Below are 144,179 nucleotides of genomic sequence, written 5' to 3' on the forward strand. Positions count from 1 at the left end.
GTTGCTTTTGTTTAAAATGTAGCTAAGAATATACAAATAATTTTTTGGTTTTTTGTAAAAAAAAAATTTCTGAATCCAACATGGATGCAATGGCCATATCATTGACCTACTATATATGGACTGCTAGTCGTTTGACTTTTCCATACAAAAATTGAAAAAAAATGATTCCACATCTTTCTAGCTCTACTAGCGGTATAACCTTAGACGGCGAAAAGAGGAAACTTTTAGTGAATGACATCTGTCGTTAAAAGGTAGTGCTTTCTCTGTTTTTCTATACTTGTTCCTTTCGCACTTCGTCAAAAATGTTGCACTTATTCTCCGCTTTTTTTTAGGGCGCTAGTATCGCGAAGAAACAAGTGGAACCAACCTGAATATGCTTATAGCAGTCCATATATATTAAGTCAATGGGCCATATGAATGGTTTTGGTTTTTTGTGAAAAAAATTTTTTAATACATCATGGATGTAATGGCCATACCACAACGGAGTTAAAAAAAAAACATGAGCACTGCACATTTTTGACAGACAGCTGCCAAAGTGTATGTACAGTGGTGCCAAACATTTGGACGGATTTCAAAAATCCCGATGTCGTTTTTTTGCACAAAAGCCTAGTACGCAGATCGCGCTAAAATTTATCTTTCATACAAATTTCCTCCAAAGATAAATTTTAGCGAGGATTTTTATCCAGGTAGTACGCAGTTCACGCGCTAAATTCGAATTCTCATCTACTACTTTTGCAAAAAGTCTCCACTCAATTTAGCTCGCGAAATAATGCTCAGCGCATTTTTTCACAGATAAATTTTGACATTTTTGTGGTTGTTGTTGTTGCTGCAAGGAATAAGAGGCAAAAAAAACCTTGGAATATATAAAAGAAGAGGAATAAAACAAAATGAGAGTGTAAAAAAGGTATTCTGCAGGTAAAAAAAATATGTAATGTAATATTGAATGTAAGCTGGTATAAGTAAATGAAACTGTGATTCAGCCGTTATTTTTAAATTTAAATTTATCTTGGCTTTTAGCGAACGCGTGTAGAGATAAAAATTGTCGAGATAAAATTTAGTTTAGCGCGATCTGCGTACTGGGCTAAAATCTATATAGATAAACAAAAAACACACCTAATATCGAAAGCTTGTGCAGTTAAAAAAGTGAAGCTTTTATAGGGGGCTCTAGTTTTCGGTAGCTTCGCTAATTTCTATGAGCTCTACCAAAGCCAACGCAAGTGTTTGTTTGTTTGTGGCCTTTGGCACTTTTGCAAAAGTGACCAATGTAGTTAAGGCTTAACATCGACCCATAAAAAGAACGCACTTGTTTTTTATTTTGATGGCAGCCCTACAAAACGTCAGAATTTTTGTAAATGCAAGTAAAGTACCTTGTCAAACTTCTAGACACTTTTTTTGTTTAAACAAATTTGTATTGTTTATTGTATTGTACAATTTGTTCAACTTACAAGTTTGTAAAATTTACAAGCAAATGCTTGAAGTTTGTGTAGATTCTATAGCCTCAGCAATAGCTGCTGCTGAAGGTGGAGCCTCTCGTCTAGAACTATGCTCAGCATTAAGCGAAGGAGGCCTCACACCAACAGTGGGCACTTTAAAAGCTTTAAAGTCTCTCCCAATAAACATTCCAATATTTTGTATGCTCCGTCCTCGAAGAGGCAATGATTTCATGTATTCCAATGCAGAAATGGATGCTCTTCTGTATGATGTGGCTCTATTCAAGTCTCATGGCTGTGATGGTTTTGTCTTCGGTGCACTAGATGAACGCAGATGCATTTCTGAGTGGCAATGTAAGCAGGTTGTGCAGATGGCCGGAAAACTGCCGGTCACTTTTCATAGGGCTTTTGATCTTACTGCGCCTTGTCAAATGCATGAAACTGTTAATCAAATCAAAAATCTGGGTTTCACAAGAATACTTACGAGTGGGTTTAAACATTCATGTGTTCAGGGAATCTATAACATACGTGACCTCGTAAATCAACATGACGATATTATTATAATGCCTGGAGCTGGAATATCGTCAAATAATCTAAATGAGGTCCTCGTTGAAACTAAATGCAAAGAATTTCATGCTTCTGCTAGGAAAAAAGTCGATCCACCAATTATAACTACAACAAATATATCGATGGGTGGTGGAGAAGCTGATTTAGAACCATTGTTTGTAACAGATGAAGAGATGGTCAGAGAATTAGTTGCCATTGCAAAACACAATAAAATTGTTTGAACAAAATAAATTTAAATAATCTAAGGACAACAACTATTAATTGAGTGAAAGTTTTATTATTAATATTATGCTCTTTTTCTCGCATTATTTAATGTAAAATTTTTAAAACCTTAACGAATAGGAATAAAATGCTATCTTAATTAAAATAAAAAAAGATCTTTTTAAATGTTTTGAATTTGATTAGGTACCAAACCAAACGAAGAAGGTACATATTTATGCCATTTGATTTCTTGTATAAAAAAGAATTAAAAAAAAGAAAATTAACGATTAAAAAAGAAATTTCAATTTTCAAAAATTTGATTTTTCAAAGGCATAGGTTTTTTTGGGCTCTAGTATCTACTGCTAAGTAGGTACTTCTGATTGAATTCAACTCCTTTCCTGCTATAGAAAAAAATTCTTTAGGCGCATTCAGAAGTACTTTAAACTACTTTGCAGGAGATACTGAACCCAAAGAAACTTAATTAATAACAAAGAATTGAATTTCTCATAAAATATAAAAATATGGGCAGGTATTTCTTGCAAACTTTGAAACATTCAGGGGTGACATTCTATATCACATAAGCTTCAGGGCATGAAGCAAATCTTTTCGCACACTCGAAAACGTTTGGGCGCTTATGCGAAACAGAATGTCACCCCAGCACTAATTAAAAACCTTAAAACTTTTCGGTTTTTAATCATCATTCAAGAAAATTGAAGAAAATTAAGAAGTTAAAAAAGTTTTAGCATTGAATATTTGCAAATATAAGTAGACACCCTGCAAAACGGTCAATATTTATAAATTAAATGAAGGTTTAAAAAAAGAGATGTTAAGGCAGAACCCTTTAGTAAAGTTTATTTTTTTTTCTGCTTCCGTTGGCGCATGAGTAATGTGCGGTGTCACTTTTATTTGAAATTATTCAGTGGGATAAGGTTCTTAATTAAAAAAAAATGAGTCACTGTGGAGTTTACGTAACATTTTTTTTCTAATCTTTTGAATTGAGTTCATGACAGTCTGTTTAAAATTTAAGATGTACCTATACCTATGCTGTACAGAGCCAAACTTGAAGCTTGTTTTTATGCACAAACTATACATACATATATGTATATGTACTAATTTGCACTTTCTGAAACTTCGTATCAAAAGAGAAAAACGAAAGGTAAATTAAGAGACAGTCATTGTGGGGACCAAATAAAACTTATATTATACATATTTCATATGAGTTTTAAAAAATTCCAAACCAAAAAATTTATAAACCTATCGTCGGCACAACGAAAAAACCGCGAATCTACATTTTTCGGACTTTTCACTTAAAAGCGTCATTTTACTTGATATCGGTCCCTCTATCAACTATGTCAATCCCAATCCTCCATCTGTTGCCTAGAAGCCTAAACTATCAATTTCCGTTGCACGAGTTTCCATAAGATTGCATTAGTTCCCTAAACTGTGAAGCAGTTTTTTTCAAAAGTACAATTTTGCAGATTCGTGATTTTGGCTTTGTACCGACGATATAACATACGAATTTACGAGTCCTTGATTTGGCCAAAGGTACTTATATAGCAAGTAAAAATAAAATAAAACTTATATAATACTAGCCCTGTTCCTTTGGGAGGTGGCAAAATACTACTAGTAGTTTACTAGCGATTTTCAATGGAACGCACTTGGAACGAATTCAATAAAAATCGTATCTACTCGAGAAGAAGAGCATGAGCAGATTATAGTACTAGATTAACAAAAACATCTACTATTAGTAGACTATCACCTCCAATGGAACAGGGCTACTATTTCAAATTTTGACGAACAATTTTTGTAATAAGAATGCCTTCACTATGTACATAACATACTTAATGTAATAAAATAAAAAAATTAATAGTGAGTTATGGCCAATAAAATCTATAAACAACTATCTATATCTGGTTGCGAAGAATTTTTATTAAATTGTCGAAATACCATGTCTGTAGGCAATGCCCATCGTACACTAAGCGCTCGAAGCACCAATTTTGATTTAAACGCATTCAACTCTAGTGTACGATGTCCTCAATTATATTCAACGAACGAGTTGGAGCTCCTTGCTCAACGAATTTCTCAACAAGTATATTGGTAGTGTACGAGCTCGAGTTGCTCGTTGGAAATCGTCAATCAACGCGTTGAGCAACATTTGCACATAAATGTGTTGCACATTGTTGTTTCAACTGGTTGCCCAATTTCATGATTTTTTGTAAGCATTTGTTGAGGTAAATGCGGAACTATGTGTTGTGCGTTTCGTTGTATACCTACGAAATTTTGGATTTGAGAATACGAAATTTGAGTCGTTGCTCGAGCTGATCAATTTTTATTGTACTTTTTACATCTATGTAGTTTTGTTGCTCAACGTGAAGAAAGTGAGTTTGTATACTAGTTTACGAGATTATAAAATTGTTTATCCAATTTGCGAGTTGAATAAGAAGTTTGTTGAACTAGTTGTGCACGTAGTGTACGACGGGCACCGGCACTATGGCTGTCGTTCCCGGCACAAAAAAAAATGAAAAAGTGGTATGTACTTTGGCCCGGTAACTATCCAGTTAAAAATTGAAAAAAAAAACAGCAGTTTCAAAACTGGATTTGATGGCCCCAAACGGACTTGAAATTCGGATATCGATAACCAAAGTACATGTCATTTTTTTTTCTGTGGGCGATTATCTAAAATGAATTTTGGTATTTGTGAATCTCTATGGATAGACGATTTTTGTTGATAATCGATCATCGAAAATGAATTTTGTGTATCTCTATTTTAAAAGATTTTTTTTCTGAATCATCGTTCGATCTTTATCGTTTACAATTTCGCTATCGACTCAAATCAAGTCCATAACCCACAAAAGCAAATATATTTGTACCTTCAGGTACAGTTAGACGAACAGACGCACAGACTGATATCATGATGAAAACCAATTTTTTGGATTTTTCTATCATCACAAATTTAGTTGTTTAATACAGTAGTCCACATCTGTCATCTGAATTTTGTTTTGTATCCTTGCTTCAAGTTAAAACAATCTTTGCAGCGCTTTTATTCAATACGACACGGGCGTATTTATTTGTTTGAAATTTGGAGGACATCCAATCCATATGTATTTTCAAAAATTCTCTTCATTTCTTGTTTAATGTTTATTTTATTGGCTATCATAATGTACAATATATTTCAGTTTAATTAATTTCACACTAAGTTTTGTTATTATTTACAAATATTTAATAAACAGCAGTTAAAATGGTTTTTTTTTTTTATGTTGTTCAACTCATATTTAACCAACGACATTGTTAATTAAAGTATTTTTTTTATTGTTTTCGTTTTTAATTGAAATATCATTATTTTGCATAACAATTTATAATAATAATAACACTGTAACGAATATTTTTTTTTTTCTTTAACAAGGATCTAATATAATTTATTTTAGTTTAATTATTTATTCGAATGAAATAAAAAAAATAAAATAAAATTAACGAATCCTGAATTTAAAAAAAGGATCAATTCCCCAAGTAAAATATGTAGTTAAAATTATAGTGATTTTTTTTTTCTAATTATAACAATTTTTTATCGAACATCTCAAAACAACAACAAGTCGAAAGAAGCATCAATTCAAATCAATAACTAATTTATGATTAATATTTATATGCATATATATTTGAACACATAGAGTATATTATACAAACATATACATAATAATATATATAATATTTGTTTATCTAACACTTATTGAGTAGAACAAATAAAGGTATTGCCAACAGAGCGATCAAGGAAGGAGAAAAAACAAGAAGAAAAATAAAACACAATTAATTTTGTTTGTCAGTGGTACCAGAAATAAACAAAAAATTGTTTTAATTTATTTTGTTTATATCGTTGACACATTTATTTAAATTTTTTTTTTACTAATACATGAATGAAATACTGATTTCTTCGTTTTTTTATATGCTTTTATTATTTTATTTCTATTTTTTGAAACTGCAAGAACCGTAATGGATTTTAAAGAACAAACAAACGAATTTTTATTTTGAAGTGGAAGAACAAAAAAATACACAATTAAGGAAGAAAATAAACTGTTTGTATGTTAGGAATTCATTCAATCGCTTAGCTTTTTTGTAAAGAGAAGTTAAATTTGGCTGAGAACTCTATTTCAATGAAAACAACAGCAAAACACACATACTTGCCGAATTTTTTTGAGGCGTAGATGATAGATAGATAAAGATAAAAACGTGTACAATTGTCTATAAAACGCGCATTAACAACTTTTTTTTTACATTTTTTGTTTTTTGATTGCATACAACCCAAACAACTCACCAGAAAAGTACATTTTGACCGGAGGAATTCATCACTGATATGATGTTATTTCAGAGGAATATTATATTTTCCAGAATTCCAATGGGCAAAACATACTGATGCTGATTTCCTGGCAAGAAGTTTGAAATTGCAACAATATATAAACTGTTTTTCCTTCTCTTTACAATAAACCAAGACAATAAATTTCTGCCTTCCATACTACAGCTTAACAAAAACAAGGTTAACGAAATGACAAAAATAAAAAAAATATTTCTTAATAATAGACAACAAAAGATCAATAAAAAAAAATTAATGAAAATAACAAAACAATTTATAAATGTTAGATACAAATATATAAAGATATTTTTTTAGAGAAATTTAAAACTTCTTTTCATTTTTTTTAACAGGAATGTTTATGATATCAATATAATATTTGATTAGGAGAAAAAAGAATGAACACAAACCTGTTGCTGAATTACATTAAATATTCACGTGTATGTATACATATTTTTTGTTTTTGTTTTTTTGATAAAGGTGTAATTTTTTTAAAACATTTTATTTTTTATCTACATATAGTCGATATACTTAAGTATGATAATTATATTTTTGTATTTTTCCAATTTTTACTTTAAGATTTTACTCTGACTCTTTTTTTTTAATAAATTTAATGAACGTTTATGTATAAGATATAATAATGTAGTTATGCTCTTTGATTAACGGATCCTTTTGTTGACTGTTGTTAAAATTTTTAAAAATATACATAAAGACTTATTGGAGAAACAAAAAAATAAACAAAACAAAGAAAAAAAAATATAGAAATAATTTAATCTGTGAATTTACGGTTGGGATTTGTACCAAACAGTGCATTACGAATTTCTGGAACAAGTTGCTGGGAAATCAATTCCAACCTAGATTCCAAAGTATTTGGTACCTGAATAAATTATATGTACATAAATAAGTGGGTTGAATTTTTATCATAACTAAAAATTTACCTTAACCCTTCCATTCAAAGCAATCAATTCTACTCCTCCACATGTATCAGGTGGCAAAAAGTTTTCAGTATCAACCGAAATAACAACATCCTTTCCAATGTTGGCCTTGTATTGTTCTACAGAAGGTGGTAATACTTCATTGACCAAAGCTAGATCAACTTGACGGCAACGCAAGATGACTTTAGCTTCCATGGTCTGGTATAAAGCCTGAACAATGAGTTTTTGGAGAACAACCCTGTATTCTGTAGGATTTTTTGTGACTTCACCTAAGCGGCGACGTGCTTCGTCCAATACACTGCGAACATGGTCTTCTCGGACTTTAAGAACCTAATGTATTGCAATTTTTTTTTGTTTGTGTTTTAATAAATATCAAAGATAAGCATTAAATAATAAAGACGAGAGGTATTTTGAATTTGCCTATATTCGCCTATTAGGAAAACGCATCAGTAAAAGAACAAACAATATGAAACTGAATATATGTACTATTTTCTTGATGGTCGTTCATAGAAAACTGGGTACTTATTACGTAATTTTCAAAAAGATTGTTCGTTGACGATATTTTCATTAATTTGCAATAAACTTACCTTAAGACGAGCTTGGTTCAGCATGTTGGAAGATTGAATCTTCTTTTGAAGTTCAACTTGTTTCTCTTTCTTTTCATAGTATTCCATGATCTTAAGACGTTGTTGTTGGACCAAACGTCCTTTTTCGATGTTAAATTCTTCCTCGGCCTTTGCATCGATTTCTTCGGCTTTTTCATTAGCTTCTTGCTCAATGAAGGCCATCATATGCTTAATCTAAGAGTTTAAACAAAAATAATTAGTAAATAAAATGATTTTGTCTTCTTTAAAAGTAAATTGTCAAGTAAATATTCATGGAAAATTCAAATCTTCTCAACATATACTGTCTCTCAAGTTGTGACCTGGCCACCGATCAATTTATTTATGTGAGCAGATCGGTTGTTAACAAAAATCCATTTTTACTACAAAAGTAGTAAAAACAAAAAAAAAAAAAAAAAACACTAAAACGTCTTTAGCAACTAACACTATGGGAACTATCGTGAATAAATTTTTCTCTGAAATGAAAGCGAATCCTTATTCATAGTCATCACTGGAGTCGAAATTTGTCTCAAGTGAACGTCAGAGGAGGCTTTTTTACTTGAGGAAATGCTTAAGTTTTTTTCAGTCAGTTGACATTAAAACACAAGTGTCATTGCGAGCGTTTGTTTTTTGTATTTAACAATTTAAATTTATATTAAAATAAATGAATCGCAAACATTTGTTTCATTTGTACGAGTGGGACGACGAATTCGACAAGTATGTTATTAAAAAAATGTTTTTCTCATTTTGAGGACAGTTAATTCAAATTTTAGAGTTTGAGAAAAATTTTCTTCAAGGCAAGATTTTTCTTTACCCAAGTGACACCCCTATTTTCAATTCCTTTGAGCGATTGCTTGAAATATTTCTCAACTTACTGGAGTTGAGAAAAATCTGAACTCTAGTAACGACTATGAATTCCGCTCTCGCAGAAAAAGCATTGAGGTGTAGAAGGGTGCCAAGTTCTAAGATTTGGTTTTAAATCGTTGTTTCCAAGTGGTTACACCACGAAACCACCTGTTCAATTTTTTTAATTTTCTATTGTAATAATCAAAAGTTAAAAATTAGAGTACGAATTCTCTGATGAACCAAAAATTTAAAATCTTTATAAAAATTAATATTAAATTAAAAACCACATTATTTGTGAAAGTATTCTGAATTTTTCAAGGAACTTTAAGTTTAGCTAAAAAATATTTTTTTTTTATATTTTACGCGCACTAAAGGGAGTTTAATACCCTTAATATATAAAACACAGTGCGAGCTTCAGGAAAAATAATGTTAAATTGGCCAACCCATAGAATCCATAGCATCCGTTAAGTAGTCGGATTCAAACGACGAATAAAAAATGTATTTATTTACATCTTCTCTTCCAATTAGTTTTTTATTTTAGTTATTTCAAGAGGAATATCACTAGTAGACACGCAAAATATTTTCCACAACAAAACCAAAACGAAAGCCAAACGACAGCAAAATGTCAGTCGTATTGAAAAAACGAGTATCGTTCAGCCTTAAACGATTTTCGTTTTACGCAGTCGCGTGTCATCGTTTTTATACGATAATCGTTTTACGGAGTCGCTTTTCAACGATAACGAGCCGATTTAAACGATAATCGTTTTACGTAATAGGCCCCCAGAAGAAAATACTGTGTTAAAAAATGTATCATATGAAAAGTTATTGACGTGCAAACTAGGTGTCTCATGTTCTAAAAATATATATTTTTTTTTATATTCAAAAACAAATTTTTTATCGTTTTAACCCTTTGTTGCCCGGATCAATTTTTTTCTCAAAAAAATTAAAAAAAACGTTGAAAAAACTTTAAATATTTCTTGAATATCGTACCAGAAAAAAATATATCCATTGCACTAGTAAATATAATTATATTAGTAAACTTCTGAGCTAGGTATTTGCTGATATTAATTGGGATAAAAAATAAAAAAATAAAGTTTAAAAGGTGGTTTCTTATTGTAAGCACCGGAAAACAAAGGGTTAAAAGTAAATTCTGTTTGATCAGCTGATCCAGTGTCCTAGAAGTGTCCTAGAACCCCTACTTGCAAGTAAATGTTTAGGAAAAATTAATTTGTATTGTTTATGTTACGTTGGCTTTTGCTTTTTTTAATCAATTGGTCTTTTTTGTTTTCATTTTTCTTCTAATTCCTCTTTTTTGAACGGTTCGAGAGTAAACCCTAATAATAGTTGGTTTGAAGATCAAAAATTTTTTCAGTTTCTCTTTTCGTTCATATTTAATACAAAGGAGAATGGGCAAGTTTGTTTGGAATGTGGATGTTGCGCGGCCAGGAATGAATTTGTTATTTTTTGATGTAATAAAGGTTTACATATATTGTGGAGAAGTTTTATCCTTGTGACGTACTCCAAAAACGGATAAAATGCATTTTTGCATATAACACTTTATGCAGATTGTCTCAAAGTTGTATCTTATGTGTGTATTTTAAGTGCAAAATACGATACTCTCTCATTTTCCCTAAATCTGAAGACCTTTATCTTGAATATCCAACCACTAGAACCCAAACTATAACTATTTTAAAACAACAGTTTCAAGACTATTTTGAGAGTTTCGTTATTCAATTTTTTGTTAGTTTGAATTGTTTGAAAACTTTCGAACAAAATCTTGAAGTGGTTGTCTTAAAAATCTTATATTATGAGTTCTATTGGTCGGATTTTCAAGAGTAATGACTTCAGACTCAGGGAAAATGACAGAGCATCATATTTTATGTTCCAAATAAAAATATAAACCAATTTGTCGTTCATACATTGAATAATGTATAACAATACTAATACTGCATTTTCTTACATTCTTAACGCAATACTGCGAAACGTCCATAGTAAAAGTTTTTCCTAAGTTATAGTCCTTTCATTTGATACCAATTTTATTAATGGCCGCTCAACGTCCAAAATGCCCATTCTCCTTAAGAAAATGAACTTACAAAAATTCCTAAAAAAACAGTATTTATATCTAGGTATATTCAGTAAAAAAAAAAAAACTTTTACTGAAAAAAACATGATTTATGCAATGTTCATACATTGAATAATGTATAACGATACTAATACTGCATTTTCTTACATTCTTAACGCAATACTGCGAAACGTCCATAGTAAAAGTTTTTCCTAAGTTATAGTCCTTTCATTTGATACCAATTTTATTAATGGCCGCTCAACGTCCAAAATGCCCATTCTCCTTAAGAAAATTAACTTACAAAAATTCCTAAAAAAACAGTATTTATATCTAGGTATATTCAGTAAAAAAAAAAACTTTTACTGAAAAAACATGATTTATGCAATGTTCATACATTGAATAATGTATAACGATACTAATACTGCATTTTCTTACATTCTTAACGCAATACTGCGAAACGTCCATAGTAAAAGTTTTTCCTAAGTTATAGTCCTTTCATTTGATACCAATTTTATTAATGGCCGCTCAACGTCCAAAATTCCCATTCTCCTTAAGAAAATTAACTTACAAAAATTCAGTAAAAAAAAAAAAAACTTTTACTGAAAAAAAACATGATTTATGCAAAAAAACATGAAAAATTAATTAGTTAGGTAGGTATGTACCTACTAAAATTAATTCAAAAAATTATGTGTCTAGTTGTAAGTTTCGTCCTACCAGCTACCACTGACTAACATGCTCATTCATCAAATTTTACTATACACATTTGTATTATCGATGGAATTTTCCATATTTAATGTTTCACTTAGTCCCACAGCAACTTAATCATTATGCAAATTGAAGATGAATTGCTTTTATCAATTTACCTAAAAATACTAGACTTTTAACCCATGTTTCATTTTATCTACTTTGAAAAAAAAAAAAAAATATTGGATGTCCACAACTAAATCATCATTTTTTTTAGCTGAATTAGGTGAAAGGGTGGCAAAAGTAAGAACTCCCATATTTTTTTTAAGTCTACCTAACTACATTACTATACTATAACCTTCAGGTCACATGACCAATCAAATTGCTCGCGTAAAAAAAGTTACTGTAGATAAAAAAAACTTAACTGGAAAAGAAAAAAAAAACTTGAAAGAGAATAAATTTCATTTCCAAGATTAATGTATTCGATATCTATGCTGAATATATTCATTTTTATATTTAAAAAAAATACAATAGATTAGCGCAAAAAAATGCTGGTATTTGGTCGAGTTAAATTTTCTCACATGACAAATGTCTCATGACTTCATATTAATATGGCTGTCAAATGAAAATTTTCAAGTTTTTCTCCAACTTTTTGCAAATGATTTCACGTCATCCACCCCAAAAAAATCCATTTTAAATATTTATGTTTTACTAAATGTATATATTTTTAATATAATTTATTGCATGTTTACCTGTTTTTGTACATCTGCGTCGCTTAAAGCCATTTTTGAAGATTTTTATAATACAACCCTGCTAATGCACAAAATTTATTTTCAGACTGCTGGGCAGCGAATTTCCAATTAGATCTACAAATGTGTAAAAGTAATGCAATGCAATATTATTGTTAGATTTTATTTACTTTAGATCTTTTTATTATATATTTATTGGAAACATATTTTTAACAATGATAATGAATAATTATTAAATAGAATATTCACCTAAAGGAGTACACTTGATAAAATTATATGCGCTTACTCCAAAAGTTACGTTTCGTCGTCTTGAAAAAGAAAATTTTTGCCAGGCAAGAAATTTTTTCGATCATATGATTTGGGACATTTTTCAATATTCGATTTCGAACTCGAAGAAAAGGTAAAAGCTTTCGAAGTCAAATTCTCATAGAATGTAGCTCCACCTGGTGGGTGTTAGAGTAGACTCTTGAATTATTCGGAATGGACTAGTTCAGTGCGTGATTATTTATTATTCTGCGTGATTATTTAAGGTTTGACCACATCGGAAAAGCTTTTCCGCCTAAAGGCTTAACTACATACACCACTTTTTGAAAAAAGTACAAAAGTGAAAATATTTTTTTTCTGGCTTGAGCAATTGTTTTGTGGTTAGTGGTTAATGAACTACTAGTCGGTCTAGAAGTAGATGGATTCAAAGTGATTGCATACGCTGACGACGTCGCCATTGCCATATCAGGAAAACATCTCCATACTATAATAGAACTAATGCAAACTGCTCTAAATAAGCTACTAAAATGGGCAACAAACTGTGGATTGGGGGTAAATCCTCAAAAAACAGAACTTGTCCTCTTTACAAAGAAATATAAAATTCCACAACTAGACCCCCCCTCTATTAATGGTGTTCCACTTAATTTTGCCAGCGAAGCCAAATACCTGGGTCTTATTTTGGATAGCAAATTAAACTGGAAAACCAACATACAAGAAAGAATAAGAAAAGCCACAGTGGCACTCTTTTCTTGCAAAAAAGCTATAGGGAATAAATGGGGACTATCTCCTAAAATAACTCATTGGCTATACACTGCAGTCATCAGACCTATTCTCACTTACGGGGTAGCAGTTTGGTGGACTGCTCTGGAAAAAGTAACATATCGAGACAAGTTAAGCAAAGTCCAACGTTCAGCCTGCATGTGCATCAGCGGAGCTCTCCGTTCGACACCTTCCGCCGCTCTTGATATATTACTCAATCTTCCACCCATAGATATATTCAGCAAGCAGGTGGCCGCGAGCACTGCTATTCGACTCCAAGCCATCTCTCAATGGACCAATAACTCTATTGGCCACACAAATATTCTGAATTCATTCGGATCAATCCACAGTCACTCCGACTACACCACCCCACAATTGGTTTTCGGCAATAATTATGAAGTCACCATCCCAAATAGATCACCCAACTAACAATTTCGATGATATAACGATGGTGAGAAGCTTTTTGTCATCACTAATTTCACACCTAAAAGACTCATATAACCCTGTTTATCATCAAAAAGGCCCCCTTTTTTTACTCCTATTAAACCTATAAGAAGTACGATGAAATACTCCTGTAAAGTTTTTCATCAGTAGCCGAATGTGGTATTCGATCCTATAAATGTGCGAAGAAGTACACTGTAAGACTACTGTAAGGTTTCTCATCAGTAGCCGAAAGTGGTATTCGATCCTATAAGCCTACCACAGAATTCTTATTGGAAGCATAATAGGGCTATTCAATACTCACCAGGAGGGAGGAAAAAAATAAAACCGAATAAAATAAAAAACGAGAAATTATTTATACAATATTTTATTTTTATAAACAAATACACTTCAAATTTACCCGCAATAGCACATTTTCTATGCCCTTCATCACACTTAGTTCGAAGGCCCATACTAACAGTCTGCAGACGTTTTATTTCAGCATTTTTAGCTGCGTTCCTTTGGAAATATTTATCTACTTTTTAGTACTTAAAGCTGCTTTGAACTACTTTTTCAGTATAGCAAAGTAGATCAAAGTAGTTTTAAGTACTAAAAAGTAGATAAATATTTCCAAAGGAACGCAGCTTTTACCTTCCAGGGCTTTGATTATGTCCAAATGGAACTCAGCCTTCATTTGATCTAATTTCGATTTGAGAAAATTCTTTTCGCCTTCTAGCTTATCGTTTTCTTGTTGAAGTGATGCAATTTCTCCAACGAATTTTGCATTTTATTCAGCTAGCAGCATTTATCTCAAAGATTGTATCTAAAAACAAAATAATTAAAATAAGAATAGAACTGAACAAAGATGATTCTTTTAGAGTTATACGATTGGGAACCTTATTTTGCAGAAAGATAACCAATTTACTTACGCTGTTGTTCATTTAGTTGCCTTTGGATTTCCTCCATACTGCTGATAGATTCATCTCCACTTTGATTGTTAGAAGAGTAGCCATATTTCCACTGGTTTTGGTAGCAGTTAAAGCAGCGGTCAAAATATCACCATAATAGATTTCATGAGAGCGACAAATTGTTCTGGTGCTACATCGGTTATTGAGCAAAGATCGATGATCCCAATTCACTTTGTTTTCGATCAACCGAACTGCAATTGCTGTATACAAATTGCAAGACCTCTTGGATCCATTATCCCTTCTTTTCATAATGAATCGAAACACCAATAAGCTGCGCAATGGCATTGCGAACGGATTTTTCTTGCTCCTGGATAAATGCATTGAGCATTCATTGTTTAATCCTGTAAATTAATACAAAAATGAAAGAATATTATATAGGGGAAGAAAATTGCATTTTTATTCTTACTCCAATTATTGCTCGGGTGGAATATTTTCCAATTGCGTAGTTTTCCAAAACGCTTTTCCGACAAAACAGCCGAATATTGGATTTTAGGTTTCTTTGATGAAACAACGATCTGGCTGGAATAGTTTCGGGATGCTTTTGTAGTCTTTTTGCGAATCATCCGTTGCCTGCAAAACAATTTTACAAAATTAATGGTTAAAAATATAAATTTAAAGAAAGTTCAGACCAAAAAAAAAAGGTTTTCCATTTTATTCAAGTTTAAGTCTTTCATGTAACTTTTTCAGTTTTGTTAGTCTGCCTCTTTCAAGATGTAATAAAAAATATGTTGGTTAAATTCAGTACTGCAGCGACTACTCTCATCCACTACTTTTCATATTTTGCAAGGTTTTGCATTCATTCATTTTATTCTGATCTCGCTGAGCGCGCTCTGACCATGTTCCTTAAAATGTTCAGAATGAAAAAAGAAATACAATTTGAAGCTCTGAACGTTCAGAGGAAAAAAAGAAACTTAATTATTTGTTTGTCAGTTCAGGCTCTGTTCTAAACTTAAGAAGAAAAATGCCTATTGATCTGATCAAAATTATCTTATTTTATCACCCTGTGAATAACAATACTGAACAAACAATTATTATGTTTCGGGGAGTTCGTTATACAGATGACTAACAGCGGCAAACAGCTCTTCAATTAAGTTGTTAAGACAATTGGCCTACGTGAAGTTTGCTTCTTTCGATTGCAATATACCGATTCGAGGGGTAACCTAACATGGATAAAATTATATAAAAAGGTAATGAACCAAGATGTAAAGAAAAAAGATACAGTTCCGCCTAAGAGGCAAATTTTATCCAGAGGATGTTGCCGAATAACTCATCCAAGACATAACTCTGTGTCTGTTTTACTTGCAAGTAAAAAATGCCATATTGTCTTATGAAATCTATTGCCCGCCAGTTCTATTAGCATCGTATGCCGTTCAGACACGCCATGGTGATCACAATAAGAGCACCCACACCGCTGGTTTCCTATCCAACGACCAGACGTATCTGAAAAAAAGATTTTTTTAGTTGCATTGGACTTCAAACGATTTTAATCCAATAATTCAAAAGTCTTGAACCGATATTGCACTCTAAATTTTCAAGAAGCGAAAGAAACTTATTTTTTAATTCGATTCAACCGGGGCTGAAAAACGAGTGTCTAGAGTATTCATTTCAAATAAAAATATTTTTTTAAATTCATCTTCCAAGAATATTAATTTTCATTTGTCAGTTTCATGGTTCCCAACTTTATATTAAATTTATTTATTTTTTTACAAACAGCTCACAACCGTGACCACCCCGATGTATAGATCTCCAGAAATGGTTGCCACCTGGAACAATTATGTTAAAGACCCCAAATTGGATATCTGTGCTTAAGGATGTGTTCTTTATTGTTTATGTTTCCAAAAACATCCATTTGAAGTTTCAGCCAAGCTACGAATTACAAACGGAAATTATACAAAGCCATCAGATGCCGGATTTAATTGTTTCCATGATGTCATCAAATAGTGAATAACTGTGAACCCCTCAAATAGGTTTAACATTTCAACAATTTTAGATCGTTTGGCTGGGATATCTTAAACGAAAAATTGGTCATTAAAGAGACCAATTGAATTGGTGGTAAGTAATTTTTTCTGAAAAGCAAAAAATGACTTACATGTTTGTTTAATTAAAAGGGAAAAACCATTAGTAATACCACCAAGTGGTTCACCGGAAAACAATCCAGCAACAACAAATGCACCTGTGCTCTCTCCACTTCCCTCACGACCTACACCACGAAGGCCTACACATTCTCCCAACCTATCGGCCTATTCAGACAACAATGTCTCAGATAGTTTTCCCCAACATCAACAGCAGCGTCCAGCAAGACCACCACCAGCTGCTGCCACCAACAACATGCAACAATACAACTACCAAGGACAAAATCTACCACAGCCACCCAAAGCAGCAGGTGCCGCACAAACAGGAAGTCTTTTCTCCTCAATCCGAGGTGGTGCTAGCAGTTTTCTCAAGAATCTCAAGGACACCTCCTGTCGAGTTGACATCGAGATAAGTTACATTACATCAAGTATTCTAATGATGCCATGTCCCTCTGAAGGCTTCGAATCGGCCTACAAAACAAACATTGAAGACGTCCGGTTGTCCATCGAAAGTCGTTATCCACCAGCAAAAGTAAGCGTCTACAATTTTGGCAATCGAAACTGTCTACGTCTACCTCCACCGGTACGCCGGACAGTCGGAGACGGCTCCATCTACACATGTCCTCAATCCAAAGCACAGCATTTACATGGAATGTTTTCCGTTGCTAAAGATATGTATGTATGGTTTCTTGACTGCATATCCAAAAAGTATTATCATTCAGACAAGTGATAGTGGTGGCTGCAGTGCAGCCACAATGGTTTGTGCCCTTCTCATGTACAGTGGTCTTATTCATGAACCCGAAGATGCTGTTCAAGTGTTTGCTGTCAAAAGACATCCAATTAGACCTTCAGAGTTTCGCTATTTGTATTATTTGGATGATATTCTGAGGACAACACCACTTCTGCCGCACTACAAGACTCTTAATGTGGTTTCGTTAGTATGCCAACCAGTTCCACGTATGACAAAAGCTCGTGATGGTTGTCGATCGAAGTCTATTGCAATGAAAGACTTCTTATGAATACAGTTCAGGATTATGAAAAAATGAAGTGAGTTTTAGAAGATTTTTTGTACAAATTGAAATTCATTTTGATTATTTTAGATTATATTTATCTGGACCTGGAAAAATCATGCTACCAATTAACCTTACTGTTTGTGGAGATCTTACAGTTGTTCTCTATCATGCACGCAATGCTCTCAAGGGAATGGGTCGCCCTCAAGGCTTGAAAATTAAAATTAAATACTGGCTTCAGGAAACCCTTATTCACAACCAACGATTTGGACGAGCTAACTGACCAGGAACATGTTCCATCTATGTTTCGTTAATTTGTATGGGAGCTAAAATTTAGCGCGAGCTGCGTACCAGGCTTTAGAATAAAACTTTTATTTTATATAAACTATTCAATAGGCATGATTTCAAATATAGCTTTAAAGATTCAAAATGTGAGACGATTATCGTCTTTTTGATTATCATTTTAAAAAGTAATGAAATGATGAAAATACATTTTTCGTTCCAGCTGATTTACATTTGAAGTGTTCAAATGTAAAACTAGAAAAATAAAAAATCTCCTCGTGTCAATGGGGGGACATTTGTGTCCTTTTTGACTCTTGTTATTTTTGTTTTTATCTAGTTTTAAGTAGTTACCTTATCACAATATGTACACTCTGAAAAGTGCCTTGAACAACACTTAAATATATATGTTACTAACTAGTAAAGTTATCTATTACTTTGTACACAGGATATCTAAATCATTTTATGAATATTTATGCATAAGCTAGATTAGTCCAAGTCAGCAATGAACCTAGTCTTAGTATTATTACTTTAAAAAAAATGTATTTAAATGAAAGTCTCAATAAACTTTGAATTGAATAAATTTCCTGACCCGAAAATAAAAATTAACTAGTCAATAACTAAGTTACATACCACACTTAAGCTGGGAATCGAACCCAATCCCTTGTACTTGGACATCGTTGTCAACTGCTTTGAAGAATTTTGAAGCGAGTTAAGCATCTAGATGATTTCTCTAAGCAATGAGTGTTCTGGACTTGCGACAATCAAATCGTTCAAATGATAATTTTTTTTTGACGTTTCCAACAGGTGGGCTATTTGATCATAGAAGTCTTATCATCAGTCGAATTTCAACTAAGGCATTTAACTTCGGTTGAAGAACTTTCCTCTTCTCTGACCATACCTGTAAATGAATTTATTAAACAAAATTATTAATTTTGGTTAGATGGATTTACATTTAAATCGGAATTCGAGTCCAAATAATCATCAATTAATCATCATGGGAAGTTCTTTTCAATATTTGCCTTCTTTGTCGACCCTTTTGGAAGCTGCTTTTAAATAGAATTGATCTTTAATTTCAGTCTAACCGAGATTATAAACAAGTATTAAAGAGAAATTCTAGTATAGATCAAGATACATTCTCTTCGTAGCACCCAAAACAAATTGGGTCCTTGGCCAGTTCTTCTCACAGCTCTTGGAGGTGTTCGGCATATGGAATTTCTCTCTTGCATTCCTTTGATTTTACGTTTTTTTTTTGCTTTTAATGCTTAAGTTGCCAAGATATTCTACAATGTTCACAAATGAAAGGAATTTAAAATAGAATTTTCTATTGTTGAAAAGAACAAAATAACTTCACTCAAACGTGTTGTAACTTGTTGAGTAAATTTTGGAAGATTTTCTTGTTCGCCGAATGTCGTGCATGTTGTTGGACATTTTGTTGAATGTTGATAAGTACCTATTTTTGAAATAAATAATTTAATTTTTATAGCAAAAATGATCACTAAATTGTTTTTATAGAAATAAAATGAACAAAACAAAATGTAGCTAAAAAAATGTTTCACAGATGACAGATGAGCTGATCCATAGACAAATAACACAAAAGATTTATACATTATTAATTGAAACAAAAATAAACACAGAGGGCCGTACTAATAATCAAATTTAAAGCTCGCTTTAATTTTTACCTTAATTCTAAATATTTCACAGTACCAAAAACCAATTAAATAGTATGGTTAAAGGCTAACTCTTGGTTAAATTTTATAGTTGAGTTTCCAAACTATAAATTTTAATCGAGCATTAGCCTTTAACTTGACAATTAAATTGGTTTTTGGAATTGTGAAAAATGTAGAATTAAGGTAAAAATTAAAGTCAGCAGTCAATTGAAAAACATGTAGCGATTATTAAAAACACGTAGACTTTTACATATATATTTTTATGAAAGTATTTATTTTTTTAATTTGTTTTCATGAATCAAAATGTAGCTATTTCAATATTGTACTTGAAAAGGTAAAGTTACAACCCGTTCTTTGGCGTCCTTTATAGAACAATCGAGAAGCTGAGTATCATGCCTTCTATAAACCCTTCCAGATGCTACATTTTGTACACCTGTAAAGCTTTATAAGAATAAAATTGTTATGATGATAAGAAGCTTTTAATGACCTCTGTCGTGGATTCCTATAGGATTAAATGCTTCTCGACATCGTTATAGTGTGCTTATAGATAATTTTCTCATCACACCTATAATCCCACTATAAGATACTCCTAAAAAGTTTTTTAGAAGTATAAATATCAGCGTTTACTGATAATTTTTTTACCGTGGGTAGTATACCAGCCTTATAGGTGCGAAAAGCCCTTTAGACTTGCAACCCGTAAGCAAAAATGTTAGTTGGGCAGAATGGGACAATGCCGAGTTTCTAAGAGATGATTCAATTCATTTCTATACAGATGGTTCTAAAACCAATGACGGAGTGGGTGGCGGGGTTTATTCCGATAGACTTAATGTTAGTCTCTCCTTCCGTCTCCCTAATCACTGCAGCGTGTTCCAAGCGGAAATAATGGCGATTAAAGAAGTACTGACTTGGCTCAAAGAAAACGTGATATCTACATCGGATATCCGCATCTTCTCTGATAGCCAGGCCGCCCTTAAATCGTTAGCTTCGGTTTCCACAAACTCCGTTACTGCCCGCGACTGTCGATCATCTCTCATGGAGATGTCAGAACAGTTTAACATTCACCTTTTCTGGGTGCCGGGTCACAGAGATATTCTGGGAAACTGTGAAGCAGACGAACTCGCCAGAAATGGAACTCTAATACCAATTTTACCCAATAAGGCAAATATTGGTATACCAATCGCAACGTGCAAACTCATGCTGAAGCAAGAAGCTATAGAGGCAACAAACATACGATGGTCAAACATTATAACTTGCCAAACGACCAAGCAGATCTGGCCTAGGCTAGATCCAAAACGTTCAAAAAATTTGTTGTCTCTAAGCAGATTGCATATCAGCTCTGTAATAGGTGTCTTAACAGGACACTGTTTCATAGGTAGACACGCCATAAGACTTGGCGTAATCTCTAACGACTTCTGTAGAAGTTGCCTTGATGAGGAAGAAGAAGAAACAATCCAACATCTTCTCTGCTCATGTCCTGCCCTTTCCAGTAGACGTAAAAAATACCTGGAAAAATATTTCTTAGAAGATACCAGTGAGCTAATCAATACTGACATCTTCAACCTTCACCGCTTTATTAAAAGCTCCAACTGGTTTAATTAGTGAGGAATTTCCTCACAAAATCATGGTATCACAACGGACCAATAAATGGTCTAAGTGTGTCAGTTGTTTTCCTGACAGCCATTTCTACCTAACCTAACCTAACCTAATTGTTTTGTGAAAAAGAGTATACAAATTGTTTATTAGACCAAAAAATAATCATCAAAATCATTTGTTTTAATTTTTCAGGCCGAAAAAATATACAAAAATGCGTTTGAAAATTTTCACTTTTGTACTTTTTCCCTTTTTGAGCCAATGTACCCAGCAAACGCAGAACTACAGAACAAAACCGGTGAAATATGTACGTAAAAGAAGTACTTCTTTTCCACTGAAAAAAGATAGGAGCTCGGGAAAAAACTCAGTTATATACTTTCTGTATATAAGAATACGTGAAGCAGCTATCTCTTTCTTGCATGCAAGATGAAATAAATTTCCCCTCCATTAATAGTACAGACAAATGTACTTCAAAAGTGCATCAGCGAAGCACTTCTGGAAGTGGTTCTGATGTACATTTTCCAGTACTTTTTTACCTACAGAAAAAGCACTGAAACTTGTACTTTTAAAGTACTTATTTGGAGCACTTTCATGGGTTTATATCCGTATTGCTAAAATCCATATTTTAATTTCATCTGAAAATAAAAAAATCTTCAAAACAAACAAACAATTCTTTTAAACCACAGTACACATAAAAAGGTAATATATTCCGAACTGACATTGGTCGCCAGATTGTCAAAACATGACACTTTGGCGACCAATGTCAGCTACCGAATTCTTAATTGTTTAAAATACCAACGAAAAACGCACAAAAACCGATAAACCACGCACACCACTAATTTTTAAACAATTATTTACCATTTTCCGCGATGAAACACGAAGAAAATTTATTATTTTCAATTTATAATATTTTTAAATGACATTTTATAAATTAAAACAAAAACAAATTTCCTGTTTACTGTGATTGAAATATAAAAATTAAAGGCCGACCTGACAGATTGGTGCCCATTTTTGACAAACAAATTTTGACAACGTTCGGAACATATTACCTTATAATGTGTACTGTGCTTTTAAACCACAGTACACATAAAAAGGTAATATATTCCGAACTGACATTGGTCGCCAAATTGTCAAAACATGACAATTTGGCGACCAATGTCAACTACAGTAATTCTTAATTGTTTAACTTACCGACGAAAAACGCACACAACTAATTTTTTAACAGTTATTTACTATTTTCGGAGACGAAACACGTAGAAAATTTGTTATTTTTCTATTTATAATTTTTTCAAATGACATTTTATAAATTAAAACAAAAACAAATTTCCTGTTTACTGCGATTGAAATATACAAATTAAAGGCCGGCCTGACAGATTGGTGCCCATTTTTTGACAAACAAATTTTGACATTTTTCGGAATATATTACCTTATTATGTGTACTGTGCTTTTAAACAACTATTATTTAATATTTTATTGGAAAAACACAAAATAGTTTTTTTTTATAAACAAAATACATAAAAAAAAGATCCTTGGACACGCGACTGTGGCCTGGCCAGTTGAGAAAAATGAAAAAGAAAAAAATACTCTGCAGTCTGCACTTTGGAGGTAGTTTTTGTATCTTGTTTTGATTTTTTTTTTTTTTTCTAAATGCTCAAGGCTGAAGCTGCTGTAAACTCAGTCAATGATGTCTGGAATTGATCGCCACTAAAAGACAGAAAAATCAACAACTTTATAATTTATCAATTTTATAATCAGCATACCTTTATTTTCCAAATCAATTGGTGGTTGTTTTTGTATCATTTTTGTATTACTTTTTTTTTCTAAATGCACAAGGCTGAGGCTGTGCATTTTGATGGTGGAAATAAATTTTTGTGGCGTGCCGAAGAATTTGTGTGGTAGATATTGTTTAGAGAAAATAGTTTTCACAAATAACACTCAACACTGAGAAGATAATATATTTTTTAAATTAAATTGTTTTTATTTTTATTCTTCAAACGGAGCAGCGAAACATTTTTTTGATGTTGCTGTGGCTGTGGCTATCAAGGTTTTACTGGTTTCACTAGAAAATATAAAATGTAGGAAAAGTCAAATCAAACGCGAGCCGCCATTACAAAAGAGACAAAACTTTGTGCATTGCATACATCACGCTCTTTTCCTCCCATTTATCAAAGAAGAGTTTATTTTTAAGGAGAAACAAAACTTCCATTTTTGGAGGGGAGAGATTTTGGTAAATAAAGGCTTGGCCACACCGAAGGGTACATGCGGTAGCGGTACAGGAAATTGTATGAAAAAAATTCCCCATCTGAACGTTGATGTGTCAGTTTGGAATTTTTTTCATACAAGTACCCGTACCGCTACCGCATGTACCCTTCGGTGTGGCCAAGCCTTAAGGAAACACATACATCCTCAAAATAAGCTTTGTTGGTGGTTGTATTTTCCCCTAAACTACTGAGGTTTGGTTTGCAGGGTAGTTAAGGCTTAAAGGCTTGGCCACACCGGAGGGTATGCGGTATAGCGGTAACGATATTTGTATGAAAAAAATTCAACATCTGAACGTTGATATGTCAGTTTGGAATTTTTTTCATACAAGTACCGTTACCTCTACCCGTACCGCTACCGCATACCCTCCGGTGTGGCCAAGCCTTAATACTGACTTTTCACGAGCCGATTTTTGGCGTGCGCGAACCTTGTGTGTGGCTAAAATCGACTCATGAAAAGTTGAAAAAAAGCCTAGTACGCATATCTAGCGAAATTTTACTTCCCATACAAATATTATTGAAAAATTTGAGCCGGGTGACAAAAAAAATTTATGGATTCACTTCATGACTTGCTTGAGGGCCAGTTGTACAAACATGGATCAGCCTTTTTTTTTGGCTTTCATAACAAGAAGGAAAGGTCTTATGCAAATCATTTTGGCGCATTTTACTGAAATTGCATAGGACTTTCCTTCACAGGTAATCCACAAGCTAATAGCTTGTGACAAACAGCTTAAAATGTCCTTACGGAGGTCTTCCTGCAGAGGGTTTGTCTTATGCACAAACCGGATTACTTGCTTAGGGCCAGTTGTACAAATATTTAATCCGTGGTTCATCAACTTTTATCTTCTGAATTCGCTGAAAATATTGAGTTTTAGCACTGGTTCTAGGTCCATATAGGTTGAAATAGCTAAATCCATCCCTGAACCAGAGTTGATCCACTGCTAATCCACCGAAATCGGCGAGTTAAATTCCTGACTCGAGGCTGAACCACCCAACTAACATTTCAGCTTCGGTTAAGGTATTACAAAAGCTACATTTCAGCTTCTTTAAAACTTTAGTAAGGTTGTTGGGCATTGAAAAAGGAGAATGTTATACAAGTTTGACACACTATAAGCATCTTAAACGAAGCTTTACCGAAGCTCTACCGAAGCTTTGAGATTTGACAGATAGCTCCGGAAGAGCTTGTATAGCTCTTTAATACATGTCTTATCGAAATTAAAAAAAAAAAACTACAAAAACAAAAAAGAATTCTTTTTTAACTGGTTTTAAATCATGAATTTTTATCTTTTGATCTGATATTATATATAACATTCCATTAGTTTTTAGTATATCTATTAATAATAATTTTAAAAGTATTTTTTTACCACACCCAGGAATCGAACTTCGTATCTGCTTGGCGGTAGTCCATCACTCTACCCACTCGGCCATCCCAGTATATTCATTAATGAAATCAAAAACTTAATCAGTTCAAATAGCAGAAATGTTAAAGCAAAAAATATCCGAGCTAAATTATTCAATGTCAAAACCAAAAAGTGTCCGAGCTAGATTACCTATTCAATATCAAAACCAAAAATCAAATAACAACTTGGTAATTTCTGTAAAGCCTCTATAAAATCACTAAGCAAGCTTATCCGAAAAACAAGCTTTCTTCGTTTAAGTTTCTTTAACAGTATTTAAACAACTTATTAGAAGTTATTAAACAAGTCCGAGCTTCTATAAGCGATTAAATTCTGAAGCAAGCTCAATACAAGCTGTATACAAAGCAGAACCTGCGAGATCTCAATTTATAGAAGCTGTTGTGCTAGTTGGGCACGTTTGTACAACTGGCCATTAGGATGTTATAATAAGGCCTTATAGAAGTTGTTGAAGGTGTTGTAGAAAATGTTGAATTTATGCATAAAAAAAGGGAATTTATTGAATTTTATTTCGTAAACTGTACGTATACAAACTATAGCTTGTCGAATCGAACAAAATGGACCTTATGCAAGTAAGATTGTTACTTGGGATTGGTACAGTAGCAGCGGTACTGTAATTCGACAGTGGAACTATGAAGTTCCATTGTGGAATTTTTTTCATAAAATTACCCATACCGCTACTGCATATACCCTCCGGTGTGGTCTAGCTTTTAACGGCTCGCGTACACCAAATCCGTCATCGGCCGAATTATGCTCGGGCGTTGTCGGCCGAACTCGGCCGATAGAACCAAGCACATAGAAAGAAAAGAGAGTGCGTACACCACTGAAAGTTACATCGTCCGTTGACTTACGTTGACGCCCGATAATAACCGATCAACCGGCATAATCCGAACTTGTTTGGATTTTTCGTCCGTTGTCGGGTTGATTTATACATAGATATTGCTAAAAGCCTTTTCTTTGCAAAAATTGACGGTAGGAACTTTCAAAAATATACATTTCTTCAAAATATTCCATTGAAAACAATTATTATATGCACTTTAAGTTTCACAAAATCAGACTACAGACCGGCAGCGACGTCCTAGATCGGAAGCAGTGTATGCAGACGATCGTCCGAGAAAGTCGTCCGAGTAGTTCCGACCCGATGTCGGCCGATAATTCGGTTTTAGTGTACGCGAACCGTAAGGCTTGGCCACACCGGAGGGTATGCGGTAGCGGTACGGGTAGAGGTAACGGTACTTGTATGAAAAAAATTCCAAACTGACAAATCAACGTTCAGATGTGGAATTTTTTTCATACAAATATCGTTACCGCTACCCGTACCTCTACCGCATACCCTCCGGTGTGGCCAAGCCTTTATACTTCTCACTCACAGAAATTCACTTAATAGGTTCATACCATAAAAAAAAAAAACCGTTCTACAATTATGAGCACTAGATGGTGCTACTTGCTAATCCCTTTTAAATTTTTTTTAAATAAGTATATTTTCATATCCCAACGCCGCAAAAGAAGTATAAATTAAAAAAAAAAAGTGTTGATCAGCATAATGTGGACGCAGCTTAAAAAAACTTTCATCGTCGTGCCCAGACAAAAATCGCACCGTATAAATCACATCTTTAATAATTCTTTGCTGAATGCACTCAATTAAATGATTCAACTCTATAATTGTTTGTCAGTGTCATCTACATCTGAGACTTCCAGAGAGCTTACCAAAATTGTATGTTTTTCCAATATTTATTATTTATTAAATTTGGAATTAAAAATGATATATTTTCATAATTTCTTTTTTTAACTATTCTATATTTATTAATATATTTATCAAGTAATTCTTTAAACTATTCAAAATATTTTTCTTTCGATGGCATTTCGCCATTTTCGTTTTTTGTTAAAAAAAAGCTCATATTACAAGGCTGTCACTTCATAAATATAGTAGTATTAGTGAATACATAAACATTTTCAACTGTCAACCATCTCATTCCAATGCAAAAATTTTGTCTGTGTTAGTTTAGAGCTATGAGCTATAATTTTGCGGAAGAGTGGTGTACAAATTTTGTCCCAATCGTAGAATAAAAAAAAACCTTAAATACATTAAAATACTTTTTTCTTAAAAAAAAAAATATTACTTCATTATTTTAATCAAATTCAGTTTTTTCGATTTATAAAAATCTAAAACATCACACCATCCAAAAACGGTGTAAATACAAAAGAAAAATATGTGAGTTTCCTTTCGTTCGAACAAAAAAGAAAAAAAAAATTATTAAACAAAGAGAGAGAGAGAGCTCTTGTAAGAAACATAAAAAAAACGGAACCACCAAGGAGCAAGCATGAAAAAACGAAGAAGCTAGTGATTTGCTTTTGGAGTCTCTTGGGGTACTTTTTCTGTATCATCTATTGATCCAATAAAGCAGCGGGAAATGTCAAAATTACAAGAGTTTGAAAAAAAAAATAATGCAACGCTAAAGAAAGTGTTGAAACACAAATTTGTGTTTTTTATTTGAAGAAATTGAACAAAATTTATGTTGTTGCGAAATTTGTGCTCTCATGTTGACGCACTGTCCATTCGAACCAATTCCGAAAGCCAATAGCAAAAAAAAAAAGATTTCCCTTTATGTTTTTTTTTTTTATATAGAAGAAGAGAACTTGGTGCGCAAAGGCTTTCTTCTTTTATCTTCTCCATTTCGCTGTGTGTGAAAATATGCATTACCTTTTTGCTGTCCCTTTAAATAATTCATTTTTAACTTGTTCCAAATTTCTTTCTTTTTATGCAAAAGTATTTAAGAAATTTGTTTAGAAAAAAACAAGATTTTTCTAAATTTGTTTAAAATTCACTTTTAACCAAGCATACGAAATATAAAAAGCTTCAGTAAACGAAAAAAAAAAGAAAAGTAAAAAAAAAAGATTGCTTCTTATTCCACTGATTTGCTCCAACCTATCAAGTGTTTCCTTTTTTTTTCTTCTTTCTTTCGTTCGTTTGTTACCTATTCTTCTGTGTTTTTTTATTACAATAGAAAATCTTTTTAAAAAAAAACATTCCAGAAACAAATTAAATAACTCATCTCAAGTTGTATATGAATGATTAAAAATAATTTCGCTGTCGAACGAAAAAATAAAGGCGAAATACGACGAAAAAATCCTTTCAGACGAGAGTGTTGTTTGGAATGTTAAATGCGGTGTCCGCTACTTGCTCAACATTGAATGATTATTATTATTATTGTCGACATCAAATTAATCAATTGAGTAAGTTAAACCATGTTTATTTTTTGTATGCTTTTAGAATAAACAATATAAAAAAAAACCATATTATGTACCTATATACCAATGTAAATACATGATAAATGTTTGAGCTTTAATACATTTTCTTTTGATTTTGTTTTATAATAGCCATGTTTTATTGGTAACTCAGTACTTAACTCAGAAAAGTTTTGCCGGGAAACAACAACAATTGATTTCTATGGGTTAAAATATTTTTCTAAACTTATACATTTGTGAGCCTTCAACAATAAAGGATTATTAAATATGAGTAAAAGTAATCGTTTGTTGTTGTTTACAACATAAAATGTTTACTCCGTAAAATACTGAGTACAACCAAAACACGGCTAATATGTAATTAGATTTTGTTTATTTAAACAATTAAGGACATTGCTTTAATAATCAATATTTTAAGCACTTTAGTTGTTTTGTTTGATTTTGGTTCAAACAAATAATACCTACATCAATTTTAATTCACTTCATTACCATTATCTAAATACAAATACCAAATAATTTGCAAAAAACAAAAGAACTAAGCTGAATTTTAAAAGAATAAACAAACATACAATAACAAACATTTTTTTGTCCGGAGTGTAACCCAGTTGGTTAGTTTTTTCAATCTCTAGAAAATGTACTGAAAAGTGAGATAGAGCTTAAGCTAATTCTTTTTGCATATGAGCCATGGTCCCATCTGGCAGACGACTTTTGTCATGTCATAAGAGAAAACTTTAAAATGTTAACACTATATAATTTATAAGTTTAAATAAAAAACAACGTCCAAAAAAATGTGTGCTAAGATCTTCACTAAAATTAACCATCTTACACAATTTGCCGACAAAGCAACTAGAATTTCGGACAAAATTTTCCCAGCCAAAAGACTTCTGGACCTGTTTCTCAGTGTATTATCGCCTCATCGGATCCTTGTTATATCAGTAAATTTCTTGTGCCTACCAAACCCAGTTAATGAGAAAACACCTCTGAGAACCATTTGCCAATCCTATAATTTGTAACTCTTCAATTGTCCCTTGGCTGTGTTAAAGCAGTGATTGGATCTTTAATCTATCTATCCATTTGCCAATACGAAAACTGGGATGCTCTCAATAATTTTTACTTACTTACTTTAAACTAGTCACTATGCTTCCTCAATAGAGAAGTAGCCTCAAACCCTGATATGATCACAAATTTGATTCCCTCCGGAATGAAACTTTTTATCCCGAACAGGACTTATACTTTAAAACGAATAGAAAACTCATATGATAATATTTAGGCTTATTAAGGTTAAAGAGGTAAGTTTCCGATTTTTAAAGCCAACCGCACTGAGGAAAACTGAACAAAGTTTAAACTTTACCGCCGAGTTTGAATGTCCGACAATGATACTCTTGGAGGCTATGTGAAGAATTCCTCGCAAGAGCCAGGACCAAGCTCTGTGTTTTTTTTTTTCTTTCCCTTAAGTTTTTACGGTCCGTCCAAACTTTCTCCTTTTTTTGTTTTTTTCCAACCAGCTATACCTATCGCCAGGTTTAAATGCGTTCGAATATTTATGGGAGCACCCAGACTTAGAAATAAGAAAACAAAATATGTATTAGGATGAATAGTGGTTTAAAGCATGTTCGTGGTATCAAATTGGGCAATTCGTGATCCATAATTCCGTGAATTCAGTGTTCAAAAAGTTCAACAAAGAGCTAACTCAAAAGTGAACTGAGCTGAAATTTAAGCTTCTTGTACATATCTCTGCTCGAACTCATGGACGAGGTCCTCGTTATCACGATGACTTTGCTATTTCTATCATTCATATGGTTCGATTTTACGCAAAAGATTTGCTTCGAGCTCTAAGACTGATATTCATGCTTATTTTATAAGTAATATTAATGTTGCCGTTGATGAAGTAGTTTTTTCTTCTTTTAATAAATTGTTTGTTGTTCCAGCTTCTTTTTTTTAATTTTTTAACTTATATTTCTTTATTTTTCAGTCAATCCCCAAAAAATTCAAATCAAATACAACCTGCGTAACTACTTGAGTCTAATATTAGTCTCTTACTTAACTTTGGATGGCGTTACTGTCAGATGTGGACCTGCGTTTCAACCAACAAGATTCTTCTGCGGGCGCAATTCTCAGACAGGTAATTTGTATTTTAATATTAGAATATATGAGTCAGTTAGCATCAACCGTATGAACGGTTTGGATACCGTTAAGTATGTTGTTTAACCAATTTTATTAAATTTTTCTTAACTTTTTTTTAAGGTTATGGCGAATTTAAACTTTCAACAACCTCCGAGAAGCATAGCTAACTCGTCAATTGGTCGAAGTACGGGTGGTGGTTTCGGTGGTAGTTCGTTATCTGGCCATGTGACACCTACATCAGGAATGTTTCCAACGGGTAGGTTATTTACTAGCTTAAAATAGTAGTAGTAGTAGTAATTTAATTGAATCTTCTTTTTTTCAAAGGACTTCAACTACCTATAGGCGGAGCAAATTATGGGCAATCGCAACAACCGCAACTTTCTCCAAACCGTAATGCCCAGCTATCCGTTGGAGGTCCGGCGTTATCAAGCAGTGGTCGGCCAAATATATTCAATCAAAGGCAATTTGTTGAAAGGCGCACCATGCAAGGATTAAGTGGTGGTCCAATGGTGGTAAACATCAAATAAATAATTCTCTTAAAGAACATTGATATTTATTTTTTTTTTCTCAATTTTTAGTCGAACATGGGATCATTCATGCAATCAACCCGCGGTTACGGTTCTGGTGGAACTGGAAATCCCCTTAATAATTTCCATAATGTTTTTGGTGGAAGTGGTGATACAGCGACACCGCCACTGCTTGATCTCTCAGAATTTCCCTCATTGACGAATGTTCGTGGCCAGAACGATCAATCACTGCCTCAGACGAATCCCCTCCAGCCTCCTGGAAGTAAACCTTATGGTAATTTTTTTACCTCTTGTGAGTTTTTCAATGATACCTTTTCTACATATAATAATTTTAAGAATATTTTTAAGTCGATCAATAGTGTTTTGTTTTTATTTTAAATAATTTTGATTTTCATTTTATATAATTATATTATTTAATATTGATGGTTTTGGGTAATTGTATATACATTTCTAATAATTTTATTAGTATTTTATGCCATGTATTATTTCAATTTATGTTAGTTTCTTCTATTGTATAAAAATATATTACATACATGTATGGTGTATGGTAGACCCCAGAGTTCTTAAATGTACAATACAACCCTCAATATTGGCTTATGTTAAAGAAAATGTTGGAAAATTTTGTTTAAATTCGAAAAAAAAACTAACAGCAATAATAATTATAAAAAGTCAGACAAATTTCCTATCAGATAGTATTTTCGTGAATAAATGAAACGTTAACTTCCGCTTGTTGATGAACTTTTACATTTATGAATCCGACCTAATTCATACTTCTAGTATATATTTTATAATTTATGCTTAAGCACGAAAACGCAGGTTCAGAGAGATGATATCTTAATAAATATCTGTTTCTACCAAACACCATAGGCATATGTACATGTAGTAAACTAGTAGAAAAATATAGTTTTTATTTAAATAAGACTTAAATTTTATTATAACTTTTTGCCTTTTTTTTGTTAAAATAAGAAAAATTCAAACTAGCGTGCATTTTTTTAATTTAGTTTTTAATTAATTTTAATTTTTAATAATAGCTTTAAAATTTATTTTGTGACTAGTATGTTAGCATTAACTGAAATTTTATCGGATTATACGCTAAGAGTGTCACAAATTGCTACCCGGATTGAAAACGGCAAAAATTTGTCGGATTGTAGATCCGTTCTTTTTTCGAAACACCTAGTGGAGTAACTAAAGCTCAAAAAGTGGCAATATTAGGGAACCCGGCCGAACAGCTCTGCTTTTGATGATCTTTTTTTTCAAAAGTCGGTAATTAAAAATACTTGTAAGTCTATAGATTAAAAATTGCTGCTGTTGCCGTTTTGATTTTTTAAATTTACTTGAAGATTTTGTGAACTAAAAATTTTTTTTTCAAAAATGTTGCTTAAATTTCATAAATTTACTAATGCCAAGAGATTGTCCAGTTAATTAAAGGAAAACAACTATATGAGAGTGAAGGACAGTTTTCCATCGTTTAGGCAATAAATACATAATACAATTTTCTTACAAATTGACCTAAAAAAAAATATTTGAACACAACGGCAACACCTACAATATTTAAATATACATTTTTAAAATCTAGAAGCTTATTCATATTTGTAAAATTAAAATTAAGTTAATTGAGGAAATGGTTTTTGAAAAATGGTAATTAAACTCATTTAAAAAAAAAAATTATTGAACAAATTTTAACATGTCCTTTTTAACACTTTTTCGTAATATGAAATGCATTTATTTAAAAAATGTTTGGCCACATTTACTATGATTTGAAATTATAAAAGAAAATGTCAATATGTATTACAGTTTATGAAAAAAATTAAAAAATTAAAATTAGAAGTTTTGAAAAAAAAAAAAATTACTTAATTTTTTTTTAGTTCAACATTTAAATATAAAGTTATTTTTTCTTCATTCAATAGCCATTATTGTTGAAAGTTAAATAACAAAAATTTAAAGTTCTTATTTGCCAAAGTCTTTGAGAAAATTAATTATTTCAATGCAAAAATTCAGTTTTTATCAAAAGAATCCCATGAAATTGAAGTAATTTAATTTTTTTTAAAACTGTAATATATAATTACCTTTTCCTCTTCGAAATTTAACTGATAATATTTATGTCCAAAAATTTTAAAAATAATATTTACTACGAAAAAGTTTGAAAAAAAGTCATTTAAAATTTTCTAATAATGTTTTTTTTCCAAAATTCTGAGTTGAGCGCCATTCTTTCAAAAACTCTTGATTAAATTTAGTGGATTTAAGTTTTACAGATAAAAATGAGATTCTGGCTTTTTAGAAACGTGTATGCAAATATTGTAGGTATTGCCGTTGAGTTCAATTTTTTTTTTTGTGTTTGAAGTCAGTTTGTGAGAAAATTGCATTTATCGCTTAAACGATGGAAGATTGTCTTTTTCTTACTTAAAGTTTTTTTAATTACCGACTTTTGAAAAAAAAGATCATCAAAATCAGAGCTGTTCCCTAATAATTTGCTTTAGTTACTCCACCAACCTATGAATCCGCAAAATGTGTTTCAATACGGAATTCGGAGTAACAAAATTTTCGAAAACGGGAGAAAATAGAATTCGAATGGAAATCAGTAAAGTCGTGTTTTTTTTTTAATTAGTAACTGAAGGATATAGGCCTATGCTATGGAAAAGACGGATATTTGTCTCTTTCGCGGAATTCTTAATTCTCAGCGGAACAGTGTTTGTTTTAGCTTTTATTTCTTACCCCAGTTGCTTCTAATCCCGCTCACCCCAACTCAAAAAAACATTCATCTTTTCATAAGAAGGATTGTTAACTTTTTTAGGTTGGTCGTTTGGGGTCTCATTTCATTTGGCATTATAAAATACTTTAAAATAATGTATCATATGGCCAGATTACATGACCGTATAACTAGTGTAACAATAGCTATGTTTATTTGGTAAAGCTATCCGCAATTGGATTTCCCAAATATCAACATTGAACCAAGCTTTATGCACGTACCAAGATAAAGAAAAAAGAAACTAATACATATATCTTGTGAAAATTCTATCCGCAGCTCTATTTAGCAAGTTGCGGCGTTCTTATAGTAGGAGAGCTGGCATCAATTTTTAGGTAGGTATTAGAGGTAAGCTGAAAATTGTCTTCTACTACTGCCCAACATAAAACTGCAGACCTGGCTGCGGGGTAGCGGGTCTAAATCAACATTATACGTTTTTAAAAATATTTTTCTTATTTTTCCAAAAATGTATTTGAGGCAATGTGAAATTTACATATGTTGTAGTTTGATGTAAGGAGAATACGGGAGAAAATAAGCCAGTCCATTTAGTCGGGACTTTATCATCGATTTAAGAATACGCTTACTTTGGTATACCTTTACTCATGTAAATGATCATTTCTCTGTTAATACTATTGGTAGACACTTGGTAAAGGTCTTTATTTTTAGAAGAAATGTTATTCTTTATAAATGCGTTTAAGAAATGTTAATATCTACTTTGGTTGATCAGATATTAATTTTTTAATCTGTTCATTTTATCTTACCCATGCTAATTTTTGACTTTGAGGTCAAGTTTTTTGTGTAGTGTACATATTGTTTTATTAATGTTTTCTTATCAAGAAAATAGTAATAAATAAAAAAGTGCTTCACAGGTTCACCAATCAACTCATACATTTTGTGGTATGTACTTGAAAAAACCTTCACCAGGTAAAATCTTAAAAAAAAAAACTTTAAAAAAGTAAATTTGGAAAAATAAGAAAAATATTTTTAAAAACGTATCTGTTGATTTAGACCCGCTACCCCGCAGCCAGGTCTGCAGTTTCATGTTGGGCAGTAGTAGAAGAGCTATATGACAATTTTTTAGCTTCCCTCAAATACCTACCCAAAAATTGGTGCCAGCTCTCGGACTATTATGTTATTAGCGTTTGAAGGTAGCCATATTGATTTTGTTTGCGATTTTTTTTTGTTCAATAATATTATGTATTACAATTCTAATGAGACCCTTGTCTGAAAAGTGCAGCGCGTAAATGTGGAAATATTAACATTTCATTGCACCCATATCAAGAATGTTTCGTTTATTTTTTCTATGAGAGCTTTTTTTTAAATCTCGTTTTCTCCACTTTTTTTTACCAAATATTTTGGAAAAATTTTAATGGTAAACATAAAAATCCACAAAATAAACATTTCATTTATTATTTTCCATATTTGAAAAGCCGAATGACGTTTAAAATAACATTATGTATATACAAAGATGACATTAATGAAGAGTTCGAAACTAAATTCGAACTTACTCATTCCGCTGAAATAGCAAAATCGATTTTGTGAGTGAAGTGAGATGAGTAGGACGAGTTGGCGAGTCGACTCACTTCACTCTCCAAAATAGCTAAATCTCGACACTGGCTTTCAGTGGTACATATTTCCTATCTAAACAACAAGTTTCGAGCTATCCTATACCAAACTAGAAAATTTTCTTTATTATTTCGGTTCCGGTATCTAAGTGAAGTCACATTAACGGCCAATTGGAAAACTTATCCGATATAGTTTTACAACTGTTAGAAAATGAAGAAGAAAAATAGGTTCAGACAGCAATATACCTAAGTCATTTTGAGAAAGAGTTAAATTAAAAAACAACCACATACGATTTCTAAACATAATGCAAATACTATGTTGGAATACACTCTCAAAGTAATGTTTTTTGAAGACCCTTTTACAGGCAGAGGTTTACATATAGTGCCGTTCGAAAAAATTTTGGTCAAACTTATTTTTCGAAATTTGTCAAATGTGTTGCAATAACTACATATTTTTTAATGAGGATTTGTTTTATTATGCAGTTTAAATCGTTACATTTAAAGTGTTTAAATTTTTCTCACGCGGGCACGATATCAAGAAGTGATTATACCCAGAAAAAAACTTTCTTTTTATTGTTTCTTTATCTCTCGTTCTTTGTTGGCTGCACATCTTAGAGAGATTTTTCCATGTGAATGCTGGCATCATGTTCTAGGTCCGGATAAGTAAATTTTTAGGTCTTCAATTGACTTTAGATTTGACCTTAAATTTCATAATCAAGCAGATAATCTCAATTGGATAGAGATCTGTACCCGTGTTCTTTAACTCTAAACTCCTTTAATTTTTATGAGATAAGATGGATTTTATAGTCATTAAAAAATTGTATCTCCAGTGATAAAAGTTACATAACAAGGCACTGGACTGTAAGAAGGCCCAGTAATCACATCGAAATTATTTTACAAATACAAAAACATACAAAAATGCTTTATTTGGAGGCCTTCTTTCTGCTTTTAGTACCGGTCTCACTATAATTTTTAAATTCCATGCCACAAATTGTTGAACAGCATTTAAACTTGTTGATTTGTGATAACCAACACGCTTGGACAACAAAGCGGAGTAAATGTGGACGTGTTGCTCAATAGCGCTGCTCAACTTTTTTTGACCCGAACGCAACCCAATTGAAATCGGTAAACATAAAAAAAATAACACGTCCACACTTAACTGAGAGTGTAAACGAGTAGCATGCTCGTCAACTATTAAAATAAAATGCTCTTGCAGTCCAAAACACTTTTATGTTAGTTTACTTGTAGATTGTAAGAGCTGTCTCAATATAATTTTAAAGAAATTTTGTTGAGCCGACATTTAGGGCAAAATTTTGTTAAATAAAAAAACATTTTTGTCTGACTTTTATGGAAATAAATAAAAATGCAGTTTTATTGCAATCGCTTTGAATATTACGTCTGCAAAGTTTAATCAAAATCGTTAGAGCCGTTTTCGAGATATTTGGTTTAAATTGCAAAATTTGTATGGGAGGTACGCTTTCTAAGCGAGATATAAAAAAAACAAAAAAAAAACAACTTTCAGAATTCTATTAAAATCACCTGTACCAAATTTGAAGATAATCCGTCCACCCGTTTAGGCTGTCTAAATGTGTACAGATGGACGCACAGACGGACGGACGGAATTGCCGGGCCCACTTTTTCGGAGTTCTCCATCATTTTTTAATTTTTTTTCGACACGAAACCAATACTTGCCCTAAAGAGCAAGTAAAAATACAGGGTTGATCGACATTATGTGGACGCAGCTTTAGAAATTTTACTTGTTGTTAAATTAAGACCTCATATACACAAAACATTAGCTTTGCACTTCGAACTGATTTTTCCCACTTTTTTCACTAAATTAATTCGGGTCGTTTACAACATTGACTTTTATGCATATTTCGTTACCTGGTGCAAAAGAAAAAAACCCATAGGTCTCATGAATTTCAAGAACTGTGCCTTTAAAAGGTTAATAAAATGTTTGATCAAAATTTTTCGAACATCACTGTAAGTGGATATATGTATGTACCTATGAATTGATTTTTATTTTGCAAATTTTGATATGAGAAGATTTTCTGAAAATACCGATAAACTGTTGAAAATCTTTTAGGATCTAATTGTTAGAACATAGAAAACACAAATTGAATAAAGTCTTTTGCTGTCTACTTCTTTATGAACACTCTTTTCCTTAGTTTGCATGTTCGTTATTCGCAAAAAATTACTTTCTTGTAGTTTTTTTTTTTTTTTTTTTTTTGGTTTTGGATCAAATGCAATATCGTTATAATAAGAAGGCACAATAAAATTAACTTATATTTAAATACTACCCTTCACTTCTATAGGCAGCGAAATGCAACAATCAAGTTTATTTCGTTTTCTTGCAGTTGGGATGGTTAAACAACCAACATCTGAACAATCAGAGTTTACAATGTCAAATGAAGATTTTCCTGCGCTCCCTGGCACTCAGAATTCCGACGGTACAACGAATGCCGGTCTCTCGGAAAATAATCTAGATGGAACGGAAAAATCTATGAACTCAATTGTGGGTAGCGGCTTGAGCGTTGGCGGTGGTATGGATCACCAAAACGACAATTCCAACAATGATAAAATTGTGAAAAGAGGAGTACAAACGTCGCCTGATGGTAATAATTGATTCATTAATTAATTTCGAATTTATATATGTATGTTAATTACAAATTTTTTATTTAATAGGCAAAGTCACAAACATCCCAGCGACAATGGTGAATAACCAATTTGGAATGGTGGGTTTGTTGACATTTATTCGGGCAGCTGAATCTGATCCGAATCTAGTGAGTTTAGCCATGGGACAGGATTTAACTGGCCTGGGGTTAAATTTGAATTCTCAAGAGAACTTGCATCCAACATTCGCTGGACCTTTTGCGGATCAGCCCTGCAGGTTAGTTTTTCATTTAACCGTTGTTTCTTGTCTGTGTTTTTTTTTTTTTTGTAATTTTTTTTTGGTAACTAAGCAATAAATTTCAATAAATACTGGACACACTGCAGGTAAACGATCTTTTAAGCTCTGTTTGAGCATTTGTACTAACTAACTTAACCATTGTGTTTCTTGAAACTGGTCTTAAAATCATGTATTGTGGAATGAATACTTGCAGTGTACCCAAGCTATTAGGCACAATTTATAAATTAGAGCTTCTTTAAGGGTTTCCATAGATGAAACGATAATATAATATATATAATATAATATAATATAAAATCAAAACTATGAGTTTCATAGTTTTGATTTGTTTAGAAGACAATTCGTCTCTATCCCATTTGTTTGAATTAATCTATCTGAATAATTTGGAACTTTTTCCACTATTTTCATTTCATAAACCTATGATTAAACGTAGCCTACCAGTAATTACTTTTGTTAGCATTTATTAAGCTTCTTTAAAAATTATATAATTAAAACAATCGAAATACTTAAGAAAAACATTTTTGGTTCTGTTATTTATGAAATATTCTCCAAAACTTTTTCATTTAACCGTTGTTTCTTGTCTGTGTTTTTTTTTTTGTAATTTTTTTTTGGTAACTAAGCAATAAATTTCAATAAATACTGGACACACTGCAGGTAAACGATCTTTTAAGCTCTGTTTGAGCATTTGTACTAACTAACTTAACCATTGTGTTTCTTGAAACTGGTCTTAAAATCATGTATTGTGGAATGAATACTTGCAGTGTACCCAAGCTATTAGGCACAATTTATAAATTAGAGCTTCTTTAAGGGTTTCCATAGATGAAACGATAATATAATATATATAATATAATATAATATAAAATCAAAACTATGATTTTCATAGTTTTGATTTGTTTAGAAGACAATTCGTCTCTATCCCATTTGTTTGAATTAATCTATCTGAATAATTTGGAACTTTTTCCACTATTTTCATTTCATAAACCTATGATTAAACGTAGCCTACCAGTAATTACTTTTGTAAGCATTTATTAAGCTTCTTTAAAAATTATATAATTAAAACAATCGAAATACTTAAGAAAAACATTTTTGGTTCTGTTATTTATGAAATATTCTCCAAAACTTTATACCATTTTGAAACGAGAATTAAACACGCCAACTTTTAAAGTAACTCGCTAAAATTTCGTAGTACATTTTGTTTACACTTCAGTCTATTGAATTAGAGTCATGTAAAATGTTTGAGTACTTCGTTGGAAAAAAGTGGTATTTTCTTTAAAACTGGTGATCATTTTTTCGATTGTATTTTCGAATGCCCATAATTCATAAAATACATGGCTGTGTTTTTTTTATTGTTATGATAATTGTCACGACTTATTCTTTTACGGATTTTCGTTTGCACGTTGACTTTTGGGACACCCTGTGTATAAATAAAAACAAAGGTTCGAAGATAATTAAAATTATTTCCGCCTGAAGTCTTGTTTTTTTTTTAACAAGAACCAGAAGTTGAGGAAACAGACGAATTTGTTTGATAGTTTTTTTTTAAATAAGTTTTTTTTAATTTTCCGTCAAGCGTAATCTTTGTAGATGTTTCAGCTTAGATTTTAGAATCCATCAAATTGCCCCGTTTCCTGTCAAGACTGCGCGGAGTGTATCTCTTTTTTTACCAATAAAAACACATTTGGTGACAGTATGTAGTCCTGTACATGCAAGACTTGGAATTTGAACCCATGATTCTTCTTCGGCATCAAGTGTGGCTCCCAGATATTAAGGATGAATTTTAACTAATATTACAAGCAAAACGCAAATCCTCCTCTAGCTTTCGCGCCAGGCCTTCGTTTTTTTAAATCTGCTTGCCGATCATTCCCTTATAGTCCAATAAATGAAGCTAAAAAAAAGGGGGTTACCCTACAAAAGGTCCGGTAGTTCTAAATTTTTGATATGTTGTTAGGTATGGTTAGTAGATAGAAAAACCCAATTTCCACAACCACGCCCCCTCCGCCCCCTTCAGCATCACCAAAAAACCATAGAAATCTGGCTCTTTTTTCACTTTTATGCCCATAACTTTCTTCTGGTGCATTTTATTGAAAAATAGTTGTTGGTAGACTTGTAGAAAACATAATTTCCTACAAAAATGTCCTTGGTAGTATTTTTATACAACCAAAAACAACGAAGTTATGAAGCTTCCAAAAACATGTAAAATTTCGGATTTTGCAATATTTTCAGTTTCTTGTCACTTAACAGTGCTATAACTCTTTAACAATTGACTTTTACGCAAAAGTCTTCACAATCAATCTTATAGACAATTTAATTACCTAAAATAAAATATAAACCACTTTGATTTTATGAATCAAATAACCGAGTTAGGGCTAAAATAGTAAAAAAGTATTTTTGATAGTTTTCGAAAATTTTTTAACTATCCATTAAATGAAGGATTTGTATCCCATAAAAAGTCGGGTGGTTCTTATTCTATATTTAATCAGGTTTTAATGGTAGATTGAAAAAAAATTCATAGCCACGCCCCCTCCGCCCCCTTAACCATACTCCAAAAACCAATTCTGCATTTTTCAGTTTTATGAAGTTTCATACATGAGTTGATGAGTTGACAAGTACGATCGAAGGAGGTTCAGCCTTATTGCTATATACAATAGGGTGCTCCTTAGAAATACAAAATTGGGGACGCTCCCTAGAATGGTTCCAAATCAGGAAAAATAAGTCCTAATTTTTTCAAATTTGTATTCCTAACCATCCCAAATCCAGTATTTATCAAAAATCGATTGACAGTTGTAAATCACAATACGGGTGATTATAAAATTGATAATAGCACAGTCAAATCCTGTTTTGATAAGAAGTATGGAGAAGGTTAAAAGGTTGAGAGTAGTCAAAGCAGCACAGTTTTGGAAGTCATTCGGTCTAATACAGATGAGTACCCATCCTTTTTTTGAAACTGTAATACTGAAGAATAAGAGTGGCCCTTTGGATAAATGGAAAAGGAAATGTTTGGCCTTATCCCATGCTGTTATAGCTGCTGCTCGTCCCCGATCCTTCCTTTCCCCCCTTTCTAAGCTTCTCATTGATATGATTAAATCCCTTGGCTTTTCATCAAGTCTCCACGAGGCGCAGCTACTTGAAGTTTCTACTATCATGCAACCACAACCACCCCTGATTCAACTCGAACGTACGGATGCTTTCTTCCAGTTGCGCCAGAATTAGTATCTATACCATAGAGCTTCAAAGATTTTTGAGGAAGACATCGACTTACTTTACCTAGGGCCGATAACGTGTACCTTCGAAAACCTGGGAGGATCAATTTATCTGGATGAATTCTCATTTTTCACATTCAATTCTATGGAGAACGTCTTACTCATTCATGCCATAAGTGAATGTGACACCACCTCAAACATCTTTGTTTTCGGAAAAAAACAAATTTTGCAAAATGTTTCAAAAACCCCTCTGCACTTGAAGCTGCAGAGAAGTTAAGGACCCATATGCCAGAGTTCAGAAAGTATCGGAGGCGGAAGAACATATCTTGTTTATATTATATGGAGAGGACAGTGGTCAATCTCTAAGCTCTCTTCGATATTTCAAATTTATGAGCAGTTCAACAAAACTTAATTTGTGCAAACTACCGCCTACAACAGATGCAGCACACTTTCATTTCCTCCGGACTTATCTTCAGATCATGGCGTGGATGGGTATTGAGAAAAATCATCTGGAATGGGGCTGGACGAGAGGATGCCACGTATTGCAGTCCATTAAAACTGTACAAGATCCTGCTCCCCAAAAATTGATGAAAGCTGTGTCATGCAAATACCTATGTGCCTAGATGCATGGGAGCTGGCAGATGCAGGAAAGAGGGACTTAAATGTTCACATTCTGTAAGTTTTGCTGTGGACAATCCTGTCAAAATCGTCCACATGAATTTTTTATGAAGACGACGACGAAGAAGATCAGATATCATCGATCAATTTGAAGAAAAATTCAACGAAGCCAAATTTTCTCATAATTCGCCATCTTCAACTCCACCTATTACTCCTATATTTCCCCACCTGCTACCCCTGCCCCTCACACCCCAATTCTTTTACCTTCGTCCACTCATAGCCCACCGCTTTATAAGCGCATGAGATATTAAACTAGGTTCTTATCAAAAGATAAAAGTTGTATTCATGAAAATGAATTCCCTACAAAAGGATTTTTGGCTAAAAATTAAAAATTAGGAAGTTGTAGCGCTGTAAACAGGTAAGAAACTGAAAATAAAGAAAATCGGAAATTGTAACTTTTTTGAAAAATTCTTAGTTTGGTGGATATTGGATGTGCAAGTTGTAGAAAATTTTGTGTTCTACAATTTTGCACATTAATTTTTCACATTTAAATGACCAGAAGGAAGCTACGGGCATAAAACTGAAAAAATGCAGAATTGGTTTTTGGAGTATGGTTAAGGGGGCGGAGGGGGCGTGGCTATGAATTTTTTTTTCAATCTACCATTAAAACCTGATTAAATATAGAATAAGAACCACCCGACTTTTTATGGGATACAAATCCTTCATTTAATGGATAGTTAAAAAATTTTCGAAAACTATCAAAAATACTTTTTTAATATTTTAGCCCTAACTCGGTTATTTGATTCACAAAATCAAAGTGGTTTATATTTTATTTTAGTTAATTAAATTGTCTATAAGATTGATTGTGAAGACTTTTGCGTTAAAGTCATTTGTTAAAGAGTTATAGCAATGTTAAGTGACAAGAAACTGAAAATATTGCAAAATCCGAAATTTTACATGTATTTGGAAGCTTCATAACTTCGTTGTTTTTGGTTGTATAAAAATACTTCCAAAGTCATTTTTGTAGGAAATTATGTTTTCTACAAGTCTACTAACAACTTTTTTTCAATAAAATGCACCAGAAGAAAGTTAGGGGCATAAAAATGAAAAAAGTGCCAGATTTCTATGGTTTTTTGGTGATGCTGAAGGGGGCGGAGGGGGCGTGGTTGTGGAAATTTGGTTTTTATATCTACTAACCATACCTAAGAACATATCAAAAATTTAGAACTACCGGACCTTTTGTAGGGTAAAACTCCTTTATTTACTGGACTATTAACTTTGGAGAAACATTCGGTGACCTAGACTTTTTCCAAGAGTGGTTGCAGTAACTCACTCTATGTTATTGATATATAGAAGATCTGGGGGTGTTTTTCAATACAGACAAATCTAGTTAAGATTTGCGTGTTAAAATTTTTGTGAATTTGACAAGAACAGTTTTTAGGATTTTTTTTTTGGACTGACTTCGAGATCATTTTATTTGCTTACTTTTTAAATAAAAATTTAATTTTATTTGTTCTCACATTAACATTGTTCTTATTTTTTAAATTTTGTTTTCAGAGCACAAGATGTTGATTATAGCGTCCCGCCCGAATACTTGATCAACTTTGCGATAAGAGACAAACTGTCGCACCCTGTTCTTAAAAAACTGCAAGAAGACCTGTTATTCTTTTTATTTTACACGAATATTGGTGATGTTATGCAATTAATGGCCGCTGCTGAATTGTAAATTAAAATTTATTTAACACACATTTTTCCAGTAATAATAATTATAATTATTTTACAGACATAATCGTGAATGGCGGTATCACATAGAAGAGAAAATTTGGATTACTCGAATTCCGGGACTTAATCAATATGAAAAAAATGGTACAAAAGAACGTGGAACCTTTTATTATTTCGATGCACAGACTTGGCGACGAATGTCCAAGGTTTTTCAAATTGATGCCGAGAAATTAGATAAATGTCCCAATATAAGTGCGTTTATGAACTTAAATGGACAGTCTGTATAATAAAAAAACAAATCGAAAACAAAAACAAAAAAAAACTTTTTTTGATCTTGAAAAGAAAAAAAAAAAACAAAAAAAAGCATGAACAAAAAACAATAAAACGAAAATATTTAAATCATTTTAGATACAGATATTTTATTTCTGTACAGGCTCTCACAACCAAACCTTCAATTTACTAGGAAGGTTGAAAACCTTCCAGGCTAAAAATCATAATTGGTTTCAATATAAAATAAATATAAACTACTTGTAGTTATCGATAAGATTTACATTTTAACCGACAATGATTTTTCGTCCCGAAGATTTCAATAGCCCAAGCCCACGAACGTAAAATGAAGCGTTCAGAATAATAATGGGTCAAGTCCAGTTGAAATGTGTTCCTTTAGCTGAGCTTTGAGAAGCTCTTTCTCAGAATTTCCTTCTTTCATTCTATCACGGCTGTTCTAATATTCGTTCGAATTTGAAAACGGATACGAAAATTGAATCGGTGCGGATTGAAAACGCTTGGTCTGATTTCCATTCGACTTTTTTGTTTGAGAATATTGTTTTCCGGTAGCAAATTGCTACCCGGATTGAAAACGGCAAAAATTTGTATGATTGTAGATCCGCCCGTTTTTCGAAACTCCTATGAATCCGCAAAATGTGTTCGAAAACGAAATTCGGAGCAGCTAAGATTCGAAAACGGTAGAAAATAGAATTCGAATAGAATATAAGATAAAGCAAAACCCTTAAAGGCTTGGCCACACCCGAGGGTATGCGGTAGCGGTACGGGTAGAGGTAACGGTATTGTATGAAAAAAATTCCAAACTGACATACCAACGTTCAGATGTTGAATTTTTTTCATGCAAATATCGTTACCGCTACCCGTACCGCTACCGCATACCCTCCGGTGTGGCCAAGCCTTAATTTTTATGACTTCAAAACATATAACCTTTAGTGACCAATTATTTTTCTGAACGCCTCATGTGAAAATGGTATAAAATATAGGTTAGTTTTCATATATCTGAAATACAAAGTTTAATAAAAGCAGTTAAAAAAAAAAAAAAAACTTAAACTGAGTTATATTCTTGAGGTTTTTAATGCTTTATAAGAAAATACTTAAATTGAAGATACCAGCGGACTCGAGGTCCAGGCTGACAAGGTGGTATTGACTAAATAATATCCTGTCTGATATACATTCTTCCCTCAATAAAAATCCCATAAAAGTATATCTGAATACCAAGTATATGCCGTGAGTATAGAAATCTAGTACAACAACTACACATTCCTATCTCCTCAAGTAGAAGATTAATAGCCCTGTTCCATTGGAGGTGGAAGTCTGCTAATAGCCCTGTTCCATTGGAGGTGTTAGTTTACTATTAGTAGATGTTTTGTTTAATCTAGTACTATCATCTACTCATGCTCTTCTTCCCGAGTAGATACGATTTGTATTGAATTCGTTGAAAGTGCGTTCCATTGAAAATCACTAGTAAACTAATAGTAGTACTTTGCCACATCCCAAAGGAACAGGGCTAATGTGTTAATTGTAGTACTAGATCTACTCAATGAGTAAACTCCAATGGAACGGGGCTATTGAAAATCGCTAGTAAAGTACTTGTCGGACTTTGACCTCCAGAAGAACTAGTTAATGGCTGTGTTCCTTTGGGCCCAGCAAAGTACCTTTTTAGTACTTCTGAATCCTTTCAGACATTTTTTCTATAGAAGAAATGAAGTTGAATACAACCAGAAGTACTTAGCAGTAGTACACAGCAAATATTGTATTTTTTCTTAATGAGTATCCAAATTTGTATCTAACCCAAAATCTATGCTTTCTGCATCATATTTCCAAGTTTCCAATTCATTAAACTAATTGAAAAATGAGTCTCTACTACATTTTTCAACTTCTAACATTACACTACTATTTACTACCATTTTAAAATTATTTTCATCTCTGCTTTTTATAAAATAATCACGACAAGCAGAGGGAGCTGCCATCGGGCAAGATGACGTTTATTTCAAATGTAAAAAAAAAAACTGCCCAAAAAAACAAAAGAAAACGTTACAAAAATTAAACATTCCTAATTTGTTTGTTATTTTGTTTATTTATTAAAATTGCAGATTATGTTTTTATTATCTAAAAATTTGTTAAATTTAATAAAATAAAAACATTAATTTATGCTTACATGTGTGTATCCGACAAAAATGTGGTTCTCAGTTCATAAATCAGTGATTTTTGTTTGTTGATGTATTTTTTTTTAAGTTTCTCAATAAAACAAGTTTTTTTGTGTTATAAAATAATTATTATTAAAAAATGAATACTCCTGGTTTAAGTATATTCCAAGGAGGTGGAAGTATTCATCTAGACAATAGCATAAATAGAGCTGAGGAAGAAGAAGATCTCGAGGATAAGAAAAGGCGTGATGAAGAGGTTTGATTTTTGTTGCAACAATTTGTTTTGAATTCGATAAATAGTTTTTGTTTTTTTTTTTTAATATTTTAGCTCAATAAAGATTTGCAAACAGCTTTTGACGATCTAATAGATGATGATGATAATACAATAGATAGTTCTAATTTTCAATCAGATTTATTAGTTCAGAATTCTGATAAACATATAATTCCAAATGGAATTCGATACATGGGAATGCCTACTCAAAACGATCGACATCCACAAAATCATGTGCCATGCAACAATATCAATTTGCAGGAGGAAACGATTCAGAAGTTAAAGATGCTGCTGGATTCAAAAACTCAGTAAGTGCATTTTTTTGCGTTAATTGAACTATACAAATGATTTATTTTAATTGGTTTTAATTGAGCTTCTCAAATTATGTATGGAAGGCTAGAGTGTACAACAAATTGACATTCTGACTTATGAAGATATTTTAATAGATACCATGAACACAAACTAGGTACTCATAAATTGAAAGTTATAGTCAATTTATGTGAGATCTTAAGCTTCTCTAAAAACAAACTTCCTTAACGGAATCAAATACATTCTATCTTAGTGAGCTTATGTTGTGCTTGTGATTAGTCATTATTTACTTAGTAATTGGGCTAGAAATATATTCACGAAAAAGCTGGCGTCGAAAAGTGCTCTTCCATTAAAAGAGTGTAAAAATTGGAAAAAGTGTAAAAAAAAAACGATAATGAACTTCACTAAGATTAACATTCAAAGAAACTACATTCTCCCGTACACTGATTTTAACCCAGTAGCGGTAACATACTTCCCATTTTTTTGGACAGGATTTATGGACGGGTCCAAATAAGATCTAGCGGTAGTCAGATATCTTTTCGCGTTAATCTCGCCTAAACAGGTCAATAAAACTCCTGAGCTTTTGTAGTACCTTATTATCTCATCTGACTTGTGTAGATGGTGTCAAGACGAAGAGGGCTCATATCACTTCCTCTGCGAATACCCTAGAACCAGAAAAGTAGCTCTCGGGGAATACTTCTTCAACGAGGTAGATGACATCTCGTCTTTGACACTAAAGAACAATATGAAATTTATTTAAATTTCAGAATGGGTCAGGGAGATACCTCAAACCAATACCTAAAAATTCAACTTATTCATACAAATTTTCTACAACCTAACCCCTGGGAAGCGAAATTGATCTAATGAATGAGATGATCTTAACTAAGTTATTGGGCTCCTAATCCGTGAAAGACCCTTGCCCAAATATCCAACCAACTGCTTGCCCGGTAAGCCCGACGGGTATTCAAAACAATTTCATATTTAATTTCTGAAAGGCTGTCACTTGGTCCGTCCGGTTAGTTAAATGATGTGAACCCCTCCAATGTAGTCTGCGTATTGATAATTTCGCAAAATCTCCAAGAATGTGTCATTCATAGACTTGATTCTATTTCTTAATAGAAAAACTTCTTCATTACCTCAAAATGTTTGCTATGAAAAGTGATGATTTGTCTAAGCGTGTATCAATAGTAATGGTGAACTAATTTAAAACGATAATGGAAATATTTATTGTTCTCTAGTAATTTTATTTCATTTGAATGCTTCATTTGTCTTGGTTGCAGTCGTAACCGACTCTATTAATCCTATCTCATCACTCCACAGTATTTGTTTCCGTTGTGAGATGGTCCAATCCTTGTGTTAAATTACAAAGGCTAGTCTTTTGGTAAAGTATTGTTTTTTTGTGGCTGATTTTCCAAGAAGCTGATTCTGACTCGATCGCTCTCCAACAGAGCATATATAAATAAGTTTTTAATGATTTGAAGAAATCTTCGCAAAAAAACATCTGAGGGAATCTTTGCTGAGTTCAATTACTTTACTCAGCTTGTGAAAGAGCGAACTCGAATATTGGACGTTAATGGTTGAGCTGAAAACATTCCAGAAATTGTTCCTTACCTCTGACCCTGATAAAAATATTCTGTTATTGTGTTATGGCCTCTAGGCCCATCAAACCATTGTGTTATATTTGCATATTTCTAGTGCCATATAAATCCAGTTAAAGAAAAATCACCCATGAAAGCTGTCTGGCAATACGCTCTTTTAATTTAGAAACTTTAACTGGTAACTATGTTTCCTCGACAAGTTAATTCTTTCAGAATGAAACATTTTATCCCGAATAGTGTTAAAACTATCAAACTGAAAGGGAATACATAATTTGATTCAAGCTGTAAAGAGGTTATCAGGGTTAAAGAAGTAAGCTTCCGATGAGTATGTTTCTGATTTTGATCATAAGAACCTCAAATATATTAATTCTAATCTCATAAATTAATAAAATAATTAACCTTAATTTAAGTGAACTGGAAAATGTAACCAGAATTGCCCACGAAGAGAAGAAATTGCGAGAAGACACTGAAAAACGTTTGGCCATGTCTGAGGCAGAACGTGAACGTGCAATACGCTCAAAAAAATCTCACCACGAACTTTTGGTAGAAAGCAAAGAGAAATGCTCCAATTTAGAAAACACTATTCAAAATCTAAAATCTGAAATAAAATCCCTAGAAGTTGAAAATAACGAATTGAATGGAAAGTTAGAAACTTCTCAAAATATGCTTGCCGATGTTCAACACAAATATAATATGGTTGAAAAAAATATTAACACAAAAAACGATCGCAATGTAGAATTGAATCTCAAGCGTGTTGAAGAACGGCATCGGGCTGAAATGGCCATGTTGCAAGCACATTTAGATAGCACCACCAATAAACTTGAGAAAAAGACTCTTGAATTGGAAAACATGAATTCGCGTTATAAATCGTTACAGCAAAGCCATGAAAATATGCTAATTGAAAAATCTTCAAAAATAAGCGAGCTAGATAGATTATTGACTGAAGCACAAAAACAATGTGAAGAACTAAGGTGCAAGCATGATTATTCCCAAGAAAATGTTCGATTACAGCGTTTAGTTGCTGAATTGCAAAGACAAATAGAAAATATGGAAGGAACTATTGAAAAGCTACGATCTCGTTTGGAACAAGCTACTGCTGATATTAATGCAATGGATAGCGTTTTTCAACAAAATTACGAAGAGAGCTTTAGACGATTGAGTCAGACGCAAGGAAGAGTTGTAGAAAGCACTCCATTAACCGGTGTAGAACGTGCCAATAATCTCAAAGAAGAACTGTGTCGAGCAATGTCCAACTTAAAGAACAAACGAGAAGAAATACGCGAAATGCAAAAGGCAATGGATCGAAAGGATCATGAAATAAAATACTTAAAACAGGAAGAAAATAGAGCTCTCGTTAAAATCACAACGTGCCAGGAAGAGAACACAAGACTCAAAAACAAACTTAAATTGATCGAAGAAGAGTTAGATGAGTTGAGGGCGAAAAGTGTTGAAGATGAAAGGAATTTAAAACAAACAGAAATTCTAGATGAATTGATGTGTTTAAAAGAAGAAAGAAAGTTTCTACAAAATGAAATTGAAAATATGAAACACCTTAAGCTTTGTAAGGAAGATGCAGAAAAAGCAAAGGCTAATATGGCTATTGAATTACGTATGCTGGATTCAAAAGTCAAAGATCTTCAAGTTGATCTGGAAGAACTCAAACAAGAACGTGATAGTTTAAAAGCGAATTACAAGCAAAACGAAGATCTACAATCGGATATCGAAAGATTGAGATTTCGCCTTGAAGATTCACAAAAAGAATGTGATCGTCTCAAAAATCTGTATGTTGAAATATCAAACGAAAAGGAGGCAATAGCAATAGAACTTAAAAAGTATTTAAAAGCTGATTTCTGTAAAGATTTGCAAGAGCAGAGGGAAGAGTGTGCTAGTTTAAATAAGGCATTGAAATTAGCTGAAATAAAATGTTCGGAATTAACAAAAATACTTGAAACTCAAAAAATTTCATATGAAAAAGATTTATCTCAATTAAGGGAAAAATTGGAAAATGGTAATTATTATATTATTATAAGGTGTAAAAATATTTGTATCTATTCATTTTATTTACAGAAAAGGCAGATCGATTAAACTCGAATTTAAAAAATTCTTCAAACAACTGTGCAAAATGTATTGAATATGTAGCAGAGTGTACAAAGGTAATTTAAAAATTTTGTTTTATTAAATTTAAATCGTATAGAATGAATCTTATAGTAAAAAGAATTTCAATTTACGCACACATTCAGCATTTTACTTTTTTTCACATGCTGAAAGTCCATTTCATTTTTTGATTAAAATCAATTTCATCTTGTCTCTGCTATGCAAAATTGGTCTCTAATCAGTAGTTCTTGTGCTTGTGCAAGACATAAGAATTCAAACATTTTAATCAAAAATGCATAAACAAAACATTTTTTTTCTTGCATTTTGTTAATGATTTCATTTAAAGTCAAAATCGTGATGCATTTTTTATTTTGCAAAAATTCGAATAAAAAAAAAACAAAACGGCTCAATGAATTGTAAAAAAAGAACTTTGTAGTGTTTTTGTGGGCATAATAAACTGTAAAACGCACAATCCACATTACTGATTTTCTCTATATTTTTAACTTACCGCCTGGCTATCTCTAAAGCGAATTTTAAGTTACAAGGATCACCACCTTTTATTTTAGTAAAAATGTTACTAAGAAATCATAGTTTCAGTTCAAAATATAAATAAAATGCACTCCTGGGTCGCACGAACTTGGTCTTAGTGTTAAAGCTTCTATGTTTAAGAGTTTTAAAAATAGAAATTTTGAAAATTTATATGAAAAAAAAAAAACAAAAAAATTGTTTTGTAAAAAGCAACATCTGAAAACAAATTGAGCTCTAAAACAAGTATACAATTTGATTTCTTGTTTTAAGATCAATTTTAGAAAAAAATTAAAAAAATGATTTTATTAAAATTCAAAAATAAAATTGGTATGTATTGTGTAAAAATTACTAAACAACAACTAAAAATAATATTTCAAAAAAATTCAATGTCCCGTTTTCGAAAATTTGATTTTTCAAAAAAAAAAAAAAATCCATGAAAAAATAGACCTTGCTAAAAATTAACATTTGAATTTTTTAGCGGTTTTGGAGAAAATTAAACTTTTCAGAAATTGGTATATGACAGCTACCGTTATTTTTGGTCCAAAAAAATAATTCCAAAAACCCTATAAACCAAGTTTTATGTTAATCGGTCTATCCGTCTAGGCTGTCTGTATAAGTTGAATTTGCCTTGGGTTGAAATTCATCATTATCAATGTAGAGATTGCAGCAGTAATTTTTCTGAGTTCTTCACTTTGGCTGCGACTTCACTTTTTTTTATTTTGCAGACTTCAGTTTAAAATGTTTATAAGTGAAAAAAAACGAGCCTCATTTCTGCAATAGTATTCCTTTTTTTGCTCGAACGCTCTTCTTTTTCTGTTGCCTCTTTTTTTCTACTGAGAAACCGATGTTTTTTCGTACAATGCATGGCAACATAAGAAAATTACTGTTTTCCAAATTAGTTTTTTTTTTAACATTGCTTCAAAGTTGAAGCAATTGTCTACTTACTTTATTGACTCCTCATATGCAATTAATCTTTGCCAGATTCGTTCAACGGAACCATAAGGTGTCATTCAAAATGAATTTCATTCAAATGGCAGCTATAACAAAAACATTTTGCCTAGAATTTTTTGCAAGAATAATTTCCAGTTTATACTAAAGTCAAATGGTCTAACTTACATTTTTTTTGCAGCTGGAAATTCAAATTCTGAAACTTACAAGTCAGTGCACAGTATATCAAAAAGAAATCGGTGATCTTAACTATGAACTCAATGAAGCTAAAAATCATATCGCAGATTTATCTGACAAAATTGTCCTAATCGATGAAAGGGAAAAACTAATTGTTGAACTAAAAGCAAAAGCTCAACAGTTTGAAGAATACATTAAACTCCAAAGCAGCTCTGGAGCTTCGTCACTCAAACAAACAGGATCCGAAGATAAAAGCGTTGAAACATCCCCAGAGTTGGAATCGAAATTCAATCGGCGCCAAGTCGAATCCAAAGTTCGTGATGAAATGGCAAAAATATTTGCAGCAGAAATAAGAAATAACGAACAACGTTATAAAGTGAAGACAGCACAGTTAGAAGATGAACTAGAAAGTCTTCGAAAAAGTCTTCAAAAAATTAACTCCGAACTGATACAGCGACATAATGAAGTTCAAGTACTCAAACATGCAATTCTTTCAGAACGTGAAAAAACTGAAGAAGTTATAGCAAATAAAGATAAAGAATATAAGGAATTGTTTGAGAAACAAAATCTTATTTTACACAAAAGTCGTGATGAACTTAAGTTGAAAACTCAAAGAATTAACGAACTGCTTCGAGAGTTGGATGAAAGAAATCATCAAATAGAAGCTGAACGTCAATCTATGAAGGCTGTCATGACTCAATGGGAGGAACAACGTAGAAAAAGTGACAACATCCAGTATGAATGGGAAAATAAAATTGAAGAGATGAAAAGACTACATGAAGCTGCTATTGCTTCGTGGCAGACAAAGTATAATTCTGCAAAAAAGACAGCAGTTAATTATAAAGTAAGTGTAAGGAATTGATTTAAGTTATTTTAATTATGAGATCATATATTTTAGCGCTATGCAGAGGATAAAGAAAATCACATGATACAGGAATACAATCGAATTAAATCTGAATATGATGCATCGCTGGCGAAGATTGAAATTCGTATGAAGGAAGCTTTTGAAAAGAAAAGCAAAGAGGTAAAGAATTTTTAAAAATTATTTTTCCTCTTTGATAAAATGTTTTATTATTTTATAGATGAAAGAAGCCATAGCTGTTATGGAGAAAAATAAAGGTTACTCCAAGCCAATTACTGATGGAATTATTAATTCGTAATTATTTAATAAGAAAGTAGTTTTTTGTAATTTAGTTTTAATATTTTATAGACATGAGCACTTTGTTTTCTTACACTTATATTCATCATATAATTTATGACTTTTATAATAAAAGTTGCTAAGATAGAAGTCGCACTTTATTTTATTATGATTTCAGAAGTTTTATTTTAGTATAACCAGTTATACAATTTTAAAGATCTGTAAATGGTCCGCAATCTGGTTTTATTGTTTGGTTTTAATTATGCCACAGTGGTCGGTTAGGCTTAAACATTAAACTTTTTTATCTGAAATCAGTCGAGCATATACTTATGTACATACTTATCTTAAAAAAAGTTTTTGACTTACCTGCTGTCGTCTATTAAACTATTATAATTTGCTTATTTTCAATTATTAAATTCAACTTATGTTATTTTTAAATTTTATTAACATTTTTATTTTTGGTTGTGGCCTGCCACGTTATTTTAAAGAACTAGATAACTTGATCCAGCATTCCTTTAATTTTTTCATGAAAACATCGATTTCACTTTTCGTAATACCTATTGCTGCAGCAACTGTGATATATGGTACTTCTGATTTTGAAAAGTGGCTTCCCCATCCTGAAAAACGAAGAAAAAAAATTCAAATATTTTTTTGACAAAAATTGGTTAGATTATGTCTTATTCCTTTTTTCACTACTTGCAGTCGCTACTAATATATGTGAATATATGTATGTGTGTCCAAGATTTTTAGTAAACTTTGCACGCGTAATAATAAAAGCTATTGGAATAAAACTGCATTCCAATTTTCATTCTACTTATTGAAACCGATATCAAAAAATATTGGTAATTCAAATAAAAATTGATAAAAGATAAAAACTAATGTTAAAATACAAAAAAAAAATTGTTTTTGAAATAAAAAAAAAATCTTGGGAAAAGTCGAATAATAATTGTGCCTTTTCTTTCCGTGATTGTCTTGTGTAAAATTTTTCTTTATTAAACCTTTGCAAAAAGGCAAAAAAAAAATTAACTATTTACTTCATGTTCTACAGAAGATAAAGAGTTGAATGCAACCAGAAGTACTTAGCAGTAGATACTGGAATCCAAAGGAACCCAGCTAATTTTCGGTAGTGTTTGGTATAAACATAATAACTGGTAAAATGGGAATTTTTAATTTGAGGCTTTCAAGTGCTTGTCAATTTTAAATTCATTTTTATTTTTCATCACCTTAAAACTATCTTAAAGCTAGAAATGTTTGTTTAAATGTTGTTAAACAGATTTTGAAAGTATTAAACAGGACAGTCGCCTCTAAACGTACATTCAGTTTTCATTGTTGGAAATAGTCCAAATATAGGCAAAAGGTATCAAAGAAGTAGTCTTTTAATGACTTTTTTATTAATGCAGTCTTAAGATAATTTTTTGATTAGAAGAACTATTTTCATATACATTTTAAACAAATTTGGTTAATACATACATATACGGGAAGAGCCGACAAAACTTACAGTTTTTTCAAACGAAAAACTCATGTTCTGTTATTTGTGTTTTTTGGAGAAAAATTTAAAAGTCGTTTTATTGCAATTACTTTGAATATTGCGTGTGCAAAGTTAAAGCCGTTTTGAAAAAAAATGCAATAACTCGAAAAGTGTGCACAAAGCAAGTTATTCAAAAATTTTCATAATTCCATATGAAGGGTCCAGCACAGCACAAGTCCATTCCAAGTCATTTCGAGAAAAACGCATTTTAAAATTTTGTTCTCCATACAACTTAGTACTACAAGCTCACAAATTATTTATTTTTCCAGCAATGCTTAAATATGTTTTAAAAAAGGGTGCCATCAGATAGTGCTACAATACTTGACTATCATTAGTTTATTTTTGACAAAAAGTGGATATGTGCCGTTTTTCCCCTGGACTCTTCATATAATCTTCTGTACCAAATTTTAAGAAAAGCCGCCCTGGCATGACGATAACCACTTTTATGGTTTTGATTAAAACCTTTTGACACGAAACCAATTAAGCAAGTTAAAAAAATATTAAAAATTATTTGCCAACTTATTAGTTTAAAGTTGGGAGAAGGTCAATGAACATACTATAATACAGGATTTTAAGAAAACAACTCACCATAAAATGTATGATCATCTATTGACTTCACATCCAACGTTGTAACAACACGAACTCCTGAAATCCCTCTCGTATACAACATTGATCCTAATTTAGATAAATTATCTAAAGACCGAAACGTATTCAATGTCATAGCCATTGATATAGGATTTCCTTTGGTAAGAAACATACTCTCCGAGTGTTTATAAGCAAATTCAGTCATTCTCGAATGAAGATATTCAAAACAACTTAAACGATTGGTTCTATACTCTAAATAACCTGATTTACCAAGAAACAGTAGTGTCATAAGGACATCAACCGATTGACTACTTGATGCTCTACCTGTAATTATTCTTTTTTAGATTTTTTTAAAACAATGATTTTTAAATGATGATTTTTCATACCAGCGTATGTCTTAGCAACAGCACGAACAGTCTCCTCATTGAATCCAGCTACGATCGCTCCTCCAACTGGAACCATTAAATTCTTATCAGTACTCTGGACGAATAAGTCGATTCGTCCAGATTTATTGCCTTGTTCTAATTGGTGAGTCAGATATGTGCTTTGTAGACCGTATGCATTGTTAACCAAATGTGGAATGTTCGATTTTTCGGCTAACTGAGACAGAGCCAATATATTGTCACAGTTGCGAGGAGCAAAGCAACTCGTAGTAGAAAAGATGCATAAAATCTTTTCAGATCCCAGTTTTTGAATCTCTTGTTCAAATGCAGCCATGTTGGTTTGCAGACCTTTCGGCCCGTTTACAACATCAATAACAACCGGTTGCAAGCCTGCCATGGTTATACATTTAAAACAGGACTTCTGATCGATTCTAGACCATAGAACATACTTTGCTTTGGGATTTTGTTTCTTCAATGTGAGAAGGCATAGATTCAGGGTCATACCTGTAGCCATAGGACATAAGAAGCAAAGTTTCGCACTAGCAACGCCTAGATAGTGTATGAGATCTAAAAGTAAACTGTTGGTGAGGTTAGACATTAGAGTCGAACCGGCTGCTTTGGGCTGTGGTTCTAAAAGATCACCCGAACGGCCAATCCCATGACCAAAGTTATAGTGACGTTTTGCAACAAGACCTGTAAATCAATTATAATCAAATAGGTACTTATAGACAGGGCGGCCACTGCAGAAACGCTCAAGTCATCGAGCTAAAGAAAATTTCAAATTGGAAGTGAAAGAGGGCTATTAGTAGTTACGAAAACCACAGGTCTTCCCGTCGACTGGAACATAGAGCTAAAAGACGATATTCGTGTCAAATTCAAGGAGATATTGTCAGCTATCAAAATTCAGAGCTCTTCCGGGTGAAAGCCTGACAGTTTTGTCATGCAGCCCGTTTTAAGTTTAGAAGCACTAAACATGAGTTTTTGGCTAAATTTCTGTTTTTGGTGGTGTTCGTGGACGAGTTAAGGACTTTTGTTGGTATCAAATCAAAGGTAAAACTAAGCACCTACCTGGCATACATGGCTGTTCTTATATTCGTTCGAATTTGAAAACGGAAACGAAAATTGAATTCGTACGGATTAAAAAAGGTTGATCTGATTTTCACTTGACTTTTTTTTTTGAGAATATTTTTTTCCGGTAGCAAATTGCTATCCGGATTGAAAACGGCAAAAATGTATCGGATTGTAGATCCGTTCGTTTTTCGAAACATTTATATTATGAATCCGCAAAAATTGTTCGAATACGGAATTGGGAGCAGCTAAAATTTGAAAACGCGAGAAAATAGAATTCTATTGGAAATCAGAACAGCCGTGATAGAAGTTTTTTAAGCCATTTGTTGATAAGTTTTTTTTTTTTTATTCAGGGGGGTCATTCCGTAACTTTGAAAATGATAATCGAATAGACGATAATCGTTTCACAGTTTGAGAATCTTTCAAACTATTTAAAATCATGTCTGATTCAATATTTTCAAAACAGTTTATATAAATAAAAGTTTTCATATCCTTAGAAGTCGTATTAGTCTCGGTGAGCAAGTAGTTGCCTCTTAATCGAGTGGCCGAGGTTCGCCTCCCGAAATTGGAATTGTTTTTTTTTTTTTCTGTAAGTCAATAATCGTCAATAAATAAACTATAGCAAAATAGGTCTCGTTTTAGGGAGAATTTATTCGTTTTTGAATGAATAGGCGAGCATTTTGAACAAATCTGTGAGTATTATAATATAATTTATAGTAATATTCAATAACGTAAATATGATATCAAAATGTTCATGTGCATTTACATATGCGTTGGAAGAGGCAAAGAAAGTTGCCTTCTTCTTATGCGTATCTTAAGTAATTTTTGAAAATTTTAATTTTCGAAAACAAATGCGTCGAAACATTTTGCTATAGCTGAACGGATATGAATTTTTTTAATGACCCAAAGATCAAAACTTACTAACATTGAATATAATTTTGGAAAATGCGTATAGTGGTAGTTAAACATTTTTAATTAGTAGAAATTAGTCACAATTTGTTTGTTTGTTTGTGGAGTTTGAAATTTGATCAGTGATTGGAATAAATTCCTAACACTTTAAAAAAATCCAATATTGCACCCAAAAACGAATAAATTCTCCGAAAACGAGACCTATTTAGTTATCGTTTATTTATTGACGATTATTGACTTACAAAAAAAAAAAATTTCGGGAGGCGAACCTCGGCAACCCGATTAGTAGCTTACTAGCTTACCTAGACTAATACGACTTCTAAGGATATGAAAACTTTTATTTATACATATAAACTGTTTTGAAAATATTGAATGAGACATGATTTTAAATAGTTTTAAAGATACTCAAACTATGAAACGATTATCGTCTATTCGATTATCATTTTCAAAATTACGGAATGACCCCCCCCCCCCAGGAAAAATTAGAAAAAAGGTGTGATGCAAATGTTACACTGGTAAACAAAATTCAACTTTTTACTTGCTCAATAGGGCAAGTATTGGTTTCGTGTAGAAAAAAAAATTTGAGGTTTTAATCAAAACCAACATTACGATAATGGAGAATTCCAAAAAAGTGGGTCTCGCAATTCCGTCCGTGCGTCTGTGCGTCTGTGCGTCTGTGCGTCTGTACGTCCATCTGTACACATTTCCACAGCCTAAACGCGTGGATGGATTTTCTTCAAATTTGGTACAGATGATTTTTATGGAATTCTGAAAGTTGTTTTTTTTTTTGTTTTTTTTTTTTTTATATCTCGCTTAGAAAGTGTACCTCCCATACCAAATTTTCAATTTAACCAAATACCTCGAAAACGGCTCTAACGATTTTGATTAAACTTTGCAGACATAATATTCAAAGCTATTGCAATAAAACTGCTTTTTTATTTTTTCCAAAAAAAGTCAAATAAAAAAAAAAAAATTTTTTCATAATTAAAAAAAATTGCCCCAAATGTCGGCTCTTTCCCAACCTCAACAAAATTTCTTAAAAAGTTATACAGAGGCAGCTCGCAAAATCTACAAGTAAACTAACATAAAAGTGCTTTGAACTGCAAGAACAAGTACGTGCGACCCCAGTCGTGCATTTTATTTTTGTTACAGCAACCAAAATATACTTTTTTATAGGTTTTTTGTGTGCTGAGCTCGAATCCGAAGTTAGAAAAACTCTATCACATCACGTTTTTGAGTGAAAAATTCTCCTTACCTTAAAACAGGCACCATGACCCAACTTCCAATTTCTGACTTCAAAGACTTCGGGTTTTCAAAAGTAGACTTTATTAGCTTTAATTTTAAATTAAATTCGCCTTTTAATTCGGTAAGTTTAAAGGGGCGCGCATTGTTTGAGACTTTTTCCTGAATTATTGGTAGTTTTGCATATACTTCGTCTTGTTGTTAAAAATCTATCAAGCTTCTTCCTAAAAGACCGTTTAGTATTTAAATGGTAATGACTTTTATTGTTTTTTACTTGCCTGGCAACCAGAATAAATTGCACGACTGGGGTCGCACGTACTTGCTCTTATGGTAAAAGTTACTCTAATGTTAAAGTTTTTAATTGAACAAAATAAGGGAAAAATTAAAATTTGATATTTTCACTGAATTTCGTTAGTGGTGCAAAAAAATAAAATCTATTTTTATAAATAATTAAATACCGTTTTAAATGCTCTTTTACAAAAAACTAAGTATGCCATTTTATTTCTAGTATAAAAAGGAATTTTTAGAAAAAAAAATTTCGAAAATCGTTAGAGCCGTTTTTTAAAAAATTAATTTTTTATATATTAAAATTTCCTAACATTTGTCAAAAAAAAATTGATATGCAATTTTGAATTAATAATTAATTTACACATAAAAACGAAATTTCAAAATTTTTCACCAACCCGTTTCCAAAAAATTGATTTTTCAAAAAAAAATTTTGAAATATTTTTTAAAAATCCAAAAATGTGTTTTTTGAAAAATTAAAAATTTTTTTAAATAATGATTGTTTAAACGTTTCTGTATTAAAAATTTGGTCGAAATCTGTTTTGTCGTTTATGAGAAATTCATAAATCCAAAAAACCGTTCTATAGCAGGTACCGTTAATAACGGTACAAAAAATATTTTTTGTATTATCAAAGGCGGCTCTTATCAATAACAGTAAGCATAAAAATTTTAATCAAAATCGTTAGAGCCGTTTTTGAAATAAATCAACTTTTCTGTTTCCGTTATATGACAGGTACCGTTAGTTTTGGTCCTAAAAAAAAAAATTCAATTTCTCCTCTAGGGAATCACCCAAAACTGTTAACTACCAAGTTTGAAGAAAATCGCTTCAGTAGTTTAGGCTGTAGCTCGAGGTTCTTACAGACAGACAGACAGACAGACAGACAGACAGACAGACAGAATTGCCGGACCCACTTTTTTGGCATTCTCCATCATCGTAATGTCATGTAAAATTGTTATCTCGAGTTCGATTTTTTTTACGAATCCTAAACTTGCCCTATAGTACCTACATATATCGCAAGTAAAAATACGGCCTTTTATAGACTTGAAACGTTCAAAGGGTTTATTGAACTTTAAATTAAAAACCACCATACCATAGGTGTTTTTACAGGACACTGTAGTTTAATTAGTAGACATGCAAAAAGAATGGACGTGTTCTCTAACGATTTCTGCAGGAGTTGCGTGGACGAAGAAGAGGAAACTGTTCAACATCTTCTGTGCAACTGCCGTGCCTTATGCCCTCTCTCTATTAGAAAAAAACTCCATCTAAGAGAATTTTCTACGAGGACACTAGTGTACTAGTGATCAAGTGAAAACGGACGTTAAAAGTCTATCTGTATTCATAAGAAGCTCCGAGTAGTTCAGCAAATCATTTCCTAACTTGCTAATCGTTTGTGGTATCACAATGGACCCATAAGGGTCTAAGTATGTCGTGTACTTCCCCCGACAACCACTATAACATAACCTCTTATTTTTATTTTATAGCGAAAAAAATCCTTAACTCATTGACCAACATACTAAAAAAATAACAAGACTTTATGAAAAAACTCAATTCCATCGCTTTTAACCTTTAAAGTGGCTGCGTTTCGAAACTGACAATCTTTAACCCAAAAAACGTCTGAATTGGAGAAGAAGATGGTATTACCTTTAACACAAATATCGTTTTTTAGCTGTATTACTACGGTAATCGTGGACGATGCGGACGGGTAGAGCTGTGGTTTTCGTATCTACTAATAGCTCTCTTCCAATTCCAATTTGTGATTTTCTTTAGCTCGATGATTTGAGCGTTTCTGCAGTGGCCGCCAAGCCTATTAGTTTTAACAATTTGTAATGTGAACATACGACAGGCAATTCGAGCTTCCCGCTCTCCTAATCCTGTTTTTCCATTAAAATTATTACTGTCAAGTGATGATAGGTATTGGATAAAGTTTTCGATAGCCGATTCACTCCATCCTCTTTCAGGTAGCTTACGCTTTGGAAATTATTCAAGGCTGTTAGTTGTTAGACTTCCAATGAAGATTTTGTTTAAAGATTTTTATTACCGTTTCGAGTAGAATCCGTCGGGATTGTTCTGAAGATCTGCCGGCTTCAATAGCAAGATTGAGATAATTTCTGGGGACTAGCTTTTCAATATTTAAAATGCTACTGATATCCATTGTGAGTACTATTGGCAGATATACAAGTTATACAATGTATTTTGATTTTCAGGGAATATTTTATTTCTCTTGTGATTCACGATTTGTTTATAAAAAAAATTCATGGTTAGTGAAAAATGTAATAGATTTTGTTATTGATAAGATTACCTGTTGCTGTCACTGTGGATGCGTTCTTTTTTATCGAAAGGAAATGATAAATGACATTTGAACAGTGTTGCTGAAGGAGAATATTCAAAAGTAGTATTAAGTTGAAAAAGAGTATAATTTTCAACATAAAAGTAAAAAGTATGTGTAAATTTTACCCTGGCCCTTCACTTGAATCAAATGATTGCAAGAAATATAACATGTAGCCAATATTTCTGGTGAAGATCGCTTGTTTTTTTTTTCGATATAAATTTCTGTATTAATCTTATGTCAAATTCCTTTCAATTTTTTGAATCGCCTCAAAAAAATCGAATTTTTGGTGTTAAAAAGGAACATGAAAACAGACCGAATTCGTTTTGCGATTGTGTGTGTGTCATTTGACAACAATTTTTACACGAACGTCAAGCTTAAAGCCTGGTACACGCTGCTCGTGCTAAATTTTAGATCCCATACAAATTATCGATAAATTTTATCTGAGCTAAAATGGATCCCATACAAATTATCGATAACTTGTATGGGAATTTTATCTCGGCTAAAATTAAGCGCGAACAGCGTACCAGGCTTAAATCAAAACAATTTCTGCTAAATAAAACCAGAGATTCCTTTCATCAATAAATTTAATTTAATGACACTCTGCTATTTGAAAGATGGCAGACCGTATCTGCGTTCTTTTTCTCAACATAATTTATAAGTTGTTATGCCAAAAATAATTGTTGAATTGTCATTTTTTGGATTTGTTGGACGGTGTTTGTGGTGGAAATTGCTGCTTTTGACTTTGCGAATCAAACGCCATAAACTTGAGACGCCATTTTGAAAATTTTACACAGAAGAGAACGAAAATAAAAACGCTCAATGGTCCACATAGGCCTCATTCCACCGACTCATTTTGACAGCTTTGGCGTAAGACCAAAGATTTTAAATGAGTTTAAAATTTCTTGCCTCTTGTGGCACCACCAAGTGCAAGCGAGAAAGCAATGTGAACTTCATCTCCTGACAAACAATTTTGGTTCTATAAAGCTTTACAGATGCAATTATTGCTTCTGTAAAGCATTTATAGAAGCAAAATTGTTAGTAGGGCTTTGACTCACATAGCTGTCAAAATAAGACATCTGAGTAAGGACCGCCTGAGATGAAAATGAAAATAAGGCTGAAGATGAGGATGAAGATATTGTTGTTTAAATTATGTTAAAGAAACTTAAAGCCTAGTACGCTGTTCGCGCTAAATTTTAGCCGAGATAAAATTCCCATACAAGTTATCGATAATTTGTATGGGATCCGTTTTAGCTCAGATAAAATATTTCGATAATTTGTATGGGAGCTAAAATTTAGCGCGAGCAGCGTACCAGGCTTAACCAAAGAAGGCTTGTTTTGGATATCTAAGATTTTGTTAATGAACTTAAAGAAGTTAAGGGAAGTTTGACCTTCGAAAAGACTTGGACCTAAAAATCTCTTGGTAAAGGAAGCATAAAAGAAATTACCAATTTTTGTATTTTTTTTTTTGCTTTTGTTTTGATTTGACATTAGGTCTGTTTAATGAAGAAAAACTAGAACAGATCAGATTGTTCTAATACACAAATAAGTGAAAACTGTCAGAACAAAAAAGATTAGAAAAGTACACCATCCTGTTTTAAAGGGTTGGCTGTTGCCTATCAGTTTTGATATAAATTTCTTTGTTATAACTTTTTATTAAAATAAATTAGAATGTTTGTTTACAATTTGAATTTTTTTTTCATATTAGAAGATTCTAAAGAAATTTCAAATATTTTGAATTCATTTTATTGTACTTTTGTCAGAATATAACAAATCAGCTGGTGCTTGACACTTTTCACTCACTTGCTCTAACCCAAAAATAGGAGCAGAAAAACTAGAACTTATCTGTGCTATAAAACTTCATGGAACATAAAATGATAGATTTTAGATCAAGTTAGGGCAAGGTTTTATTCATGAAACACAAAAACTTGTACTTTTCGGATCTTTTCTGTGCGGATCAGGTTCATTAAACAGACCTATTGCAATTTTGTTTTGAAATTGAATAATCTAGCTCGGAAATTCATTGTCCGTGGAAAATATACAAAAATATGTGCAATTCGTGGACTGAAGTTAAAAAGTCTGGGAACTACAATAGATCCCTTGAATAGTGTCACGAGTCACGACCGTAACGATGAAACTCTCCTTTATATAAGAAACCATAACCATGTGTTAAAATAAAAAAATATGTCATTTTCATTCCAAAACAGGTGTTTATTATAATAATACATGCCTAAAGAGTTATGACCGAGTGCCTAACATCGTAAGTTTTCGAATGTCGAGCGTACATTCTGAAAAATGCCCAAAAATTCTGGAATTTGTCAGGTTTTGGTTACTTAATTTCCTTTGGGCTACTTCCTAAATGAAAATGTTATGGACCTATTGTTGCTGGCCAGTCCAACGTTAGACTATGCTAACACTAAAAAAAATGTTTTTTTTTTCATATTTTGCATTTCTGAAAATTTTCTGACAGTTAGGAGTTTATTGGACCATAAATTAAAAAAAAAATCTGTCAAAAAACTAGTGAATTTCACACTGGGTCTGATTTCTTTTGTATTTACTGTATTAATGAAAATCTCATTCAAGTGCGAAATTTAAATGATTTACTTGAAGAAGGTACTAGTGCCGTTTTAAAGACAAATCAAAACAATACTTATTTTGATAAAAAAAAAACAATCTTCATCGGCATAGTAAATGAAACGTTGATGATTTCTTAAAATATTTTTTTTTTATTTTTTTTTTTTGAATTAGGGTAGCTTCCCTCATACAGTCCTGCAACACAGTAGGTATTATTATTTAAAAAAAAGTGGATCTTATACGGGACAGCCTTAAGCAATGGTACAAAAAAAAAATTCCCCAGATGGACATTCGCGCGTGCCAATAGCAATCGGCTATCCTCTATATTCGCTACAATTATATCCTTTCGTGTTTTGCTTGTTCAACATACAGATGAAGAAGCAATCGACCATGTTAAAGTTCTCAAGGTGCACTCCATTTATCCATCACAACGGGAAAAAGGTGTTTTCATTACGAGGCTTCGTCGTTTAAAAAGGATGTGTTTTTTTTTTGTTTCGTATTTAACATATAGATTCAAACGTATAGGTACATTCAACATATAAACAATGTCCTTACGTGAGTTTCTTAACATTTTCTTGTTCAATGAATCGAAGATCAACAAGAAAACAAAAAGATTCAAACATCTGCTGAATAATTTCAGGTAGCAACACAATACACGGTTACCTATACGATATATGTACATATATTATGTATGTTGGTAGGTACCTACAAATACTTATAAAAAATTTCTCTTTTTTATTAAGGTTAAGTTATATGAAAACACTGATCATAAAACCGCTTGTATGCTAAACATCTAAAGACTTATCCCTGTCCAAGAATAGGAAATTCGATTTTATGTCACCTGGTAAGGTCGTTAGGAAGATGAATCACGTATTATAAATCTTAATTCAGAATTTTTTTTCCAACTGGAAGGAAAACAATTGGACTACTTGGCGACAGAAATATTAAATAGCTGAGGCATACTTAATTAGGGATATTGCCAGTTTAAAGATTGGGGGAATGATAATGTAGGTACAGTAAGAAAATGGATTTTTTAGATAAAATGAAATATGTTTGTAAATTCATCAGAGGATCAAATCAAGGAGAGCCTAATTTATATTTAAAAAATGTGTCGAAGCTTTTTGAAAAAAGTATATTGAAACATTAAAAAATTATTATACCTACCTACTCGTAGGCATTTTTATACTAAACGAAGTTGCTCCCAAATAAGCTGATTTTGTTAGTCACAATTAGAAAACTTTCTTTGAGCAGTTTATTTTGTATTTCACGATCATAGTAATAAATGTTCTAGTAAAATAATTTAAATAAAACGTCGATTAACAGTACCAAGTTTTATTTATGTATGTATATCTTTGTTTAAGACAATATTTTTTGTTTGAGTAAAAAATTTGGGTCACACTATCGACAAATAACTCGAAAAATATTTGCAAGTAAATACGTACGAGACGTATGAGTTTTAAATTACATGATCTTGGAGGTCAACCAACTTAAAAACAAAGTCAGTACTGAAAGCGCATCCTGTAATCGTTTAAGCTTTAAAAAAATGTATTATAGTGCGTTAACGTACGTATGCCGTAGTTCGACCCCAGATCGTTTGAGAAATTGTGACACCACAGGTGCGCGGCGGGTTTATGGATAATTTAAATTCTTCTTTTTTTTTAGCTTCTACGGTCCACAAGATAATTTGCTATGTATAATTTAAGTGGGTAAATGTATAGAAGTCAGGTTATTAAAATCCTCTTAAATAAGGTTTGTGCGTCAGCTCTTTCGTTTTAGATCCATTTCTTGAGCAATGGCCAAACTTATTTTTTTTTCTTTACTAATGGAGCTCGCAGCAATAAAACATCAGAAAAATGCGTTATGCTGACTTTACTCGATTCATTTGAAGTCGAACTTAGAAACAAAAGTTTTAATACTCAAACTCATTTTGGTTCTTTAATTAGGTAAGTAAAAAATAAAAAAAAATAAATGTTAAATTATTTTAATATGAAATTATATGCACATTAATATTTTCTATTCATGTATGTATTTACGAGGTTGTATGTAATAGTTGATATCCTATACATTTATAAAAATAAAAAAATATTAACTTACCATCAACAAATATAAGGATAATAATATAATGTTACATTGGAACTTCAAATAACAAAGAACGTCCTAATCCGGAAGGGAATACAAAAAGGAGTTTCGCCTCATTTTAAATGTCCAGGTGCTCTGACAATAAAAACTGCAAAATCCTACTGGACTTGTTTTTCCTTTTGGAACAACAAATCTGCATAATTTTGCAAAAAGGAGATAATTCAAAAGAATTAAAAAGGTTCTTTTGGCATAAGACAGCTGCGTTATTTTGAAATAAAAGAAGAAACAAAATATGTATGAAAACAAAAAAAAAATATCTGTAGTTAGATATTTACGAGGATAAAAAAGAAACTCTGATCCTGCATGAGAATAAAACCGGAATGGAGTAGAAATATCAGATATTTAATTAAATTTATGCTAAATCTACTCCGAGCTTTTGTTTTCTAACTTATGTACGTACATAGGTATCAAATGCTGAAATGAAAATTTCTAAATTAACACAAATATTCTCTGTTTTACCAGCATTTATATTGTTATTAAAATTAGATATTCATAGCAAATTTTTTATATGAATAATGGCGTTCTTAAATTATTATCAAAACTACGTAGATAATGTCCTCAATTTTTAAAAGCTACAAAGTTGCGTCGCAATAAAATAAGAGTAAAACACAACGAATATCTGTGAAAAGATGTTATTAAAAAAATATATATTATAATGTAGGTATGTATAATAACTTGATCCTGAAAAAAATATATGGAAACTGAACCAGCGTGAGAATCTGTGATGCGTAATTTTGTATTGCCTTTAGCTAGTACTCCACTCGCACTCATGTAAAATGAATTGAAAGTCCTTTCATGATGTATGTGTTATTCTACGGTTTTCAAATACCAACCATCGCCAATAAAGGGATGTCCCCCTTTTTTGTGTTGTTCCTTTTCTTTTGCGTCTTATGAAAGCATCGAAGGGCATTGAATTGCATAACCTTGATATATTTCTAAGAAGGGTTGCATACATAGCTATTATGGCTATGGGTACATAGTTTGTGGTGTGATGATTCGTGAAAAGATTCTTTTTGCTGCCGAAGCCGATGTTGAGTTGGATAATCACCCTTAAAATTTTCAATTGAAACCGAAAACTATACGCGAGAAAGCAACAGGATAAGACATCAATACGCACATCCGCGGAAACACAAAACAAAGCCTGATTTTGAAGACGCAATAGAAAAGAACTGAGTTGATATATTGTTGGAATTATTTTATTTCATAGTATCCTTGTTACAATTGTTTGGAAGAAATTAAGAAGAAGGAAAGGTAGCTATTGTGTGTACAATTTATAGTATATTCACCTTGTTCTAGATCCATGGGTAGCCTACCTTTTTCCATTTTTGAAAACACAAGCTCCTTAACTCACCGTGTCGTAACATGTTTTTGAAGTTGAATGATTTCTCGTTTTATAGAAAAAGAAGTGATCAAATAGGTATTTCGTATATTTATGAGTATAACGATATCTTGAAATATTTGTATGTTTTTATTGTTCCGGTTTTACAAGATATGATCCAAGAAAAGGCAAGATTGAATGGAACACGTGTTTGATATCACCCTATTTAGGACAATAAAATGATCGTTATTAGAAATTATGATCCCATTCGGAGGGAATTAAAAACGAATTTAAATCAATTCCAAGTGAGGTATAGATTATATGTATGTATGTACAAAATTTCTATTGAGTTTTAAAATTAAAAACGTTGAATTAAGGCTGATGATCTATGAAAATCCGAAGATGGATTTCAATCGCTTTATAGAGTTAATTTAGAGAAGGACGAACATTAAAACATGATCACTTCATACAAAAAATATCGTTTTAAAACTACTTTAATCTGAGAAAATTCCATATACAAAACTTTCAAACTATAAGAGTTCCCATAGGTCTAAATGCTCTTAACAACTTGTAATCAAACATTGAAAACCTTTACGGTACCTCCCATATGACCAATATGGGATACCTACTTTTCTCAAAAACAGCTATAACTATTTTGATTAAACAAAATCTTTGTACTTTGATAAATAAGGTCCCACTTTTGAAATAGGTAACAATTACCTACAATTTTAAAACCACTATATACTGTTTAAAACATAAAAAGTACCAACTCGGGTTGAAACCTATCAATGATTAAGATTAAAATTAAAATTTTGCATTAAAAAACAAAAACAAAATTTTTTGAAAATGAGTCGATGAATGTTTTGTTTCTTAAGAATGGAATGGTAAAGGTACTAATTTTTTTTTAATGTGTGAACATTTTGGAAAAAGAGATTTGAAAAGAAAAACAGTTTACCTACCCAACTTACAATTTTACTTCCACAAGGGTCTAACGAAGCTGTTTCGATATTAGAAATATTGCTTGTATACGACCATAGAGAAGCCCATCTGGCCCACCCGAGAAGCTTGATAGGCCTTAGAAGAGTCATATGCAAGTTGATTGGAGAGACTCATAACATGTCTTTAATGCCTTATAGAAACAACCAACATTTGAAATTTGAAAATGTGTATTAAGGAGGAGGTATTCAATTCGTCTGTATTTTTTTTTTATGTTTGTTACCGTATAACTTTGGACTGAGTGAACCAATTTTGATAATTCTTTTTGTATTGGAAAGCTGGTGGCTGCAGTGTGGTCCCATTTCAATTTCGTTCATTTTTAGCCATAGGAACTATTTTAAAAACCATAAAACCCAGTTTTGATCCATGGAAGTCGGTTTTGTTTTTTTGCCAAAAATGATTATTATTTAGAAGCTCTGAGTAGACTTGTCGAAGGATTGTGAAAGTCTAAACGAGGTATATCCCAAATAGAATAAAGAAAAAAAAATATTTTTTTTTCATTAATTTTTTTTTTTTGTACCTATTACATTTTATTTTTTTAATTTTCTTCTTTGTTTTCGATCCAGACAAGTTTTGCTTCTGAAATTAAATTTCCAAACACAATTATATTGAGAAAAAAACTTCTTACTTACTTGACGCATTTTGCTGGATTTGAACCACGTACATCCTGATTAGGGTGGTCCAATTTTTTGGTTTTTACATTTCCGTTGTTCCCCACTCAAAAATTGGTTGCATATGTGTTTTGTATTACACACGTGAAATTTCAGCTTTTTAGGTGAAGTGTAAGTGGGCGCTCAACAAGCTCAAAGTTTTTGCTCACATGCTGTTATAGCTGGGTCCTCATGCCTAGTAATTAACTCTTGTTTTGATTTATCAAGTGGATTAAGTTATGATGTGGTAAAGTTTTTCATAAAAAACCAATAGTTAAGTGATATTTTCACAGATAATAATTTTTGTTCATTTAAATTCGTCTGTAAGTATTTTTTGCTTAAAGTTAACAAAACAGAATTAATCAATGAAATACGAGCTAGTGACTTGGTTTTGAGTCACTAGCTCGTATTTCATTGATTATAGAAACATGAAAATCATTTACATGGTTGTCGGGAACATGCGTGCTTATCATGTTTAAGCCAAATTCCAACCTCAAGCCAAGTCCTAATACAATATAATCAGATATTAAGGGTAAGGTAAGGGTAACAAAGTCTAATATTGCAAAGCTGATGAGCGCCCTCTTCCTTTTACTTTAGAGGGCTAAAACTTTCAGCATGTGTTGGTATTGATGTCTGAAGCAAAATAATGCGTGGGGAACTAATGAATTATATGGTTTATTTTTTTGCCTTATAACGTGGACCACACTAATCCTGATTGATAGTCCGGTACCTTACCCATCGAGCTACTCAGGGCTAAGGGCTTCGATTTAACTTCCTGATGAGTTGCACTATCTTAAAGAATATGGTGACCATTTGTGTTTTTTTTTTCAAAGTTATTATTTTTGGTTATTTTCTGTTTTTTTTTTATCTTGTAAAAAATTATTTAATAAAGACTAAATAATATTATATATTAGGGTGGGTCAAAAAAATCGAAATTTTTTTTTTGAATTGGTACTCCGAAAAATCGATTGCTAGACCCCTCTAGAATATACACACCAAATATGAGCTCTTTATATTAATGGGAAGGTCCTCCGCTTTGCAATTTTCCATTTTTACATCAAGCTTCTACTAAAAAAAAATATTTTTTTTATTAATTGACTTTTTAGCAAATTTCTTTTCAGATTCTTGTAGGAAATTGAACGCTCTACAAAAAAGGCCTTATACACTTTTTTCGTTTATCTAACCGTTGAATAGATATTTGAGGTAAAAAAATCGAGAAAATCTTTAAAAATTCGTTTTTTGGTCTTAATTTTGTAACAAACTGAAAAATTATAATCATCAAACGCGCAAGACATATTCTTGTTGGAAATTGATTGCTCCACAAATAAGGTCTTGTTAACTTTTTTCATTAATCTAACCATTCTAAAGATATTCGAGGTCAAAGTTAAAAAAAATTATGAAAACATTTTATATTTTAAAAAATTTTCCAGTTCACTGAAAATTTAATATTTTCAATTTAGCAAGACGTAATCTTGCAGGAGCTTAAACGTTCTACAAAAAATTCCTTGGCATCAAATTGATTGCTTTAACCGTTTAGAAGATATTCGTATCCAAATCGCAATGCATACGGGTCATAAGAAAACTATTGAAATCAGTGAGCATTGGTTTGGATACGAATATCTTCTAAACGGTTAAAGCAATCAATTTCATTCCAAGAAATTTTTTGTAGAACGTTTAAGCCCCTACAAGAATATATCTTGCTAATTTGAAAATTATGAAGTTTCAGTGAATTGGAATTTTTTTTTAAATATAAAAAGTTTTTATATTTTTTTTTAACTTTGACCTCTAATATCTTTAGAATGGTTAGATTAATGAAAAAAGTTAACAAGACCTTTTTTGTGGAGCAATCAATTTCCAACAAGACTATGTCTTGCGCGTTTGATGATTATAATTTTTCAGTTTGTTACAAAATTAAGACCAAGAAACGAATTTTTAAAGATTTTCTCGATTTTTTTACCTCAAATATCTATTCAACGGTTAGATAAACGAAAAAAGTGTATAAGGCCTTTTTTGTAGAGCGTTCAATTTCCTACAAGAATCTGAAAAGAAATTTGCTAAAAAGTCAATTAATAAAAAAAATATTTTTTTTTAGTAGAAGCTTGATGTAAAAATGGAAAATTGCAAAGCGGAGGACCTTCCCATTAATATAAAGAGCTCATATTTGCTGTGTATATTCTAGAGGGGTCTAGCAATCGATTTTTCGGAGTACCAAATCAAAAAAAAAAATTTGGATTTTTTTGACCCACCCTATTATATATATACTGATTGTCAAACTATGTCATTATTAAGAAGATGAAAGAGAATAACTTGTTACTCAAGAACAATTTTTTCTGGAATATCTGAAAAATTCGGTTTTTTTTTAGACTTTAGAGGTTTCACCCGGATGCCGTCAAGCCCCATTTTTCCGAAGCAGAAAAAAAATCTTAAATTTTTTTGGGCTTTTGGCTTTTTCTTAAAAATTAGAGAATTAACTTTGTTTTGAACTTAGATAAAAAATCTAAAATGTCCATCACTATTTTATATTTAAATAAGTGGAGAAGATTAAAATCTTGTTTTCCTTTCTTCTCCACTTACTTGAATATGAACTCCGAATTGGTCAGTAAACCATTTTTAATATCACTATTTTAAACCAATAACCGATATGAAAAGATTCACTTTTTCATTTATTTCTTTATAACAATGAATAAAAAACCAAAAATGGTCACTATAATGGCACTTATCCAAATATTTCTTATTCTCATGAGTTTGCCTGACAGTTTAAAAAATTTAGCTTGTTCTTTCACTTTCACAGGGCTTCTAGAAATAAAATTAGGGAGCCTAACTTCGCTTAGGCAAACTTATAAAATTAAATGCTTTTTACAATGTTTTGCTTGTACTTAAAGGACTTCTACAAATATAAATAAATATCCCCTAACTTCGCTAAGGCAAACATATAAAACTGAAAGCTTTTCGCGCATGCGCCGGAAATTGAACTTCTTTTTTTCTCACACACAGATGCAAAACATACAATTATGTAAGTCGTTATATTTGAAAGTGATATTAAACATAATTTTCAATCAAAAACAATGATTCAACAATTTTTTAATTCAAATATTAGAATGGAGTAACTATAACACATTTATTTTGTGGAATATTTGTTTAAAAAGGCAAAACCGTTTAACTGCGGTTTATTTGAAATTCAAATACTATTGACATAATTTTGGTAATATAGAACTATAATAATAAATGCATTTAAGGCAATTGTATAAGTTGTTGGTACTTCTACCTTACTAAAAAACCTACCTAAGTAATTTTTGAGTCTAATAATTTTCGAATTGGATAAAAAAAATACATAGCATTCATAAAGATTTTGTAAGCAGCTCTAATACAATTTCTTTTGCAAAGCCATTTAAAAGAAGTCAGTTATTGGCTTTTATTTCTTGTGCTTCTACAATGGAATTTCATGAGGCCATATTGAAATTTAAACGAAATGTTTTCATTAATGCTTGTAGAAATTTTTAAATTTTACTTGCACTAGGTTTCTAGGAAGCGGTTAACGAAAGTTAAGCCTCGGAAGTTTGAATTTTCGATTCACAAACTAAATACAAGCCCTGTAGAGATATTAGCTGCAAGAAATTAAAGATCCTAACCTTGTGGAAGTAAAATTGTTTGTTGGGTATGTAATTATTAAAAGGAATCGTTTTTATTTATTCCATCATTAAAATTACCCTAAAAATTATGTACAATATAATTCCTTAACTCAAAACTTTTCATTTATATCGAAAAATCCTTGGGTATTGTTTAAAATCTTTTGTTTCTTGGTATCATATCAATTGAAATACTTTCACTTATAATGTACTTTATTTTAGATATGGAAAATACTTACATTTCTTTCACACGATTCTTAATTTGAAGAGGAATACAATCTTTTTAGCTGTTACTTCTTATCCCGCTCTGCCCTACTCAAAAATATGCATTAAAAGGATTATAATTTTTTTTGTATAGTGGTGGCCTCAATTCATACGTCATAGTATTATAAAATACAATAATAAAAACAATGTGTTGAACATAAATTTTTTAGTTTGATCGACTGTCTCCTTCTTCTTACACTTGCACACGCGGTTTTACATAAAGGAAATTAATACTTAAACAATCACGTATTCGCGGCAGTGCACGTGGACAATCTGCAAACTAAGTAAATTATAACTTTAGCCTGGGTACGAACACACCGAAATCGAAATTAAATAACACTTGCACTCAATAATTGTGTCGTCAGTGTTAATAAATAAACAGAAACACAAAATTCTTTCAAATAAGAATACAAAATTAAAACATAGATATTCGCAAATTCTGCTAATTTTAAAAGTCTCACAAAAACAATAATACAAAAAAAAAACACAACAAATACAAATAAAGAAAATATACATAAATAGAATTTTGTATTATAGTTTTGGTAACTAAATTAACCAAAAAGTCTTTTTCAGGGATTTTTTTCTATAATGAATACAGAATCCTTTAAAGCAACTATGGTTCCACATCTTATTCATAGTGGATGGTTTTCCCGATGTCAATTTTTATATATAATTATTCGATGGTAGTAGGTAAGAGCAAGTCCATGCGACCCAGTTGCACATATAATTTTCATTTACTAACCTCAATTTTAAGACGAAAAACCACACATAAAAGGAAATGCTTGTACCTTTATCCTCAATGAAATGATTTGTTTAATCTATAAACCTTTAGGTATATACTTACTCGTAAACCGTGACCTATTTTTATACTACTCTTCTATCTAAAATTGGAAACATATTGTAAAGCCTATACTATTTTTCTAAGGAACAGAATTGTGAACATGAATTGTATTACATGAGTGAGAATTTTCTCAATTAACTCTGTAACAAGTGTAAATAAGTCATGTTTTACTGAAATCCATAAACAAACTTTGAAAAAAAAAAAAAAACTACATTGATACCCAGTGTATTATGTTATAACCAAAACATGTAGGTGCTTTTAAATCTTTGTTTTTCGTTTTACTTATATTTTGGTGGAGATAAAACACCTGTCGGGCAATTTATTTTGCAGGCAGTTGCATGAGGTTTCGAGTTGTCGTTTTATTTCGGTTTTACCATCATGTGAATATCCTCCAACAGCCTGCATCATGCATCCGTTACAGATCGATACCGCATACCGCAATCATTTGGTATGATCAAGACGATGGGATGCGATGTGTGTATGCTTAACTACTTATAGCTTTTTTTTTGGCCAAAAGTCTGTGACTTTGAGAACAAAGGTAGTACCCACAAACATTTCCAACACAGACTTAACTCGAAAAAAACCTAAAATTTATGATTGGAAAACGGTTAAGATCATATTTGTTTTGTATATTTGACGGTAATTTTTTTAAGAAAAATATCGGACAATTATTTCAAATGTAAACTCATTATACGAGACGATACGAAAAGCTTTCTTTCTCGCTCACTGTTGACCCCATTAACCTTGACTATGACTTTGCTAATGATGATGCACTGTGCATCAGTTGGCGGAATATAGGGATCCGAAAATTTCAACTTAGTCTGGGTTTTTCGGTTTGCTTTGTGAATTTCAAGGTGATTGGTCTGGTTGGTCTTGGTTGGTCTCTGCTGGTCAGTAATCAAACAGAAGAGATCTTTCTCTTTTTTGGATTTTGTTTGTTGTATTTTTATTTGGTCTTTTTGCCAGTGTTTTTTTTTCTGTTTTTTGGTGGCTTAATCACTTGCTTCACATGGTTCTTTAAGAAGACGGATCGAAAATGTTGTGAATCGATTTATTTGAGGAAGCTGCAATAAACATTGTGTCGATTTGGGATTTTTTTTCTGCACCGAGTTTAAGTTAAAATATTGAACTTAGGATCGGAGTGCCGTTTTGTTCCCATGGTTTTAATGACGATGGCAAATAAATCGAGATTTAAAATTTTTTTGTTTGCCAAAATCGGTTCAATGTATGAAGCAAGAAGTTCATTATTTGAGTTTCTTCATATAAGTTGACGTATTTGTTTAACCAAATCATTATTCGATTCACTTGAAGAAAATTGTTTTGAGGATTTTATAGTTGAAGTTGATTTTAACTCAAAAACTCTTTGTTTATTCTTCTACTTGTAAATCTATTTCATTTCTCTAGTTCCCACTCGATGCAGTCTATGCCGATATGAAAAAAAACACAGTTTTACTTATTTTTTGACCATTTCTCATGATTTTTTTATTCAGTTTAATGCATGTGTTTCGTAGAAAAACTGAAATGTCGGGATTTGAGGGGATTTTAAAAAGCATTTCAGTGCTCTGCAAAAACCTTCCTTAACAATAGATACGAAACAAGATTAAAGATGAATTTTCAATCATCGCTTCCTATCTTAAAACAGGCTTTTTGACTAAACTTTTTGAAAATACTTTGTTTGTTCTAAGCACGTTTGCAGGTTTAATTTATAATGTTGTTGTAATTGTAACATTGAATTGGTATGTGCTGGAATCTAGTGAGGAGTCATTTTCGAATCAACAATGGCTTCATTGTTGATCGACTTTTCAAAAAGACCACACAGAAATATTGAGAACAAAAGCAAAATAAAAAAAAAAAAACACTTTAATTGTTTCAATTTACTGGCTTAATTAACAGAGGCGTACGTTAATCTGCCATGCCAGGGCCCCACCCCGGGGAAAACTATTTTTTTCTTTTTATTTTTTTATAACTGAAAACCAAAAGTTTTTTAGGGTTTTTTTTTTAAAGTTCAAGTGACCTCAACTCCAGGTACGCTCCACTTAAAATAAAAATAATTTTTATTATTTTTATTATTTTTTCTTCGTTATTATATTTTTCTGTATTTTGGAGAAAAAATCATGGGGTACCCCTTGTCAAAAAAAATGCATTTTAAAAGTTTCCAAAAAAACTCATCGAAAGAGAAATCAAAAGAAAGGTCTCTTTAAGATCAATCAAGTCAAAAGTTTCTTGGAGGTCTAGTTGCTGAGTTATTTGCATGCAAACATTGTTTTTCTTACATTCTTAGGCAGATACCTATGTATCTGCGGACCAAAGTTTCCAAAAAATTTTCGGTTTTCAGATATGAGTTCACAGTGACCAGCATTTAGTTAAAAAAAATAAATATTTTATTTTTTTGAATTTTCGAGAAAAATAAAAAAAATGCATTTTAAAAAGTTTGCTCCAAACTCATCGAGTGATACATCAAGAGAAAGGTCTCTTTAAGCTCTATTCATAACTGAAAATAAAAAGTTTCTTGGAGGTCTGCTTGCATCCAAACATTGTTTTCTTACATTCGGAGTTATCTACGGACTTGAAATAGTATGGTTTTTTTTTCTCAATGTACACCTCTGTCTCGAAACAAGGTTTTACAAAATTACCTACAAATTTTTTATCTCAGATTTTCAAAAAAAAAAAAAATGCACGGGGTAGGTACCTCTTGCCGATAAAAATGCATTTAAAAAAATTCCTCTTCAATCATTAGTAAGGGACCCCAATACAAAGCTCAATGTTTATATTTAAGTTTTTTTTTAACCCATAAGCTTTAAATTTAAAAGAAACTTTTCATATAAAAAAGCCTGCAACCACCCCATTTTATTTATTTCTGATCTTAAAATTAAATGTATTAATTCAGATTCGTCATGGGTTTCAAAGGACAAAAACTCAGAGACCTTATCAACCATAAATTCTATTTTGGTTAGTCAGAGGGTGCCAGGTGGTCTGATAAGACTGAATCCGTAAAATAAAATATGAAAATAATTGTTACCTTAGCTATGACCGATATGATATGTGAATGAGACTCCCCGTAGCGTAAATGTACTCCAAAGAATATTAATTCCTATACTCTATACACCAACTACTGTCGATGGACAGTTAAGAATATAACAATCTTAAAGAATTGCTATTATGAAAGATAACTTCATTCTGTAGGTATTAAATAGTACATCAAACGACTTTCGGTATGTCGATAAGATAAGTTCAACACCCACGAAACGGCAGGCGGCACACGCTTATCATCTGCGCTAGAATCAGTGTTGTTTGATAAATGTATACTATGCGTATATGAATGAAAAGCATTGTTTCTGTCACCACAAATACCACTCCTCTTATAGAAGTAAAAGTAAACACTAGTTTCCTTCTCTATGCTGCTACCATAATAAGCTATAATTTATGTAGTACGTAAAGACAAACTCTCTACAACAAGTTCTTGCAATAGGACTCCAACGGACTAAGGATAATCTGCAAAACTAAAGAAACAATAAAGTTTCAAGTCATGTTCACATTCTTAATTATGCACATTGAACTAAATCGTCCTAGAATAAGTCGATGATATAGGGTCAAGAGCTTGTAGAAGAAAAATCCGTACAGCGAAAAGAGAAGATCTGGAATTGCATAAGATCTACCAGTTTTTTTTTTCTAGTAATAAATCATTCCAAACTACTGAAAGAGATTTAACTGGAAGATTACGACTGATCATGCTTTGCCAATGTAAACGTTTGACTTCTATTCCTGGTTTCCTGTTTATAAAGTTTTACTCGTCTAGCCGCGAGGTGGTAAATGGAATTGGATCATACTTTAGTCTTTTTCTTTACCGGCTTTCTCGTTTTTTGCTGGATTGATTTTATAAGGTAAGTGCGTTAAGTTTGTCAAAACATTTTTAAATCTTGCTTAAGATTTTAAATAGTTTCAGGTTAACATTTTGATAAAAAGGAGTTACCAATGAGCACTATTCTGATAAAATTTATATTCTTTACGAATTAATTTAAAGCGGCACACATCTCCGAATTTTAGTCTAATTCACTTTTTCGTAGAAATTTAATCTAGCCAAAAATTTGTTTATAATTTTGTACATTTGGCAAAACAGTAAAAATTTCAGAATATTCTGAAATTCTAAAGACTTATCCACACGGAGAAAAATAAGGCACTTTAAAATAAAATGCTGTCCACTTTAAATCTCATCTGTTTAAATCTGTTAAACTTAAAATGAACATCTTTTCATTTTAACAAGTATTTTCCTTTAAACAAAAACTCGACTAAAAATGAATTATTGATTTCTTATCAAGTCTGCAAACGAAACGATTTCCATGTAAAATTTGTCTTAAAACTTGTAGGTAATACTAAAGTTTTGTCCATTTTTGTTCATAGGATCCCATCTAAAAAAAAAAAGATTTGAGTAAATTCAATCAGAAAAGTTATTCTATTTAAGTGACTTACTCTTTATTTTAAATATAAGTCCATCTTCACATTAAAATAAAAACTTTTTCTTATTAAATTAAATAGATTCTTTTTAACTGAAATATTCAAAAAATTGAGAAGATTCGTCTGCTCGATTTAAGACGAAAGAAGCAAAAAACCATGTAGAAATCTTCTTCAGTTTCCATAAAAAATGCTAAGGTATGGAGAGTCTTTTTAAGCGAGTGTTATTATAGATTCATACTAAACCAGGTTTGACTGTAAAAATTTGAAGGCAGGAAGATATTAGCAGTCGATTTAAAATAATTGCTCCTAACCGATACTTCTTAACTATTATACTAGAGCACACTCTTAATCAACTTCTAGTGACAAGTTTTTAAAAGAACCTAGCGACTTTATGTGGATGCGCACAATCCAAACAAACAGAATCCGGTAATATAAATAAAATAACTCAACAAAAAAGATGTATAATAATTTCTGGATATTAACAAAAAAACAAGTGTGAATGGGAGTTGATATCGACGACACTTAAAAGATTTTTTTTGTATTTGTCATAGAAAAATCGATAAGCAATTGATTTCTTAATTGAAGTCATAAATCTCAATGTTGAAATAGCTTCGTAGCTTATATACGATTCTTCCTATTAAAAACCAGATTCAAACTGAAGACTAAAAAGATATACCGATATGATAAGTTGAGAATATTAAGTAAAGTTAATTTAAGAATGGAACAATTAATCGGTCTTTGGGTGGGCTGCCAAAGGGTGTAAAACGTTAATGATCGAACATTTGTGTGTAATTTTAAATGATGTGTTAAAAATTGGAAAATAATTTAGACAATTTTAAAGATCATCAGGACTAGTTCTAGGCTAAAATATCAAAAGGATGTGTTCGAGATATTTTGGATTTCATGGAAGATAAAATACAAATCGATTGGGAAGTTTGACTTTTTGAAATGGTTTTGTGGTCTTGGAGAACAATCTCTGCTTCAGATTTTTGGTCTGTTGCTATTTAGTTATTATTTTGTTAGTTTGATTTGAAATCTCGAATTTTCAAAATGTAAATTACACTTGATTTTAAACCAATAAGAACAATTGTAATTAATATTTTCTTGGTTATAGTAGCCCTTACAAGAAGATGCTTTGTAAAAAAAAACTTTGGACTTGTCTCGGCATTCTCTTTTTTATAATACATTTTGAACTACACATAACCTCCTCCTGCATCACACAATATCACAAATTCACCAACCAATATACTGAGAGCGAGAGCTGTACCCGCAAACTTAAAATGTGGCTTTAACATCTGCTCCTTTTTTTTTTCCTCCTAAACGAGATTCTACGAGATTTGTCTTTGCTTCTTTGGAATTCTTTTCTTAATCCTCATCATCTCTGCCTTTTTGAGTTTTTAAGTATGTATTTTGGATAATATTCCATGTGGTGTATGTTGTATGTTAAAGCATCCAGTCAGCCAGCATCTCCTTTCTATTGAGAAGCAGAAGATGAAAACTGACCCATTGTTTACGACTTCCGTTGGTAGCGTTTCAGGAATAAATAAAACAATTCTTATTTTTTGTTTGTTGTCCTTTATTATTATTATTTAGGTAGTTCTTACCTTTTCATTGATAAGTGAATAAGTGATTCAAGAATCACATTATCATAAGACAGACAATATGTCCAGATACGTTTGTATAGTACTTTTTGACGTTTTGTTTAAAGACATGATCATGAAATTTTATTCTAAGGTTATTTGTTAATAACAATATGGTGTTTCAGAATTAAATTTATTAAATTTATTCATTTTTTATTATATTTTGAACTATTTTTTGATGAAGAATCACAGATACAAATTTTAATTTCTAAAATTAAGAGTATCGTTTTATATCAAATAGAATGAAAAAAAGAAATCCTGGAGATATAGAGCTTTTGATCGGTTTATTTCAAAAGATCCTTTAGTTTCTGAGAAAAATCTTCTCAAAGTTCAAAGCACAAATTGGACTTGAATAGAGGTACATATACTAATTTTTGATAGTTCTATATTCTTTTCTTTGATATTGTTAAAATAGTACAGGAATTTTAGTTAAAAACAGGCGGTTTGTCGAACTAAAGGCCACACCGATAGTACAGGCGGTAGCGGTACGGGTAATTGTATGAAAAAAATTCCCAACTGGAACATCAAAATTCAGCTGTAGAAATTTGTTCATACAATTACCCGTACCGCTATCGCATATACCCTCCGGTGTGGTCTAGCCTTAAATATAGGAAGGGTGATTTTTCAGATCTTTTCAGAAAGAAGGGTGTTGAAAAAGCTAAAGAAACGGTTTTCAGCACCCCACTCCACTGGGGAAATCCACCATTTTGAATTGGTCTTCATTTCTGAAACTGTTATAACATAATGTTCCGTATTTAAGTTTTTGTTTAACTTAACCTGGGATCTATCCAATATAATTCAAATAGAATAAACTCCAATTTTTTTTTAAAAGCCGTTTAAAAGGTGTCTATAAATACGCTTCAATGTTTTTTATGTTTTTTTTTTTTTAACAAACATTTGTTTTGCGGTTATGTCTATTTATTTTTTTAGTTTTGGGCATTTTTTTCAGTACCTTATAAAGTTACATAATTTTTAAAGTTGTAGAGCATCAATTTTCGAGTTAAGTATATGTACTTTCGGAGATCATACGATTTTTAAGTCCATGTTTGCTCCGTATAAGCGACACGAAAAAGATCTAGATCGTGTTAGTTCATCAAAAAAGCTATGTGAGGGGGTAGTTTTCTAAAAAATTGCTTTAAAATAGAAAACAAATAGCAAAAATTGTAAAAAAAAAAACAACAACAACCATCACGCAAACAAACGTTAGACGTCTTTAATTCAATTAGAGAACCATAGAGGAAGATGCCCTTGCCATACGGTCGTAAAAATATTAAGCAAAACATACCTTAAAATATCATTATTACAAAATTTTGGGAAACAGACGTTTTATTTGCGGCATGTCCCACAAGCCAGTTTTTGAACTTTAAAAGTGCATGTATCAAAATATTATCAAATATAGGTATGTCATACTGTTATGAGTTTATTATTTCCCGATAATAAATTAAGACGTCCCAGTGCAATTAAGACAAAAAGTGCTCACTTTTCAAATAATGCACCAAAAACACATTAAATAAATGCACGCCTGTGTCACACGAACTTGCTCTTAGGGTTCAAGTTGATAGAATTTGTACGACTTTTTATATAGAAATTTAGTAAATGTAATTAATGGTGGTATATGTATATATAAAAAAAAAATAAATAAAAATCGTTTTTCAAAATAATAAAACAATATCTGAAATTAAATTACCCTCCAAAATAATTATGCAGTTTCATTTCTTTTATTAAGATGTATGTATTTTTAGAAAAAAAATTCAAAATCATTAGAGCCGTTTTTTAAAAAAACAAATTTTTTATAAATGATTTTTTTGAAAAAAAGTTTTAAAATATAATTGACATGCCATTTTGTACAAATCACAAATCAACATCTAATCTAAAACCAAAATTTCAAAAAATTCAATGTCCGGTTTTCAAAAATTTCTTTAAAAAAAAAAAAAATCAATTTTTTTTTTAAATCCAAAAAATTTTTTTTTTTTAATTTTATTTTTGGTTTAGGTATATTAAAATTATGTTAATGCTTTTTTACAAAATAATTCTTTGAAATCAAATTAGTAGTTTCGGAGAAAATTGGTTTTAAAAAACAAAACGGTTCCGTCCTAGGTACCGTTAATAATGATTTTCAAAAATGTTTTAACAATTTTTTTTAACAAATAACGTTGGTGAACATCACGGACAATTTTATTGCACAATTTTTTCATCCTAATCACCTAGCCCAAATCTTTTAAATACAAAGTTTTTCCTAAAATTTCATCTTGATCTTGTGTTTTTGTCCTGAATAAGTTTTAAGCATAGGTATCCTTTTTTCAAGTATACAAATACTGGCAATATACAATACTATAACTGGCAATTTTTACCTGAATTGTGGATAAATAAACAATCACTAATAATATTGATGAATGATAACTTACATGTACATGTACCTACATTGCACTAAGTATGTACGTATTTTAATCTTATTACTGGATGAGGATATCCAGGTAACAGATGTTTCCACTTTTTTTTCAAAATCAATTCTTTAACTGCTGAATCTCATGTCATTTATTTAAATTTTTGCATCCATTTGCCCAGGATAAAGCAATATAAACCTAAATGAAGTTTTTCTTCTTCCCACATCACCATCTCTTCTTTTTTTAAAAACAAAGGTCCCGCAACATCTGCCGTAATGCATATCAAATTTCGGCAATCTTGGATGCTAAGAAAAAAAAAAAAAACTTGCAAATGAAGATTATTGAAGCGAAAAAATATGCTCAAGATTTATTTAACAAACATTAAATTCTTTCTTTTGTTTATTAGAGAAAGTCTACCAGTTTTTTTTTTTTTTAATTTTTAGAATAAAACAATACATTTTTTTGTATAAGGTTTTATTTTAATTATTTTCCAGCTTCAAATATTTATTAAGTTATGAAGAATTTCTGCTTCTGGGAGGCTGTGATGTTGGTGGTGGCTGGAAAGTTAAAATATTGTTGACTAGTTTGCAAACTTCCAGGCGAAATGTTCGAAACTGAGCTTCGTTCATGTCATCCACATCGGGAAAAAGACTTTGTAAAAATTGTTGTTTATAATTAGATCTATTTAATTTGTTGACATAATTTGAGCCAGTAGTGATGCTTGACGAAATAGATGGGACAAATTGTGTCCTTTGTTTTTTTCTTGGCGGTTCTATTGAATATTCTTTTGGATGTGCTGTTTCATGTTGCCTCATCTGTTTCATTCGTGGTAATTCTTTTGGGATTTCTTGAAACTGTCTTTCTTCCTCTGATTCACACTCTTCTTTTATTGCGTGTTCAATAATTGCATTATTATCATTGTGTGCATTGATAAAACTTATATCATCTTCTTCTTCGTCCCTAGTAAGTTCATCACTTGAGGATTCATCATCATGATTTGCTTCATTTATAACTTTTTGTTCCGTTGGCGTTGAATTATCGAATTTCATAAATGGTATGAGATAACTCATACTATCTAGCAGATAATATGGTTTCTTTCTGCCACTAGTTCCTGAAGTTCGTTTTTTGATATTTCGGCTAAAAACTATCCTTAAGTTTTTCCATGTATCTTTACATTCTTTTGCTTCAAATAAAGAAAAAAAAGATAAATTTTCAAAACACTGTCAAGTTTTGAAGTAGGTACCTGAAAAATACTTTTTGGTTACTACGTAACCAAAACTATAGTCAAAAATTCTATTTATATGTGTATTGTTATTTGTATTTGTAATTTTGTATTTGTACTTTTGTCTTTGTATTTCTAACGTTTAGTGTTGGGTTTATATTTGGTTATTTTTTTTTTGTAGTATTTTAAAAATAAGCAGAATTTGCGAGGCACAAGAAATATTATTTTATTTTTTATTTTTCTGTTTATTTATTAAAACTGAAGAAAAAGAAGATGAAGATTTTGTTCAATTATTGAGACCAAGTGTTTTTTGATTTCGTTTTTGGGTGAGTCTGCACCTAGGCCAACGTTGTATATCACATTATTTGTAAGTTTTTAACGTACACTGTGGCGTATACGTACTTTTAAAAAAATGTATTTATTGTTTTTTTTTTTACTGCATTAATATCGGGGTTGATTCAAACATTTTCCGTGGTAAGTTGTAACAAGTTTGAAATACTTCGTTCATTTGCAACAAAAAATGTGCCTAGAGCTAAAAAAATGTATTAATGTATATATTAAGGTAAAATGTTAAAAAGTGCCCAAAAACCCTATGTGTGCATAATAAGTTATTGAAGGTTAAATGTCGAAAATGTTGGTTTTTCATATATAACATTGAAACGGGGAAGCTATCAAAAAAAGTATAAGTAAGACTTGTAGATTTTGCAGCTCCCTTAAAACAGAAAAAAATAAATTTTTAATATTTTTCAAAATCTGCGTTCTAGAAGACTTAAGGGGGGGTTTCCATAGCATTTTAATGGAAGACGGTTGACTAATTGTTGTATAACTTTTGCAGTTTATAAGATAATCTTATGAAACGTCCTTTTTTGAAAAGGTAATAAACGTACAAATATTTTTGCATCATTTAAATTTTAGAAACATTTCTTGTGCGATTTTTATAAGGGTCGAAAATGATTTTTTTCCTGCAAATTTAGATTGAATCAGAATTTTGGTTGGGGCACCGTTGTTTATAAACTTTTTATTTATTTTTTTTTTGTTTTATAATGATCAAATGTGTTTTCATGCAGTACGCGAAACAGATTTTTTTTTTTTTTTTTTTTATTAGAAAAAAAGCTTCGTTAATTTGTTGTAATTTCATGTTTTTTTACTCACTCTTCTTAGAATAACTTTACCGTTTATTAGTGTTTTTAGATGAAACAAAAAGAAAACAATAAAGGGAAATTAGGAGAATCCAATAAAATTTCTAAAATTTAATTTGAAGTTAGTTTGAACGGTTAATTTGAAGGAAAGGTGTCAAAATGCACTTTTTTAGCATTTTGGTCGTGGGGCAAAGCGTGATTATTTTTTAAAATGTTTTTGTATTTTTTAATGAGAAGTTAATAAAGTTGTTCATGCAACCCGTTTGCCAAAAAAAAATATTTTTTTTATTTACACACTAAAAATTTGATTTTAATAAACCAATATTTGCATTCTGTTTTTGAGGAAGGGGCAGTCAAAGCATCCACAATTTATTTTTATTATTTTTTTTCATTATATTTCAAATCAGTTTAAAAAAAAAAATATATAATTTTGCTCACAGTATTTTTAATATAAATTGTTGAAAAAGTGTCTATTTTAGCTTTTTTTACTTTGAAAATTCCATTGATCACGCACACATGCAAATTTAGTTCAAAAGAATGCCACGCATAAGCTGGCGCTGATGAACTCTTTTTTTCTGTTCTTTTCTATTTATTGAAAAAAAACTTGCTCTTGCGCTCTCATTTTCTCGTTATATTTTGTTTTTGTTTTTTGTGTTTACATAATATGTACTTTTTTTTTTTTGTTTCCTATTTCCTCACTCAGGCAGGCAGAAATCATTCATGAAATTATGAAGATGCTGCAGAGAGTAGGTAGATAGTAGATATTTTTTGCAAGATCATTATCTTTTGTTTTCAAAAAGGGTTGTTTTGTTCTTGTTGACTCTTGGGTTTTTTCTAACAATTCATTTCGTGTTTATAATATCGCACCCGCGCGCGGCCGCGGTTGCGAGTTGACACTTTTGGGTTTTTTTTTTTTTTAGTGTCAGCGAAATTCTTTGCATTGTGTAATATTCACATCGCTCGTGCGGGGATATAGGTAAAGGATTAGATATGTGGTATGCATTTGTTTGTGTGTAAAAATGTGTATTGACATTTGACATGTGCTTGTGCACAATGATTGATTTCTATATTTAGGTTGATTTCTGGGTTGTATTGTTTATTATACTACACTCGCGCGTGCGTGCGGGGTTATATAATATAAATATATCGTTTTGTTTTTCATAGTCTTTGTTTATATGTTGCGGATTCGGTTTTTTTTTGTAGGTTTGTAGGTATAATAGTTATATTTTCGCGGGGGAATGTGTAAAGGGTTATATAAGAGTATTTGTGGTTAGAATGCACCTGATGGTATTTATAGAAATAGTTTTGAATAGGTGAAGATGCTCAGTATGTTTCCTTAGCAAAAACAAAGTTTTTAAAATTACACCTACTGAGGAAACAAGCAAAAAAGTAGCTAATGCCTATCTGAATTTATAAATAAAATATCAGTTTGAAAAAATAGATCATTTTTTTTTCAAAGTGTTGAGCTTGAAAATTATTTTTGAAAACTTCCCTAAACTTTGATTACATAGTTGAAAAATTAATTTCAAGGTTTAAAAAAAAGTAACTTATAAGTTACACTGGTCAACAAGCTTTTTGCCACAAGAACCAAAATCAAGGGGCACGGTAGTGCCCAGCCAAGTTCTCTAGCAACTTTGGCACTACACCCTTATTTACAGGAAACAACTCAGGCCATTTTCGACCCCCCTCTAACTTCCACACCAAAGATACTAGAAATTTCAAACTCGCTTCATTTGTTAAGCTAGTCAAAACAAAACTCCTCACAAAATTTCAGCTTGCTACGATGAGTAGTTTCTGAGATATAGGGCTTCGAAAATCTCAAAAACCGTAACTGACTGACTGACTGACTGACTGACTGATTCACTCACTGACAGATCATCAAAATTATGGAGAACTTCCCGTTATCGTAGAAACTTGAAATTTTACACGGTGATAGGACTTGTGGTGTATACAAAGGAAAAAATCGAAAATTTGAGATTTTCAATTCAGGGGGCGTGGCATCCGCCCATTTCCGCTGAATTATCATCAAATATTATAGAGCACTTCTGATTATCGTAGAATCTTGAAATTTGGTAGAATGGTAGAGCTGGTAGTTTATGCAAAGGAAAAAATTTAAAATTTGAGAATTTCAGCCAGGGGGCGTGGCAACCGCCCATTTTCACTGAATTTTCATCAAATATAGAGATTTTCAATTCTACAGCCTTACCTTGCAAAAAGTAGTGAAATCACAACAAAAACATTACTGTTAAAAAAAGAGCCAAGTTCTCCTATGTTGAAATTATGCTGGCACAAAAAGTACTGAGATGTAAAAGTGTACCAAGTTCTAAAGTTTGGGTTCAAATTCGTATCAATAAAATTTTGATTGTTTACTTGGCAATTTTTGAAATAACTTTAAAAATCGGAAATTAAAAGAAAAATTGTCAAGAGAACAATCAAAATTTTATTGATACGAATTTGAACCCAAACTTTAGAACTTTTTGTGCCAGCATAATTTCAACATAGGAGAACTTGGCTCTTTTTTTAACAGTAATGTTTTTGTTGTGATATACTTTTCTATATGTTTTTGATATGCTGAACTCGAATCTGAAGTCAGAAAATGTTTATTGGCCTCCGTTTTTGAAATATTACCGTTAGAAAATACCGAAAAACGTCATTTTGGCTGTTTTCGAGGTTATGTTTTTATGTGGGGTAGTTCCTTATGAAAAAATTTGTAACGGTTCCTATAAGAACTGGTTTTATTCTTTCAAAAAATGTTTAAATCTTTCCAATATCTTTTTTACTTCCCGAGATATTTAAAATTTAAGGAGTGGTCTTTGACTCAGAAATAGCACTGGCCAAACAAATTAAACTTTTTTTGCCACAAGAACCAAAATATACTTTTTTAAAGGTTTTTGAGTTGCTGAACTCGAATGCGCAATCAGAAAAATGCTATTGGCAACAAATTTGTTTATAATGAATTACCCCACATAAAAACAGAAGCTAGAAAAGAGCCAAAATGACGTTTTTCAGCATTTTATAACTGTTATATCTCAAAAACGGAGGCCAATCAAATTTTTTTTGACTTCAGATTCGAGTTCAGCATATCAAAAACCTATAGAAAAGTATATCTTGGTTCTTGTGGCAAAAAAAAAGTTCAATTTTGTTGACCAGTGTTATTAATGCTGCCTTATTTTTGTTTCCTAATAATGTAGGTATAGGTAAATAAAAAACAAAATCGATTCAACTGAGTTCATTGCATTGGTGACTCTAAAAAAATCTTTATTAAAAAGGTGTTGAAAGTAAATTGGATTGATATCGAGTCCATCCTCAAACAACATATAGATAAGAACCTAAACATTCTATATATTGTAAGTAAATACATTTCCATGTCAGCCGGCACGCGCGTGTGCGAGATAAAAAATTGCTCAACGAAGAACAACTGCAAAGTGAGCAAGAACCTGAAAACCAATCCTTCTGCGCATCTACTCATATTTTTATACAAACTACACAAAGGATACTGTCAAGTATATTATATCAATGCACCCATATAACACATCCTCTACCTGCTTCTCCGCTGAACAACTATAATTATTATTATAGTGCAAAAAATTTCTCTGATACACAAAAAACTCAAATGCCATCCACAACAGCAACATGGAAACAAGTTTTCATTTCAAAAATAAATAGGTATACACTCCAGAAATCTTTCATGAAAATATTGAATTTCAAACCAGTTTTCGTCCACAAACACCATATCCATATAAAGATCTATGTAGTATACCTACATCCATTTGCATGTCACCCCGCACGCGTGAGTGCGATGGCGATCTCACAAAGAGACAATGAATGAAAACCATAACCAACATCCTGAGAGTAAAAAACCAGAGAATTCGATGGCGAGAGAGCGAAACACATTCACTAATACACACAAATGCTTTTACATGAGATTTGACTTTGCTGAAAAAGGGAACCCAGTCTTAAGCACGAAAAACTGTTATTTTTGTCCAAATAAAATAAAGTATTTTTTTTTTTTATTTTATAGCTCTGAGAAATAAAAATTTAATTATATTATGAGAGGAGCACAAATGCTGTGATAACTTTTTTTGATAACATCGAGTATTTGACGAAAAGGTAGAATCTTTTTTTTATGTATACCATTCCTTTGAGTGTACTACCTTCCAAGCGATAAGTGTTTCTAAAGTAAAAGCTTTTTGTGGAAAACATTATAATCTATAAAGTTAGTTTTTAAACCAAACTCATATTTTACGAGATAAATTCGCAATTTTTTAGTTTAAACCAAATAAACACAAATTAAGGGCAAGTATTGGTTTCGTTTAGAAAATTTTTAAGTTTTAATAAAAACCATTACGATGATGAAAAAGATAAAAAAGTGGTTTTCGTCATGCCGTCCATCGGTCTGTGCGTCTGCCTGTGCATCCATCTGTACATCGAGCTAGGGCCTAAACGGATGGAAGGATTTGCTTGAAACTTGGTACAGATGATTTTTGCGTTATTTCCTAGACCCATTTTTTTTTTTTATTTTTTTAATATCTCAATAGGTTCCATATTTTTTAGGTTCATATATTTCATCAAAGTATAAGCCAATTTTATCCAAATTCAATCTTATCATTTTAAAGTGTAAAATGTAAAAAAAGGTTTTGAAAAAAACATTGTAAAATTAAATTAAAAAAAAATGTTTTTATTTTTTTTTTCTCGAAACTTAACAAAATCTTAAATCTTCAATAAATATTTAAGATAAAGATACCTTGAACTACAAGAGCACTACAAGAGTACGTGCGACCCAGTCGTGCATTTTATTTTTTAGGGAGTTGCAAAATCTAAAAGTCTTCCGTATGCTTCCGCTTCGAACAGGGTTGTAAAAATATCAATTGAAAAAAAAATGCATTAAAAAAACATTTATTGCAAATAAAAATATTTTGCATTAAAAAAAATGATATTGCAACTGAAAAATATACATATGCAATAAAAAATTGTATTGCAACTAAAATAATTTTTCCCCATTGAAAAAAAAAGTCAACATGTGTACGTTAAAAATATTTTTTCGTTGAGTTTCTTATAATTTGTACATCAACTATAATATTGAACCTTATGTATGGTCAAATAGCCAAAATTAAATTTTTTTTAATGCAAAATATATTTGCAATAAAAATTTTATTTTCAATGCAAATCCTATTTCAGCTGCAGTGACTTTTTTTTTAATGCAAAATATTTTTATTTGCAATAAATATTTTTTTTTAATGTACCTAAATATTTTTCGGTTGCAATAAAACACTTTTTTTATGGAATTTTTCAAACTTACACATATGTATATGAAAAAACCAACATTTTCGACTTTTAACCTTCAATATCTTTTTATGCACTTTTCGGGGACTTTTGACATTTTACCTTAATCAATGTTTCAATACTCTGTACCAATTTTCAGCTCTATGCGAATTATTTTTGGGTTTACTTTACACTCTCTTACCTATGTCTATTTTGTCTAGACTATACATATTCATTATTTGTTGTTTTTATTTTATTTTTAGTAATGGCAACTTTTTTTTGAGATTAAATTCAAAAGTGTTTACAAATTAATATAGAATAGTTTTGTTTGAAGGAAATGTTGCAACACACACATTTACACATTTGTAGGTACGCTGCAAACCAACAAAAAACTTTCTAAAATACCCACTAAAATGAACCTATCAAAATTTGCAACGAAATGCATCCATTAAACAAACATAATAAAATCTATCTTACCAGTGCAATTGAAGTGCTTTGCGATTTCTTCCCACGTGTTTTGAACATATTCTCTGTTGCAGTATTCTTTACGATTATAATCGTAGAGGCAGGGATGTTGCTCGACAGCTTTGACGAGTTCAACATTAAATGCGATATAATCTGCTTTCGGTGCGCGTCTAAACATATTTATAACAATAAAATAAAAATGGTATACACAAAAATCGAAAACACAGAACACGTGTGTAACTTGACTCACGAAACAATTTTCACAAACTAAATATAGTTTAGCTGTTGCCTATTGTGAAACTGTACAACGTCAAACAAGTTTAATTCAACTTGACTGAAGATTGTAGAGTTTATCAAACCAACGAACAAGTTGCAGTGCAGGAAATAATGATAAAACAAAAACAACCAAAAGAAGAAATGTGTTGCTATCAATCTAAATATGTGTATGTGAGACACACATGCTATTATTAGGGTGGTTTCCCTGGTTTATAAAAAACTGTTTGTATGACTATAGCAAAGCATAATTACGTTTCATTAAACTGGTCGAACTAGTTTTATGGTTGGTTTGCTGTTGTATTCTTTTTGTATGACGCTACGTTTGTTGGGAAAAAAGTGTCTGTGTAAAATTAAGTGTATTTTAAATTGATTGCATTCACAGTGTTGCCAGAACATAAATGTGTACCTAAAATTAATATTTTGTTTAGTAATTTTGGAATTTCTTACAATTTTGGGGCGTAAATGGGTTAAAGATATGAGTTATATAAAATAAAAAAGTAGTTTGGAAAGGAGGAAATTGAAAGTGCATTATTTGCGTGCAAGTAAATTTATTTTCTCCGACACATATGGGCACTGATTTTAACTATAGTAAGAGCTGATTTAATTGTAGAAAACATAATGAACACCTTGCTTTGTACTGTACGTGTACACTGTTTATAACATGTTTAAGAAGGTAAAAGGGTATTATTTTTGGACATGAGGAAACTCCACGATTAGTCGGTTAAACTAAATGGTACCCTTACGAATTTAGTTAAAAATGTTTTGCCATTCGAATTAGGAATATTAAAGGCCAATATATTTTATTTTCATATAGGTAAAACGGTGTTTTTTTTTTAGATGTAGAGGAAATGTGAGTTAATTGCAAAAAGTAAGTATTAACAATTCTAGCCAATATAAATTTAGCCATTATGTTACATTTGAGATTGGAAAAAACAATCTTATAGCGTTTTCTTTTGGTCGTCCAGGACTATCCGGAATTCATTAGAACGATTCTGAAACTGTTCGTTTGGCACTCAATGACAGTTCTAATTCTCAAAAGAAGAGAAAATTCCGATTTTCGATACAGAATCAAAACGAGGATCACGCACACATGTTCACACTTAAGACGTCAAAGTAATGGAATGTTATTGTTTGTTCTTCATTTTTGAATATTGAGATTTTTTACTATTCCAAACTTTAAATTATATTGAAATAAAGTAAAGAAAACAGAAAAAAAACGATAACTTTTTATGGAATAAACAAATTAAACAAAATAAAACTTTCATCAGGAGTTCGCATTATTTGGCGTCTCACAAATACAAAGAAACCCAAACTTCAGAATCAAAAAGAAGTTTCCAAGTTTGTTCGTTTGGAATTCCGGATCGGACAGTCCCGGACAGTTTTAAGAATTACCAAACGGAAGCGCTATTAAGTGTCTATATGAATATCATGGTTAAAAGGGTGTTTTTTTATTATGTGAAAAAAAATGTAAGTAACTTGGCGTTTCATTTGCGAAAGAAAGCAAGAATAAGGAGATTTCAAAAACTAATTTTGGGTGAAAGGGATTTTTCAATGATGAAGTAATTTTGTAATAAGTCCAAAAAAGCCAATGATTCGGGCAAAACATTCATTTCATTTTGTCATCTAAATCTTGGGTAAAAAAAAAGTGTCAACATTAGTCAGGGGCGCAAAACAGAAATCATTAGCTTTATCACAGATAACTTTCAAAGAGCGGCCAGATGTTGAAAACGATGATTTTTTCAAACTTTAGGGAGCCTTGAAAGTACTCATAAAAACTTAACCTTTTGAAAATCGTTCATATTATGTTGATATTTAATAAGTCAGAATTTTTAAAGTTTGATCGTTTCTATGCATGATCGAAAAATGCCCCCTAAGCTGAAAGGAAGACTCTACACCGCAGTTGTGCGTCCAGCACTCACATACGGTTCACAATGTTGGACAATGTACAAAAAGTATGAGAGTAAGTTAACGGCAGCTGAGATGAAGATGCTTCGTATGACAGCAGGAGTAACAAAGCTTGATAGAATTAGAAGTACGAAGATCCGAGGAAGCCTTCATGTTAAAAACACCATCTCCCAAAAAATTGAACACGACCGACTCAGTTGGTATTGCCATGTTCAAAGGAGAGATCCTGAGAACCCCGTCAAAAAAGCAATATCATACAACGTTCCAACACGAAATAGAAAGAAAGGTAGGCCTAAAAACTCCTGGTACAAGCAAATGCAAAACCACCAGCATTCAGTTGGCCTTAGAAATGGAACAATACAAAACCGGGAGGCTTGCCGCCGATTTCTGAGGTCAACCCGGCGAACCCCACAGGCGGATCACTAGTGTGAAGCAGTTACGTGGGATAGTTATGATCCCCTCGACATCGAGATCATAACAGCGCCGAGAAAAAGGAAGAAGAAGATCGTTTCTATGCATCAATAAGCCACGAAAGATAATTACAATGTAAATATACCTCTTTGAACTATGATCCAATTTCTATACTACTCTATTATAATTTTTTTTAATTATACTATTCAACAGCTCATTGAAATCGGAAATAATACGATACCCTTTTATAAAATTTAAGTAATTTCAACTTCTGATGAATCGAACAAAAACTAAGGTGATCATAATAATGGTAAAGAAAGAAAAAAACATCTGTTACTCCGGCACAGGAGTATCGAATTAAATGGTGTGCGCCAGAAGGCCCAGAAGGCACTCAACTTCACTTAATACAATTCGATTCGAAAAATGCAACTCAAAAAGAAGTAAAAGGAAGCTACCGACCAAACCAAAAGAAGTCTCTTCATCCATAACATACAAATATACATACAAACATATACATTCACTTAGGCCACCTTCAAATCTATCATTACCTGGTGGCTAACCTTAATGGAGATTCATGGTTCACAATGGTGAACTTAAAGGAAGAGAACACAAAACGGAACCTCTGTCTCTACCTGTTGGGTTATTTGGTTTTTGGACTTCTTTTGTGTGTCCGATGGTGATTATATTCGATTCGTTTGCATTACGACGAAATGCAACAGGCTGGCTATTGATGTTGTAAATCTACTTGAAAGATCTACATCTGTATATCGGTGTATGTTTGGTCAAAGTTTTAAAGAACAGGTGCTGGAGGATTAAGTATGCAATTTAGTTATTCTCATATATTTATATTATGTTAAATTTGGACAAAAACATTGTCAAGTATATGTCAAGTATAAGGTTGATATGAACCTTGCCTGGGTTTAAACAAAACACTACTTTAAGCAGAACACGATCGAATATAGTTCTTATAAACTTGTTACTTTCACAATTAAGGACGATATTTTCCGTAAATTAAGGAAACTATATCGCAAAAGTTTATCATTTTTTTTTTTGTTAAAATCAAGTCTCGAGGAAACAAAACACCCTTAATAATTTGTATCTTAGACCAATAAACAAAAACAAAACAATAAGTTTCTTGAAGAAATACCTTAATTTTTTTTGTGTTATTACGATCAGTTCGTAGTTATCCTAGATCATGCTCAGTCACACCTCTAACTGTTTGTAAAACGATGCCATCGATCAAAAAATACTTCAAGTCTGCTAACTGCTAGAATCTCTAAACCCAACCTTACATACATCAATAACTCAAGGCCATATTATATTAGAGGTGTTCCTAGCACATAATTGTCCAATTTGAGTGTACACACCCCCATGGCATTTTCTTCATTTAAATCTATCACAAGCATGTTTATGGTCATAATCTTTGTTCCATCAAAATAATTACCAGATATTCTTCCTGGTCTGCTGTGCCATAGGTATGAATATGACATAACTAAACTAGATAAGCATTGAAGTTTTTATAAGAGAGGTGACTTTCATTCTGAGTTCGTAGGATATGTAGGTAAGGAATGTGTGCTCGTAAGCGTCATGCGGGTAAAAATGGTAAAGAAAACTAAAATTTTTTGTACTTATATTCAATTTCTACTATGTTCATAAGATGATGATTGTTTGGCTACCCACAGAGTGAGATGATTAGAATACGGAAATGGACAGTCTCTATTCGAAATTCCAACAAGTTCTAACTTTCAACTGGTTAATAAAGAATAAGAACGTAGGTACTGCATACCTGGAAGTGGTGCATTATAACAAGGCTTTTACTTTTGTCAGTAGAATTGTTTCCATTCTAAACTATGTACGCACAAACAACAGACAAGTAGGATAGTCAGAGAAATTAATGTTTTTATGGTAACTGAGAACTTGGTTTAGTAAAGTTTTGCACGGCAAATTATGACAACAAATTATTGTTGAGGATAAACAAAAGTATTCGATTGTTTTTTTTTTTTCTAAACTTATACCATCATTTTTGACACTTCAACAACAAAGGATTTTATTAATTATAAATAGGGAATCGGACACAATCCCAAAATTTTGAATCCATCAGAAAAACAAGAATCCCAAAAATCCAGAAAACATAGAATCCCGAAAATCCAAAATCCCGGAAATTCAATATCCCGTTAATCCAGGAACCCGAAAAACCAAAATCCTGAAAACCCAAAATCCCAAAAATAAAACAGAAAAAGTAAAAAACTCTTCAAAATTGTATCTTCACTGAAACTTTAATCGAAACTTAAATATGTAGGTATTAAAACTCACAATTATATTGATTTAAGTTCAACGATTTTTTCCCACTTAACTCATCACAACACAATACTACTGAAAAAGCACAATAAGAATTTGAAATCATGTTTATTTTATTGTTTTTTACGTGATTATTTTTACTTTGAATTATTTTAAGAAATCGAAATCCCGAAAAATTATATAAAATAAAAAATTTCCTCAAATTTTTCATTTTATATAATTTTTCGGGATCCCATTTGGGATTCTGGGTTTTCAGGATTTTGTGTTTTCGGGATTTCGGATTTTTAGAATTCTGCGTTTTCGGGATTCTGGGTTTTTGGAATTTTGGATTTTCATGATTTTGGGGTTTCTGGATTGCGGGATTTTGACCCCAACCCAAATCGTTTACAGAATTGTTACATAAAAATCCAATAAAATATTTACACTACTGTAGATTCTGAAAAAGACACGATCACATAAGACACACCTTTCATCGGTCCACAATGTTTAGGATTTCTTGCAACAAAACAAACGTAGATAGTGATCACTTCTGAGATCCTTAAAAGTTAAACCAGTTTTACAAAAAACGCGGCTTCATAATGAGTGCATTAAAAAATCACTCATGCATTAATAATTGTGTTTTGACTTGTAGAGTAAACGAAAAATCGATCGTCCGAAGGACGTGCCGAATCCAAACGCAAATTCACACCCTTACGAACACATTTATCAACATAACATGACGTGAGTTGAATATAATTTTCATATTCTTTTACAATATCACACCCTATGGCTATTTGTATGGGACATGGGAACTGAAATAGACACAACACATTGTTTGTCAACATGTTTAATTGGAAGTAAATTGTTGTTTTTTTTTTGTTGGCCAAAAAATTCAAAAATATTTGCTAAAAAAAATTATGTTCCTTTTTCTTTTAAATCACAAAAACAAGTTTCATGTAGGTACGCCTTATTAATGTACGCATAGATTGCCTTTCTTCTCACATCTTTCCTTAATTCTTTTATTATTAAACCTTTTTTAATTTTTTGCAGAATTTTAAAACACAGAATTCTGAATAGCAGAACTTTGAAGGTTTGACCGCGGCAGAATTTTTTTTCAGGATTTTTAGAAATCAAAAGTTTTTTGATACATAATAATTAAAAAAAAGTCGAATAAAAACTGTGTGAATGATCATATCCGATTCGGGCTGGGGTCAAATTTCGGTAGGTATGAGTGCCAAAATTAGGATTCCAAATTCTGTATTTTACAATTCTATGAATTCAAAATTCTTTATTTTAAAATTCTGTAAATTCAAAATTCTGTATTCCAAAATTCTGTAAATACAAAATTCTGAATTTTAAAATTCTGTAAATGTTAAAAGAAAAATTGTTTTGATAATGAAAAAATAGGTTTTTGGAATATGTATACAGAGTTCTAAAAAGCAGAATAATGGATTCGCAGAATTTCGAAAATAGAATTTTTTATTCAGATATGAAATTTTGGTCATACAGAATTTTGGAATACAGAATAACGACCCGTTCCCATTCGATTGCTGTCATGTACCAAATCTATAGGTAGGTACATACTTTCTGAAAAATACGTTTCTCTTAATAAGTATTTTATTTGTTACAAACAAAAAATTCTTCAGTTAACATTGAAAGAATCAATTAATCATATTTTTTTTTTTCAGTTCTCCTTAAGATACATACCTACTTACCCCCTAAAGCAATGACGCTTACCGAAAAGGATTCTTTGTTGACTCACAATTTGTTTTTGTATTTAAAATACCTACTTTCCCAAATTACCTTAATGACTCACGAATGTGCGCCGTTCGAGAAACGAATTTTCGCCGCAAGGGTTGACGTGCAATAAGAAACTTTACTGCATTTAAGTTTCATCTTTCTTGGCTGCTACATTTCGGCTTCAAGTTTCAAACTTGTTTTTAGTTTTTTTTTTGTTTCTTAATCGTCAATTCTTATTGCAGTCAATTAAAAATCAAAAATGTGTAATTTCATCACCAAAATTTATTTTCTTCTGTATAATTTTTTTTTTGCTGGTGCTTTTTTTCTTAAATCAATTAGCGTACGCCAAAAGCAGGTGCTACAGTCAAAAGGAAAGTTCAAACCTACCTATACTCGCAGTTAACATGGTGCAGAAACGGAGCAGATGACGATTAGTATAGCAACCGGCCATGTGCAATGTGTTTGGATTAATTAAGGAATTTTTTATGCGTATAGTGAGACAGAATCAGACGTTTTTTTTTTTGCTGAGAAGAGATGTGTGATTCGAAGTTCGACCTACAGAGTGAAGAGTTTACCTTTTGATGTTGCCAATTTGAAATTCGAAAATTAAGTCAACTTTGGCTTTTAATTCTCTATTTTGTAACGAGTAAAGAATAATATTTACTTTAGGCTTTTTTATTATCTGCGTTTCTTCTCACATCTTTCTTAATTTTTTTAATACTCATTTACTCGTATATTTTATAAATCAATAATTTTTTAAAGTTTAAGATTACTTAATATTTTTAAATATATGTACCTATTGATTTTGCAAACAAAAAATGAATATTAAAAAATTTGATAAATTAAATAAGTAAAAAGATTATTTTACTAACACTTTAGGCTTTGTTACTATCTATTGAATATTTGCATTGCAGTGCCTAACTTTTTCGAGCATGCTGGACTTGATAAAGCTTATAATTTGTATACGTGGATTCAGTAGAATAAGAAGCTATTCTCAAATATCCAACATGTTTTCTTGAATGTGGGTCAAAATTAAAAGGAACGCAATTATAGACTTATATGTATACAACTTTTTTTCTTGGGAGAAAATTAATAGGTGAAATGTTGATTTGAATATTGGTTTTCATTAAATGGTTTTGTTTCAATTTCATTTAAAGGTTCCGTCAAAATTTTGACAGTTAAGGACTTGATGTTCTCCCTAGTGCTATAAATACTACAAGAAGTATCTTTAGTGTACTGTTATTTGGTCTATAGGTTTAATAATAGGGTAAATAAGCATTTTTGAGCTTCCTCAATGTTAAAGGATAGATTTTTTTGATCTAGTGGAATTGATTGAACTATTAGACCTTATAAAAAAAATTGAATTAAATTGATAAAAACACCGAAAATTTTTCAGCAGTCCGCTTATTTTGACCACCTAAAATAGATACCAACTATTTGGCGAAATCCTCTTCTATCTAAAAAAAAATAAATGTTGGGTGCATATTGATTCCTTATTAAATACTGAAAACCATAATGTTTCCACATGTCTTTTAGTTTTTGAGTAACCTAAATAGAAAAACTACAAATGTACCAGTTTTTTCTATTTATATTTATTTATTATTTTTCAATTTTCTCAAAAACTAAAAGACTGCTCATCAACCTTTAACGGGGGAGATAGACCCCTTAACCATCGTTTATTAAAAAATGCTTGTATTTTAATCCTTTACAAGAATCCGTTACTATTTGAAAAAAAAAACAAACTTGATTTCTTTTACATATACAATTAAAAATTATAACTCAAATTGATTTTTCAAAACATAACTTTATTTAGTACTATTTTTGTTTTAAATATCCAATGCTTTAATAGGCCAAATGTTACCGTACACCTTGCGCATATTTACTTCTTCACACGGACGATATGAGCTTTTTTGATTTTCTTTTACAAAAAATATTATTAAATTTTATTACCTAAATAGTTAACAATATTAATAAAATTTATTAATTTTATTAAAGTTATATTTTACCTGAAATTAGGTAGTCAAAACATGAATAGGTATATCTCAAATAACACAGCTACACACAAAAACCGAATCCAAAGTTCATTTTATCCCATCTCCTTAGAAACGAAAAACTTTTTTGAGGTTATCTCCAAAGCTTACGTGATGGGGTGAAAAGGACTTCGGAATCAGTTTCAGCGACCCAAATCCATATAATATATGGATGTATTATATCTCGACTTTTGTTTATCCTAGGTAAAAGTTGGTTACACAAAAACCGTAGACAATTAAATTTCTTTTAAGTTAAGAACATTTTTTTTCATATTCTGAATAATAAAAAAGTTACAAGCCAAAAAAGTAAAAAAAAAAGGAGGAAGTTATTATGTTTTGAACACTTTTTATCAAAATTATGAAAAAACCTTCCGAGAAAAGATTGTTCACCTTAAAATTTTCTACAAAACTGCTATACCCCAATTTTACCAAATGAAGATACTTAAAAATAAAAAAAATTGCACGTATTGAATTTTCTCTTGTAAGACAAAGTTATAAAATACCTAGGTACTCACTAATCATTTAAAATTCAAGATTTGTTTGAAAAAAAATTTAAGAAAAAAACTAAACATAAAAAACACAGATAAAGAAGGGCATTTTTTAATAAAAAAGTATAAATAACTTTTGCTTTATAGCGGTACAAAAAAAAAAAGTTGTAGAAAATTTTAAGGAGAACAATAATATCCTCGGAAGGTTTTTTCATAATTTTGAAAAAAAAAGTGCTTAAACCTTAAAAACTTTCTTTTGCTAATCAATATTTAGGACTCAGTTCTAAAAATTGTATTCCGAAATATAATCTACTTGTAATTATTATTAAAATTTGTTCAATATCAAAAATACAAAAATCAACAAAATATCACAGCCTTGTGCTCAAACATGCTAGATGCAATATTTTGATTTAGCAGTCAAACAACAGAATGCCATTTACATATGTAGCTAGCATCAAGTTCATAAAGACTCTGTTCCATGAACTTGAATATTGTTGCATCTTTCCACGTTTTGAAGAATAATCAAAACATCTAAACTTAACAAGAACAACCACTGGTTGCTCAAACAAACAAAAATTGCTGTTTCTGTGTTTTTTTTTTCTGATTTGAAAATTGGTGGTTGGTGAACTAAAAACTGCACTGCTATTCTGGTTTTGCAGCAGCTGTCGCTATATCGCTTTTATGCTGTACTCCTGTACTCTTTGGTTATTTTATGTGGAGTTGTGCAGAGAGGGTAGACACAGTGAAAAAAAAATCATTGTTGTTATATACCTACTTTACGTTACGTGTATCAAATCAACTCATATCTTGGTTCTTTTAGTTCGTCTTTGTCCGTTCCATCGTATACGCCGTTTGTCGTCATTGTCTTCTTCTTCTTCATCGTCGTCTTCTTCTTCGTCGTCACGAATAGTGGTGGAAACCAGCAGGAGACAATTTCCAAGGGAATATAGGAATCACTTGTGCGCGGGCTATCGCCGAAGATGGTTGTTGTTCTTCGAAATTTTGTATTTTTCTTTCTCTTGTCCAAAGAGATTTTTCATCATCAGTTCAGTTGACGGTTTGAACCAAGTCAAGCTTTTGTCGTAAAAACGTAAAAAAGTAGTAACGAAACGAACGATCACCCAGAAAAATAACTCAGCTTGTCATGAATGCCGACTGACGAACAAACCAACCAGTAGAAGACTCGTTTAGGTTTTTTTTTTTTTTAATTTTTTTGTGATCTGTGACGATGTGAAGATGAGTGACTGACTCTTGATAGTGTGCCCGAAGTGTGTAATCGGAAGCTCTCTGTAGATAGTGTAATGCTGGTTCTGCAATTTCTTACAACTAGAATTCTTCTACATCAACTATGTACTGACTAATAGCGATGATCGCAACCGTTATTCTTAAAAATAGAAATAAGAGGCAGCAAACTCTCGAGAGAATGATGGTTTTGATGGCCGAAGTGGTTAGCAATAAACTTGCTACAAACTTTTTGGAATTTTCATCTTTCGAACAATATCGATCAGTTGGAATTAGATGCAACAACAACATTTCGTCTATATTGATGATAAAATCCAATAACAAAAGTCGAAAAATCGGCATACCTATTACATAGATCAAAGAGCTCGTCGTTTCAGCCTCTGCACCGCTGCAGTAGCTGAATCAACAGTGCTCCTTGCAATGATCATTATCGTCTTTTCATTAAGCGCGTTAAAAATGATCAAGCGCAGTGTAAGGGATTTTTATTCTTTCTCTCTTTTCTTGCCTATTGCGCTTGCAACAAATGAACACATTTTATTGATGATTGGTTCCGTTGTCAGTTTGTTGCACTTGGGTTTATGATGATGATGATCTTTGGTCTATCTTTTTTACATTGAACTTCGCCACATTCCACGTCAGTCAGTCATTATCACAGACAATATGGTATATTGTAAAGTTTGCAAAAAGTTTTTTTTTTTTTTTTGAAAAAAGTGCAGTGATAAAAGACATACAAATTCTCTGTTGGATTTTTAACGGCTATTCGGAACAATTGAGTTAAATAAACATATTTTTCTATTAGGAGGGTGTTTGATCAACACACCTTTTTTACTCGGGTTTTTAAATTTCCGGGTGCGATAGTAAAATTTCGTATACCTCAGAACATGGATATTTTTGTGTTTATACAAGAAGTGATGTTGATACAGTTTTTTTTTTTTTTTGATGGTAAGTGTTTAAAAATTTTTTAAAATATATTTTAATTGTTTTGAAATTGGAACATTAAAATAAATTGTTAATATGAAGTGTTTTTGATCTTATATGAAAAATTGGTCTCATTATTTTTTGAGTTAGTGTAAAGTTTTAAAAAATGATTTAAAATGTTAATGTTAAAAAAATTAAAAGAAAAAACAATTTTATCTATCTAAAATATTTCAGATTTTATAAGTTCAGATAGTAGATGGTGTTTTTTAATTCACCAGAAATTATTTCGCAAACTCTTTTTTCTACCATTTTTATTGAAAGGTTTTATTTTGCGAATTAAAATTTTTATAAATTAATTGATCAAATCGCAAACTTAAGACAAACATTGCAAAGTAAAAAATAATACTGCGAAATAGACAAAGAAATGCTTGCAATGGAATCTAGAGGTTTTTTTTAGGACATAATTCTTTGATGATATTTCTGAAATCGAGCTAACGTAAAAAATTGCTGAGGAGTGATAGTTTTTTTCCATAGAAGTTCGAAGCTTTTTTTTTAATGATTTTTATTTTTGATGAAATTAAATTTGATGCCATCAAATCAAATAGATTCTCAGGCAATTTATACATTTGGGAATGTAGCTCTAAAATTCTCATCCTGATGCATGCGGGGTAGGAAAAGTCTTTGATTTTAATACAAAAAGCAAACTTTTTGTCATGTTTTATTTAGCGAAACAATTTTTTTGTTATTTGTTAATTTTTTCTGAAACAATACATTTTCAAGGGGAGCGTATCGGAATCCCGCTTTTAGAGAACCCGGTTTTCGAAAATCCCGTCTTCTAAAATACCGGGAATATAAAAAGCGGGATATCGAACCCAACCCATTTTTAAGAAAACCTCGAGTTTATCCTATTTGAATTACATTGGATAAAACCCATCCATGGTTAATTCAAAGAACAACTATGAATACTCGCCACTATTCACAAAACCGAAACCAAAATTATCAAAATCATGTCCTATATAAGAAAATAAATAAGCATTTACCTAGTTCGCAGAACATTGCATGAGAGTTTACCACCAACAAAAAAAGAAGGAATAACTTGAACAACCGGAAGAGATGTCTGCAACAAAAATTGAAAAAAAAAAACGAAGATTTTGTGATCCCCCACGGAATTTTCATACAACTCTTATATCACATTCATTCGACCCCCCTTCTAGTCCCTGGAATATATAAAAGAAATGGAACTTTGAAATTCGATGTAGACAAAGGCACAACGCAACACACAGTACATTCATCCAAGACGAAGTTATGCATAATTGCAACCTTGTCTTCCTTGTGGGGGTATATAGAATAGAATGATGGACACCATCGGATACAAAGTCAAGCCACCAACCACTCGCTCCACACCAGGGTTCGGACTTTACTTCGATCGAAGTAGATTTACTTCGATTTTGGGAAAAAAATAAAATCTACTTCCCTACTTCTCTTTTTCAGGATCTACTTCTATTTCTTGATTGAAAAATATTTTTCAAATAATAAATTTAGAGAAAGGGATTTAACTTCAATTTTAAATCTGGTCGAGGCATTGAGAAATAAAGCTCAACTGAAATCTCAAATGATGAATGGAGGTCAATTATTCTTCGAATTCAAGATATAAATAAAGTTCATCAAAGTAATTTTGACTGATTTTGGAGAATTCCTGATCAAAAATTTGTTAGATTATGCTGAATTAACCGTTTTACCCCAAAGCACCGTTACAACCACTAGATGAGAAAGGTTTTTTGGAAAAGATTATACCTAATAAAAAAAGTAAAGAAAAATAATTTTGTTGAAAAATAATTATTTTAGAATAAATTTTTGTAAATAAATGTTCTGAAAGTTTAATTTTGAAATCTACTTCCGAAATTTGGGATCTACTTCACTTTTTTTTCAAATTTGCTTCGAAATTTTGAAACTGAAGTCCGAACCCTGCTCCACACTCACACAATCAACCTACCCTTTTGAATGAAAAAACGGCTGCGACGAAGATGTAATGTGGCATCGTGTTGTTGTATAGACATGATGATGGTGATGACTCATGGTGAAAATCCCAAATAACCAACTTTGAACATTACCAAATCATATTGGACTGAGGAAAAAGGAAATTTATATAAAATTATTTTGCGTCTTAATAATAGGGCTGGTAAACGTTTTGAAATTGGGCGCGATTTTATAATAGATACGACTTTGTCATTGAGAATCTAGTCAATGAATTTGTACTACTCTATATCGAATTTAGTAAATAGAGAAAATGTTGCGAAACTATTAGGTCCCTTCTTTCATAGAGTTCTCGTTGTCTTGCCAAAAATGTATTTTTATTTAAAGTGAAATGGGATTTATGAATTTATCGTTAAATCGAAGGTTAGATAATAATGTCCTCCCTCCTTTTCTAGAATAACTCAAAACACTCAAGTGTATTTCAAGCTAATATTTGCAATTGCCATTTTCATAGAAGTACTCTTTGGTTCCATGGTTAGTTCCAGAGTTACAGAGACCCAGAGGTCTGGGTTCGATTCCCAACCTCCACAAGCTATAAAATTAAAAAAGATTTTTTTTTTCAATTTTTTTTCTTGCGAGAATTAACAAATCCTCGAAGAGTATCATTATCAAAAGTACTATTTGAATTGTGCAGAGTCATAAGTCCACGGGCTAAAGGTCCATAACTATTAATCCACTTGGGTGGGTTATAAGTTCACAAAACAATTATGGACTCACCCAAGTATGTGAAAAATCCACAAAAATGTGATCCAAAACTTCCTAATTTCAAAAAGGATGTGGTCTTAAGAAATACATATTTATTTGCATGTAATGGAAAAGTGCGGAATTTTGTTTGAAGAATATTTACAATTAGATTATTAAACTTATTTTATAAATTTATTTTTTTTCAAAATTTTTGAAGAAGTTTTCGAAAACCAACGTAGGTATCGTTTTAAAAACTTAATGAAGTAATTTTCGAACACTTGTGCCAAATTTCGAAAATAATTTTACTTCACGCGAATTAGAGAAAATTATCTCATTAAAATTTCAAAACAAGCAACAAGTACAGTTTTCATTAAATGTTTAACCACCATTTTTGTAAAGTATATTACTTTCAAAAGCAGTTTTGATAAATTGAAATTTGGGTTTTAAAGGAAGAAACTTTCGAAAATGTACGCGTGTTTAGTTTTTTGAAAACTTAATAAACGCGCGAATTTATTCATAGTCTATCAAGTCGAGATTTTTCATAAATAAACGATCTGGGTACATTTTTTAATTGAGCAATTCCTCAGGTCACATTAAAATCTAAAACTTTAGGAAACGCTTAGGTTTTTTTTTTAACTCTTTTGAAATATGACGACTGAGATTTCAAATATTTTTTTTCCTTATTTGTAATCCTAAAATCGCGCCAGCCATAAAAATATCAAATCTTTACCGAATGTGACCTAGTATGGTTCTTTTGATTCCAGTTTGCATTTCGTTTACTGCAAACATAATCTCATAGGAACTGTTGCTAAAAATGAAGACGCAAAAACGTATCTCTTTGTCTTTTAAGAAAAAAAAATTCATCAATGAGTATGGGAAAACAATATATGTCAGTATAAAAAAAATCTAACCTAAAAATCGCACAACAGTCAAGTTCTTTCCGGATGGACCCCACGCGTATCGCAACGATCATCATCAGACGAGAGACTTTTTATTTGCGAGCTCCCCAAAGTGCCAACATTGTTCGGCGCACTGGATTCATTTGTTTCTTTTTCTTGACAGCCAAATCCATTTAAAACTTTGCACGCAGGGCTCGAGTTCTGCTTGTTGGTTGGGTTGTTTCATGTGTGTAGTTCAAGAACAAGCAGACACTTGCAGCCCCATCATGAGTTGAATATATATTTTCAAGCTGTCAGGGACAACGGAAATCGCGTTCTTTTACATTTTTTTGTTTTTTGAACTTTTATTTTTGTTTTAAATTCTACCAACGCATTTTGTGCGAGAGATCTGAGAGAGTAATAAAACGATATGTTGCAACAACAAAATCTTGGTAAACATTCTGATGAAATATTGTAGATACATATCTACTATAAAAAGAATTCATATTTATTCTCTATGTATTGCTTCGATTGTAGTATTATAAACTTTGTTGTCTATAATAAAGCATCTAATAAAAAAGACTTAATCCGATAATGAAATGAACCGTAGCCAGCTAAACTTCCTCTATTTATTTATGTAGGTATGTTAACAAAAAAAAAAAAAAAAACTATGATGATTTAGCCCAGTTCGTTGTCATCCGCGAACGCGTTTCATTTCAACGATTTTTTTGAGATAGGAAGTCTAACATAATATCTTCTTCACATCACCCTTAGGCGCCCCCTTTTGTTCCGCCCGCATACGAGTCAAATTCAGGCAGACGAACATAATGATAAAGTTGAGAGAATGTGGAGCAAAAAAAGCAAAGCGACCCACAAAGCGATTTCTTGGAATTACATCCACATTCATTCATTTGGATATAATATATTATACTACACTGATACACGCATGGATTCAAAATAAAAAAAAATAAAGATACATTTTGCTTTAATTATATTGATCATCGAGGTATTTCTACATGATCACTCAAGTCTCGTCAACGTTTCAGTGTTGAGCTGTATAGTTAGCTTAATCATATCAATGCGAATAAACTGTGATGTAAGTTGATTGAATGTTAATTTTTTGAATTTATTGTTTATAAAAATTCATCTTTTGATTTAATTTATAATTTTTGTTTAGATTTAGATGTTGTTTGGTATAGATTAGGGGAGGAAGGGGCAAAGTTGAACATCTTTTGCTTTCGTGACTTAGAAACAATCTCAATTTTATAGATTTTTTTAACCAGTGAACTTTATATTCACCTCCCGAAAATAAATGAAGTTACCAATCACCCAACTATTTGAGAAAGGGCAAACTTTTTTGTCATTCTCTATCGATCGCTCAAGTATTTAGTAATATTTAAGGCAGTTAGAAAGATGAAACCTTTCTTCCAAAAGTTATATAATGTAAAATCCAATACAAATTTCCGATACCTATATCTCGCACCAAAAAGAAATTTTGAAAAGGTAGATTTTAGAGATGTAAATTCTTTGTAACCAAGTAAAATTTTTGAACCTGAACTCTATTAGTTTTAAATTCCGCAGTACCCCTCTTATAATACAGATCGCAAAAGTCACGCCTCGAAGTAGAAAGAAGTGAAGAAGAAGTGCGCCCGAATTCAAGCAAAGAATATTGAGAACCTGAATAGTGAGGTGGATAGAATTTCTAGCTGGAGCTATTCAAGAGCTACAACAAAACATGAATAAAGGCACAATCATCTTCAAAATAGCCGCTCAAAGAAGAAGATTTGTTTGCCGAAGTTTTTAAACAAATGCCCAAGGCCAACTTTTTATTAAAGACGTCGAAATTCTTCACAATTGGTGACAGTATTGTGACGGACTTTTAAATGAAAAATTTCCAAGGCTATACTTTCCAATGGGCGGTAAAAAAGGGAATAGCTGTTAGGCCAGAGGTGATCGTATGCCCAATAAATGGAAGGAAAGTTACCTTCTTAAAATCTACAAAGAAAAGGTTGATATCGCGAAGCTTTGATACTTACGGTTCGATTGAGCTGATGTCACACTACATGAAGATTGTTGAGCGATAATTAGGCTGTCTGGTGACAAGTGCGGGTAAGTCAACCACAGATGCAATCCAAAGTATCTGAATCATTAGGTATGGAAAAAAATATCGGGGATTCCTTGGAGAATTTGCATCGTATTGGTTGATTTTGAAAAAGCATTCGATCGACAACCTGAGATCTGATATGGTTGGCCCTCAGGCAACGAGGAGTCCCAGAAACCCATGTGCAGGTAATTAAAGACATGTATGATGCAGCAGTTACTAAAGTAAGATGTGCAGCTGGAGTCACCGAAAAATTTAAAATCACAGTAGTTGTACACCAGGGAAGCGTCTAGAGCCCTCGTTCTTTATTACCGTTCTTGATTACCTGCTTGAAGGCAAAGTGACGGACTCAAAAGTGCATCAGTTATTCTTTGCTGACGTAGGAGCTATCATAAGTGAAGACCCGATATCCCTGCAACGATCGCTTTGCGTATGGGTGGATGGTTTAAAATGAAAGCTGGTACCGCATAAGCGTGAAAAAGACGTAATACCTAAGATCCCAAGTTTAAAAAGTTTCAACATCTGGGGTCTATCATCAATATAGTGAAGGTACTTGTGTTGACGATATCAATCATCGCTTCATCGCGTAAGCGTAGGGTGCATGAAATGTTGGGAAAATTCTGCTATCTTCTGTGATCGAAAGATGTAATCTAAGCTGAAAGGTAGACTGTAGACAATGTTGGATAATGTGCAGAAAGTATGAGAGTAAGTTAACAGCAGCTGAGATGAAGATGTTTCGTAGCTCAGCAGGAGTTACAAAGCTTGATAGAATTAGAAGTACAAAAATCGAAGGAACCCTACATGTTAAAAATACCATTTCTCAAAAAATAGAACACGACCAACTCAGTTTGTTTGGTTCAAAGGGAGTTCCTGAGAACGCTGCGCCATCAAAAATGCAATATAGTAGATCGTTCCAATACGACCGCGAATTAAGAAGAAAGATAGGCCTAAAAATTCCTGCCACAAGCAAGTACAAAAACATCAGCATTCAGTTGGGCTCAGAAATGGTAGAATTAAAAACGGAGTGGCTTGACGCCAAATTTTGAAGTCAACAAGGCGAATCTCACAGGCGGATCATTAGTGTGTAGAGATGGAAGAGTTATGAAGGAAGTAGATGATTTAAATGAGTTAAGTACTGTAGGCTAAATGCTCTTAGAAATAGGAAAATATTTTCACATTTCAAATAACAATTAAAAGTTTGCTCTCCTTTTAATATTCGCTGTCTTCGTGGTTAAACGAAAATGTATTAAGAAACAAAATTATTTAAACCAACACAGCATTCTTACAAAAATAAATCACATGTTGGAAATTGTTATAGATACTGTTTAATTGACCTAAAAGATAGCATGGTAAGATGAATATTCCCAACTGATGATTATACAGAACCTACATACCTACATCTATTTGGGATATTTCCCAGAAAATACCAATCGAAATTTCTATACATATTCATACAGTTCTATATTATTTTACAAAATATTTTACTCTTCGAATTCCAAAGCCAAACGCGAACCAGCACCAGCAATCGTTTAGAGTCGGTATAATTTCATTGATCTTAGTTCAAAAAATTAGATTGAAAACGAACTGAAGAGATGGTCAAGCGCTAAAACGATCTCCTTCTTCATGCGATATTCCTGTTGTTTGTTGTTGTTATGCGAAAAAAAAGGTCTTTTAAAATTGGTTGAAAATATTTTCGATCAGTGATCACAAAAAAAAAAAGAAAGAAAAATAACCACATCTTGCCGCCACCAATCGACCATTTCATGGAATTACTAAAAAAAAAAAACTCGGAGAACAAAATGGAGGTAGCCGTATATTTAGGTATACGTCTTATCTTAAGGGTCAGAATTATCTTTGATTTTCGTCGTAATAAGCCAAAAACCTAATCCTTAAGAATTATAAAAAAAAGACAAGCTGTATTTGGTAGGTATGAGGTTTAAAAAGAACTTTGCATAAAGCTTAAATATAACGAGGAAAATGTTTGTTGTTCGAATTCAGACTCGAGACATATTTTTTTGTTTGTATAAATCGCATGTGGCGATGAATACTAAAATGAGGCCTATTCTTGAGCCACATAAAAAAAAAAAGTTAGAGTGGTACGGCTTGTTCCACTATTTATCGATCGCAGAAACAATATTTTTTTGATAGTTATTTGCTTTATGTATCCATAATTTTTCGTTCATTAGTTAATGTGTGTCGGTTTGGATATTATTCGCTGATCAGACGCTTTGTGATTCTTTTCGTTGAGATGATCTCTTATTCGTGATGAATGGGATCTCGTGGGAAATATGATTCCCATCGAGCACCCACCGTTTAAACATATACAGAAATTTGTTATGCCACATTAAAATTTCAATGTCATTTCGGTTTTGATTTCGTAGAAATGCGATGTTGTCATAATCTCGCGCAAAGCTTTAGTTCATTTTCCTCGGAGTGATAAGTTATATTGGAGTCTTTAAAAAGATTATTTATAGTTGAGCGTACCAAATTTGTATATCTTTGGTTTGTACGATTTTTTTTGTCAGCTATTTTTAAGGCATTATTATTTTTATTAGGTATACTCTATCAGTAGGTATATACAATTAAGATGATGCAGATATAAGCTTAATTTGTGATATCTGTTCAAAACAACAAAATGAAAGCATGCGATTTTTTAATGTGCAGATATGTTATATTATATATGTACTTTGTATCAATATGTGGAAAACATACATATATAACTGACAAGAGTACATTTAAATTTACTAAATATCTTTTCCAGTGATGAAATGAAAGGAGATTTTTCTATATTTTATTTAGATAGATAGATTGAGATTTATTTTTGGTGAAGGTATTTCGGCTGTAATTAATACTGCTTCTATTAAAAGAATAACAAACTCTTTATAGCATTTTAAATATTTTCCTGCTTACAAAAACTGTAACCATTCTAGAAAAAAATCGAACGATTTTCGGTTCACTATGGCGTATGCGTATTATTTTTTATTTTTCAGTACTAACTTAATGTGGCGCTCGCAGTCCAAGATGTTAGGACCTAAGACTATTTTTCGATAGACAAATTTAATTATATAAAGGTTATATGATTTCATAAGTGCTTTGAATGACTTCAAATCCACAACAGCATTTTTAGATTAAAAAATATCCATTTATTAATTATAGCCATCACATTGCGTTTATGAAAAGTTTAGTTCTTCGTATTCTTAATACAAAGCTTCTGTGCAATTGAATTGCAATGTGTTGATGCTCGCTTCAATTTCTCATCTTTATCCAGTAGTAGCTAAAAACTAGCTTTAATAACCTGAAAATATATTTAATGTAATATGTTTTTTTTTTTTTATTTCAATGAACCTGCTCCTGTTTAAGTTTTGAGAACTTATCCTTTCAAGAAATTATTTCCTGCTTTTAAACACATTGTAAAAAATTAACTTGCTACAATGTTATCAATCTTGTTACCTGCATGATTAAAAATGATATTCCTTTTAACAACTACTTCTAAGTTGGAAATTTATTTAACTTACAGATAAATTCTTAAACAAGTTTAGATTCATTTAATAAATTTTATAATCATTTTCATTCTTACTCAGGTATGCGTAACATAGTAAGTAGATTTGTTGTTAAATGTCTTACGCTTTGTCCATTCGCATCATGATTCCATCTTCTTTGCATAAAAGTGATCTTTTCTTAACCAGATCTTTTACGAAGGCAAAAAAAAAAAAAACAAATTAAACTAGCGACGAAAATTACAATGGAGACTTCTGTTACATGTATCATTGTTGTTACTTCAGGGTTTTAAATCTCTTCCATTTTGCTTCCATCTTAAAAGATATCACTAATCAAACTTTAGCTTGGTTTAAAAGTATTTCCAACGCAGCTTCATTGATGACTCGTAATATGATCTAAATTAGATACGGGACCGAATTAGGCAGTGTTTTTTTTGTCATGCTGTTTTCAAAGAATTTTTTTTTGTATTGTTTTAGTTCTTCATCTAAACAAGATTTAAAGCAAAAATAAGCTGACGACAACGAAAATATAGCTTGAAGTCGTCGTCTTCGTCGGTCGTCTCTTGGTCGTCGTCGCGGTCTTCCTTTTCGATGTCGACTTTGTGTAGAGATCGACAACGAATAGTTCTTATCTCAGTTTGTATCTGTTGTTGCAGCACCATCAAGAATCAATTACAACAACAAAAATTCAGCAGCAAAAAAGTCTCGTCAGTAAACAAAAAAAAAAAAAAAAATAAACCGAATCAAATGAAATAAAATGGAATAAATATAAAAATATGCAGTCAGAGCCGAGGGTAAATCCATCCATATAATAAATATCGGGACCGAATGGGTGGTGATCTTGGTGGCGGCTGCTGGCTGGCGTGTCTCGGTGGCGACCAAAGACGACGGACGTAGATCTCTTCCAAGCCACAGCAACTCTTTTTCGCTTGAAATGTATCTGTGTTGGATGCTTTTAGTGACTTTGTGTATCTTACCTTATTCCTTTCCGCTGACCATCCAAAATCAAGAGCAGAAAACTATCTACCTACTGTTAACTTAGAAGCAAAAACCTTAAGATAAAAAATGCCAGCAAATAAACATAACTGTCTAAGAAGTGTAAGGGGACATATATAGTTGTAGATACAAGACTAAACCAGTTTTCCATAAAGAGAAAAACCTTTCTCTCCATACAGACAGACAGACACCTTTTACCTATACTATATATATTTGCGAACTTCTTTCCTTGAGGAAGACATACCTTTAGGCCAGGTTTACTTTATTATAACTACCATCATCATCACCATCACCAACTAGAACCATTGCCATAGTCTTTCCAGTCGACTCTGACTGATCCCAGTGGCTGTTCTTGTTCTGTTCTGTTCTGAGGAGTTTTGCTCATTCTATTTTACGTTTTAAAGAACCAGAACATTTCTGCGCCTTTTGACTTTTTCTTCCTGTCTCCATTTAGAAAAAAAAGGCAAAGAGATACCAATTCTAAAATGTACCGCGGGTGCTTGAAAGAAGGTGGTGATATCGAAAAGGTGAGTCTAGAATTAGGTTGCAGATCAGTTTTGTTAGTAAATTGGTTTGGTTTTTTTTTGTTTTATTTTTTTTCTTTATATCTTTGTTGCCAATTTTCATAGTATTTGTGGCCAAATTTTAGCTTGTTGGTTATAAGTTATACATACATATGTACATATAAATATACAAATATCAAAACGAAGAAGTTGGAACAAAAATTCCTAAAAAAAAAAAAATGATTTAATGCTTTGCGATTTCATGAGAAATTGTCTGTGAACGAAAATTCATCATATTAGTGATGTCTTAAATCTTAATGTAGAAAGTATGTTTTGTAGACAACCAAAAAGAAAAAAAAAAATTGCTAAAGCGCTCTGTAATTTTAAATCGCAAATTGGAAGTGATTATACTTGATATGTAGACCTAATCCACATTTATTATGTGTTTTGTTCTGGAAACAAACAATCTGAATCGAGTTTAGTAAAATAAAAAAAGAACCATCATTCTTAATTTTGGCAGTTTTTATTGAATTTCCTTGTCCTTACACTGGAGAATATGCAAATAAAATAGCCCCAGTTTTATACTTCATTGAAATGAATATTAAAAAGTACTACATTCATAATTTTAAATGCATAACAACACTAAAATGCAACGGTTTTTCTAAAAATTTTTAGTACAGCTTTCCTGTATTGCCCCAGATGCAAACTATTTCAAAAAATTTGTAAGCTCTTACAGAGTACTCAGCAATATCTTTATAAAAGATGTTTTGAATTAGAGATGAGGAAAAAATACCGACCTGTGATTTAAACCTGTGAATAGTAAATCACGTCACGATCACTAACTGTGATCGGTTAATTAATAACCTGTGATTACTTTAAACGTGAATTAAGCATTTACTTTTAAATCCTCAGCATTTCCATTATTTCATTTGGCCGAGTCTGTTACTTAAATCGATCATAAGAAATTATTTAAATATTACAAAAAGTTATTATCGACAAAATCACAAAATGCATTTGCGTCCATTCCGTAAAAAAATATGCACGTCTACAATTTATTTTGATCAAAATCATAACTCGCTTCGATTAATCACATTGCCACCACTGATCACTCTATTAAAATCACGTAGGTATTGTTTCGGAAAAATTTCGGGTTTTCTCACAAAAATAAAACAAAAATCACCGATCGCCCGATAGTATCAGTTTTTTTTTTTTTGTTAAATTACTGCACCAGTTAAATAACAAATTCCGCAGTAAAATCAAGAATGACTAAGAAAAAATAACAGTTTAGTCAAGGGTCGCCCAAGAGTTTTCGAGCGCCTTGTTGGTAAAACCTTGGCTTTGCCACTAAAGTCAAGGATAGGTTCTGTAAAATAAATAATTTCTTTGCCCTTTAAAACTACGCACGGCTCGATAAAATCGCGGGATTCACCTTGAAAATATCGGCTTTGATCCTTACATAATATCGCAGGTTGCCTCCATTAAGAATAAGGGTTTTCTTTGTAAAATTACTGCACCGACTCCCGCCGTAAAATCGAGAGACGTTTGCTCAAAATGACGATTTTCCTTAACAAAACCACGGATAACTATGGTTTACCTAGTAAAATCACTCGATATAATCTTTTTGAAATCATGGTTAAAATTTAAAATCAAATCGCAGAGTTAGAAATCACAGTCACAGTTATATGTACCTGTGATTCTTCTGATTGAAAAATCACGATTTAACTCATCTCTAGTTTAAGTGTGTCACACATTTTTTGTATACATAGGTACCTAATATTTAACCTTACACCTTACCCATAATCAAAATGTCGTGATAAGGTTTGCTACCTTTAAACATTTGCTTTCAAAATGAAGGGTTTAAAGAAAAAACGGCACATTTTGTCAAAAATAAATTAATGGCCATTTAAAATTTTGTCCGTGCTATTCTCTCGAAAACTTAAATTTCGACATATACCATTTTGCCGTTACAGCGACGACAGTTTCATTAGAAAGGTCTGGAAAGATTTACCACCAATTTTTACAAGCAAATGAAAAAGTAGCTTACTGACTATATTTTGCTTTTAGAGTTACCTACGTATTTTTGGACAGTATATCGTCCCGTTTCTGCCTGAAACACGTATCTACACAGCAAATTTTGTTCAGTTCTTAAAATAAATATACATTTTTCTCAAATTTAAAAATATGAATTGAACAAAGGGAAATCAAGTTATGTTTATGACATATTGATTGAGTTGTTTCTATACTTAAACCTTTGTATTTATTCTTTCTGTAAGCTTTAGAGCAATGTTTAACAGAAAATTAAATCTTTTACGAGGTTCAAGCAGAAACGGGACGATATGCAATCTTAATAGGGAAAAATTCGGTGAAAGTTGAAGACATTTTGAAAATTAAATACTTTTTGGAACTTTTTTAACTTGCAAATGAAGAAATGTAAGAGTTTTTCATTAAACTTTGAAAAGGACATAACGTTTAAGGTTGAATGTAACTTTTTTTTTTCAAGATATGGAGAATTTTCTTTAAAAGGTGGGTGTCATTTTAGGCCACCTTCACCTACGAGTTCTAATTTTCAAATAAAAAATGAACAATATATCATAATGTACGTTAGTACGTGAACTGCAGGTTTGGAAATAAGTTGAAGCACCCACTATTCAAAACAACTGAACCGATATTTATTTTTTTTTTTTTTTTTAATTTTTTGGCCAGATAAAAGTCCAAAAAAAAACTACATACATCTAGAAATTCCCACATCACAAATAAACTGAAGTGTCTTATAACCGAAATAAAAGCCTTACCTTGCCTCGTCTGATCGTCTGGTTCACTGTTTTTAACACAAAAGGATCAAGTTCTTCTTTTAAGCAGAGACACATTATACTCTTCTAGTTGATCTAAAAAGATTTTCCACTTGAGTTGTTAGTCAGTCATTCAGGTAAATATACAAGTAGTCTTATTTTTTTTTTTTTTTTTTTTTTGTTAAAAATCTTTAATAAATGAAGAGTAAAGATCTTTAGAACCTAATAGAAAGGGCGGAAATTTAATCTGGATTTTTAAAAAGAATAACGCACAGGCGTACCTACTATACTATACCTTTATTTAATATCTATACAACAAAAAAAATCCCAGTTATTGAGTGAATTTCAGTTGAAATTTGAGATTAGACCTGTTGTCGCCTTTTGTTTCGTTTCTTGAGTTTCGAATTCGATTTTCTGCTAAGACAGATAAGAAAAAAAAATTTCAGTACAGCACAATGATATGTGTGATGGTTATAAACTCTAGAATTTTTATTCGCATGATCTGATAGGTTTTATATTTTCTTTTCTCATCTTTTGTCCAATCCTCCCGCCTGGACCGTTTTTGATGTGGGTATATATAGAGGAGTATATCTGAAAAAAAGTATACCAACGATGTGGTATTTAGTATCCTTAAGTGAGTGTGCGATATGATCTTATTTGTTATCCGAATTTGAAGATGCTGTTCGTCCTTAAATAAACATACATATACCTATTCTATAGTTTTTTGTGATTTTTTGAAAAAAGGAAACAAAAAAACCTACTTTGGCTTTGTTCTTCGGCCTCCTGTTCAAAAGAAAAAGAGAAGGTGAACTTATTTCGTCTGCAAAGTCTAATCGTATTTAAATAGTGACCATGAAAGAACGGATACGGATGTCATCTGTGATTTTTTTTTCTGACAATCGGTAGCGCTCTTTAGTTCTGTATAAATATTATGATTTTTACAATTTTTGTTTTTTAATATTCAAAATTTTATTTTAGTAAAGAAATATAAACGTTTTTCACAAAGGACGGGTGGGTGACAATGTTTTGTTTTTGAATCAATATTGCACTTGTCCCGGCCTATGTGCGAAGCGTGAACTGCTTCATTTTTATTAAATTGTGTGTTTATTTTTAAAATTTAAAATTTTGTATTAAAAATTAGACAACGAATCAAAAATCTAACAACTCTTTTCTTTTTTTTTCAGATCTACCTGTGATTTTATGGAAAGTAGGTAAGTTCTTTTTATTGCCTATGACTTAAAGTTTAAAGCCTATAATAACAGTCAATTAAGGGACCATTTATACATAAATTATCTCAGAAATTTCATTTAATTCGCGAGGTTCGATTTTTAAGTTTAAGCTGTGCAAACCGACATGTTTATTAAATTTATTAAATAAGAGCCGAACAAAAAAAAAAAAAAAAAACTATAACAAGAACAAAACATAATTAGGCTAAATTAGTCTTACTTATATTTTTAATTAGGTTTTAAGTTAAAGTTTTAGTACTAAACTTAAATAAATTAAAAAAAAAATTAAACCAATAAAAAATTTTGAGAGTTAATAAAATTACTTTTATTGAAATGTGTTGTTTATTTTGTGTGTCAAATGTTTCAGCTTAATGTTAGAATCAGGTAAGTACAGTTAAACAGTTATTTATGAGATAAAAAAAAAACTAGATTCATGATAAAACTATAGTCACACATGTTAAACTCATTGGCCCTTAGTAATGGACTCAAATTTAGCGAAAACTCGATTTTAACAAAAAAAAAAATAAAAATAAAACGAACATATCTCACTTCCAAATTAAAAAAGTGCTATAATTTTAGGTGTAAAGTGCTTAGTTGGTGAAAGAACTGCTTCTAACCCGATGTATGTATGTTTATGAACTATTATTCTGTTAAGTTAAAATCGAGCTATTTTTCAATTCGGGTTTTAATACTAAGGGGCATTGTCTTACACTTGACAATATTTAAAATCAAACGATTGTTGTTGCACCATTCCCAAAATGTATTTAGTACATATTAAGAAATTAAGATCATCCAATTTTATTTAGTTTACTCAGAAGTATTTTTTGACTTAATTTTTCAAATTCTTTACTAAAATCTGTGTATTCCACTTGGGAATGTTTTTCGAATGAAACCAAACAAACAAATTTCCTTAAAATAACAAACAACTATATTTAATTTACAGTATTACCACTCGGATTACTTACAAAAGAAAACAGCTTCTTAAACATACATATCTCTAATATTGTATCCAAACAGTATTAGCTTCTTGTACTCGTATAAATATCTTGCAAAAGGTTCGTTAAGCCTATAATTAAATCTATCGCAAGGTTCGAAAAGTAGTATTTCAAATTCTAAGATGGAAAAAATAGAGTAGTTATGTAAAATGATCTAATAGTAGGTATACGGATCGGTGAACTCCTTATAAGCTTTTATCAATATAAAACTTAATACAGAGATTTTTTTTCTAAAGTGTAGTCTTTATAAACGAAAGCTTTTTTTTTAATTTATGCGTGGTGTTTATTAATAATTTCTCAAGAGTTTTAAAATTTGTGTGTCTACTTGCAAATATTAAAAGACGGCTTTAAAGCGAATTTTAAATTATTTTCTTTTAAATGTATTTTAATTGCTTTAAAAACGATTTTTATGGTTTTAAATTGTTATTAAAACTATAAATTTGATTGAAAACAACAACATTCTTAGACTCTTTAGAAATTCCTCTTATTTTATTTGGCTATGCAACTTAAGTTTTCAATGTACCTATTCTTAAAACTAAGCCAGTAAAAAAGTAGGTATTAAAAACTCAAACAGGGTTGTAAAAATTATATTTTAAATTCATTTGCTTTTTATTACAAATACAAAAAATATTTATTGGAAATAAAAAATATTTATTTAGAAAAAATTTTATTGCAAATATGTTGGTAGGTACATTGTACATATATGTACAAAATGTTTGCATTAAAAAAATTGTTTACCTAATGAAAATAAAAATATTTTGCATTGCAAAAAAAAAAATCAGTATAAAATATGTGCATTCAATATTTTATTATTCGTCGAATTTCTAACAATTTTGATTATTTGCTCTTATTCAATATTATTGTAAGGAATTCGACGAATTAAAAAAAAAAAATTCTTAATGCACATTTTGTACTAATTTTTTATCAATGCAGAAATTTTTTATTTGCAGTACAATTTTTTTTAATCCAATTTTTTTAAATTTATAACAAATACTTTTTTAAATTTCAAAATAATTTTTTTAATTGATGTTTAACAACCCTGGTCTCAAAGTTGATTGAATTCCTCAGTTTTTGTTCACACAGTTTTTGAAAAGAAAATACATCAATTCATAATATGATCAACAATTTTCGATTTTTCATTACTTCTGGGTGCTACAATTTATAAACCCGGCACTGAAGTCTTGTATCAATAAAAATCAATATCATATAATTTCCCAGCTAATATTTCGTTAAAATCATCAAATCATTAAATTTTCATTATTTAATTAATTTCATATGAATGATTTAACATTCGTGCTACTCACTCGAACTATTAATTAATTTTGGTTATAAATGATGTACAGTTCACATAAACGTTCATTATATACATAACATACATATGTATTATGTATCTAACATATTTCATTATTTATTTTTCTTTGTGAATGTGTATTTCTTATCTTATCTTAATTTTCTTTCTTTACATTATTTAAAACAAATATGAGTAATAAACAATGCCCAGAAAATAACATTCCCAAACAACATAAAATAAAAAAAAAATATCTTTGTTTATAAATATTTTATTATTTATTTTCAACTTATTAGCACATGAAGCTATCTACTTGCTTTGAGCAAACAAAATTTCTTCATTTGTATAAAAAAATATTTAAAAAAAAATACAAATCAATATATTAAATGTTATTATTCACTTCATTTAAAAAATACAAAATAAATCTTTGCAAATGAACTTTCTTTAAGCTTTCTTAAGCTTTAACTTTGTGTGAATACACAAGGCACAAAAATGTATTAGTATTGTGTATTAATTTCTTAAAACGTATCTGCCAAAACAAAGCACTTATAAAAAGCTCTAGCTAGTTTTTATGTACAAAAAAAAAATAAATAATAAAATAATTTTCTTATTTAAGAACGAAAAACAAATTAAAGTGAATCTTGTTGTTTGTAAGTTTTTATTTTAAGTAAATATAAATTTTGTGTCTTATTTTTTTTTTTTTTATTTTTTGTTCCAACAAGTCAAAGTTTTATTTTTTTATTTTTATTTTTTTATTTTTTGTTCCAACGAGTAAAAGTTTGTGTCTACAGAATAATATTTTCTCTTATGTGTGGTTAAATAAAAATTTAAAACTAACCCTAAGTTTTTTAGTAAAATCTAATCTTGCATTTAAATTGCGTCATGCGTATTAAAATCTAAATTGTTTAGATAAATAGAAACATACTGCGGTGTTTATACTGTTGTATTTTATTTAGACACCAGTATTTTTGTATATATCGATCATAAAATTTTATTTCGAAATTGATACATATTAAAATGGAATTCTATGTACTTATCATTCTTTGAGCAGGAGTAACTACTTAAATTTTTTGTTTAAAATAGAGTGTAGGTAGTTCAAGAGTTACAAACATATTTAATAATTGAAAAAATTTAAGTTAAAAGCAAAATCATGAAAAAAATTTAATACAAAAATTTTAGTTAACATTGGATTTGCGTTGAAAAAAATAGGCAAAAAGAAACGTTTGGTTCAAATAAAAAATTTTAAGACTAATGGCCTTAGTTTTATTTACCTACTGAAAATTAATTAACTGAAAATATAAGTACATGGATTAGTTTGAATAATTAATTTGCACATGTCTTCAATTTTAAATCTACTAAGATGCATTAAAAAAATGTTATTGCGAAGAAAATTTTTTTTTGCATTGAAAAAAAAAAATTATTCATTTTTTCTTTTCGGAAACTGTAAGAAAATCGACAAATATTAAAAAAAAAATACTTAATGTACACTTTTTGAATTGAATTTTTGGTTTGAATGCAGACATTTTATTTGCATTTTTTTTTAACTAGCAACAGATATCATTTTTTTTCTAATTTCAAATGCATTTTTATTAACTGATATTTTTACAACCCTGGACTGGAATGCCGCCAAGGTTAGCCCTGAGTTGGTTCCTGTAACATTTTGTTCACTAATTTTTGATTGATGAGTATGTCTGTGAAGAAGAAAATGAATTGAGACCATAGTACACTTATAAAAGGTAATATGTTGTCAAAATCAGATGACACATATAAACAGAAAAATGACAGTCCCTCTTTTAGGAGCTCCGATTTTGACGATTTTAGGTTGTCACCACTGTCACAAAACCTATTAATATGTAATAGAGCAACCTAATGTTGAGTGCTTGTTAAGCAAGTACTATCTACAATACACCAAAACAGGATTTTAAAAATATCAACAAAAAAAATACATTTGAAATAAAAAAAATATTTATTGCAAAACAAAAAATTGCGTCAAAAAAATTACTTCAACCAAAAATTGGCATTGAAAATAAAATTTTTATTGCAAAAAAAAAAATGCTAGTACAAAATTTTCTGCGCTTAAAAAATCAATAAAAAATGCATTTGAAATAAATTTTTTTTTTTTTATTTTTTGTAGTTACCTAATTGTTTTTTTTTTTTAATTTTTAAAGGAAAGCATTAAAATGAAAACTCTGCATAAAATAAGTCCAAGTTTTTTGTAGCTAGATTAACTGCCTAACTCTGATTTAACTAATTACCTACCAAAAAATTCTCACCAAGTTTTTTTTATTTTTGTGAACATTTAATTTTTTAATTTAAGATCTAACTTCCGAATTTCGAAAAAAAAATTCAACATTAATGTATGTACAAGCACATAAGGGTGTGTCATAAAACCTCGTTTCACACTTTCATCTTACTATAAAACTTTGCTTTTAAATAACAACATACATTCTTGGCACCTATTTCTTGTCTTGCGCAAAACTTCTTAAAGTCTCTGATTCTCTGTATCAGCAAAATTATTACTTAATTGTTTTTTAAATTAAATTTTAACTATAGGTGTATGCATAATGTTGAATATAACTATACACACATTTATAATACACACATATGTACCTATATTATATAAATTTATTATCTATGTACCTAACTAGGTATCAACATTTTGAATTCATTTCGAAAAACATTTTTTTATAAAATCTATGCTGAAAAATTAAAATTTTGTTACGCTAAATAAAAAAAAAATAAAATTATAAATAAAAATAGAATGAACTCATTATAGTTCTGTTGCTTATCTGTCACACTTCAGTATAATAAATTATATATACAATTATTATATATGCAGAGCTACAAGTATTTTTTTCCTCCAACAAACAGAAATCTTATAACGATTTTTTATTTAATCTAATTCAATAAAAAATGTATATATCTATCTATTTGTTGAGTAAGCAAACCTAAACACTTTACAACAACAAAAAATTACTACAAAATTTATCAGCACAGTCAACCGTTTGTATTTTATTCGCTTTTAAAATCATACAAATAACAAGTACGTACTTATGTATTTGTGTATGAAGGTATAGATAGATAGGTAAACATACAAATGTATGTATGACTGTTGGTTGTATCTTAATCATTTATCCGGCGATTTCTTTATAGAGATTATTTTTTTATTTTAATTTTATTTTTTTATGTTTTCTTGCATCTTATATTTTTTATTTCTCTTAAGTTTGAAAGTAGGTAGAAAATTTTATACATAAAAGTATATATTATTCAGGTAGGTATCTCTGATATTTTTTCCTTTGTCAGCTCCACGAGTTAACCCAACAAAAATTTACTTAATTTTTTTTTGTGTAGGTTGTAGGTATACCAAGTAAAAACTTCTTCAGAATATAATTATTCCAAGAAGATATCTACTCTACACCTATTAAAACATTACATACTTTTTTCAATAAAAAAAATATTTATTCAAATACCTAATACAAAAATGTGCAAAGTAGGTATTATACACAGGGGCGGATCCAGGATTTTTTTCTGGGGGGGGCACAAGGGACGGATTGGCAAAAAAAAACAGCAATAACAGTTAGAAATAAAGTGAAGTACCATACGACTGACTAACAAGCAGAAAATTTTAACGACCCACAGTGGTCTAAAACCTGGCCAAAAATATTTAGGCACATTTCCCACATCAAATAGGTACCAAATGACCAAAAAGTTATTCGGAAGGAAATTTTCATTTTCTTGTTACAGTAAAAGCCACTTAAGTGCTAACCCTCTTACTCCTGGATTAGCCGGAAGAAAAAAAATATAAAAAATCAGAAAATGCACGTACAATTCTGTGCTATATTAAAGTTAGTAATCTATTCTTTGTTTAATTTTTTGACTTAAGTTGTTTCACCAAATAGATTTTGAGAAATTAAGTTTTAAAGATGAAATTTTGAAAAAAAAATGTTTACGTTTTTTAATTGATTTTGTATAAAATTTTGCAATATTATGGACATAATTATACCATTAGTTAATGACCTAGTAGTTTTTAGTCAAATACTAAAGACTTCATTCTAATAAATATTAAAGTTCCTAAGAATAACAAAAAAACTGAATCCTACTTTTTTGCCGGGAAACCCAGTTTTTTTTTTTTATTTGCATTAACCTTTTGTAACCCAAGGTCGTAAATTTAAAAATTAATAAGTCAATCGATTGGCCTCTATCTTTAATAAAACACGTATTTTTTAAAAATTCAATAAAGTCATTATTTACTTAGTTATTTCGATATTTTGGGAGTAAAAAAAAGTTTAAATAATTTATTTTTATATAAAAATTCAAAAATTCAAGCAAAAAACTATCTAATATTAATTTTTAGGCACTTTCCTAAAATCCAAAAATAAAACCCCGTGGGGTTTACTAACAAAAACTATTTTTTTTCTGAATTTCGTAGTTTTTATACAAATTTGCTTATTTTCAAAAAAAGCCCAACTTTCAACATTAACTGTCAATTAAAAACTATTGGTGCTATTTATTAGAAATTTGAAGTACTATTTCGATAAAGCAATACTTAAAGATTATAATATTAGAAGCTTCAAAAGAAAAAAAAATAGTTTGTAGAGCTTTTTTGCAATCTTTTTCGGTTTGTTACAGAAATGTCACATGGGGCTACAAGGGGTTAAATTGTTTTATACCTCAAGAATATTGTGTTCAAATCGTAGGTCTCTTGGAGCCAAATTGACCAAGTTATAAGTATTTTAATACTACCCTTAGGAACGTTTTAGTCTTTTAGTCCAAAGTTCAAAACTTTAAATCGTTATCCCCACAACTAATGTTTTCAACGCCGGTGCTCCTCATAACTTCAAAACTACTGCACCGATTCTTTTGAAATTTGGAACACTATTTTTTTTACATATTTTTAGAGGTATCCCTGGAGAAATTTTCTCAATAAAATAATATTTATAAAAATCTATAAGGAAGGGTCGCTTTTGAGGAGTTTTTTTTCAAGGGGTCTTTATTTTCGGGGTGCAAACTTGGGCAAACTTCTGAAATGCAAGTTTGTTCTACATATATTGCAGTTCTATAATGTATAGTTTATGCAATTTTGTGACGTGTTCCGCTATTTTAAAAACACTAATGTTGAAAAAAAACAACGAAAAAAGTCCAAATTTTTTAACCCCTCTGTATGAAAAAATAGAGTTGCATATAGGTACAATTATTTTTTTTATATCATTCAATGTCATTCGATGTCCATATCAAAATTTTTCACCAAAATCACTTTGAAAATTCACTTTTTTTTAAATCGAAAAATCGTTTATTTATTTGTGAGGTGGAGCTTTTCATGGGAAAGGGATGAAACAATCAACAAAATTCGCATTTTCAGCCAGAAATAGACAAGAATTTTACTCAAGTTCTTTCTGTTATTATTCATATATTTTTAAAACTCTTATAGTTTGATTTCCTTTAAGTATGAACTTTAAGTTCTGGGGGGGGCACGTGCCCCCGTGCCCCCCCCCCTAAATCCGCCTATGATTATACATACATATTTGATTGAAAAATAAAAAAAAAAATCTAAAATATTTAATGACTTAAATTTATACAGTTTTAAATTTATTTTTTTATGTATAACATTTCTTTATTCTTTTTCACTCTGATCGCTTTCCTTTCACATTATTTTGAGTTCTTTTGAGTGCGCACTCAACCAACACCATCAAATTAAGTTTTTTTTTTTTTTAATTTAGTGAGTCCATCCATATTCAACTCTATTATAGGAATGGCTATACAAGAAAACGTGATTTAAGTTTAACCTGCAGAGTTCGAACCAGGGATGGCAAGAAATGTATGAACACGAGATTGAATGAAAATATACAAACCAATGAGTTTAAAAGTTGCAATGTGGTGAAATGTTTTTTGTATGCTATTATATTTCTGTTTTTTTTTTTTTTTTTTATTTTTTTTTTAAATAAAAAAAATTACTGGCAGGAGTACCATACCTTTGGCGGCAAATATTGATAGTGTTTTTTTTTCTGCATCGTTTAGTTGGAAGCAGCGTTGCCAACCCATTCAGTCAAAATTATGCCTCACTTGAAAAAAAATTATGCCTCAATTTAAATTTCTTAGTTTATGCTTAAAAGATTATTATATACAAAAAGTACACAAAACGAAATGTTTATTTAATCAATTTATACATTAAGGGCCAATTTTTCAATAGTCAGATAAACCTCAGATAGAGATTATTCCGAGGAATAAAATTTTTTATATTGAAATTTATTCTTCTTATAGACTGACGATTGAAAAATCGGGGCTAAGGCAACTTATTTGTCACGTAACGGAAACTTATTTTCTTCGAAAGGAATATTTCAAGACGTTGCTTCATATAATTGGAAGAATTTTTTTTCACCAATAAAAAATATTAGCCTATTTGCAAGCGTTTTAGATCTTTTTACAGCAACAAAATTAGATTCTTTTCTAGTAAAAGAGATCACAACAAAAACATTACTGTTAAAAAAGGAGCCAAGTTCTCCTATGTTGAAATTATGCTGGCACAAAAAGTACTGAGATGTAAAAGTGTACCAAGTTCTAAAGTTTGGGTTCAAATTCGTATCAATAAAATTTTGATTGTTCTCTCGACAATTTTTCTTTTAATTACCGATTTTTAAAGTTATTTCAAAAATTGCCAAGTAAACAATCAAAATTTTATTGATACAAATTTGAACCCAAACTTTAGAACTTGGTACACTTTTACATCTCAGTACTTTTTGTGCCAGCATAATTTCAACATAGGAGAACTTGGCTCCTTTTTTAACAGTAATGTTTTTGTTGTGATTTCACTACTTTTTGCAAGGTATGGCTGTAGAATTGAAAATCTCTATATTTGATGAAAATTCAGTGAAAATGGGCGGTTGCCACGCCCCCTGGCTGAAATTCTCAAATTTTAAATTTTTTCCCTTGTACAAACTACCAGCTCTACCATTCTACCAAATTTCAAGATTCTACGATAATCAGAAATGCTCTACTATATTTAATGAAAATTCAGCGGAAATGGGCGGTTGCCACGCCCCCTGGCTGAAATTGTCAAATTTTAAATTTTTTCCTTTGTACAAACTACCAGCTCTACCATTCTATCAAATTTCAAGATTCTACGATAGTCAGAAGTGCTCTATAATATTTGATGATAATTCAGCGGAAATGGGCGGATGCCACGCCCCCTGAATTGAAAATCTCAAATTTTCGATTTTTCCCTTTGTATACACCACAAGCCCTATCACCGTGTAAAATTTCAAGTTTCTACGTTAACGGGAAGTTCTCCATAATTTTGATGATCTGTCAGTGAGTGAGTGAGTGAGTGAGTGAGTGAGTGAGTGAGTGAGTGAGTGAGTGAGTGAGTCAGTCAGTCAGTTACGGTTTTTGCGATTTTTGAAGCCCTATATCTCAGAAACTACTCATCGTAGGAGGCTTAAATTTTGTGAGGAGTTTGGTTTTGACAAGCTCAATAAATGTAGCGAGTTTGAAATTTCTAGCATCTTTGGTGTGGAAGTTAGAGGGGGGTCGAAAATGGCCTGAGTTGTTTCCTGTAAATAAGGGTGTAGTGCCAAAGTTGCTAGAGAACTTGGCTGGGCACTACCGTGCCCCTTGATTAGTGTGAAAAAATTCTTCGAAAAATTAAACACTACCAAGAGTTATATGGTAAAAACAAATTCTTTAGATAAAATTTCGAACAACCTTTATTTAAAAGATATAGAAAATATTAGTTTTTAGTCTTTTTATCAAAATATTTAAAAAATTATAAGAAACTTTTAAAATATAAATCAAGAGTAGAATGAAAAAAATTATGCCTTTTTGGCAAAAAATAAGCCTCAATGCCTTAGCTAATCAAATTATGCCTAAAAGGCATAATTATGCCTCAGTTAGCATCTCTGCGCTGGTTGGAAGAGACGAATTTCTTTTTAAAATATGCCTTAAAATTAAACATAAGATTTTGGTATGCCGTTTTGAATAAATTATTTTTCCATATATTTCAAAATAATTTCAAGAAAATTAATATACATATCTGTTTAGAAAAAAAAATAAAATAAATAACTACATATATGTACCTATTAAAAAAAATCCAAAATTAATATTTTTGAAATTTTTTCTAAATTTTAAAATTAAGTTCAATTTGAAAATTTAAATTACAGGCACAACTGTTGATCTCACCAGTAAGATGAAGTAGTACCCTTCTAGGACTCAAATGAAATTGAATTAAAATTCCCATAGTCCACTAAATTTAAACAAAAAATAATGAAAATTATTCTTTGTTTACAATAAAGCCACTTACGCTGCTGATGCGAAACGAAAAATTTTCAAGTCTCCACAGTCGACAACGAAAATGCTTACGAAAAAATATCATCGAGTATTCTTTCAAAGTCAAAATAAAAAAATTCAAAATTAATTTAAAATCAAGAAAAATGAACAGAAAATAATTTTTGAAGCAAGAAATAAATGAATTAAAAGCGAAAAAACCATCATGGAGTCAAGAAAAATGCACAGGACAGTAAAAAGTAAGTGACAAATGAGTTAAAACTCTCCAATTTTTCGTTATAGCTGCGTACTGAAAAACGAAAAGTAAAACGAAATTTTTCGTTCAAGATTTCGTTAACGAAATTTTGTATGGAAAATTTCTTTTCGCTTCAGCTGCGTACCAGGCTTAAGGTCAGAGAAGGTCAGAAATAAAAAAAAAACGGATCTATGACCTAATGTGCCACAATACTAGAGTTGTTTAATCAAAATCGTTAGAGATGGTTATTCCATTTTGGTCATATGGCGAATTCGGTAAATTTTCATCTTGAAAAAACTTCGATTTCTCCTCTACGGAATCTTCCAAAACTCATAACTAACAAATTCGAAACAAATAATGGCTTCAGTGGTTTGGCCTTTAGGCCGAGATATGTAGAGACAGACAGAAAAACCAAACTGCGAGATCCATCTTTTTGTGACAGATAACAGAGATGTACACAGGGAAATGAAAGTGCTGGACACATCTCGACTGAAATTCTTGAATACATTTTAGCTCGGTTAAATTTTTCAGAGAGTTTTGTATTAATCCCTAGTAAAAAAAAATTATATAAACTATTTATAGTTTAAAAAATTGTTTTTCTATTTTCTTTTTTTTTTAAATGTATTAAAGTTTTTAGTTTACTTTATTTTTCAAAACTTTCGTTTACAAAAAACTTAATTAAACAAATTGATTTTATTTTTCCCGACAAGAGCATTAGTTTCATTTAAAGATTAATTATTTTTAAAACAGTTCAATTTTAAAACAATGATCAAAATTGGAGCAACTAATTCTGAGGTAATTTTCCTTTTTGAAAATAACACAAAAAATCGATGTTTAAACACATTTTGTTTTTTGTTAAAAAATATACATTTTAATTACTAAAAAAATAGCACATAAAAAGGTAAAATGATGTTAACAATCTCTCTATAAACAGAATGTGTGCATCCGATACTCTTACTTAATTAAAAAAAAAGTATGATCAAAACTACCTAATATACATTTGTATGAAGCTAACATCCCTGGTTCATACCATACCCATGGAAATTATTATAAACTCTTCAACTGTATGGACATCTGCTGCCAGCCTGCTGTGTACCAGCAGCATATTCAAACCAAAATGTCCGTCTGACTTCTCTGAAATTATATAGTTTTTAATTTTTTGTTGTTGTTCTTTGCCTGAAATGCCTACTTGCCTGCCTGACATAAAACTCGTTTAAAACGTTCGCGCGTCGTGTTTGCCTGAAACAGAGAGATAACACAACAACAACAACACGAAACCAAACCAAACCACCGATTCCGTATCCGTACAACACATTTACTCACATATACACAATATTTATTTGTGTAAGTGTATTTTTCTTATATTGTTTCATTAGTTTTATATTTAAGCGCGATATGCACACAAAATAAAAATATGAAGTAGAATTTAGAGTTTAGTTTTAAAAAAATTGTTGATGTGAATGGATCATCGCTGTTGTACTCGTCATTACAATACTACTCGTCGTCGTCGTCTTTGTAGCTTCGTCATCATTTTTGTACTTTTATTGTGGCTTTGTTGTTTGATTTTCTTTTGGTATTATCGCAATTTATTTTTAATTTCAAATTAAAAAAAAAAAAAAATTAATTAAACAGAATTTAAAAAAAAATTTGTATGTGCTGAGTATACATAAGCACACGGGGGAATAAAAATGAACAATACATGCCTACATATACTTTGATATTTATTTTATTATTTTTTTTTTTATTATTTTAATTAACGAGGTACAGTTTTAAATTTTAAATTTATGTTTATTATAATCGTGTAACAACGTTGTTCGCCGCGAAGCTTTATTGGGAAAGTTTAGTATTGTTTGCTTGTGTATTTTTTGTTCAACTTGTATGTCTGTGTGTGTTGGTCTTTGGTTCCACACAGGCAGTATAGGGTAAAGTTAAATAATAAATAAAGATAATAATTTTGTATTTTTGCTTTTAATTGAATTACACATTAAAAAAAAATACTTGGTACATACTTTTTCGGTTTTTTTTTTTTTGTTTTGTTGTATGATTTCACTACATATTTTTTTGTGTATGTTTTTTATTCGTGGTTTGATTTTACTTCAAGAGTAAATTTATTCTTTGTGTAAGTTTTTTTAACTCAATTTATTTTTTTGTATAAGTTACATGACGACATTTAATGAATCCATGAGAAACTAATATAATTTTTTTTTTGTACATTCTTTTCTTTCTCTTTTTCTCTCTTTTGAAAAAATAAAAAAAAAAATTAATTTTATTTTTACGAATGAAAAATTAAAATAAAATTAGTTAAAGTGGCATATTATAAAGAAAAATCGTTTGATTACTCGTGGAGTGGTGGTGCGCGTCGTGGTCGACCGCGTGGTTCATACAATATGAGCGAATTCGATGTTAATTTGATTCGAGAATTTGAAAGCCGGCCGGGCTTTTATGATAGAAATTCACGTCATTTCAAAGATAAAATATATAATGCACAAGCATGGCAAGATATATCAAATATGTTGGGATATGATGGTAAGATATAAATTTTATTATTGCAACAGGCATTATATTAAACCACATGTATGTATGTACATTATGTATGTAAGTATATGTAAGGTAATAAACAAAAACAAATTTAAGATGTGTAAGCGATTTGTTTATTATGTTGCCTTTGGTGACGATTATGCCAGATATTAATATTTGGTACGTAGGGTAGGTAGGTAGATACAGTGAGTTATTTTATAGTTTAATGGTAGGTAGGTAAGTAGGTACATTAACCTGTGTTCTTTGGGTGTTTGATGAAAAATTTGGATTCATAGGATAGTAGGGTTTATATTATTTGGATGCAATTTACCTATTCTTTAATTTTAAATAAGTGGTTGACAGGTATGTAGGTATGTACATAGTTTTCCACCGCATTTTACAACAATTTTTAATTAAGAGATCATAATAGTGGGTCTGGAATTTGGGTACATAGTACATACCCACCTATTAAATTTCAAGAATAAGAAAAGCTTTTTAGGTATGCTAAACAAAAAAATAAAATAAAATTAACCTTAATAGCAAACGTCTTGAGCTTTTATAATAAGGTAGGTATATGAAGGTATAGTTATCTTACCTACCTATTCTTTTACTTTTGGATAAGTTATTGTTTATACCTAGGTATCTACCTCTTGGTAACTAAGGTGTAAGTAGGTAAATAAACAGTTAAAAAATTAATTGATTATTTTCGAATTATATAAAGCCTTGGAATAAGTTTTTTTTTGTTGAATTATATTTACAGGGTGTTTTTTTTTTAAGGAACCGCTTACTTTAGTTTCGAATAAAACATAGGTATGAAATTTATATTAGGGCCATTTTTTTTTTTTTGACATCTAATACCTATAGTAACTAATGCAAATTGCTTTGGAATCCGGCTATACAGCTCTGGTTATGAAGATTTTTTTTCGATTGTTCGTACCTAATTGAAAGTTCGTTAACCTCTATTGAATTAAAAATTTTCGGTGTTGCCATATTGTTTTTTAAAAATAAAATAATTTTATTTTTCAAAATTTTAAATTTTATAAAATAAGATACCTATAACAAAAAATTTTCTACATTATTTAAGTAAAACAAATTGTATTGGATTAAGGAACTATTCTCCAACCTTTGAGCGGTACAAGTAATTTTCTCACTAATTAACTTAAAACATAAAAAAAATATTTGAACGAAACGGCAACACCTACATAATTTTTTTTTTAAATCCATAAATGTTTATCTGTAAAATTAAAATCAAAATCAGAATTCAGAAAAAAAACTTGTTAAAAAAATATTCCTTCTTATTTTTAATTTTTGTAATAAAATATTGATTTATATTTTTAAAAATGTAGATATTATTAGTTGAATTAGGTATTAAGAACCCATTTTTTTTAAAACACTTCATTAAATTTACTTGATTCTAATTTTCCAAATAGGAATAAACTTCTGGCTTTTTAAGAATTGACATTATACAATTTTAATATTGTACCGTAGGTGTTGCCGTTGTGTTCAAATATTCTTTTTTATGTTCAATTTGAGAGAAAATTGCTTCTACTACTTGTGGGTGAAAAATTGTCCTAACTCCCAGATATGTTTTTCTTTAAATAACTAGACATTTAAATTTTTGAAAAAAAAAAACATTTATTCACAAAAATCATAGTTTTAATTAAAAACAAAAAAACAATACAGCAATGGCGGTAGTTTGGGGCTATACTAAAGTTATTATAATAACTATTTTGCTCAGATGAGTTTAAACCGAGGAAAATGTTATCATCACGATAATATCCAAAAAATTTCCATTATTGCGTCACTAATTTTTTGTACAGAAAATTTACAAAACAAAATTATTTAATAAAAAAAATACGTTTTTTTACAACTGAAAAAATATTTGCATTAAAAAAAAAATATTCTTGCAAGTAAAAAATTTTCTGCATTAAAAAAGAAATCAATGCAAAATGTGTGCCTCAAATATTTTTTTTTAATATTCGTGGAATTTCTTACAATTTTGGCCAAGTGACTCAACTATATTGCCCATAATCTCGTAAATGCCCTAACTACATTTTTCATACTTCTGAGTTATAGAGGGAAACACTAAATCCCATACAGCAATTTGCGTATAAAAATGACAAAAATTAAAAAATTATTGGGAATTTTCTGACTTATTAAAAGACCTAGGCTAAAAAAAATAAATGAGAATAAATCAGAGACAATGTCCCAACTCCAAATATGCCAAAAATCAAAATCGAAATTTTTTTAGTTAGGGCTTTTACGAGATTATGTGCAGTATAATACAATACTTAAACCTAATGTAATGTCAAATGGTCAAAATTGTAAGAAATTCGACGAAAATAAAAAAAAAAAAATATTTAATTCACACATTTTGTATTGAATTTTTTTTTCAGTGCAGAAAGTTTTTTGTTTGCAATAATTTTTTTTTAATGCAAAATATTTTTATTTAAAATACAAATTTTATTTGCAATGCAAATATTTTTCACTTGCAAAAACATTTTTTTTAATGCCAAATTTTTTTTATTTGCAGTAAGTATTTTTTTTAATTCAAATATTCTTCAGTTGCAATAAATAAATAAATGAAAAAATTTTTATTTGCAATTAATATTTTTTTAATTTGTAATGGAAAACAAATGCATCAAAAAATGATTGTTTAAAACCCTGCACGGACACACATTACTATCAATATGGTTTTTTTTTTTAAATATTTTTTTATCTTTTATCACCGAAAACAGTCTACATTTTAAGCAGTTTAACACTTTATATTATATAGGTAATATACATACATACATTACATAGGTGGTACCTCCTTAATTATAATGTAAATAAACAAACCTCATACTTATTTTTTTCTGCAACAACAAAAAAATCATTTCAGTTGCCTTACTCAAAGACCGAATGCTACAATTAAGAAATCGCTATAACTTGGAAAAACGACGTTTAGAAAATCTTGCTGAAGAATATCCAGACAAAATAATTCAATCACAATGGCCGTTGTATGAACACCTGCATTTTTTGTCAGATCACATTCGACCACGTCGTTCTTACAAACGAATGCTAACTCGACCATCGGGAGAGTTCCATAATTCGATAAGCAATCAATCATCTAGTTCTGGAACAAACAATACCACAAACACAAACACAAACGGTTTACCAACAATTAAATTGGAGAATGGATTTGACGATGACGATTCGTAATTATTACCATTCTTATAATTTTATTCAAAGTTTTAATTTTTTTTTTGTTTTTGATTTTTTTTTAGAGAAGATAACAGTAATCCTGACGATGGTGACATAGATTTAAATTTTGATGCAAGTAACTCTGCGTTAGCGTAAGTATGACCAACATGGTTTTTTTCGATTATTTAATCTTATTTATGTTTGTAATGTTTACAGTGATAATGATGGTCCCGATCTAACTATCGAAGGTCCTGCAGATGGTCCTACGGATGGTCCACCCGATGGACCTTCTAATCGCCCTCGCGATGCAACATCGTCTCTATTAAAACCCATTAGTGTCAAAAATATTGATTCGATGAGAACTATTATACCGAAGGAAAACATCAGAAGACTTCCTCCAGCAGAACCTCTTTATATGCGTGAAAAACGTTTGTGTCTCGAGACGACGACACGTGTTCAAAAATTCGATGCATTTGGGAAATTTGTTACCTCATCACTGATTGAACTGCCACCAGAAAAAGCACTAAAACTGGTGGAAAAATTCACATCTGATATTGTGAGAGTACTCATTGAAAAAAATCATTCCATGAACGGTGATCGAAAGGAACCAGTTAGCATTTCCGATGATGATTGTCATTAAGATACAAAATTAATCTCATTGCATCCTTATCATTTTGTTTCACTATTTTAAGTATTTTTTTAGTTTTAACTTTCAAATTGACTTTATATCATTTAAAAATACTATAGACTTTAAAGAAACTTACATACATATATATTTAAAGACATTTTTTGTTAATGAACATAAAACTCTTAGTATTTTAATTAAACACTTTAATGTAGTTATGTGTAAAGTTCTAAATGGGAACTAAAAAACTATTTTTATTAAAAAGCACAACATTTCTTCTTTTTTTGTAAAAATGAATAAAAAGATTTATTTTATAATAACTACAAAATTGAAACATTCAGTGTTTTTAATTGTAAAATTTGTGATTGTGGTTAATAGATGGTTCAGAGGTAATGTACGTACATAAGTTCCCCAAATATGAATTTCAAATTTAATTAAGAATTTAAACGACTCCCTTACTCGCCCAAATTTAGTATTTCCCTTGATGAAAAGTATGTGTGTTTTATCTTTTGAATGCAATAGGTACTTCTGTGAGAGGATAACATTCTTCATTTTAAATTTTTTTTTTTGTAAAGTAATATCCGAAAAACACATTACTGGTATCACTAAAATTTGTGTTATACCGCCTTATTTAATTGCGATAAGTACCAGGCAGATCGTTAAAGAAATCGAACTCGAGATAACAATTAGGCATGACGATGGTTCAAAATGGGACCCGCAATTCTATTTGTCTACATATATTTCGATTGATTTACTTTAAACATCGCAGTCAAGAGTTTTTGAGATTCCCTAAAGAGGAAAATTGAAATTTTTCATTAGGACAAAAATTAACGGTATGAAAATGAAAAAGGTTGTTTTTCTCAAAAACGGTCGTACTTTCTTAGTAAAAAAAATTAACAATTACTAACCGTTTTTTTTTTTGAAAAAATCATTTTCGGATTCAAAAGAAAAGTTAGATTTTTATGAATTATTTTTTTTAGAAAACTGGCCAGTGAATTTTATTGCGACTTTGTTTTTATGTGTCAATTAATAATTTGTTTTGAATGGCATTCCAAGGTTTTTTTCTGAAAATTTGTATTTTAAAAAAAATTATTTAAAAAAAGGGTCTAACGATTTTAAACTTCTTGTTTCTAAAAATGCTTTGTTATATATTTCTCGTCTGCAGGTCAAAATTATTTAAAAAGATATTTTTGTTACTTTTAACCTAATTTCCTATTCACCTGTATTGCGATTGTCAACTTACAATAATTGATTGTTGATAAAAATACTAAAATATATGTCTTTTTAAATATCTTCAAATTTTGCTAAATCGAATAGTTTTTTTCCATATCAAGTTTGGTAGAAATGGTATTTTTTTTTTCTTTTTGCGCTCCTTCAATTTTAATTTTCGTGTTTTTTATTTAGTGCTTCTTTTGAAATTTATATTCGGCCTTATCATGAATTCCACTCGTATCGGAAATTTAATACGATTATCACAAAAACAATCACGGAATCCGTTCGTAATGGAAAATTTCATACAAATCGCCACTACGATCGGATTTTGTGATTGATTTTTTTTTTTGAATCGTAGAAAATTTCCAATACGAATGGAATTCGTGATAAAGCCGATTGGCTTTTTGATCAAACACCAGTAATTAAGGCCAAACAATTGTCCAAAACTGAAAAATAAGGATATTTTTTGAACTATTTCAACCCAATCTTGGAAAAAAACATTTTTATGAACTACGAAAAACCAAAACAAAAATTATAACTACTGGATTAGACGGATAAAAGGTATGTATGGTCAAAACACCCCAAAACACATTGTCCATACTGATACGTAAAAAATTAGCTAATGTTTAAGCTGGTGCTAAGAGAAAACAAAGGGAGCCTTAATGCACTCTTCTTAAATCAAATATTCCAAAATAAGTAGATAAGTAAGATTTTTTTTAGTTGTTGATTAATATTTTTTTAATTGCAAAGACGACAAACAATTCTTTTTCTTAACTAAAAAATTGTATTTTATCGAAATCAAATTCGTGGTGATAAAAAAAATTTCAATCAAACTTTTCATAAGATCATAAATAGATTGAAATAAATCTTAAATACCATTTCCGATTTTGGCCTTTGAATGGCCTTTCGAGTAAATAATTTATTCTATTATCCTTTCTAAAATTAAACAAAAAACAATAAATATCCAACAAAATTAATTTAAAAAAATAAAACTGTGCGAACCTATTTTATTGATTAGTGGTGTATTCATGTGCGCAGAGAGATCATTTCTTGAGTTAGCCAAAGGCATACAATATTACAAATATATATATAAAGGTAATAAAAATCCATTTGTTGTTTATTACCTGAAGCTTCACACACAAATATTCTTCTTATTCCGTGCCATATGCATTCTGCAATATTTCTAAATTGCAGCAAACATTCTTTCAAATGGCCAAAAGTGACGTGTTACCTTCAAATGAGGTTTCATTAGAATTAAAGAACATGCTAGTTTTTTTGCCATTGGTAGTAAGTAATAAATGGAGATGAATATTAGTTTGGGCTAATGAGTTTTATAGTTTTCCTTGGTTGCGAAAATAAGAGTTTTATTAGAAACGGTATTTTAGAATTATAGACAGAGGAAGAATATAAGACTCTTAAATGCATTTGTGTTCTTAAAAATATTATAGCAAGAATGTATAAATTCCTGTTAATTTAAGTGCAAAACGTATAGATGTTTTGCATTAAAAGAAAAATAAATAACCATTACGTTAGTTCCCTAATGTTTCCTTATTTTGTTTGTAATATTATTAGCAGAGTGCGACAACGTATAGTTTATGAAGATCTACTATGTTGACTTTCCCAATTGTATGTTTGAACTTTGAACTATTACTTTCTAGATTTAAGTTTTAATCAGGATGGATGTAGAATCTACATCCATATTATATCCATGTTATATCTATGTACATTGTAGATATACCTAACAACATAAAATCAATTTCAATCTATTTTAATCATTCATCAGGTGATTTTTGAACATTAATATGCATCTTTCTTTTTAATTCTTGGTTTGCTTAAGTCCTCAATAACACTGGTCAACAAGGTTTTTGCCACAAGAACCAAAATATACTTTTCTAGTAGTTTTTGGGGTGCTGAATCCGAATCTGAAGTCAGAAAAATTTGATTGGCCTTCGTTTTTGAAACATTACCGTTAGAAAATGTCAAAAAACGTAATTTTGGCTGTTTTCGAGGTTATGTTTTTATGTGGAGTAATTAATTGTGAATAAATTTGTAACGGTGCCTATAAGAGCTAGTTTTATTCATTCAAAAAATGTTTAAATCTTTCCGATATCTCTTTTATTGCCCGAGATATTTAAAGTTTAAGTAGCGGTTTTTGAATCAGAAACAACACTGGCCAACCAAATTACACTTTTTTTGCCACAAGAATCAAAATATACTTTTCTGAAGGTTTTTGGGTTGCTGAACTCGAATCCACAATCAGAAAAATTCTATTAGCCTTCGTTCTTAAAATATTACCGTTATAAAATGCAAAAAATGGTTTTTTTTATAACGGTTATATTTCAAGAACGGAGGCTAATAGAATTTTTCCGATTGCGGATTTGAGTTCAGCAACTCAAAAACCTTCAGAAAAGTATATTTTGGTTCTTGTGGCAAAAATTCTGTGGCCAGTGACTTAAACTTTAGATTAAGTTTAGTTTCTCTTTGACTTATTAAATGAAACTAAAGATATCTCGAGCAATAAAAGAGATATCGGAAAAATTTAAACAGTTTTTGAAAGAAGAATATCTGTTCTTATAATAACCATTACAAATTTGTTTATAATGAATTACCCCACATAAAAACAGAACCTCGAAAACAGCCAAAATTACGTTTTTTGACATTTTCTAACGGTAATATTTCAAAAACGAAGGCCAATCAAATTTTTCTGACTTCAGATTCGGATTTAGCACCAAAAACTACTAGAAAAGTATATTTGAATTCTTGTGGCAAAAAAAAAGTTAAATTTTGTTGACCAGTGTAATTTAACAATTGGTGCCAAAAAACAAGAGCTTTAAATTAAAATAGCAAACGATAAAAAAATGTTCACTATGGCGTATACGTGTTTTTTTTTTTATTACGTAGGGTAAACTATATTGTAGTTTTTAAATGCTGCAAAAAAAACGCAAAGGCCTATGTGTGGAAGAAAGGCTAGAATTATGTCCACGCAACTAAATAAAAATACATAAATATGTATCTTCAAAGAATCCATGCCTGCAGAAGATCTAAGCGAAAAAAAGTTTGCTGAGTGAAGGAATAACTTTCTACATTTTGTGTATTTATTATTAATTTCATCATTCATAAACGCTCTTTAAGCTTTTGGCCTGATACACCTGATTTATAAAGCCTTTATTTAACTGTCATTACGGCAACATATATTTATAGGCTCTTATTGCGAGTATCGTTTGTCTGTCGATAGACGACTTTTGTTTTAGTCGATCAACGAAAATGTGAACGATATTTTTTGTTTCATCGTTCGATCTTTTTCTTTAGAATTTTTGCTAACTTTGTTTCTTTATATTTTAAACGATTAAATAAAATGCTGAGGCCATTTTTTGAGTAAATAAGTAAATCTCATATTTTGAGGAAATATTTTTTATATTGATTGATTTGCTTTTTGTAATAGAAGCTTCGAACGTTTTTTTTGTAAGAAACCAAAGGATTTAAACAAAAAATTGAAATCCATTCGAAAACGTTTTCTACGTTTCCCACTCATGACAAGAATTTTTTTTCATTTTCAAAAACAATTAAGTTTGTACACCATATATTATTATTAAATTAACAACTTCTATGTATTGTAATTTTTTTTTTTACAATTATGTTTAGATTTTGAAAAGGTAACAATAAATTCATTGTATACCTAGAAGGTCGCGTGAATCTATGTACTTTTGTATTAAGTTACACGTGTTGGTTGTTGGAATAAAATAATTACTTTTTTTAACAAGTGTTTTTTTTTTAATTTTGGCAGAATAAAAATATGTTTCCTTTTTTAAAATTATATTTTATTAAATTTTTTTCAGAAATATTAAAAAAAAAACGTCATCTTATGTAGGTCGTGCCTCGTGCTTATTTGTTGGGTTTAAAATTCAAATTGCACAAGTCCCGGCCTGCAGACTTTGACATGAACAACAATTAATTTTTATTTTCAATATTGACACATAACACATCAGTTAATTTTGGAGAGGTTCGGTAAACATTCGGTGCAGTTTGTTGGTAAGTGGTGTGCAAAGGCGTAAGTATATATTTTCCTAAAATCCGGTGTTTCCTATGAATATAGGGAACATGTTTATGAATATAAAATAAAATTATATAATATGTAAGTGTTGAATGATTTAATGCACGTACTTGAACCGAAAATGATTAAGGGGGATTTAAAACAAACGAATAATACAAACTGTAGAACCTAAGCATACAGAAGGGCCCGCATAAATCAACCCCCGTTCATCTTTTCCAATGGTTCTGTAGTAAGACCCCAGTATTAAAATCGATATTTTCGACGTTTGACCTTGACAAATAATTATTATTTGTGACGTGGACACTTTCGTCTGAGGGACTTTTTAGGAGTTGTTCAACAACAAAGAAGGTATATCAAAAAGAATACAGAAATAATAAAACACTTACCTAAAAACCTACTTTGTTCCAGAACAGCTCTTAGATTCCCACTTTTGAAATAAGTAACAATTAAAAGTTTTGAACCATTATACTGTTTATCACATTAAAAAAATACTCGGCTGGGATACCTATCACATTTATGGAAGTTGTTCCACTGATTACGAAATGGTATGTAGAAATACACCCCCAAAATCTAGATGTAGGTAAAAAACTGTTCAACGTTTTTTATTGTGTTTTCTCAGTCGATTCTCATCCGATTCTTATAAGGAGAATCTCGTTGTATTTATTAAAAAATTAAAAATATCATGTTCTAGTGCAAGTGTACCGATGTCAAAGTGGAAAAAAATAGAATAAAACACAACAACATTTAATATTCTTGAGGCTATGTGAAGTTAGCACAAGTTGTTACAATTTACCCCGGTTATATTTCATACAGTAAAATAAATTTACGAGTGGTCATCCTGGAACCATTTGGCATTGTAAAATAGTTATTAAATAACATTTTGCACACTGTTGTTTATATACATAATAAAAAATAGCCAAGTTATCTTCAAACAAGATTAACAAGAAGAGCTGATGTTCAGCCATATAATTTAAGAAATACTAACAACTTTAATGTACAATTTTTCTCAAATAATAGAACCCAAAATATGTTGTTTTATAAGGGAATACAAATTTTTAATAGTCTACCAAATGATGTTCAAATTGAAAATAATATCACAAGATTCAAAAGTAATATATTAACATTTGTAAAAACTAATTATTTAAAACTTTTGAGTAATTAATGTATATACCTACGTATTTTTAACTATTTATTTATTCAAATGTATAAAATTGTAAAAATAGCTTTTTTTAAACGCTAAATAAACATTAAACTAAACTAAAAAATGTGTCACACTGTCAGATAGCATGAATCTAAATTTTCTAACTAGAGCAACCGCCTTCTTATTACATAATGACTCCTTTCCGCAAAATTATCTTAAGCGACAAGGCGCTTTAACCCTTTATGTCAAAAGCGTGTATTTTAAAATAAACCACCTATAAGCACTTGCCTTTAATAAAATTGTAAAACCCGTATTTAAAAAAACAATAATATTTTCATTATTAAGGTAGTCATATAATTCGACATTTAGAGGTCAAAATAAAAAGTGTTTATAGCTGTTTTCAGGTACAGAAATGTGAAAACATAAAGAACAAACTATTAACAGGTAACATCCCTATTTATAAATATAAACTCATCATAGACAGTGCATAGCATTTTGTACTCTCTATAATGTCTTCAAACAGAAAATTGTTATTTATAAACTTTATGCAACGTTTAATAGAGATTGTATAAGCTAAACGCGTTTTTACGTTGTTTAGAGCCTGAATAAGAATATATTTTGTTTAAATGTCATTTGAACATCACATAATTTTCAGAAAAAGAAAACAAACATAGCAATTATTTGTATATATTTTTTTTTTTCATTTAAGAATTTAATTTTTGAATTACATTATTTGCAATTAAGTGAACAATTTTAAATCAACTAAAAAAAAATAAGAAATTTGGAGATTTTCCATGTATAATTTCCTGATTAATATTTGAACTATTGCTCACTTTTTTGTTTGTTTTTTTTTTTGTGTTTATTTTTGTTTATTTTCCAATCAGATGGAGTTATTTTATCGACAGAATGGAGTTGTTTGTCTTGATTAAAAGTACTAATTTTCCAATTTTAGTACTTATTTGGACACAAACCTAGCAAAACTATAATGGCTAAGAAAATGTTTTATAAATAGAAATGTATGTAACGTGACATAAAGGCTACATAAAACTTTATGTATTGTATAACTATGCAGCCGTTTAGAGCTGGTTATTGAAATCTAATAAATAAGGCTGTAAATATTTAGAAAGAATATGTTTTTCGAATTTCTTACTTTTGTAGGCATTTGGTAATCTTTTCAAGAAAACCAAACTGTCAAACTAAACTGTCAATAACATAATTACAGTTGAAATTCGATTAACCGGGATGGTCGGGACCGAGCTCATTACGCATAATCGAAAATCACGAAGAACTTTCTTTTCTCAACAAAAATTAATATGCATAAAGTTTTTATTTAAAAAATGTAATAAACAGAACGAATACAAACATAAGGTCCTCGAAAAAAGCAAAAAACAGCACTTATAACGTAACTTCCTTTTCCGTGTGCTGAATTAAAGTGAAGGAATTTGTTCGATTCTGTTTTATGTTACGGATAGTAGAGTTTATTACGGATAATAGAGTTTAAATAATAACATTGTCTCTATTGTTGAGAAAGAATGTCAAATATTTTTATCACGGATAATAGAGCGTTCCGGTTATTCGAATCCCGGATAATCGAGTTTCAACTGTATATCGAAATTTCTGTGTAACATGTTGAATTATTTCGATGAAGTAGTATTTAAAAATTAAGTTATTTAAGTCAAAAGCAATTCACATAGGTACTCCGTATGGTTATTTGTGAGATCTTTTTTGGTTTGTTAAAGAATTGTCAGATGGTGATATAAAGTGTTAAAAAAGCCACTAAAAAAAAGCACGTATACGCCACAGTGCATAAGGAAAACGTGCAAATAATGTGAATTACTACTAAGGACTAGATGCTCACAGACCCGAATCGAAATTGAATAAAAGTTTGCACTCAAAATAATTGAACAGAATGTTCATTCTCTTGTCTTCAGTGTTAATAATTACATAGAAAAAAATCCTGTCAAATAAGAATCAAAAAATTTAAAATATTTCTTTAGCCTCGTTAATTCTGATTCATTTTTTGAAATACCTAATACAAATAGTATTTTTCAGGTATTTTTGGCTATTGAATACAAAATTGATTTAAGCGCTACACCTCTTTTATAGCGGATGTAAGTATTGGTTTCGTGTCGAAAAAAAATTGAAGTTTTAATCAAAACATTACGATGATGGAGAACTCCGATAAATTGGGTCTCGCAATTCCGTTCGTCCGTCTGTGCGTCTGTACTTCCATCTGTACACATTTCCACACCCGACTAACAAATTTGCTTCTTTAAAGCTTTACAAGTGGTAATGTAGCTCCTTAAAGCTTTATAGAAGGGATATTGTTTGTTGGGCAGCCTAAGCGAGTGGACGGATTTTCTTCAAATTTGGTACAGATGATTTTTATGGAATTCTGAAAGTTGTTTTTCTGTTTAAATTTATATATTTTTTTACGCATATTTTATTTAACATAATTTGTTCCATCAGACTTGTGGTCAGGTATAAATAGTTCTTTGTAATGATATTGTATAATTATTCAAATTAAAAATATTTAAAAACAAACACAAAAATGAAAACAATTTTGTTATTTGTAATAAACAAAACAAAAATTTTAAATAGTATATGCATACATTAGGTAGGTACTTTGATCCTTTGTATATAGACAGCCCTATTTATAAACTCATCATAGACAGTACATAGCATGTACTCTTTATAATGTCTTTAAACAGAAAATTGTCATTTATAAACTTTATGCAACGTTTAATAGAGCTTGTATAAGCTAAACGCGTTTTTAGGTTGTTTAGAGCTTGAATAAGAATATATTTTGCTTAAATGTCATTTGAACATCAAATAATTTTCAGAAAAAGAAAACACAGCAATCATTTATATTTTTTTTTATGTCATTGAAGAATTTATTTTTTGAATTATATTTATAATTTTGTAATCAACTGAAACAAAATATTATAAGAAATTGTGTTTCTTCGAGATTTTTTCCTGATATAAGATGTGAGAACTTTTGGCTGCAGTACCTACATATGTACATATACAAATGTGGGTTTTCTTTTCATCTTTTTCTTTTTACATAGAAAAAATGATTTATGCATGTTTCTTTTTAATTGATGTAATTTTTTTGGAGCATGTGAACAATTTGTAAGCAAGAAGAACAAATGAAATGTGTTTTTTTTTTAGATTTTCTTCTTTATAAGACATCAAGAACTTTCGCTCACGTTTTTGTTTTTTTGTTTATTTTCAAATCAGATGGAGTTATTTTATCGACAGATTTTTCATTTTTAGTACTTATTTGGACACAAACCTAGTATAACTATAATTGCTAAAAAAATATTTTATAAATAGAAATTTATGTAACGTTGCATAAAGGCTACATAAAACTTTATTCATTGTATAACTATTTAGCCGTTTAGAGCTGTTTAGTGAAATCTAATGAATAAGGCTGAGAATCTATAGAACTATCATTGCGACTAAGCAGCGCCCACAAAATGTTAGCGCTTCCTTTCGATATTGATAACGATATCAATACAACTCAAATCATCTACGATGATCGTATAGGGATTTCTATGCTAAGTTCAAAACCTTTTCAATATAATCCATTGAATCCATATAATTTGACTGTCCAAATAAATACTGATAAGCAAATTGAATCGTCAGTTGTAAGAACGGAATAAGTCCACTTTTTTCCGAAATTGACTTTTTGATGTAAATTTCATCTTTAGGCGTAGACACATCTTCCAAGTTGAAAAAAAAAAAACAAAAAAATTATTTTGGATGTCGAAGTTACAGGGGTTGAAAAATTTTATAAGTTTGAAGAACAGAATAAATCTAGGATTTCAGGCTATTGATTATGTCTTAACTAAGACGTTCACCGGTTTTTATTGCATAAAACGTTGAGTGGGTTATAAGAGAAGACTAACCGAGGAGTGCTATTAAATGAGATGGTCGAAATTGAAGATAGGGGTGCAAAAGCCCCCTTTTGTGTTTTTTCAATATATCTCGTCGTAAACAAATTGAAAAAAAAAAATTCCATACAAAAACAGTCCAAAAAACATGAAAGAAAAGCGATTTTTTGAGTTTTTTTTGCTTTTCTGACGGTATTTTTTTT

General features: G+C 30.8%; 7 protein-coding genes and 3 long non-coding RNA genes across 21 annotated transcripts; 5 read left to right on the forward strand and 5 right to left on the reverse strand.

The window, feature by feature from the left end:
* Positions 1–1,348: 1,348 nt before the first annotated feature.
* On the forward strand, positions 1,349–2,365 carry LOC129914406 (copper homeostasis protein cutC homolog). Its single transcript, XM_055993647.1, has one exon. It carries the CDS (start codon positions 1,469–1,471, stop codon positions 2,216–2,218), a length of 750 nt encoding a protein of 249 aa, XP_055849622.1. The 5' UTR covers positions 1,349–1,468; the 3' UTR covers positions 2,219–2,365.
* A 3,818-nt stretch (positions 2,366–6,183) lies between these two features.
* Positions 6,184–12,798, reverse strand: LOC129914300 (V-type proton ATPase subunit E). The gene is made up of 5 exons (XM_055993482.1): positions 12,665–12,798; positions 12,419–12,532; positions 8,060–8,272; positions 7,476–7,802; positions 6,184–7,414 (listed from the first exon to the last, which is right to left on the reverse strand). Exons 2-5 carry the CDS (start codon positions 12,449–12,451, stop codon positions 7,307–7,309), a joined length of 681 nt encoding a protein of 226 aa, XP_055849457.1. The 5' UTR covers positions 12,452–12,532; positions 12,665–12,798; the 3' UTR covers positions 6,184–7,306.
* Positions 12,799–14,510: 1,712 nt separating this feature from the next.
* LOC129915386 (uncharacterized) lies at positions 14,511–19,762 on the reverse strand. 3 transcript variants are annotated; one of them, XR_008772296.1, is made up of 7 exons: positions 19,537–19,762; positions 19,323–19,470; positions 19,141–19,236; positions 18,821–19,088; positions 15,233–15,396; positions 14,788–15,167; positions 14,511–14,681 (listed from the first exon to the last, which is right to left on the reverse strand). It is a non-coding gene; the product is annotated as an uncharacterized LOC129915386 (long non-coding RNA). The 3 variants fall into 3 exon arrangements; XR_008772295.1 differs by having other exon boundaries at positions 19,141–19,233; positions 19,542–19,761; XR_008772294.1 differs by having other exon boundaries at positions 19,542–19,761.
* Positions 15,901–17,530, forward strand: LOC129915387 (uncharacterized). The gene is made up of 3 exons (XR_008772297.1): positions 15,901–16,013; positions 16,540–16,878; positions 16,935–17,530. It is a non-coding gene; the product is annotated as an uncharacterized LOC129915387 (long non-coding RNA).
* A 6,968-nt stretch (positions 19,763–26,730) lies between the features above and the next one.
* LOC129914296 (regulator of gene activity) lies at positions 26,731–44,174 on the forward strand. 10 transcript variants are annotated; one of them, XM_055993471.1, is made up of 10 exons: positions 27,120–27,332; positions 28,154–28,354; positions 30,336–30,485; positions 30,608–30,743; positions 30,812–30,996; positions 31,066–31,306; positions 37,638–37,937; positions 38,008–38,212; positions 43,603–43,767; positions 43,829–44,174. In XM_055993471.1, exons 3-10 carry the CDS (start codon positions 30,414–30,416, stop codon positions 44,052–44,054), a joined length of 1,530 nt encoding a protein of 509 aa, XP_055849446.1. In that variant the 5' UTR covers positions 27,120–27,332; positions 28,154–28,354; positions 30,336–30,413; the 3' UTR covers positions 44,055–44,174. The 10 variants fall into 10 exon arrangements, with proteins under 10 accessions (XP_055849443.1, XP_055849446.1, XP_055849451.1 ...); XM_055993476.1 differs by having other exon boundaries at positions 31,066–31,288; positions 37,680–37,937; XM_055993467.1 differs by having other exon boundaries at positions 27,122–27,332; positions 30,812–30,999.
* Positions 44,175–46,086: 1,912 nt separating this feature from the next.
* LOC129914306 (synaptonemal complex protein 1) lies at positions 46,087–53,412 on the forward strand. Its single transcript, XM_055993487.1, has 7 exons — positions 46,087–46,455; positions 46,528–46,778; positions 48,788–50,385; positions 50,445–50,530; positions 52,129–52,968; positions 53,023–53,148; positions 53,207–53,412. Exons 1-7 carry the CDS (start codon positions 46,339–46,341, stop codon positions 53,282–53,284), a joined length of 3,096 nt encoding a protein of 1,031 aa, XP_055849462.1. The 5' UTR covers positions 46,087–46,338; the 3' UTR covers positions 53,285–53,412.
* Positions 53,413–53,684: 272 nt separating this feature from the next.
* On the reverse strand, positions 53,685–61,544 carry LOC129914307 (O-phosphoseryl-tRNA(Sec) selenium transferase). The gene is made up of 5 exons (XM_055993488.1): positions 61,302–61,544; positions 61,102–61,231; positions 55,762–56,451; positions 55,379–55,699; positions 53,685–53,879 (listed from the first exon to the last, which is right to left on the reverse strand). Exons 1-5 carry the CDS (start codon positions 61,413–61,415, stop codon positions 53,740–53,742), a joined length of 1,395 nt encoding a protein of 464 aa, XP_055849463.1. The 5' UTR covers positions 61,416–61,544; the 3' UTR covers positions 53,685–53,739.
* Positions 61,545–82,911: 21,367 nt separating this feature from the next.
* LOC129915906 (uncharacterized) lies at positions 82,912–90,770 on the reverse strand. The gene is made up of 2 exons (XM_055995609.1): positions 90,574–90,770; positions 82,912–83,656 (listed from the first exon to the last, which is right to left on the reverse strand). Exons 1-2 carry the CDS (start codon positions 90,737–90,739, stop codon positions 82,986–82,988), a joined length of 837 nt encoding a protein of 278 aa, XP_055851584.1. The 5' UTR covers positions 90,740–90,770; the 3' UTR covers positions 82,912–82,985.
* Positions 90,771–111,079: 20,309 nt separating this feature from the next.
* On the reverse strand, positions 111,080–115,477 carry LOC129913976 (uncharacterized). The gene is made up of 3 exons (XR_008772120.1): positions 115,334–115,477; positions 111,305–111,438; positions 111,080–111,233 (listed from the first exon to the last, which is right to left on the reverse strand). It is a non-coding gene; the product is annotated as an uncharacterized LOC129913976 (long non-coding RNA).
* A 13,980-nt stretch (positions 115,478–129,457) lies between these two features.
* Positions 129,458–134,010, forward strand: LOC129915097 (uncharacterized; the record flags this gene model as incomplete). The annotated part of the gene is made up of 5 exons (XM_055994558.1): positions 129,458–129,470; positions 129,653–129,877; positions 132,750–133,065; positions 133,135–133,203; positions 133,268–134,010. Coding segments are annotated over 5 exons (1,047 nt in total), but the record flags the coding sequence as incomplete, so codon positions are not given.
* Between the last annotated feature and the right edge of the window lie 10,169 nt (positions 134,011–144,179).

This window comes from Episyrphus balteatus, chromosome 3 (genome assembly GCF_945859705.1).
Source record: "Episyrphus balteatus chromosome 3, idEpiBalt1.1, whole genome shotgun sequence".
In the NCBI taxonomy this organism is placed as follows: domain Eukaryota; kingdom Metazoa; phylum Arthropoda; class Insecta; order Diptera; family Syrphidae; genus Episyrphus; species Episyrphus balteatus.

Coding starts and splice junctions, on each gene's coding strand:
- LOC129914296 (XM_055993468.1), top strand. CDS start 30,414: ATGGCGTTACTGTCAGATGTGGACCTGCGTTTCAACCAACAAGATTCT. Junction 31,307..37,637: donor TGGTAATTTTTTTACCTCTT/GTGAGTTTTTCA, acceptor TCACTTCTATAG/GCAGCGAAATGCAACAATCA. Junction 43,768..43,828: donor TTAATGGCCGCTGCTGAATT/GTAAATTAAAAT, acceptor ATTATTTTACAG/ACATAATCGTGAATGGCGGT.
- LOC129914307 (XM_055993488.1), bottom strand. CDS start 61,415: ATGGATATCAGTAGCATTTTAAATATTGAAAAGCTAGTCCCCAGAAAT. Junction 56,452..61,101: donor GGAAGCTCGAATTGCCTGTC/GTATGTTCACAT, acceptor ATTGATTTACAG/GTCTTGTTGCAAAACGTCAC. Junction 55,700..55,761: donor TGTTGCTAAGACATACGCTG/GTATGAAAAATC, acceptor GAATAATTACAG/GTAGAGCATCAAGTAGTCAA.
- LOC129914300 (XM_055993482.1), bottom strand. CDS start 12,451: ATGGCTTTAAGCGACGCAGATGTACAAAAACAG. Junction 8,273..12,418: donor ACGCAGATGTACAAAAACAG/GTAAACATGCAA, acceptor TTAAACTCTTAG/ATTAAGCATATGATGGCCTT. Junction 7,803..8,059: donor TGAACCAAGCTCGTCTTAAG/GTAAGTTTATTG, acceptor GCAATACATTAG/GTTCTTAAAGTCCGAGAAGA.
- LOC129914406 (XM_055993647.1), top strand. CDS start 1,469: ATGCTTGAAGTTTGTGTAGATTCTATAGCCTCAGCAATAGCTGCTGCT.
- LOC129914306 (XM_055993487.1), top strand. CDS start 46,339: ATGAATACTCCTGGTTTAAGTATATTCCAAGGAGGTGGAAGTATTCAT. Junction 50,386..50,444: donor AAGGGAAAAATTGGAAAATG/GTAATTATTATA, acceptor TTTTATTTACAG/AAAAGGCAGATCGATTAAAC. Junction 52,969..53,022: donor AGACAGCAGTTAATTATAAA/GTAAGTGTAAGG, acceptor CATATATTTTAG/CGCTATGCAGAGGATAAAGA.
- LOC129915906 (XM_055995609.1), bottom strand. CDS start 90,739: ATGTTTAGACGCGCACCGAAAGCAGATTATATCGCATTTAATGTTGAA. Junction 83,657..90,573: donor AAAGCACTTCAATTGCACTG/GTAAGATAGATT, acceptor CTTTATTTGAAG/CAAAAGAATGTAAAGATACA.